General features: G+C 36.0%; 8 protein-coding genes and 1 long non-coding RNA gene across 12 annotated transcripts; 6 read left to right on the plus strand and 3 right to left on the minus strand.

Annotated features, from left to right (window-relative positions):
* The first annotated feature begins 701 nt into the window (after nt 1-701).
* Nucleotides 702-5,959, plus strand: LOC144442423 (uncharacterized). The gene is made up of 2 exons (XM_078131769.1): nt 702-723; nt 2,623-5,959. Exon 2 carries the CDS (start codon nt 2,657-2,659, stop codon nt 5,558-5,560), a length of 2,904 nt encoding a protein of 967 aa, XP_077987895.1. The 5' UTR covers nt 702-723; nt 2,623-2,656; the 3' UTR covers nt 5,561-5,959.
* Nucleotides 5,960-7,279: 1,320 nt separating this feature from the next.
* Nucleotides 7,280-11,442, plus strand: LOC144442013 (uncharacterized). The gene is made up of 3 exons (XM_078131285.1): nt 7,280-7,346; nt 9,255-9,368; nt 9,774-11,442. The coding sequence occupies exons 1-3, from the start codon at nt 7,280-7,282 to the stop codon at nt 11,435-11,437; spliced, it is 1,845 nt and encodes a 614-aa protein (XP_077987411.1). The 3' UTR covers nt 11,438-11,442.
* Nucleotides 11,443-19,042: 7,600 nt separating this feature from the next.
* On the plus strand, nt 19,043-21,250 carry LOC144442206 (uncharacterized). Of its 2 annotated transcripts, none has more exons than XR_013481611.1 (3): nt 19,043-19,178; nt 19,765-19,966; nt 20,467-21,250. It is a non-coding gene; the product is annotated as an uncharacterized LOC144442206 (long non-coding RNA). The 2 variants fall into 2 exon arrangements; XR_013481612.1 differs by having other exon boundaries at nt 19,073-19,194.
* Nucleotides 21,091-26,027, minus strand: LOC144442204 (ragulator complex protein LAMTOR4-like). Its single transcript, XM_078131486.1, has 4 exons — nt 25,889-26,027; nt 24,914-24,997; nt 24,225-24,342; nt 21,091-23,268 (listed from the first exon to the last, which is right to left on the minus strand). The coding sequence occupies exons 1-4, from the start codon at nt 25,889-25,891 to the stop codon at nt 23,171-23,173; spliced, it is 303 nt and encodes a 100-aa protein (XP_077987612.1). The 5' UTR covers nt 25,892-26,027; the 3' UTR covers nt 21,091-23,170.
* Nucleotides 26,028-26,261: 234 nt separating this feature from the next.
* On the plus strand, nt 26,262-40,286 carry LOC144442299 (UV radiation resistance-associated protein-like). Its single transcript, XM_078131609.1, has 14 exons — nt 26,262-26,420; nt 27,476-27,596; nt 28,144-28,178; nt 28,373-28,436; nt 29,204-29,301; nt 30,079-30,165; nt 30,751-30,845; nt 31,466-31,571; nt 32,432-32,558; nt 33,058-33,142; nt 33,381-33,529; nt 33,850-34,015; nt 34,749-34,919; nt 38,351-40,286. Exons 1-14 carry the CDS (start codon nt 26,364-26,366, stop codon nt 39,300-39,302), a joined length of 2,313 nt encoding a protein of 770 aa, XP_077987735.1. The 5' UTR covers nt 26,262-26,363; the 3' UTR covers nt 39,303-40,286.
* Nucleotides 40,287-59,380: 19,094 nt separating this feature from the next.
* LOC144442559 (WD repeat domain-containing protein 83-like) lies at nt 59,381-62,240 on the minus strand. Its single transcript, XM_078131937.1, has 4 exons — nt 61,863-62,240; nt 61,421-61,615; nt 60,244-60,467; nt 59,381-59,524 (listed from the first exon to the last, which is right to left on the minus strand). The coding sequence occupies exons 1-4, from the start codon at nt 62,215-62,217 to the stop codon at nt 59,381-59,383; spliced, it is 918 nt and encodes a 305-aa protein (XP_077988063.1). The 5' UTR covers nt 62,218-62,240.
* Nucleotides 62,241-62,375: 135 nt separating this feature from the next.
* On the plus strand, nt 62,376-97,524 carry LOC144442802 (UDP-glucose:glycoprotein glucosyltransferase 1-like). 3 transcript variants are annotated; one of them, XM_078132177.1, is made up of 39 exons: nt 62,376-62,503; nt 64,150-64,369; nt 65,639-65,772; nt 66,981-67,093; nt 67,566-67,746; nt 68,388-68,557; nt 68,914-69,014; nt 69,753-69,913; nt 70,255-70,346; nt 70,972-71,035; nt 72,181-72,267; nt 73,000-73,119; nt 73,617-73,838; nt 76,438-76,566; nt 77,061-77,144; nt 77,335-77,415; nt 77,584-77,707; nt 78,499-78,597; nt 78,865-78,959; nt 79,723-79,932; nt 80,984-81,115; nt 81,593-81,694; nt 82,481-82,614; nt 82,929-83,114; nt 83,723-83,773; nt 84,728-84,866; nt 85,510-85,668; nt 86,434-86,519; nt 87,533-87,617; nt 88,096-88,184; nt 89,316-89,429; nt 89,855-89,939; nt 90,340-90,449; nt 91,304-91,376; nt 92,385-92,545; nt 93,253-93,367; nt 94,016-94,132; nt 94,760-94,913; nt 96,188-97,524. In XM_078132177.1, the coding sequence occupies exons 2-39, from the start codon at nt 64,153-64,155 to the stop codon at nt 96,205-96,207; spliced, it is 4,596 nt and encodes a 1,531-aa protein (XP_077988303.1). In that variant the 5' UTR covers nt 62,376-62,503; nt 64,150-64,152; the 3' UTR covers nt 96,208-97,524. The 3 variants fall into 3 exon arrangements, with proteins under 3 accessions (XP_077988303.1, XP_077988301.1, XP_077988302.1); XM_078132175.1 differs by lacking the exon at nt 62,376-62,503 and adding an exon at nt 62,710-62,729; XM_078132176.1 differs by lacking the exon at nt 62,376-62,503 and adding an exon at nt 62,710-62,729 and having other exon boundaries at nt 89,328-89,429.
* An 11,011-nt stretch (nt 97,525-108,535) lies between these two features.
* On the plus strand, nt 108,536-124,857 carry LOC144442014 (protein Wnt-11b-2-like). The gene is made up of 5 exons (XM_078131286.1): nt 108,536-108,636; nt 118,629-118,864; nt 122,101-122,381; nt 123,712-124,004; nt 124,683-124,857. The coding sequence occupies exons 1-5, from the start codon at nt 108,536-108,538 to the stop codon at nt 124,855-124,857; spliced, it is 1,086 nt and encodes a 361-aa protein (XP_077987412.1).
* Nucleotides 124,858-131,013: 6,156 nt separating this feature from the next.
* Nucleotides 131,014-134,757, minus strand: LOC144442015 (protein Wnt-11b-2-like). The gene is made up of 5 exons (XM_078131287.1): nt 134,657-134,757; nt 133,658-133,896; nt 132,738-133,006; nt 131,624-131,916; nt 131,014-131,200 (listed from the first exon to the last, which is right to left on the minus strand). Exons 1-5 carry the CDS (start codon nt 134,755-134,757, stop codon nt 131,014-131,016), a joined length of 1,089 nt encoding a protein of 362 aa, XP_077987413.1.
* Between the last annotated feature and the right edge of the window lie 9,422 nt (nt 134,758-144,179).

The raw sequence follows: 144,179 nt of genomic DNA on the forward strand, positions 1-144,179 counted from the left end.
TAAGATATAGCCTAATTACTACAAATCATCAATTATGCAAGGTAGTCGATGACATAATCAGACAGGTTTAATATGTATATAGGAACCGGAGTATTAAAAAGTTCACACTTCTGCAAAGATGGATTCTATTTATGTTAAGATTGATTAAGGACTATGGCTTGTAGCAAAACAACTCCATCCCATGATTATCCCATAAAAAATTCTACATTTTCAGTGTCAAGGAATACTTCGTGTTATAAAATCAAATGTCAAATTTATCATCAGGCAGAATGATCTGCCATTGTTTGTACAAATTAAGGGTTTTTGATATTTTACCAAGATCCATGTGATACTCCATAATGTGCCTCAAACATTCTTAGAACTGTTGATTAAATTGCATAGTACTGAGTTTCTGTCCTATTCCTATCAGATCGTTTATACATGGTATCCTAGTACCAGGTTATAGTTCAGTCAGTAGAATGCTGTGAGTACATGCTGTGAGTACCTATTAAAATACCTGAAAAAAAGGCATCCCAAATATATAAACTCACCTTGTGCCCCTTTAATGATTCCTGATTCCGGGGTTTCCATGATACCCAAAAGGAAAAGTTAACATCGACCATCAATTGCAAGTACTTCCCCATTATATTATGGTATCGCCCGCTTGCAATGTTTTGTCCAACATTTCAACGTTGGTGGCGTTTTCAATATGGTGGATATTCAAGTGGATATATCGACTGTAAGGTCAGTGTCACTCACATATTAAATGAAATATAAAATATATGTCAAGTTTGACTTTAATTTTGTTGATTTTACGTTCTCCTTACTTAAAAGATGTACACCCAGTGAAATATACGCTGGATTATCCACACAAATGTCTGGAATTCAGTGGGAACACGAGAGTAATTTTCGACCCGATCACACAGTGTATACTGTACATACACACTCGCTCGTGCCCCGAGCTAACTGAAATAATTTTAGGGTTTGTTTTGGTCTATTTTTACTATGTCGTTATGACCGAATAGAATACCACACGTCCACTGCTTAATAATCCAGTCAGATGAACGAAATTATATTTCACATGTTAATGATCTTTGGTGACTGTAGTGCTACACTGCTAGAAATTAGAATGATACCGTTTTCATCTTCACTGCAGTACACAAATCCTTTGTTCATGCGTAGACTGCAAATAGAACTGTAGCGTTCATTTTTGTTTCGTTTTCCAAAATTTCAGGTTTTGTGTCATTTCTATAACACTACAAGCCCAACGGTACAAACTGAAATAAACTGAGGGAGACCTTGGTGTCTTAAGTGTTTCAAATTGTTATTACTTTTGCGGATAGTAATGTCAAGGGCGAGGGTCGAGGGTCTCACACTAAACTTGACCTTTGCCCATGGGATTGCGCAGAGTTCCACTATCTGGATTGGGGTACTTTGGAATATTGAGTAGGGGTCTGTAATTAATTAATTCTAGATAGTATAATGAAATTCCTCATTTTTGGGATAAACCTGCCAACTTGTGCACAGCAGATTTGCATTTATTTTGAGTTTGTACTGCTAGATTTGTATTGTCTGTCGAAAACATAAAACGATAGATGAGAAAAACAAAATATAACACTACAATTATTGTTTTTAGTTCATACTCTGACTGAGGATCATATATTTGGGATGTCCTCATATAAACAAATAGATATATACAAAATGCATAGATCTCACCATTTGTGAATCAGTTGGACTTTCTTAGTGTAGTGCAATCCTTTATCAAATCTCATTATCTCTCTTTATATCTAGCTCAATGAGGTCTGGAGCAGAAATTTCAAAGCCACTGAAACAGTCAAAAACATATCTTTGTTAATCAATCATAGATTTCTGCCCAGTATTAAGTTAAGTGTTTATTGTTTATTGATGCTACCTGTACTAAATTTATACACTGTTGACATCATTCTAACAGTTGGGGGTTGTGCATTTGCATGCACAAGTCAACTTTTGGTTCCTGATTTCTCATTTAGCTAGACAGGGTTAGAGATGATTCAACACCACATTATTAGTATCTAAACTTATTTTGATAAAGAAAGTCGTTTTATTCATAGTACTTGACTTCATAACATTTTGTAAGTTTGTCATTTAGCATCTTATCACCCAGTTTACATTGCCATTCTATCAGAAGATAAAGTACCGGAATGAGGATATACATAATGAGTTTGTTGTATAGACTTTTCATGTAGTAAAAAAGACCTTTGTGTGTCCCTTTTTCCCCAGTTATGTATGTATTTCAGTCCCATCGATGACTAAACCCTCTTAATGTTATCACTGACAATGTATAATGCCATAAGTCAGGCTAGACTAGCTGTAAGCTATTTCTTGGCTCCCCATTTACCCTTCTCTCTTTTGTTTTTTTATTACCAAGGTTTTGTAATCATTTATACATTTGGGTAAATAAACCACTTATATTATAATTATAATTATTATATTATATTATATTGTATTGTATTGTATTGTATTGTATTGTATTGTATTGTATTGTATTGTATTGTATTGTATTGTATTGTATTGTATTATGTCATCATCATGGACAAGTTTCAATGGAGCAAATAGTGTAGCCAAACATCAATTTTTTTATTTTGTATATTTATTTGTCAACAGATAATATTATTGATCTTTGACAGTCTCTGTCACCATGGATATCACATCACAGGAGGTACAGATCAAAACAGAAAACCCAGAGAAGAACAGTGAAATTGATACTTCTATCACATCACAGGAAATACTAACCCAATCAGAAGACTTAGAGAAGATCAGTAAAACTGATACTAGTATCACATCACAGGAGATATGGGACCAAACAGAAAACTCAGAGAAGGGCAGTGAAATGAGTACTGATATCAGATCACGAGAGTTACGGATCAAAACAGAAAACCCAGGGGAGAGCAGTGGAACAGGTACTAATATCAGATCACAGAAGATATGGGTCCAAACAGAACACCAAGAAAATATCAGTGAAATAGGTACCAATGTCATGTCACAGGAGATACAAATCCGAACAGAAAACCCAGTGAAGAGCAGTGCAGTGGGCACCCATATCACATCACAGGAGATACACGTCGAAGTAGAAACTCCAGAGAAGAATAATGAAGCACATACTGATCTTGTATCAAGGAAGATAATTATCAAAACAGAATACCCCGAGAAGGTGAATAAAAATGATTCCGGTGTCACATCAGAGGAAATGTGGATCCAAAGAGAAGACAAAGAGAAGAATAATGAAATAGGTACCAGTAATTATATCACATCACAGGAGATATGGATCCACACCGAAAACCCTGAGAATAACAGTGAAGTTGATTCTGATATCACATCTCAGCATTGGATTGTAGTTGGAAATAACATACACAATGGAGCAAACTCTGTTGTCTGTGGTGAGAACTATACTGCAGAAGAAATCAGTGCACAAAGTCCTTATATAAATTCATGTGATAAAGAAATAGCTGTAGATCTAACAATGTGCACAAGAAGTGATGCCATCACAGGCAATAGAAATTCAAAGCGAGGTCAATTGACAACTATATTTTGTGCTGATAGTAATGGAAAACCAGCTAAGAAAGATGAAAAGCGATTTTTATGTGAAGTATGTGGTAAACGCTTTGCTCAGAATGCTGACCTAAAAAAACACAGTAAGACACACTCTACTGAAAGACCATTTATATGTATGGAGTGTGGTAAGAATTTTGCCTATAGTAATGTTCTTAAAATGCACATGAGAATTCACTCAAATGAAAAGCCATTTGTATGCGAAGTGTGTTGTGAAAGTTTCCGTCGGATTGCAAATCTAAGAGAACATGTGATGACCCACATAATTGAAAAACCTTTTATATGTAAAGAATGCGGCAAGGGATTCAAATGGAGGAGTGGTCTCAACAAACATGCGAGGATCCACACAAATAAAAGACCATTCATTTGTAAGGAGTGTGGTAAAAGTTTTAGTTGGAGTACAGGGCTCAGGGATCACATGATTACCCACACAAATGAAAGACCATTTATCTGTGGAGTGTGTGGCAAGGGGTTCACACAAACTAGTAGTCGTAACACGCATATGAGGATCCACACAAATGAAAGACCGTATGTGTGTCAAGATTGTGGTAAAAGTTTCAGTCTGAGTGCAAAGCTAAAGGAGCACATGATGACCCATACAAATGAATGCCCATTTGTATGTAGTGAGTGCGGTAAGGGTTTTGCTTATAAGAGCCTTCTTAGTATGCACATGAGAATTCATACAAATGAGAGGCCATTTACATGTAAAACATGTGGCAAGGGATTCATGCAGAAAAGCTTTCTGAAAAATCACATGACGATTCACACAAACGACAGACCATTTATCTGTCAACAATGTGGTAAAGGTTTCAGAAGGAGTGGAGCCCTGAGCACACATATGAGGACCCACACAACTGAAAGACAATATGTGTGTAAAATATGCAGTAAAGATTTCAAATGGCGGAGTACCCTGAACAAACATATGAGGAGCCACACTAACGAGAGGCCGTTCTGTAAAGTCTGTTGTAAAAGTTTCAGTTGGAACACAAAGCTCGAAGAACACATGAGGACCCACACAAATGAAAGACCATATGTCTGTAACGAGTGTGGCAAGGGATTCACACAGAGCAGTTGTCGAAAGATACATATGAGAACCCATACACATGAAAGACCATTTGTATGTAAAGAGTGTGGTGAAGGTTTCCGTTGGAGTACAAAGCTAAAAGAACACATGATGACCCATACAAATGAATGCCCATTTGTATGTAGTGAGTGCGGTAAGGGTTTTGCTTATAATAGCAAGCTTAAAGTGCATATGAGAATTCACACAAATGAAAAGCCATTTATATGTAAAGAGTGTGGTAAAACTTACCGTGAGCATGCTTCTCTGAAAGAACACATGGTAAGCCATACAAATAAGGGACAGTTTGTATGTGAACAGTGTGGGAAGGCTTTTGCTCAAAGAAGCACTCTAAATACGCACATGAAGACACACTCAAGCGAAAGACCATTTGCCTGTAAAGAGTGTGGTAAAGATTTCCGATATAACCGTGATCTTAAAAAACACATTTTGGTTCATAAACATGAAAGCCCATATTTATATAAAAAGTATGGTAATGATGTCACAGATAGTACTGTAAAAACACACATGATGATACATACAAATGAACAGTTTGCATGTGAAGAACGTGATAACAGTTTTGAACAGAGTGGCGATCTGAAGGGACATGCGAAAAGGCATGAAAATGAGAAACCATGTATATCATTTACGTGCAAAGAGTGTGGTGAAAGTTTTGCGGAGAGAGCTTCTCTAATAGAACACATAGGAATACATGCAAATGAAGAGGCATTCATATGTATAGAATGTGGCGAGAGTTTCCCGCAGGATGCTGATCTTAAGGAACATATGAGAATCCATGCAAACGAAATGTCATTCACATGTATGTGTAAAGAGTGTGGTAAATGTTTCCATCAAGATACTGATCTTGAAGAACACATGAGAAGTCACACAAATGCAAATGAATGTCAAAGGTCATTTGTATGTAAAACATGAAGAAGCTTTCTGTCACAGTGTTAGTCTTGAGGAGGATCAATGTTATGGTGATCCATACAAAAGTGTAAAGGTGTGGTAAGGCTAAGGATTTTACAGAAAAAGAGAAAAACTCACTATTCACACAGGGTGAACCACCAAATATATGTGAATGTTATGGTAAAGATGTTCGTCAAATGAACAAACTCAAAGCACATGTTCTAATGTACATAGTATAAAATGGAAAATTTATCGGTATAGTAGCCGTGTCATCAGACTGCAGACAGTGTATATCCTCAATACATATTTTCTCTGGTAACTTTACATGCATGTTGTGAGCAGACATTGCCAAGTACAGTATTCTGCTCCTAACTTTGTTTGCCAGAAGTTATTCTAAACACCAGTTAACAGCCTGCTTGTGTTGAGGGACACTTATTTCAAAACATAGAAAACTTGTTTTAATCTATATTATTAGCTATAAAAGGTACTACTATAGAGATGAATTACAGCCCTGTGTTTTGCATCCATTCACTGTTCAAGTTGATTAAAATTTAGCAAAAGGAAAAGACCTGGTCTTGTGTTGTATTTATCTTGTTTCAGCTGTATTGTGTTTTGTTTATTTGTGCTAAAGACATTTTAAAATGTTTGATTTTAACTAAGGTTGGCATTGTGTGTGTGTGTGTGTGTGTCTGTGTGTGTCTGTGTCTCTGTGTCTGTCTGTGTCTCCCCAAATTAAAATGTGCCTTTGATCTAAGATTGTTGAAAATGAAAAAGACGAATGCATAAAATGTACTGTATGTAAATGATGAAAGTGGCTGGGTTGATCAGCAGGTTTATATCGTGCGCGTTGGATGTCCCTTCAGGTGTCTTACAAGAAAATACAACCAGTTGTAAACTGAAGTCTGTATGTAATAATTTATTAAAAGGATAAATCATGTGAATTAATATCAGATTAGATACATGAATGGAAAGACGATGATTGAATCTATTAAACTTAGTCATATCACAAATACTTATACAGTAGATCTGCAAAGTTTGATGCAATTCTGATTAATTGGGGGTTTGCCATCTAAATTGTAAATATAATTAATTAGGCAAATTACTCATATTGTATGCTATACTAGCATCTTCAGCAACGTCTATGGTAATAGCATCATGTTCTAAAGCATGTCTGTTCGATGTTCTTGACATATTCAAAAGCACTGTACGTTTATGAAATTCGAAAGGCTCATCTCATGATTTTTTATCATCTTGTGTTGGAAATATAAATAATAATATGCATTGATGTTTGCATGCAATTTGAGGAAAGACGAGTTCAGGGTTAGCTGCAGGTGGTTAAGTCAGTGATAATATTGGGTCCGGATATTCTTTAGGTGTGCACATTATCATGAAGGGGGGGTAGACTTGATGGGGTTTTTTTTTGAGAAAAAACAGATGGAAAACGAAAAGCAAAATTCAAAAAGAACAATGAACAACCAAATTAACACACATACACGTTTTTTTTTCATTTATCATGGTAAGTTTGAGCTTATACGTGTCTCCAATGTACAATGATGAAAAATATCAAAGACAAAATATGTCTGTTTCCTCGAGGGTGAAGCCTGTAGTAGGTGTGTTACAACAACATTTACTTCATTTGGCTAATACATACATCACTTCTCACCCCATCCTCCCCGCAAACGTTATGGTTTAGCCCACAGTTTTTACAACAAGTTCAACGTTGATGGCGTTTTCAAATTCAATATGGAGGATTGTCGTCCAGTGGAAGATGATCGAGCTCAGCAGGCGCCGTTCATAGTTCAGGGTACTGGTGAGTGTCGTTCCAGAAACGTTGCTCATATTTGATAAACAAGATTTCCATCTTCTTTTTTTGTTAATTAACGTCGTTATTGCGTACATGAGTATGTTTCACGGTGGTTTGATATGGCTGCTGTTGAAGGTGTTGGTCTTTAAATCTGATCTGCGAAACAACAACAATGACTAACAGTCCTTATACTATTATAGTTGTGATTTACACTGAGGGACTGACGTGAGTGACTGCATCATTTTTTTAATGACTTATGCATAAATGACTCAAATTGTATATTAATAATAGCTTTTGAAAGTTCCCGTCAAAGTGTAAGAAGCAGTCCACGAATTAAGATTGTTCGCGGGGCATAGCCGAGGCAATTTTTTTCATTTGTGGACAGTTTGATCTCCCCTAATACATCTATGGTTTGATATAGCATTTACAAAAATGTACCTTCCACTGTTCCAACAAACATTATATTATCGCGATTATCCATGTGATAACATTCTCAAAGAGATTATTTTCAACCTTTGTGTGTTTACCTAGCGATCTGTATCTGACAGTCAGGATATAGACATACATGTACATTGTATCAAACGGTGTCTTCTACATACTAAGTAGTCAATTGTATACCATTGTCAAGACACAATTGTTCTTTCCCCAAAACACAGTTCAAGTTCTAGATCAATTACACAATATACAGAGAGAGGATTGTGAGGTTTGAGCTTTGCACTTGCAAAAGTACCCAGCACTTTTATTTCCCAAACACTCAAAATTGAGGCTTTTATTTTTTTAATGTCTTGCCTGTCAGCATTGAGCAGTACACTGTACCGATGACAGTCGGCTGTCAGCAGACACGCCTGGCCCTTAGGAAAAATAGGAGGGCATAAACTGCATCACTGAGCATACACAATTTAATATGACTGTTACACCTGTAGGAGTCCAAAACAGTACATTATGTAAAACCAGTGTTTTTGCTAATGTTGGGGAACCCCAGTAACAGAAAGGATGAATTTTGTAGAATTGGTATAGTTTCCAAAACTTGTGCCATAATTTTGGTGGGGAACTTTGGTAGATTTTACCTGCCTTTGGTAGATTTTACCTGCTTACTGCCCTTAACAAAATCAAAGGAAAAGAACAAACTACGATAACAACAGCAATTAAATGACATCTTCAAACTGACAGATAATGCCATACACATACAGTACTTAGTATGTCTTTCAAGTTCACAACTATTGCTGCTTTAAAATGCAGCTAGTTAAACTTTAGTACCACATTGCAGTGTATATAATCTTTTGTTCGTGGTGACAACTTGATATATAAATATGGCATGTTCATGATGAAGTCATGTTCAGTGTGCCCTCAAAAACCAATTTGATGCACCACTGACACTCACAATTTCAAGTAACACACAAAAATTTGGTGTTCTCCACAAGAAATCCTATTTTTTTCTCATTTTGACTCAAAATTGGGCTATCATTAGAGGACACACTGGTCATGTTCATTTGTTATGATGATCCTGTATTAAAGAGAAGGTTTCTGAATGACAAGACTCGCACTAGTCCCTTTAGACATTTTATTTTACCGTCATATTCGTAAAAGATTTTGAGTTTGTTATTCATTTGTAGTTTGGTAACGAAAAATGTCAAACTTTTTTAAAATAAATTCTTTCACTAGTAATAGTCTCCGAAGGGCTTTATGCGTTCACCAGACTGTTTCACAATCCCTCACTCAGGTCATTATATTTCACATCATCAAAGAACATACTTGTGATAAATTAATTTTTGATTTAAAAAGAACAAAAAAAAATTGCAGACCTAAGCTTAGCAAGTGTACTGTAAATGAGAACAAGACATTTCTTACTACATTTCAACATTATAGGTAGTTCTTATTTCAGTGTGTGTGTTCTGTTTGTTTGTTTGTTTGCAGCATACCACCAGAAGAGGAATATAGAAATGACCAGTGCCAAATTGGAACATGCCTTGGACAAAGCCACACAAGTAGTATTTGACAAATGGCAGAATGATACATTGAATGATAAAGGTTAGCACTGATTAAAACTTACATGACTATATTAAACAGTCCTCTCGGTACATCGTATATGAGGGGGGGGGGGGGTATTTGTTTGCACACAAATAACTACATGTTGAGCAAAACAGGAATAAATAAACAATTGATCAATCTATTATAATGAGTTGGATTGGAATGTTGATAACAGTGTCTTGAGACAGATGTTCAGGGCAAGATAAACACAAGATTGATATGTAAAAGTGTACATTTTATTTTTCATCTCAAGACATGATATTTTGCCAGAGGGTAAGGTTTGAGCGACCCTAGTAGAACTTAGAAGTGTCTGCGTAAGAAATTATTCAAGGCAAACTTAGATTGTATATGTGATTCTGTGGCATTCCCCTATAACTTCAGTTTTGATTTTTTATTCTTCAACAGATATATCATTGATCCTTCATTGTCTCTGTCACCATGGACACGTAACATCTATGGAAACAGGGACAAACACAGAAAGTACTGAGAAAAGTGATGAAAGTAATACGGATATCAAATCAGAGGAGATACTGGTCCAAACAGAAGATCCAGAGAGTATTAAAGATGTTGTCTCATCACATGAGATATGGATTCAATCAGAAAACCCAGAGAAGAGAATTGAAATAGATACTGGTATCACATCACAGGAGATACGAATGCAATCAGAAAACCCAGAGAAGAGAAACGAAATAGCTACTCGTATCATATCACAGGAAATACAAATGCAATCAGTAAACCCAGAGAAGAGCGGTGAAATAGGTACTGATACCACATCACAGGAGATACAAATACAATCAGAAAAAACAGAGAAGAGAATTGAAATAGATACTGGTATCACATCACAGGAGATACGAATGCAATCAGAAAACCCAGAGAAGAGAAACGAAATAGCTACTAGTATCATATCACAGGAAATACAAATGCAATCAGAAAACCCAGAGAAGAGCGGTGAAATAGGTACTGATACCACATCACAGGAGATACGAATACAATCAGAAAAAACAGAGAAGAGTAGCGAAATAGGTACCAATATTACACCACAGGGGATACAAATCAAAATGGAAAGCCCAGAGAGCATCAATGAAATGTATACTGAATATAACAATGTCTCATCTCAACATTGGGTTGTTGTTAGCGAAAACCATTCTGCAGCAGACACCAATGCAGTGCAAAGTCCTCATGACAATACATTTGATAAAGAGACAGCACAAGATCTGACATGGTACACACGAAGTGATGACAGCACAAACAGAGATTCAGAGAGAGGTCAATTAGCAACTAATATTTATCCAGGTAGCATTGGCAAGATATCCGAGTCTGGAGTTTTTATTCCTCAAAATTGCGATATTAACAAAGAGACGAATATCAGTGAATTTGTAAGAATACCATTTGAATGTGAACTATGTAATAAAACTTTCCACCTCAAGGAGTATCTCAAAAAGCACATGCGAGTGCACACAAAGGAAATGCTATATATATGTAAAGAGTGTGGGAAAGGATTTTCGTATAATCATGTTCTTAAAATGCACATGAAAATTCACTCAAATGACAAACCTTTCGAATGTAAAGAGTGTAGTAAAAGTTTCCGTCGGAGTGCAAATCTCAAAGAACACATGATCACCCATGCCAATGATAGACCTTTTCAATGTGATGAATGTGGCAAAACTTTCAAACACAGTAGCACTAGGAATGCGCATTTGAGGACTCACACTAATGAAAGACCATTTGTCTGTAAGGAATGCGGTAAAGGTTTCAATCGGAGTTCATATTTGAAAACACACATGATGACCCATTCAAAGGAAAGACCATTTGTGTGTCAAGAATGCGGTAAGGATTTTGCCTATATTAGCATTCTAAGAACACACGTGAAAAGTCACTCTCGAGAAGAACCAACTCATATTTGTAAAGAGTGTGGTAAAGGTTTTTATCGGGCTAATCATCTGAAAGAGCACTTGCTAGTCCACACAGACGAAAGGCCATTTATGTGTAAAGAATGTGGAAATACTTATAAATACAAACGTGACCTCAAGACACACATGGCAAGAGTTTCACATATATATGCGCTGTAAATCTTAGAACCCATGCAAAAAAGAAAAATCATTTGTGTTAGTACACTACAGTAAGTCTTTGGAAAAGCATTGCACTGTGTGTGTTTTCACAGCATCCACACTGAGAAAAGATCATATTTTGTGAAAAGAATATGGAAAAGTTGTTAGATACAGATAAAATCTCACAATACCTGTTTTACCATACAAAGGAAGGTCGCATTTTAATGTGGTGAGTGCGGAAAAGAGTAAAGAATGCTCTCAAAAAAGATACAAGGGTCCATACAAATGATAGAAGATTTGCATGTAAAGTGAACTCAAAGCTTCCATGAGAAAGCAATTCATAAATGATGGTCTAAACATAGGAATGGCTGTTTGTATAGTCTGTTTCTAGTTACCGTTCAGCGGCACTGTTTGATACAGTCATGCAGACACCAATAAGTAACTACATGTTCTACACTAAGATAGCAAGATTGCAATTTTTTGCTACATTTTGTCTAAATGAAATAAACCATTTTCAGGTTCTGCTACGAGATACAGACACACAGGCTCCAATATTTTGACATCTGTATATGATGTCTGCATTCCTATAGTTCATTTCAATTCGACAAAATGTCACAAGAAACTGTATTCATTCAATCTTGCTATCATAAACATGATAAAGTGTATCGTGTGCAGTTTCTTATTGCTTTATGCCATGTTGTATCAAACAGAGTCACTGAACAGTAACTTGAAATCAGCTCTATGTACATGTATAGACAAAATGTGGCAAAAGTTTCAGACTGAGCATTCATCAATATGTCAAGGAATACTTTACATTTACCATAACTTTCACCATATACTTGAAGTATATGGTGAAAGCATTCTTGCAAACCAGAGCTGTTATTTCTTCTGTGACACTGCAAAATAACAAAGTCTTGGACAGTGCCGTAAAAGAGGCTGTGGTTTATGATGATGGATAAAAGTTACCATCAAGATTCTAATCTGAAAACTTGACAAACTACATGAATGAATTAAGGGCATTTGTGTGTGTGTGTGTGTGTGTGTGTGCGTGTGCATGTGTGCGTGTGTGTGTGTGTGTGTGTGTGTGTGTGTGTGCTGCTGTCTGTCAGGATCATTTCCTCAATAACCATTGATTCATGTACATGTAGTACGAGATTTGGTACATACATTCTATGTGGTATGTAATAACATTCATTTGCTGTATTTGTCATGTGCTGTTGATCATTTTAGCAACATCAAGACATATTTCTTTTCGATTTTTACAGTCGTATTGGTCAGTAAAGTAATCTAATCTAATCTAATCATTTTTAAGCAAAACCTACAATATACATGTATATCTAAAGGAGTTAATTGAATTAATTAATACTTGGTAAAATGTGTATGTATACTATGTGTGTAACATGACGTGATATGACTGACCTGTATTTTTATATAGTGAAATGTCTCTATGTTAAACTTTATGACTATTATATATTACTAATAGAAATTGATGTTCTTTTATCAGTAATACCATTATCATGAAAACTTTTTTTCAAAAGAATGTAAAGTTTGCATGCATATTTTATGTCATTACATCAACATGTATGTCTTGCCTACATCTGATTAGAGTGTAAATGAAGTGTAACTTATTTGTATATTAGATTTTATAAAACTTGTTGTATTGACGTATACGACTCTAGTAATTGAGCCTTCAGTTTCCTTAGATAGACGCAAACTAAATCTATTTGTTCTTCTATGTGGGTACAGGTAGATTATACAAGTGAGTGTTAGTGGTTCCTCTGTTGTGCGATTTTGATTCTAATCACCCTGTGATCAAGATTGTGTGAACATTGGAAGTCCCAAAGCACTACGCTTCAAGTTCATGGAACTTGAACTCTGTACTGAGACTATAATTAAACCAACATCCATTCAATGGCGTACCACTGTTGTATCAACATGAACTGTTACAATAGTTACAGTTTGTGTCTATCTTAGTAAACCAAAGGCTCAATTACCAGAGTAATAGCTAAAGTAGGGTTTGACAAAATTATATCAATCATGGCTTGCAATCTACAGGTTCGTTGTTTGAGCCCCATCGCTGCCATTTGTTTCTGAGTGACTGAAAGTCATCGGGCAAGATGTGAACCACGACTGTGCCTCAGTCAACCCAGCTGTATAATTGGGGACCTAGTAGGATACATAGAGGTTGCAATGTGAATGCTTTAATCCTATGCGCTTATAAAGGCTGCAGTGGATTGTATGCTCCCCAGGGAGATGAGGAAGTATTTGTGGACTGTTATGGCACTATAGATTGTGCCAGGGGTAATAATTGTAAAGTGCTTTAAGCACAGAGTGGAAAAGCGCTATATAAAAAGTAACATTATTAAAATGAAAACAATACTTCATAATGATATACGAACAAGAATTGAAGTTGGGAAAAAGATATTTATTCATGTTACACCCGCATTACCAAGCTCTTACCAAATTTGCATTTTTAATCAATTTTATCATCCCTATTAATCACTGCTTGGAATAGATAAAAGAATTAGTTAACAGAAATGACGACAATGTTTGACATGTCTTAGCAGTGTGTGCTCTTAGTATCTGTGGGTAGTATATGTAATTTGTTACACAAATCTCTGTGAGATTTTTAAAAAACCATACTGCTGTCTGAACAAAACTCTAAAGTGACTTCATTTTGGTTGTACACTGTCTTAGCAGAATATGATGTAAAGTTATTGTCAAATTTGTATCATCCGTAATAACAACTGGTAGGAAGAGCTAGAGGAATGAGTTGATGAGATGTATTTTTCTGTCACTTCCCTCTTTAAACCTGATTAAAATATAGAAATGGAAACAACCTGGTATACTTTGTTTATCTTTTTTTTATGTGTACTGTTTATTGCTATAACAGGGAGTGTTTGCCAGAAGATTGTACATAACACATTTACAGCAAAGACAGGGAGTGTTCACCTGAAGATTGTACATAACACATACATTTACAGCAAAAACATGGAGTGTTTGCCAGAAGGCTGTACATAACACACATGTATATACACATTTTATGGTACAGACTGGGGTAGATTCCCCCCCCCCCTGTAATTTCTGAAGGATCCCTAAAACGAAACCTTCGGTCTAACGCAATATAAATATTTATTTAGGGTTTATGACATGACGCTTTGTCAGGAATTTGACATTTGAACAATAAAAAGTTGTTGATTAATTGACTCCTTGCAGAAATAAACCAGGCGTTGTAGTAATAATGAACTTTAGACTGGTACAGGCGAAAGGGTGTTTCTGCATGTTTTGTCTCGCTGAGTTTGTCACCGCACGCGTGCTAAAGACAACCTTTTTGGTTTGGGAAATATTGTAATCTACACAAAGACAGACGAAAAACGAGTTCAACAAAGCAAGATAATGGTAGGTTCATAGAGATTTTACAAACCCAGTTCAGCCGAATTATAACATGCATTCACGATTGATACTTGTTTGCGTCAGGTATGATAGTACACCTTTCCCATCTGTGAATTAGTTCATTTTCTCAATACTTCTCAGCGGGTTGCTTATTTTGATCATGCGTATACATTTCGAGAGGATCTGCTGGAGTTTGTGCACGGGTGCTATGGACCTACAGGAGGCTAACAATGTGTCATCTATAGTGAGCACCAATCAATGCCTTTTATTTTATTTTAGTTTATATTAACTCACGGTCAAATGTGACATTGTAACTTTAATTTATGTTCCAAATTTTAAATCTAAAGAAAGGGATGATTACCTATCTACACCAAAGTCTGGTTAATACCTGTTGAAGGGCAAGAATCACAAGCCAAACCTATATCCAAGTCAAATAACACACAGGCACAGGCGTCCATAGTATGAGTGAAATTTACAATTGCAATGTGTAATACGTACATGATAAATGACATATAACATAAACATGCATGCTTGGGGAAGTTTATTACATTTTTCCACTTCAATACAGGATGCCACCAGTGCTACTGAACTAAACAGAGTAGAGGATAAAACCACTGAGGTAGACTTAAGTTGGAGTAATTGGTTTGGGATGGACAAACAGGATCAGTATGTTTTTCTCAGTATCATATTGATTGGCGTTGTCGTTCTGTCTGTCACTATTGTTACAACAGGTACATTGTCAATATCACTTATTACTTCATATTATGTTTTTGTAACTGATAATCATGGTTAAGCTGCTGTGCTCCTACTACTACTTGCGAGTGAGTTATTGATTGATTGATTGATTGAGTGAATGAGTGTGTGTGTGTGTGTGGGGGGGGGGGGGGGTAGGGGGGTATGTATGTATGTATGTATGTATGTATGTATGTATGTATGTATGCATGCATGCATGCATGCATGCATGCATGTATGTATGTATGTATGTATGTATGTATGTATGTATGTATGTGGGTGGATGGGTGTTCGAGAAGTTCGTGTGTACCTACTTGCATGCGTGGATGGATGGTGACAGGCATGCAGGAAGATTTATTTATTTATTTATTTATTTATTTATTTATTTATTTATTTATTTATTTATACATGTAATTATTTATCCATTCATTTCAGTCATGGGCGACTAACGTACACCATCCAAAATTTGCTGTAATATATTGAAAGGTAAGCTAGAAATTAAGATGGTATTAGGCATATATCTTTTATGATCTTTAGTTTTTGGATTCAAACCAAGTGAATGCATTGATAACTCACTCAACATATATATCCGTCATATAAAGCAAATTTGAATAATTACGGGGTTGTTGGTGGCTGAACGGTTAAACCACTCGCCTCTTACCACTGCGGTCAGGGTTCGAACCCATTCTGGGTCATTAAATTTGCCCCTACTGGAAGTAAGCGCCTAAGGGTACGGTGTCGTTCACTTTGACTCTACCGAACAACGTTGCAGGTCACCAAAGTTTCCCCGGGTACTCCAGATCCGGTTTCCCCCAACACTGAACCCTCTTCCTGTTACTGGGCAATGCTTGTTTGGTGGTAATGATAAATAAATTGCATTGTATACTGTCTTTATGTAGATCTGTAGCATGTACATCTGATAATGTTAGCTATAATTTGAAACAAATGATTTAGAAGTATTTAAGTGATTAATTACATTTGGGGAATTCAAACGAACAAAAAACTAACATATCACAGATGTACATGATTATTTTTTATCTTCTTTTACAATAGCTTAATCGTCTCCATTGCAAGATACTTTCGTCGAAGAACATGCATGGATCTAAAACTACGCGTATATCATGGACTGACATATCCGTACACACACACACACACACACACACACACACACACACACACACACACACACACACACACACACACACACAGATACAGATACAGATACAGATACTTTATTGCCATGTGTTTAAAATAAAACATTGGAAAATGACTTTTCACGAGCGCCCCATATTAAAAGTGTAGATGGAAATAAAAGTGGCTGAACAATATCTAAATAAACAATAAAATGATAGATCATGACTGGTTTAAAATTCGGATTACAGAGGGATAAAAACTCTTCCTAAAACGTTCAGACGATGTCTTAATGCTGCGATAACGTCGACCAGAGCGTAAAATGTTAAAAAGACTATTTGCAGGATGGCTAGAATCCTTCAAAATGGAAGTAGCCTTACGTAATGACCTCGAGTGGTATATGGAGTCAAGTGTTGGCAGATCAGTACCGTTTATTCTCTCTGCCATGCGGACAATTTTCTCGAGTGAAGACAGTTCCTGCGATGTGATGTTGCCAAACCAGACGATAGAATACGTTAAAATGCTTTCAATGTTCGAACGATAGAAATTGACTAAAATGTCTTGACACATGCCAAATTTTTTCAGGCGTCTTAGAAAATAAAGACGCTGCTGTGCTTTTTTGACAAGAGATGTTGTATTTTCGCGCCATGACAAAACATGGGATATCTGAATACCTAAGAACTTAAAAGTGCTTACAATTTCTACATCTGCACCATTGATATTAATTGGACTACGAAGGTCACTCAATAATCTAAAATCAATGATTACTTCCTTAGTCTTACTGACATTGAGCTCGAGGTTGTTCACTTCACACACACACACACACACACACACACACACACACACACACACACACACACACACACACACACACAGACAACGTCACGATGTTATTTAATCATTTTTTAGATATTTGACATCTTAATACATCCTACATTTTATCAAGTTAGATGGTCACCATTGTAACATTTGGGTATCCGTTGAATTATCTTCACTCTTTCAGAATTTGTGTTTAAGTCCACAATAATGTATACATGTATGACTGATAACGCATCTCAAAAAATAGCAAGCTAAGCTATGCGATGTTCTTTTGTTTTATTGTCAGGTCCATTCATCATTCGTTTTCGACCATTTTAAAAGTTGAAATGTGGGAAAATAAAACAATTTTGCCTTTAAAGTGAACAAAATTTATGCAATGTATCTTCAAAGTTTTCCCTTTTTCACTAACTTTTAATAGTGTTACGAATTAGTCTTCAGCATTCTCCATCTTTTTAACATTCGAAATAAAGTTTTTGTTTCTCCGAAATATTATTTGAGATACGCCATCAGTTATAATTATGTATTTTCGTGTCACAGTCGATGTCAGAAGATTAAAAATGGCGTCGTGGCATGTGTTGGTTACTTTAACAATTATTGTAATATCTCCTATTAGAACTGTATTGGGAATAAATCTGTACTTTTGTGGAATTCTTTTCGATTTTAGTTTCTTACAAATTTAAAGTTGAAAATATACTATGAGGGAGAGAGAGAGATGAACGAAAGACACATAAATAGATGGATATGGTGTGTGTGAGTGTGTGTGTGTGTGTGTGTGTGTGTGTGTGTGTCTGTGTGTCTGTCTATCTGTGTGTCTGTCTGTCTGTCTGTGTCTGTGTGTCTGTGTTGTTGGGGGTTAGGAGGCGTTTAATTTCTTTCAGTAAAGGACCTATTGATATTCTTTATGGTCATGTTCCTTCAATAAATGATACCAGGGCTACACATTGAAAAAAAGTATATTTGATCTTGGTAGGTATAAATGTGTTAAACTTGTGTTACTAGTGATTTGATGATTGGAAAGGCGTATTGAAATAGACAATGATTGGTTTTTCTATATTTAACCTTTATCTTTTTGATAGCTCTGTTTTTCAAATCTCTGTCACAAGAAAATAGTTTAATGATACATTGAAACCGAGGTTAGATAACATGCACGTACAACCCATAACACCAAAGTAAAGCGTTTACTGTATGCACCACAATCGTTTATAGCATCCATATCAAGTACAACCCATAACACCAAAGTAAAGCGTTTACTGTATGTACCACAATCGTTTATAGCAGTCATATCAAGTGTAAAGTATACTGTTTCATTTGCTAATTGACCACATTAGAAAGGCCACACCTTATGCTTGTAAATAAACCAATTGAAACAGTATACTTTTACACTTGATATGAATGCTATAAATCGGTGTAGCACATAGGGAGAGTGCTTTACTGTAAGTTCAGTGGTACTCGCTGTAATATGTTCAGTGTTTTGATATGCTAATACGTGTCATGTGTACTTGGGAGTAACCATTGTCAGTATTGAGATGACCCCGGCGCCTTTGAAAAGACACAACTAGTTCTAAATAGAGACAGAGAAATTACAGCCAGGAAGGCTACAAGTGAATGTGAATCAGTATAGAAACAAGGGGCCGTGAAAACAACTCAAAACAAAGCAAAACAAAACACAAATATGAGTTCAACTGAGGTAAGTTTCAATGAAGGTAGGTATTTTCACCAGCTCCTCTTTTTAAGTGTATATAACCCCGGGAATTTGAAGACAGTAAACACCTTTCTTGTCACGCCTAGTAGCTTATACAGTTACTAGAATGCTGGATCATATATGGTCATGACGTCCCTGGCTGCTTTGGTAACACTCCTGTTCCATGTTGTGTGCTTATGATAGGCGATATTAAGTTGGCGAATTTATGTACATTTGGTGTCGACTTTTAGCGCCCTGTTCATGTTTTAAGACCCATTGACGAGACGGATAAAGACTTTTACCATACCACTGAGCCCCATTTCATTAAGTGAAGTGAACTATGACATAAAGAGAAGAGTCTACCGTGACCAGCCTTTGTATTGTTATTGACATGGATTTGGAACAGCGTGTCTGCATCTGTTTGCAGCACAACTAAAAGGTTTATAAGCAACATGACGTAAGAAAATGGCGATCTTGTTATCTTAGTGTAGAACATGCCATTTCTTATTGATTTATGTGTGATTGTAGCAAAGCGAGTAGGTGAACAGTAACTTGAAACGGGTTGTAATTCTTACTGTAAACGGTTTTACAGGATAACCTTGAGGAACGCACTGCCACTCCTGCTGACAGATTGTACCAACCTATAAACCAATGGACTGACCATCCAGACGACAGGAGATATTCACCAAAAGGAAAGTATGGCTGGAGCAGTATGGATCGAAATGATAAATGGGTATTGTTTGCTATGATATCAGTGGGCATTGCTGTCATAACTGTAACAGTTCTCGCCACAAGTAAGCACAGATAGCTGCAATAATTGTAGCGTTATTTTTTTTGTTTCTGAACTTTTTATCGGTCAAAGGTTCACACTTCAAATAGCGGAGTGAAAGAGCATCTTCTTACAGAAAATTTGTTTTCAGATGTTTTTGTTTTATTTTATTTTCTGTTTTGTAGTTTATATGTTGTGTGTCTGGGCCATTGGATTAAGACTAGTTCCACTGAACTATTTCCATGGCCCTCACCAGGGAGGGTGACCATGCAATACTAAATTATATTTTTGTCATGTACACTTTCCCAGTCTAAGTTCTGTAATCCTTTTTGGTGAAAAAAAAATAAAAAAATCTATGGCCAAGTCCGTGTTTGTAACTCAATAAATGGCAAAAGCTTAAAAAAAAATTAAAAAAAAGGAAAAAAAGTTTACTTATAAAAAGTTTATTATTGTATATACAATAAACATTTCACATGCTTATTAATTTGATTAATAACGACTTTTTTCTTTTGCCTTTTTTTTCAGTTTACACGAATGAAGAATAACAACTTTTTATATTTTATACAACACCTGACTTGCCATCTTGATGTAGGTGGGGTGCCTTTGTCTATTAAAGTAACTGAACATAACAGAAGATGACATTTTACAGATTTCAACTGAGTATACTTCACTAAAAGGACGTGTGGTAAACAAAGCAGTATCTCCATTGTCAAGACATTTATAAGAGAATTAAGAATTAGTTTATATATTAACATTGAAAAAATAAAATCCCTCCTGACTGACAAGCATGCAAACCCAAATTCTGTGTTACCTCCTGTTTTGAAATAAGACTTTTCATGTAAAAGGACTTAAAGACGTATTTTCTTCAATTTGAGACTTTTTTTAACTTCTGAATCAAGTAGAACTACTTGTTTAAGGATTGAATTTTTATCACAGAAATATTGGTAAAATTAACCGTTACTGAACAGTTAATTACACAGATGAATTTAACAACAAACTAACCCACAAGTCGTCTTCATGAGTATAGCATTGTGAAAATAACACAGGTAAAATAATAAGTTCAACCATTTTAACCGAATTGGGCAAAAGAAACAAATATGACGCAAGCCTCAAAACTTAATTTTTTCAAATTTGCTTTAATCAAATTTACACATATAAATATCGCCATTAGTCTTTCAATTTAGCGTATTCCAACTTTTAATACAATAGCTCAATAGCTTTTGTATCTCCAACATTTTTTAAAGATTTGTAATCCCATTTGTATTGTCGTGTCAAAGTTAAAAGACAAAGTTTTTAACGAATAATTTCAATAAATGGCAAAATGTCTTGTGCGTGCTACTTTTAACAATTTTTGCAGACTCTGAATTGTTGTAAACTCTTTAAAGAGCGCCATCTATCGAGTGAACAAGGCTGATTAAGTTAGTGATGGTTTGAACACTCTTTCAGATAGCCACACCCCAAAAGCTGTTAGCAGAATACCCCCTTTACTGGCAGACATGCGATAACGGAGTATCAGAATAAGTGCACTGAAAACAGGCTAAATACACTATAATTTCACATGATATAAATGTGTGCATATATATTATTTCGTGTACACATCAAACTCTGACAGACAGACACACTTTATAACACACACACACACATACACACATTCAGTTTTACAACAGTATGATAACAGTATGTTGTATTGTCACTAGTAAGTCATCTCTCATTTTTTTGTTACATGGCAAACTGAAGATTTGCCAAGACCACTAATTCAATCTTCTTATCACTACCACATGGTCATTATTCTTATTAAACTAACAAGGTAGTTTAATTGTCATAACCACCTCCCCCCCCCCTCCCTTAAAGAAAAGAGAGAAACTGTTTAGCAGAATACCTCCAGAGCTAGCTGAGTAGTTCTATTGCAGAGTGACTACATATGTCATAATGTCAGGCTGTTTAATTTTCAAAATTATGTAATCATCAGCTGTGGAGGTATTATGCTAACGGTTGTTCCGGGATGTGGCTAACTGCCTCAATTTTCAAACTGTAATTATCAACTTGCTAAGGTTAGCAGGACAAGCTGAAATACGATGAGAGCTACCGATGTCAGCCATTCAGTGCCATAAACAATTCAAGCTATAAGAATGTGGAACAGTTGACTAATTATACAATATGTACATATTTGTACCAAAAATGGGGAACGAAAGGTAAGAATTCAGTAAGGGATACGACAGAGTTTGCCTATTTAACATGAAATTGATTTGTATATCATATGCAATGAGTGAACATTATATTACAGATGTTCTTCTCTTTAGCATGAACACAAATAATACTGGTGGATGACACATATACTAGACAAGTTGAAATGTTTGATACTTTTACTTTCTTTACAAAAAAAACCAAAAAAAACCTGGCAGTACTGGTACAAATGTTACAATGCCACCAAGAAAATAATGTAAAATAAAATACTTGGGAGTTTTTCAAAGATGCTTAACAGTTGTAACTACTGGTATGTTTCCATAGTAACTGCTGGCATGAACCAGATATCGAAATCTGTTGCTCAAAAGCAAAGCAAATAAAATTGTCTAATAGTCTGTCAGTTTACTTACAACAAGCAAGAACAAACATTGAACAAAAGTGAACATCTTCCACCTATCACATATGCATGACAGTCACAAACCATTAGCGGTCCAAGTGCAACAAACCCGCGGGCTTGCCTGGCGAAAACGGGTGTCATAAAAGTTGTTTGCATCTCTAAAGCTGTTTGTAGCGTTACTTATAATAGCCTAATAAATTGATAACAACTGATATAAGACGGAGATAAGGTTTGCCTCAATTGCAGTCCATGCAGACGGCCGAATAGAGGTTTTACAGCTGTTTACTTGTGTTATGTAAGAGCCCATCATCACATGTGTAAATATTGGTACTCTTTGATAACAAGTCCACTTGCTTGGCTAATGGCTTGTCCCAGTAATGGGAAACAGGAAAGAAATCTAAGACTGAGTCACGGTGGTGCAGTTTTTTTTATAACTTGTTTCCTTATTACATGTAATCTTGTGTTCCCAAATTGTAGTTTTTTTGTGTACAAACAAATCTCCCGGTAGAAAGAGAATTAATTCTTACTGACATTCAACGATGTCAGTATTAGCCTGCTTGGCAAAATAATACATACAAGTGTTTATGGAACTGACAGTAAACAGTGTAAATATAACCCCCCCCCCTCCTCCCTCCCCTTCTTGCCTAGCTAAACATTCATAGGTTCTGATGGATTATATTTCCTCTTGCAAACGTAGACTTTATGATTTGCTATGGTAACCACGTACATATAACTGTCAAATACAACTGGAAAAGAAAGACAAAGAAAAAAAACCCATGTTAGTATTAATAAGAGAATATCGACAGCAAATTTTGTTCTGAATTTTATACACAAACTTGTGACGAAAACAAGTGAACAACTGTAACTTTTTGTACTTCTACAAAATTTCTGTGATTGTGTTGTACTTGTCAAAATGTCACAGATAAAACAAAACATCACAGTCCAGTAATAAGAATGATGAAAGTAGTGCTGTTTGAACGCAGGTTTTGATTTGGAAGTGGAGGCCAGAATAGTTGAGTGCCGTAGCCTCTGAGGAAAGGAACTATTTTCAATCATTATTAAAAGTGTATGGTATTCTTGACCTGGCCACAAAAACAAAGAGTGAAGACATTGGCTTATTTCTTTTTCGACCATTTACATTTTTAGAACTCGCAAAGTTGTTTCAGATGTTTTGCTTGTGTGCTATGAGTAACTATGGTGATCATAATAAAAGTTTACAACTCATTTCTCTATCTGAGGCACCCTCGTGTCATATTTTTCTTAAACAAAATAGCCTGAAACCAGAATATGGTATTTTTGTCTTGTGTAATGCTAGCTGAGTAAACTATACTAAACATGTACAGGGCTAGAAATTGACTTTTTTCTTTGGTAGTCCGAGTAGACTACCAATTTCAGAATATTGATAGCTCAAGTAGTGTGACCTGTAGTTCCATATTCCTGAACTGAAAACAGATTTCCTCTATTGAAAAAATACAGTGTTATCATAATACATTCATGTCCATAAATCTTCCATCTTCATCAAATAATCAGTGGTAGCCTGAGTGGGCTACCAGCTGGAAATTATGGTAGCCCCCATGAGAAGAATTGGTAGTCTGTGGGCATGGGACTACTGTTAATTTCGAGCCCTGATTTAGTTATGAAATTTCTACTAACAGAGTCAAAATATTTCTTGGATGTGAATCTTAAATATTCTTAAACATACCTGATAACCGTTTAAAAGGTTCACTTCTTTCTGGTGTGAGTTGTACTCTACTGGCCATATTAACCATTCTCATTATAATCTCTGCTGTTTTTTCATCATTCTCCAACTCCCCAGAAGACTGAAACATACGACAAATGACAGACTTTCATAAAGTATTTATAATGTAAGCATTCATTTCTGAATTCTGAGTTGCGAAGTGAAAATTAATCATGTGAAAAAAAGGAATTGGTTTGACTTTTCTTCCTTTATTTGTGTTCAGCATCTTACAATGTTACTTCTATCCCTAACTGAAAGATCTGTTGATGTTCCTGTTTATGTAACCAGAATAACTGAGTGGTTAGCGAGTGGCTACATGAGCAATGATGACTCTGTCAGTCTACTTCTACCACAGAGACTTGGCTATCTATCTGGCTTGACAATGCCATTCAACTGATAAGCCAGGATGTCATGTCAGATAACCAAGTCTCTTGGCAACTACTAGTATGTAAATACAGTGTTTTTCCTAAGGATTGTGTTACCCTGGTAAAAGAAGGGGAACATGGGTAAAATGGTATAGTTTCCCATAGTTTACCAGTACTCTGTTTGTGAACTCTGGGAAAATGGCTGGGGAACCCTGCTACACCCTTAGCAAAAAATACTACATTACATTTGACAAACACTGCATAAATGTTTCCAGTTGCTTGACTTACTGCCATGACAGCGCCCTCTTCATTGATAACCAAATAACCAAGTTGGTCTGGTATCCTTTCTAAACTCTGTGTAACTGGACTAGTCTGTATGTGGTAAAAGAACAGCTAATAGTGAATTTAAGTACATATATACATGATTCTTGGCTAAATGAAATAACATGTCAGTTCCACACACTGGCACGTGACTGGTGTTTTGCATAGTATCTGGCAGAACAGAAATAGATGTATTTGAAACTACAGTTGAGAATATAGCACTTTGTTTATAAAAGCAACTATTCATGACAGAGAATTTACAAGTTTGAGACGTTTTCAGATTAAACTGAACAAAGGCACTGTTCACTGTTAATTACTGTCCAGTTATACTGAACAGACAAAAGCATGTGGATTATATTGTTCATTTTTTCAGAGGCTCAAAAATACTTCATTTACTCTTGCATATTTGAGTAAGTCTGTAGTAAATTTTCACCTAAAAAAAACAAGTACTATTATTTATTTGACTTAAAAAATTAGACAAATTCGCATCAGGATAAAACATGCACTGTTTCCTTTGGCCATCTTCTGTTGTAATTTTCAAGAACACAATAACTAACAAATGCATAAATGATATGTAAAATAGTAAATGTTGACGACTTGACAATTTTGCAAATTAGTTTTTTTTTACTGTTACTACTATAGCAAGGCCTCGACTCGTTCATATTTCGAGAATAATATCAATACATGCGATTCAATCAACATGAAAAGTAACATTTGGGCCTAAAATATAGTACATGTATTACCTTCTATTTCATTAGATTTGAAAAACAATACCGATAATACATTATAACTCATTTTAAAACGTCACAACCCGCAACGTCAATGACACATCAGACAATATACTCTCGAAATGGTCACCGTGAACATTTTTGGATAGGAGTTGATATATAAATATATATACCTAACTATTGGCTCAGAATGCTAAAAGCCAGCAATACTTACCATTCTGAAACTATGTATATGGGTAGAAAGTGGATGTAACACTGGTTTTCACCGACTTTCCCTTTCCTGTTGTCGGAGATCGTGCTGTGGAGTAAAAGTCAGGTGACTGCGGTCAATTTCAACTTCCGCTGTGTCACCTCGAACGATAATATAATATATGCTGTTGTGTATACAGTTGTATATGTTGACTTCCTAGATATTTAGATAATGTAGATGAATAATATTGAGGTAATCTTTAATTTCAAAGTAGGTTTTATTCAATAAGAACTTAAATAGTTTTCCAACTAGATTTTTAAGTACTTAATAAAAAAATATTTTTTTAAAGACTGAAAGAGTTAAGTTTTGCGCATGCGTCATACATCTGAAGTGGTCAAAATGGCTGATTGCACCCGCGGACGAGTTGGAACAACGTTGGAAATTTAGAAAATACCGATGAAGCTGCAGTGAATGACAATGTAGAAAACAACACGCAAAAATGTCGTCTACTGACAACCCTGCGCGAATGATGCATGTTGATTTGATTACGCAACAGGTAAGCATTTCTCCTTCAAATGTTTTGAGTGACTGAAATGAGAGGTGTTGCTTATCCGCTTGATAGATACGGTGGGCAGATTCTTTGACCCCGTTCTGACCTTGCCAATGTTTTTGTTGTGATTCATTGGGCTTTGTCGGCAAAACCCAAGTCGACAATAGGGTATTGCATAATTTGCTGAATATAACTGTGTGTATGCTTTTGAATGAAAACCAAACGAAATGAATTTGGCGCTGGTTGAGGACTGTTCCGTGTTCTCAATCTCGACTCGACGACATGGTAATGATGGTTGTTGGTCACTCTCAGAGTGACATTTTGCAGTGTCGAAACAGTCGGTGTAGCCGTAGGGAAGTTACGTACTTTTGACTCGTGAATACACTAGTAACCATTTCTATACGCATTGTCAATTAAACATATGCACTGTTAGACATTACATTTCTTAATATGCTTAATTCTAAAGTGTGAAAGTGGAAGTGTAATTTGTGAGTACATGAGTGATATGAATCGAGTATGACTATGAGATAGCTAGCTTGGCGTTATGTTCTCCCTGTATAAGCTTCAGTGGGAGCCAGACCCATGCTACCATGACCATATCATTGTTATGTCAAATATGTGAACTATATGGTATTCTAAATCTTTATTTGACCCCGAAATACAGAAACTCTGATTTCTGATACACTCTCCAACCCCACCCCTCCCCCACCCCGCCACATGCAGTATAAAATGGTATGGTGTATTCAGGTACATTGTTCTCAGTTCACCATATCATGATTTAGGTTGGTAACACGCGTATTGAAAATTACCATAGGTAGAGTAAACTTTACCAACTTACCAGTCACCCCAAATAAATGAGCACATTTTTTCAACTTACTACCGTAACAAATTCATCATAGATAAAGTTCAGAAGTTGAACGGAAAAGGGTGAGAACACTGTCACATATATAACTGTGAGAGCAACTGATCAAACTGTTTGCCAACTGGTAGTTTGAGCTGTAAGTTAGTGAAGATCGTAAATTGTGTTTTGTTTTATTTCTTTTTGTTTGTGTGTGAATTAGCGGAGACTGAGACACCTGCGTAGTCTGTCAGCACGTAACATCACAGTGGAAAGAAGCAAGGGAGAAAAAGATCAACTGATGGAAACCTACTTTACAATGCATGTCAGCCAAAACAGCAAAGGTAATCAATTTGAATATATGACATTATTTCATGTGGAATGTAGTCTTGGTTACCCAGACTCCCCTCGTTTGGGCCACACCCACTTAGCGAGAGTCAGGGGGTATTATATTGCCATGTAATATTGTAAGGACAATATGGCTGCTCAGCACCGTCAAGATCTATGACAGTTGATGATTGGACAAAAATGATTATAGATTTCCATTTTAATTAACTATATGTGTATATTTAACAGAAATCGTGATATAACTTTTTGGAAATCGTCTTTGTTAGGAGTGTGTGTGAATGACAAAACCAAAGACCACCAGATCAATTGCTTTGGTATTTGATGGAGACATTTCACAAGATGTATACATGAATACTTGTTCAAATGAAAGTGATTTTGTCATGTGATTTCGGTAAAAAAAAATGTGATTTTTTGAACCACGTTACGTAGTCCACTGTATGAATTATATGAATTTGAATAAGGAGAATGGATTCGTTGCTCCAAGTCAACCTTTGATATAACGTTAAATGTATTAAAAGTTATTGTTTCCATTATTCTCCACAGCATTTTTCACAAGTGAAAAGATACAGAATTCTTTGGTAAGTGTTGCCAGATTCTTACATGTTTGATTTGTGTTCACCGTTGATGTTTCTAATAACCATGTGTTTTGTTTATGTAATTTAGCTATTTCAATTTTTATATGATGTATTTCATATTCTTGTTACCCAACTGCACTCAGATATTAGATAGACCATAATATTTACCACTTTACCATATTTGTTTCAATTGGCAGAATCCGACATGGAGAAGTTTTGATCTAGGCAAATCTGATCTGAGTGTAGACACAGCATTGCCGAGTATCCTTTGAAATTATATTATAAACACTAATTTGGTTGTCAGTGGCTGTGTGGTTTAAAATTAACCATTTGCCTTTTAAGTTTTACAACTGCGTATTGTTCAGGTCTATCGGACTTCTAAACCATTACAGTGATGGCATGGTACAATCATATGAATATCGTATTTTACAAACTACTCTTACCATTGCGGCCGGGATTCAAGCCTTAGTCTTGGTTTGATTAATTTGCCTCACTGTAAGTAACAAGAGTGACTCTGCCAAGCAATGCAGGTTTTGCCCAGGTACTCAGGTTTCCTTCTTTATAACACTGAACCCATGATGGACACCCTTCTCTGGACTTCTTGGGAGATAATCACTTAGATGCTTAAAGAACTATAAATAAATAAACATTCTGATTATTATAAATTGTCTTATACCTTAGATATGAGTCTGTATGGTTTAAAATTCTCTTTCTCCCAACATGTACTCAGTTATGTACAAACAAATACCCCCTCAGGAGAAAGAGGACTTACTGATACTGTTTCTGTAAAGATCTCATGATTTATTCCCAAGTCCCTATACTAGTGTTATATTATAAGTTACCGTACACCATTCCGGTATGTGTTCCATAGGATCATTCCATTGTCCTGTACTTCTCTGAACTAACTTTTTTCTACAGCTTTATCAGACTTTTTTTCACCAAAATGTTAATCCTAATCTGATGTGGGCCTTTATAATCATCCAAACGTGTCATTCTTGCCTGATTTGACTTTAACTATAATACCATAGATTGTTATATCAGGGTACTAGGTGGACATGGTGAAGATTTTAAACTTATATTTGAATGGAAGGTTAACCTTAGTGGCTTGAAATACCTAGGAGAAAAAGTAAGTTTACTTCTACATGTATAATGTCATGAGTACCTAGATGTTATTCCCCAATATTTTTCTTCATTTAGCCAAGGAAAATACGAGTGACCTAAGGGGGCTTTGTAGTGACTCGGTAGTGACAACCCTTAGGTCACAAGTATTTTCTGGCTGAATGAAGAAAAATATTGGAGAATAACATAATTATACCAGCACCAGTAATATCAAAGAAAAATTTAGGGAAAGTAATGGTAATTTTGAGCGTTTTGATTCATATTCTGAAATCAGCAAAACCAGTGACATAGGCACAGGTTGATGTGACATAGACGTGTGCTGTTGTGATGTAGCACGACCAGAGTATATATTCCATGTTTTTGTTCAACTTAGCTTGTGCCTGGTATATTTAAGGATATTAAAAGTACTGTGTTTGAAAATGATACTATCATTTATGCTGTTGCATTGGTTTGTTTCAGATGAATTCAAATTTAGGCTTTTTTCTTTTCTTTAAACTCATCATTTAGTTGTGAACACCTTTTTTGTAGACTTGACTTTGTATAAAGGTTGTGATTTTAGTGCATGTTGAAGGTCATTCATGACAGACTAGGGGTCAAAATAAGTGATTATCAACAGTGAAAGAACTAGTCATCCAAAGGTTTTACACTGCATACCATAGTTATACTCAGCAGACAAAAACAGCAACATGTTATCAAAACCGAAACTAAAAAAATCATACATTTTGTTGCAAGTGTATTAAAAAAATGAAAAGGTTATATTACATAATGTCTGTTCTCATTGCAGATTTACAAAGACGGGAAGAGGTATCCTCCCAATTCTCTTATATTTGGAATGTTTGAAGGTTTCTATGGAGCTCCTGAATTAACAAAGGTATGGTTGTTGATTGACTCTCTCACCAGTCCATGGGAGCATTGCTATGAGTTGTTTTGTATGTACTGATAGCTATCGCATAATTGTACTAGAATATCCTTGTACTGTGGGCCCTCCTCCACTACAAAGGGCTAATCATTCATTGAAGAATTACTGTGATGCTCCGTGTTATTGCATCACAGTAACACGTCAAATGGTACCTAATATATGTACATGAAGCATCATGTGCTGTAGTTATATAACTTATATTTCCTTGTTTTTTTTCCGTTTCATAAACTATTGACATTTTTAGAGCCGTTGCTCTGTCATTTACGGTTGCTTATTCACATTTCCAAGTGTTTTGTGTTTCTAAATCAGTACAATGTCTTCAGCTCTTAAGATTGTGTTGATATAAAATATACAATATAAGATAAAATAATTAACATATTGTATCCTTGCCTTTGAAGGCCACACTTCGAACAGAAGTAACCTTCGCCCTTTGACCTAATAAGGAAATACAGTTTCACATTTGCATAAATTGTATATATCTTAACTATCTGTTTTCATTTGGATAAACTGGACTTTTTCTTCTTTTTTTTATGATAGGTATTGAAAAATGATAGGAGTGCTATCTATCAGAGTACATTAGAAGTTGATAACAGTGCAGTCAAACAGTCTTATACACTTTCTTCACTTACCAGGTAAGAAATATGACACCCCTTCCCATCTTTACCTATTACTGTGATGGTTGCAACTATTTCTGTCATTCGATTGTCATCCCCCCCATCCCATCCTTAGCATGGAAACCAATGCAGTTAAGCAGTCTTGTACACTTTCCTCACTTAGCAGGTAAGAAATATGACACCCCTTCCCATCCTTACCCATTACTGTGATGGTTGCAACTATTTCTGTCATTCCATTGTTTGAGATGGACTGAACCAGGGGTAGGGTTTATTAATTGTATACCAGTTGAACAGTAAAATATCGTTACTTTCATTGGAATAGTAATTTAGAAACCAATATGATGTTTTGATCCATGGATCTACTATGGCCCTTGTAGTGGTTAATTTTACTGTGTTGTTGATTCCATGGAACCATGAACAATATATTCTCCGATATGCCAGTTGTTTGTATGATTGAAGCAAATGAATTTGAAGAACATTTTGATGTACGCTTTGGCATCCAAAGATTCAACAATGAGCAACATATATAAACCTTTTAGCCAAGCCCAAGGCTTTATTATTCAAGTGAAAAATTCCATGTATTTTTGTGTTTGGCTTCAAATGATTTTTTGTATTACATGTTGTTTTTTTGTGTACAGAATCTATACAAACCAACGTGCAATAAAACAGACAGAAGTTACTGTCTGCAAAGTTAGAAGTGCTATCGAGACGCAACTCAAACTTTCAAGAGACAAAACAAAATTGGTAAGTCAAAATGTTTCTTTTTTTCTGTATGGATCACCAACTAAACTGTTGGTATTGATTTCAATCAATTAATCAATCAATCAATCAATCAATCAATCAATCAAACAACTAATCAATCAAACAACCAATCAATCAATTAATTTGCCAATCAATTAACCAACTAAATAACTAATCAACCTATCAATCGAGCAATCAATCAGTTCACCAACCAATTTAACTAACCTCTCTATTGTCAATGTATCCTTCTTTTGTTCAAGGTGACTTATAAGTCCGATGGGCTGGGAGCTATTTTATTACCTCATGTCACTATAATAGAAATTACTTACTTACTATTCAACCGATCAATCAATTAACCAACCAACCAACTAACCAACCATTCAATTTGCCAATCAATTAACTAATCAACCTATCAATTGATCAGTCATTCAGTGAGTTAGTCTGTCAGTCAGTCAGTCAATTAGTCAGTCAGTTGGTCAGTCAAGTATTCAGTCAATCAAAATCAATCTGTCAATCAATCAATCAATCAATCAACCAACCAACTAACTAATCAATCAATCAAGCAGTCAGTCAATCAATCAGCTTATCAGTCAATCATCAATCATTCAATCACTTTACATTTTATATAACCACACAGTAAAGACAATCACGCCCAATCTACCCTTAGCCCACAGGAAAAAAAGCATCTTAAAACAGAATAAGAGATATATACATTCTGACAATCGAAGTATCACTTAAGTTCAGAGCATGAAAAGGGACTAAAACTCCACAAGGAAAATAAATGAGATTCAGAAAAAACTTTGGTTGAACTGTTATTTCATTTTGTTGTACTTCTGCCATCTTTCATTTGATAATTTTCACAGCTTGCAGAAAGAGAGACATTAAGACTGAGAACTCATTTAATGCACGAAGAGATAAAAAGACAACGAACTCAACTACACAGACAGAGAGAATCGCAGTATAGAGAATCACAGAAAATAGACTCAAAAGGTAATGTCTTTACAGTTATTTTATGAAGTTATTCCCAAAATGAATACTAAACATTGTCAGCAGTAAAACGGTTCCTACACATTGGCAGATCAATATCGTCATTGGTAACACAATATGTGGTCTTGATAAGGAGCAATATGTAAATGAAATATTATCAAAGCCCTGAGATTTTGTTTCTGGTGTTTTCACTAAATTTATGGTGCAAGGCAGAAAAACTGCTAAGTTTTTCCAGTGTTACCCTCTCTATTATTGGGGTTACGAAACATTTTGCCAGAAAACACAAGAGTATCAATTTATTAATTGTAGGTTAACGAATGAATTTAGTGGGACAGAAGGAAGTTCAACACATACATGTCGATGATGTTGTCAGTGTGGCAAAGACTCTGACAAAATTTATGAAAGTTGGAAGCAGAAGTAACCCTTAAACTACTATTTTTGTTTTAAGCTTGATATGTGATTAAAAAATATCGTGGAATTAAACTGGTATGTTTGTTTTTAGCTCGAGATGTGATTATTAAAAGAGAAAAGTTACGTAAAGATAGAGAGAAGATGCAAGAAGACAAGCGACATCATGTCGAAAAGAGGTAAGGAGTATGCTATTGTTCTCCCCTGAAAATAATGGTAGAGTCAGGGCTAATTATCCTGACAACAGAATGTATTGTTATGTTGATTTTCTATCAATAGGGTGGAACATATCATTCTATCAGGCTAAGAAGAGTGGGGGACTCTCACCAAATTTCACCTTTCTCTACAGGATTCTCCAACCTTAGCAAACAGTGTGGATACATTTCTCAGATATTTTCTTTTTTTTTGATTTTGTAGGGAGTGGGTGATTCAGTTGGCATCACAACTGACAATGAGAAGACGACAGTTAGTTAGTGAACTGTCATTTATATATCCCATTGTAGAATTACCAAATAATACACATCTTATTTGTGGAGTTAAACTTCCCAATGCAGAGGAATACTCAGGTAAGTGGAGTTTAATAAAAGCAGCCTAGCAAGTTAACTCAGTTTGTGCAATATTTTATAGGATCACTTTGCCCCTAACTTCTAAATTTTAGGAGCAAAATTCAGGTAAAACTCAAACTTAGGAGCAAAATGCAGGTAAAATTTAAAACTTAAGAGCAAAGTAAAAAAATAGACACTCAAACTTTGTAAAAAGTTAACTTTTAGATATGAAAATTTAATTCTTAACATAGATACCAATGCCAAGTTATTATGTTCATTACTGTTCAGAGACATTGAATAATACAACCTTACAGTGCCTTCCTCTATATCTTCCTTTACAGGTACAGATGATACTACCATAGCAACAGCTTTAGGATACACGTGTCATTTGATGATTAAAATGGCTCAATTTCTGCAGCTACCATTACGTTATCCAATGTATCACAGGGGTTCCAGATCTATTATACGAGATCATATCACTGACAAATTACAAGAACGGGATCGAGAGTAAGTGTGTTACGTTATCCTATGCACTACAGTGGGAGTCAAGGTTTTGACTTTAATACAAAGATAGACACAAAGTGAAACTATTGTCGTTTGGTGTGCTAGATTACACAAGTTAGTGATAGCGGTGCCTGTGTTGTGTGGATATAATCACCCTGTAATCAAGATAGTGTGGGTGGTCACTTGAGGAAAACTAGCTATCGGCTGTGATTTACCCATATTCAATAGCTCATATCAACATGCCACAACAATAGTTTCACTTTGTGTCTATCTTAGCATAAGCTGAAACATTGATTGCCAATGTTGTATCATGGGAGTTCTCGATCTATTATTATACAGGATCACATCACTAAAAAATTACAGAAACATGATCAAGAGTAAGTGTGTTAACCCTTACAATGATATGTTTTATGGCTGCGTTAATCTGTAGATATAGAATGACCAATGTGTGAGGGCACCCAGTCACGACATACCTTACAGATTGTGGCTGTGTGGGGTTGGGAAAATTATAAAGGGGGTTTTGTGCCCCAGATACGTTGTTCAGGGAGAATTCTATGCCCTGGACTATGGCGGCATCAATATAATTTGTATCAACTCAACAAACAGAGAGACATAATAAATAACACTGGTTTAAGAAAGTGAACATTCATTCATTTTGTGTACTCCTGTCAAAACTTAATTTGACAGTTATGTGCTGTAGATATAAAGCTTACATATTCTGTGATCTTTTTTGCAGTTTTCCATTATATTCCAAAGGCAAGGAGAGATTTCAGTTCAACTATGCCGTATATTTGTTGAATAAAAATGTAGCCCAGCTGAGATTTTATTGTGGGCTTCCAACTACTGATTTGAGGGTGACATTACCCAACTTGAAGACCTTGTTGGAACTAAGATGGGGAGTCAAGTTGTAAGTAGCTTCGTAAATATTCAAGATGTTTGCTTCTTTCCTTCATGTGATTTGTATATTCTGTACATTTTGTATGGTATGTGCATAATAAACAAGTTTCCAAAATATTTGTAAGTTCAGCCTTAGATGGGTAATTTGTGTCACAGTCATTCGGACATATTTATTGATATCTCGTGTAGTGACAAATATCTCTTGATGAACTGACATACAGCCACTGGCGGTGCTTGTAACATAGATCATCAGAGAGCCACCAATGACTGTATGTTACCTTCTAAGCTATTGGCTGATCTCAGTGAAATATTGTTACATCATATGATTTATACTCCATGTGCAAGCAGTGTTATTAATGTGAAATGTGGTTTGTCAGTGAAGTGTAGTAATGTATAATTCTAGTCACATGAAACTGAGGCATGTAATAACCTTAGTTTAAGCTGTGTGCATGTGCCCAGTACTTGTTACACTATGTATTAAGGAAATGGCTTTGTCAATGTACTTGATGTTCATATTGATTGGAGCAATTCACTAAATTGTTTATGATTTCTATAACAACAAGGTGGCTTGTGGGTACATTGAATGTAACCTTGTATCTCAATTTACAACATGCATTCAAAACAGTAATATTTTTGTCTTGAACTTGAAGCGTGTGTTATTTTGCAAGATTTTAAAATGAAAACTGTGAAGGAACGTTCAAGATAGATTCTGTGATTTTCATGTGCTTAATCTGTAAGAGCCACATTGCAGATATTTGTAGCTGTTGTAGTATGGATTTACAACCTATTCTTTAAATTTGGCTGTATTTTTGTACTTTGAAAAGATATCACATTATCAGTAAAATGTATTCAAAAGGTGTTTTATATTTTTATAAAACTGATATTAGGCCTAAAAAAGAATTGTTTGGTTCCAGTTAGCTAACCTCACCTAGTTTTTCACTGCCGATGATAAACTTTTTTTTTTACATATTCGAGAAAAAAATAACGAAAATTGTGAAGTCTCGCAATAAATAGTGTATGCTGAAACTGAAATCAACTTTCAAAGGCAATATGAAACTTCCGATCTATAATGGCTGTACATCTGATTCCCAGAATTCAATAACACAGAGACTATATGGAAAACAACAGAAAACATAACTACTTGAACTAGACACTCACACATATGGAAAAAAAATCAACAACAAAAAAATCTACCTACATATTCAAAAATTGAGCATAATTGGAACCACGTAATTTTGTTTAGGCCATAGTAGTTGGTGGTAGGGTTTTGGGTGGTTGGGGAGGGGGTGTTTAGGTAGCTTTAATACTTCACCCACAAGCTTCCGCCTCATTGTGCATATATCTTTTGTGGACTAGTTATAGAGTGAAAGTATGCAGATTTGTGTCATAGACCACCCATTGTCACTGCTCTAAAAATTCTTTGTTCCAAACTTCATGTTCTCTGTGACATTCCGTGATAAATCATACCAAGGCCGGGTGCTGTCAATGATTTAGAGAAAAAAAAATGAATGGAAGCAAAGAAAGGAAAGATTGTAGTGTAAGATGATACGTTATCAACTGTTTGAAGTTGAACAAGTATGAGAAAAGAAGTTACATGTTTTTCAGATCTCGGGTGAAAATTATGTCAAGTGATGTAAAAACAAATAAAAACTAGATGGTCTCAACAAAATTAAACTCACCAGGTTTGATATGTTCTACTGAGGGAAGGCTGTTTGAGAATCTACACACACAGTTTTGGCATAGGAAAAAAACTCAAAAGTTTGTGTTAGTTTGAGATTTATCAAAGTGTCACAGAGAACACACTTGCTCAAGATTCTGTAATAAAAATATCATCAATGAGTGTGTTTAAGTAACATGTCATATTAAACATACTACATAGATAAGTTGTCAAATCTTCTCACATCCTCTGTACTTTTCTTCAGTCGTTATTTTATACTGGCTAGCCAAAGGATGAAAGGGAAGGTGACAAAAAACTCAATTTTCCAAATTTTGTGACATCCTGTAAAGCAATGTGTGGTCTCAAGTAGTGTGCTCTGTTTTGTATGATTTGTCCCTAGTATTACACTGGTAGTTGAGCCTTCGGTTTTCTAAGATTATTGTCGCAACATGTTGATACAACAGTGATAAGCTATTGAATGGATGTTGGTTTAATTATAGTTTCAGTAGGGAGGCTTCTCTGGAAACTAGTTTATTTAGAGTTACATAAACTTGCAGTGCTGTTTTGCGACTTCAATGTTTACACTATGTTGATCACAGGGTGATTGCAATTGCACAACAGAGGATCTGCTATCACTCACTTGTGTAATCTACCACATTGAAGAACAATAGATTTAGTTGGCATCTATCTTGATAAACCGAAGGCTGAATTACCAGTGTTGTATTATGGATTTGATGCACTGTGTAGTTTATCCTCACTGTTATCTTTCATGTAATTTGTGCAAGGGTTTGGTTCTCCATCAGTTTCTGAGTTGAAAGTCATTGAAATATTAACCATAGAAAAGGTGATACCCCTGTAAACCTAGTCTAGAAACAATATATGTGGGTTGGTCTACGACGATCTCTCTCTCCACTGTCTGGTCAAATGAATAAATTCTCCTGAAAATCTAGCTAAATCTCCTGTTTGAGAAAGGGTGAACAGCACATGTCAGTAGTAATCCATCACACAATCACAACCACCTGTCAGTTACTTTGTTCAGTTTACTACAAACTAAAGTTTGAAAGAAAATCAAGTGAGGATGCTAATGTCATCACGTTTATATCAATGCTCATTTAACTACCACTGTTGGTGGTAAGAACAGAATGTCATGCTAAAGAAAAGCCTTTGACTATACGGTGGAGAGAGATGATTGAAAACTTGACTACTACAGTAAAGCAAATGGAGACACAAATTTCAAACAAGAATTACAATGTTGTTTACATTTCATGTTTGACAATGACCATGATATTTTGTATGGTAGTGTATTCAGTCAGTTGAAATAATTTTCAATAGTAACACTAAACAGGATTGTGGAGAACTTGCCTTTAAGTTGTAGGAAATAACAGCATGCTTAGTAAGAAAAGGAGTATGATGTACTACATATTTGCTATCAAATCTTCCCTTTCATCCACTTTGTATGTGTCTAACATTATCTGTAGATGTACATTCTAAGTGTGTTGTAGTTATCTCTCATGCAAAGCATGAAAACCCTGACATTTTGCCCCCCAGTGTTATTATGCTGCCGTTATCTTTTACTTTAGTGTGTTGAATCAGCTAATTTTTTAGCTGGAATAATGACTGTTAAGCAAAAATTGTGACAGTGAAGCTTTTGGTACCAAAACATAGACTCCTTATGTCTTGTTTAGTATGAATGTTCTTGATGTGTAATTTTGTGTTGATGTTTACCTTCCTAGCACAGACCTTGTTGATTGATGTTGTTTATTGTTGTTGTTGTTTGTTGACAGCGAGACTCTGAATCAGATGACAGTATATGCAGAGAAGTCGCAAGGAGTAGCCAAGACAACATCACATTATCCAAATAATACACAACTTCCACAGGCAGCAAATTTTCAGCCACCCCTTCCACCCAGAACCATTGTGGGGAGTCCAAGGGGAAGTCCTAGACCGAGTCCCCATGCAAGCCCCAGGGCGAGTCCTCATGCTAGCCCCAGGTCAAGTCCAAGGGCATCTCCTCTCAGAAGACGGAAAGACTACACAGATTCTGCGGACTCGCCACCACCCGAGTATACAGCAACGGGGTATTCTGGACCAGAAGAACATCTAGGAACTGTTCTTTCGCCACCCACGTCAAGAAGCGAAAGAGTGCGAGAACTCGCTGGTGTTGTCGACATGAATTATCAGAGAGTGTTGGACAGTGATGAAGTCGGTAGAGAGGCAATAATGATGGAAGAGGAACCCATTAACATGGATGTAGTTGATGCTAGAATGTCAGACTTTGTGTCTGATTCGGGGGAAGAATTGGAAGAACGGGGAAGCACAGAACACTTATCTTGTGCCACAGAAGGATCAGCTAGGAGGAAAACCTCTATACCAAATGCAACAAAAACTGTTGAAAGAACTTTTAAAGAGTCACCCAGAAAAATTTTCACCCAGTCGCCGCCGGATACTGATGAAGACAGTACAGAAAACCAATTGCAGAATTCAGCCAGTGATACCAATAAATATTTTGATCCTCTAGGCGCACGTGTGCAAGGAGAAGATGCATGTGATGTGGGAAAGCTTGAGAATGATGCCAAGCTGCTACTGGAAAATGCGAGTGCTTTGGACGGACTTGATGATATCAGCAGTAGAACTGATGCTCTTTCCAGCAGTAGAACTTCTAGTTTTAGATTTCAAAGCCCAAGTCATCAGAAGTCAGAACCGGTGGAAAATTTATCAGGGAATTCGAGAAATTGACTTTGTTGACGTCCTTGGTAAAAGTTGTACGAAGGCTAAATTTGGTACGTCATTACAGAATTTAAACTATATACGTACATTTTAACTTAAGTACTATTTGTGTACATCAAGTTACTATGGAAATTGGAGATTTAATTGTTGGAGAATAACTGACCCGTTGAAGTGAGAAATTGCAATCATTGAATAATTTTAATAATTCAGCAAACATTATGCCATATAAAAGTGGTCGTATCAACTTGTGGCAATATTTGCCAGCATTACGTGAAAATTGCACTGCAGAACTTCAGACTCAATATCAAACAATGTATGATGAATAGAAATATTATGGTATGCTTATCATTGCATGTCAGATAATAGTTGAATATGTTTATATTATTTCTGTTTCTGTTGGCCAACGGTGCCAACTACAAATAGTTAAAAGTATAACAATAAGTACTAGTATATAATTTCACCCATAACATAACTGTTAAGATATGTCATATCGCTCCACCCCTCACTGACTGCGAAAGGGGTTAACTGATGTATGAGGGCGCCCTGTACCTTATAGACTATGTATGCACAGCAATGTGTTATCTTTATTCCATGTCTACAACATTTTTGATCTACATTGTCTCAGTACTAGGTAGAGGGTTAACAGTACCCTCACAGGTGGTAGACAGCATTGTAAACAGCGCCCTCATAGGTAGTATTTAGCCCTTGTAAACAGCGCCCCACAGTGTTACATTGATATTATAAACAATACCCTCACCGGGTAATACAGAGTTTTAGATGAGAAGACAAGAAGAGAAGGCTTTTCACTCAATAATTTAGAGGAATAAAATGCAAGAACACCAGTCCAGTTGTGTGCAATACGGGCTCTGTATACTCTGTATGCATGAAGAATGAGCTACTGGGTAGGCTAGGCTGTAGACCTGGCTAAGATGTAAAGATTCTAAGAAAAGAAAATCAATGTTGGAGCTTTACACAAAATAATTGATTTTTAACTGACCACAGTATGGCACAGGATTGTATAAAGTTGTAAATGAACTAGAAAACCCTGTGAAATCATGGCATATCTTGAACTTACAGCAACGAGTCTCAACGAGGCTGCCACAATTGTATCGGCGAGTTTTTGTCACACATGGATCATGATGGAAGGGTACTGCAGTTGCAATGTGACTTTAGTCTGACATGTACCATGATGGCACTCCACACTGGGCAAAAAGTTGAATAGACATGAATCTACGTAAATTTACTGTATCTGCAGATCTCACGTATGCGCTTCGTGTACTGAAGTATACGAACAGTATACTAGACATTAAGTCTGCCGAAATCTACAGTTCCGTAGACTAAGCGTACACTTAAGTCTTTTGTTCCAGCTTCCAGACTTGTTTTGCACACTGTATATTTTACGTATTCGTTACGTATACGTACGTGCCACCATTGTCGAATGTCTCTGAGTGTGGAGTTGTTCTCTTTTCACCGTTAGTCTATTGCTGCTAGGCCCTCGGGCTTTCTTCCGATACGAGACGCTTGTCGTATCGGAAGTAAGAGGAATGCCCGAATGTCTCGCAGCTAGACTATGTATTATCACAGACAATTATAAGAAACTGTTTATTGGTGTTATACGGCCGTGGAAGCGTACCAATCGGCACTACTCGGCAATGTTGTGGACGACTTGACAAATCACAGATAGTCTGTGATCAAAATGTAAATACTGTACATGTGATCGCGTCCAGCTTATGACAAAACTTACTCAAAACATCCGTTTGCATTTGATATTTTAGTGTTCTGTGATGTGCAAAAATGTTTTTTATATCCCACACCAAACATCGTTTTCGTTTCATTTTACAATGTTCGATATGTATCATTCAGACGTCTGTGTCATTTTCCCCCACAGCTTTCGGACTTTTGCAAAGAGTTAAATCAGCGTCAATGGTTAAAACTATACCCGCTTAAAAACAAAGTTTTGATTTGCATATACATTGTATAGAACAGTACAACAATAAAATATCAAAAGGCCAGCTGTCAGCTCATTATGGCTTTCATCACTAGATCGCGATATCCTGTACACATTGTGCGACTGATAAAATTTTCCATCATAATGTTAGTTTCGTTGAAAAAAACTTAGATACAAGCAATACACCTTTGCCGAAAAGACGAAAACTTCAACCTGTGACTTCTCATCAGCGTCTCGTATTGATTAATGGATGTGATGGTGAATTAAAACAAATGAAAACTGAATTCGATTAGTTGCTTGACCAACTATTTTTCAGTCTTTTTCTCTACAGTACAATGTATATAAAACTGATATGTATTATTATCATTAACATTGGAGTAAAACGTTCGATCGCCTGCCTCGCGGCCATGCATACTCTGCTGCCGTCCTGGATACATATAACTTGCGGTTAAACAGATACAGTGTTGCAGTTTTAAGTGCAGTCTAGTTTAAAGGAAATATAAGATAATGACCATTAATTAAAACGTATTAGATAAATGGAACGCTCTTTTATACTGGGTCGTCAGGCCGGCCCTGGAGCACTGCATTGTGTCCTGGAACTTGAAAATGTACATGGGCCAGCACGAATATGACAGCAGAACCGATCTGTTGTAAGTCTACAACTGGTATTTCAAATGAATGTTCTTCAGTGGCTAGTATTAATGGGGCGACCATAGTGGTATCGGACACCGTTTCTCTCTAGAATTCCCGTGAACTTAAGATGGTAAACAGTGGTGTCACGTCTGCATATGCTCGAGATTGTTTTCATTAAAGAGAAAGTAAAACGGTTCACCGCTGACGGAAAAAAACAGCATGTAAACAAGCAAACGAACAAACAAACAAAAAGAAACAAACACACACACACACACACACACAATACACATACAAACTAACTTACAAAAACCGAATATCTTGCATATGCAAGTTTTGATGGTGCCCTACACAATTGATGACATTGCGTTTTGGGTCATTGAAAGGTTTTTTGTACATTCAGTGACCCCGTGTTCGTCATACTGCAAGCATGTACTATTACAATTCCATATAGTCACTTTATTGCAGTCAGAGTCCCTAGGCCAAACATACAATTACAAACTTACCAAAATATGTTATAGTTCCATTATATTATTTGCTTCTGTCCCGATTTTTAAGGAGTGATAAATAAAGTCTCTGTAATTCATTTGTTTGATCAGCTGATAACAGTTTACACAACTCAACGATTCCTTGGTTTCGCGAAACAACTCTCTGATTATGATCGTTGCTTTGAAGATCGAATAGATATTTGAAACACCAAACAGCTTCAAGTGGGATGCGGATTGGGTATTTATTTTGGATTTTAACTTATAAAATAATTTGTATGTATGTATGTATGTATGTATGTATGTATGTATGTATGTATGTATGTGTATGATGGTGAATCTATATCTGTTTATACTAAACTTACCACAGACCCTCCACCAATATATTTGCAGTATGGTTCAGCACATCCTAATAAGTGTAAAGACTGCATTCCCTATTCACAATTATTTCGTTTACATCGTATTTGTAGTAGCGATTTGGATTTCAGGGAAAGATCTACTGAATTTTGCACGTACTTTCACCAATACGTGGTTATCCAGTGTCGGTTACCAATGCGACTTTACAAAAGAGGTCATTTTTGTCTAGGGAAGCTTGTATGAAATCATATGATCACAAGAGTAATACCAATCATCCCATATTGGCTTTAACAATACCATCCCTTTTCCACTACAGTTAAGAACATACTATACACGCATTTTAATATCTTACGTTCTAATAGGTTAACCAATTCATTATTTCGTGAAGCACCTTTAACAGCTTGGCGTCGTGATACCAATCTTAGAGATACGGTGGTCCATACATAGATTGGAAGTTAATGCTGGTTCATTTCCATGCAGTCGTACTCGATGTGGCACATGTTGTTTTTGCACATTTTGGCCTCTGATGATAAACTTCCCCTCGGAAAATTTCTTATTGATGTAAACAGTCCTCCAGCAGTTGGCTAAATGACTGTATTGTATTCACTTTATTTCTGTATGTCATTTTTGTATGATTTATATATCTCCGTCTTACCAGACAAATGAATCGTAACTATCCCGTATCTATGCATATTATTACCAACGATCATAATGTATCAAATGTCTACTTCAGGAATTTGTAAGGTTTCTGGTGACAAGGATCGATTGATGTTGAAGGAGGAGGAGGAAATCATTTTTCGTTTTGGAACCCTGGATCCCCATGGAATTATTAGATTATTTACATCATTCCCTAATATCTAACTACGCTTATTCTATCTTTCAAGCGTGCTCTAAAGGGAACTTCTTTTTGGTGCGCATACTTTTAAATATTTTTGTCGTACCCTACCGTTGATAAATACTCGCGTGGTGTCGTTCTTTTCCATGTATAGTCGGGTTGTTACCTGCTGTATATCGTGCCTTGATATCATTGATAAAGAATTTTTATTCGGACTGTATAACTGTGGGTGTATGTGTGTGTGTGTATCACTATGTATGTATGTATGTATGTATGTATGTATGTATGTGTGTGTGTGTGTATCTGACTTTGTGCTTGTGTATCCAGAAAAAACTCACGTAACAGTAAATACATCTGTTACCAAATGTAACGTCATATAATGAAATATTTTGAGCGAGTTTTCAATTCTCAGAACTTTCGCTGAAAGGTTTTGATTTTCTATGAAAATGTATTTATTTATTTATTTTTTAAATGAGTAGAAATGTATACCTCTGTCTCTTATAAAACCAGGTCTAGGTTCCCTTGATGTGAAGTTATCATTACACACAGTAACAAACAAATCCCGTCTAAGTGGATAATTTGTTACCTGTCGTGGTAAGGGGTCGTGTGGAGGCGGGAAATTTTTTCGGCGATGTATGTCGTCGCTGCTTCGTCTGGAATCCACGGACTACTTGGATACCCTTCTCGCAAACTTCCCTATCCTAGGTGACTCTCGCAGGTTGTTCCCTCTTAAATTCAGATCACCAAGCTTACCTAGGTCTAACATAGTGATGTCGGTAATCTGACTAACTTTTTGTTGGATAGATTCAGCGAAACAAGGCATCGGTTGCCGTATATCTCGGTGGATATGTCGGATATTTTGTTTCCAAACACGTTTACTTCGCTAAGGTTGCACGCAAATGTGAAAAAGAAACAGAGAATTAGAAAAAGATGCAGCCCAGTTTTACGTACGGTTTTCGAGTACGAACAAAGTTAACATTGTCATTGGCCGTTACCAGATACAGCAAAAGAGACCAGAAATAGATAGTTTGCTTTAGCAGTTATTGAAATAACTTTTACTCATTTCAAAAAGCCTAGAATTTGCTTCAAAGCTATGTCGGATGTTTTAAAACCGAGAGTTGCAGGCACAAGTAAATGAAGTAATGTCTGTCTAAGCTATAATAAGTGTAAACGCTTAAATTGGGCTGTGTGCTTATCATCCAAGTCGTGAGAAATTGGTTGACGTGTGCGTTTGTCAAGTACACAGTCGTAACGATCTAACAAATGAAAAAAATTTGATATCTTTATTTCAGGAACTTCTGTTTAGGTGTTGGTAAATAATAAAATCATGTTTTCTTAGCATTCATGTGGTTGTTTTCGTACATCATTCCTTGATCCTTGGCCAGGGGGTTACTTGGCCATATGGTTATTTTTAGAACAACATGCAAAAAAAAAGAATGTATAAATCCTAAACAGAAACATGACAAGGTGAACAATTAAAGATGTTATGGTCAAGTGCAGACTCAGTATAATAACAGAGTCACGTATTAAGCTTCACGGTCACTTTTCATTCTATTCACCCCCTTCACATAATGGTATAGTCCCCATAATGCAATTCGTATCGTACCGCGTCATTTCAAATACTGGTGCATTTTCCAAGTTGTGCCTAGCCTGTTTTACCTCAAGTTTGAGCAGATTTCACGGAGAAACAACCAGCCACTTCTATGACCACGATTATGAACCATAACTGGATACTATTTGGGCCTCACTCAAACCTCATGGGACAGAATATCGACCCGCGATCGACCTGCCATGATCGCTGTGCACTGTGTGTGGCTGGTCAGATCTGACTCTTGACCGAGCCAGCGACCATCGTGAGGTTCTACATGCAGTGAATATGGACCGTGCATAATGGTTGTATCAATGCTTGTCTGACCACATAACATGCATAAGCTATAAGGGAATGAGGACTGTTGGGATTTGGAATGCAAGAGTTACCTCTTTGGATTTTCGGCGATTTTTGAAGTAAGTACTTGTATTTTATGCAAATTATGTTTTAAGTTAGGCTTGGAGCAGACCATTTTCAATGGGGTGTAACCTGGTGAATGGTATGCAGACAAGATAAAGTACATATTTTTATCACACAAAAACCTTTTGATACAAAATCTTTGATATAGGCAAAACATTAAAAGAATTTTGCAACAACACTAAAACTGAACATTCAAAAGAAGAGTTGTTTTGGAAACAACACAAAATAAATCTATGGACTCACAAAACTTACTTGAAATTCAACACTTTCAAGTACATGTAGAGAGAGATACAAATACGTATTGAAATGCTCATTTCAATTTTTGAATATACATCCAAATCTGTTAGGGGAACAGCTGATTGTCAGCACCAGATCTGATCCAGTGTTCTCCCCAGAGGGTTTTCGTGTACATGTATTGGGCCCGATATCCTTTAATTTTCGTCAATACATGATCAGTTGTCCCAATACGCAATCAGATTCAATTGTTTAGAGTTCGGTAAATTGCATGTTGACAATCAAACTGATTAAAATCCGATGTAGATGTTGGCTAATCATTCATTGCTATTTCTTCGTTATTTTGCCTGGATTGTCCTTCGTGGTACATGTTTACGTGTTTATCCTGATCGCCTCCTCTACGTACATATACATCTGAACTGGCACCCATGCCCACACCGTTCTAGCTAGCCCGTGCTGGTAGCCAATCAAAAGTGACCTTACATTAGGATCGAATGAAACTACAAACGGACACGGTCACTACAAAATGACTTTCTCCGTGTGCACAAGCACAGGCAGCTGACAACGTTCTAAATGTTTCAACTGTAAACAAATTCAGTGATTGTATTAGTATATTTAAATGTAATTTGATGGTATATGTACCTCTATACATATCGTCTGAATACATTCGAACATAGCTTTATCATGTAAAAGCATACATACATGTTACTAGGATGAACACATACTCTGTAATTGTTATAGAAGCTTGTGAGACAACGTATGGGGACACACAGACAGTTTATAGTGTACACATACAAAGCAACCAAAATTTTCACGATAAGGACGTTTTTTATAAATTATTTCTTAGATTTCCCCATTTCTGAGTTCATATAGCACAACTGTGGCAAATATTTCTATGAATCGTACAATATTTCATGACTACTTTACGTTCGAGGAGAAGAGTACTACAGAGAACACGTTCGCTGAGATGAACATGAACACTACCCGGGAAACGTGTTCGAATGTAACTAACATGTACATGTAGATAAGACGAAATGCATCTAAACAAAAATTCTTTAATTACTGTACATATACGATAATACAGTCACTGAATTGTTTACAGTTCAAATACTTTGTACGTTGTCAGTTGCCCATGTGCACAAGTAATGCCATGTTGTTTTTTGATATTCAATGCATGTGCCCTTGACAATGTCCATAGTACTTCAGTAAGATGCAACCTGATTGGCTGTGTGGCTCACTTAGCAGAACGGCGTGGGTATGGGTATCAGAATAAAAATGTAAACATGTACTGCGAAGGTCAATCCAGGCAAAATAACGAAGGTAAAATAACAATGAACGATTAGCTGACATCTACATCGGATTTTAGTCAGATTGGTTGACGTCCATCTGTCACTCTGTCAGCTGACGCCTTTGTTGTTTTCAATGTATATTTGCAACATTTGTATTGATCCTTCAAACATAAACAGCAAGTAAAACTAAAGAGTTTCTAATTTGTTCAAACGACTATTCAACCCTCTACCACTACCAGACTGATTTAATTGAATTTTGCCGTCACTATTCTTTTCAATAGGCATACAATATGCAGGGCATGCCTACCGCTCGTGCAAATTAAAATCCACGAGAGCGATTTTCCACTCATGTGGGCCCCAACGAACCTGTACATCAGCAGCCTGATCTTATTTTATATCATTTTTCAGCTACCAGACATCGTGTTAGTCCGAAATTTCGTGATACACGAGACTTACTATACTTCCCTATTGAGGACTTCAAAAACTCGCGATAGTTTGTAACGTCATGGCCACCATATTGGAAAATCCATACTTTCATCATAGTCATATGATGTATCATTCTACAATGTCAAACTACAAACTGAAAGTGTTTATAGAGTAAAACTGAACTATATGAAACTGATAATTGGAGAAAACATCGCCACTTTATCGAAAGATACATCGCAAATCGCTCTTGGGTTGAGACATACTTGGTGTTAGTCATAGAACGAGACACTGAATGCTGATTTCATGTGTTTGTCGAAGTTTTATACCATAACGTAAAAATCATAGCAAAATGGCATGACATCGTTTGATTTTTTGGTTTTATAGAAAATCTGTCAGTTCCGACATGTTTCTACTGCCGAACCGATGTTATGAATAGGCTGGTTTTGTCTTTGATTTACCGAAAGCCTGTACCACAGTGTGAATCACACTACCATTAGCGGGTTTACGCAGGTTATTCCCATCGAAAACAATACTGACGGCAAACTGCAATGAAATCAGTCTGGTAGTGGTAGAGGGTTGAATAGTCCTTTGAACTGATTAGAAACTCTTTAGTTTTACTTGTCGCTTATGTGTGAAGGATCAATACAAACGTTGCGAGTATACATTGAAAACAACAAAGGCATCAGCTGACAGAGTGACAGATGAATAGTGCAGTGTCAACGTGCAATTTACCGTACCCTAAGCAATCCGATAGCGTATCGGGACAACTGATCATGTATGGGTGTAAATTATAAAGGATATTGGGCCGATACGTGAAAACCCTCTGGGGAGAACACTGATGCAGATATGCAATGTATAGTGTCAGCTGTGGTCAGTTCACACTTCGTCTTTGTAAATAGTCAAGTATTTGTTATTATTGTAATGAATTGTGGTATACATTGTTCTTTTCTCAAAAACATTTTTATACTTCATTGTCTTTTAAGTCAGTAGGCTCATGTGGGCAGAAAACTTAGGTGACAATGATGCATCAACACAAGGGGAGAGAGAAAAATGCATGTCAAGTAGTTACTGTACAGTAGACAACCTCCGAGTCAAGGTCGGCAATTGTGGGTGGCGGTCAGGCCCGACAGCAATAAACAGTCAAGGCGAGGAATATCTTTGATACATGAAAATATTCCCCCTTCCCCAGAGGATTTTCCCTCCCACAAGTGACTATTTTTCTCGTGTTGAGTGGGTGACCCTGCCAGAGTGACATTGACGTGGGGAAAAAGCCTAACGCTGGCAGTTTCCCAATCAACTATTTCCTTGACTTACATTTGTAACCACTTAACGGATGGAGAGGCTTGGCAGGAAGAGGGTTAAACCATGTCTCCATCCAAAGTCATTTCACAAGGGGGAGGGGACTGTGTGTGCTATGAAGACTTGGTGTAAATAGATTTTTACTGTTTTGGGGATACGTAACATGTACAATTAGATGTTACACCTACATTATTCTTCATTCATCCAAGGAAAATAGGAGTAACCAAAGGTGTCATTGTCACTACGAGTTACTAGCCGAGTATTTTTCAGCCGAGTGACAGGTAGTGACAACCCAGAGTTTACAAGTACTTTCCAACTGAATGAAGAAAAATATTGAAAAATAACATTATTTACCAGTGCCAGTAATATCAAAGAAACATTGCGGACAGTAATGGCAATTTTGAAAGTTTTAGCTAATATTTTTAACACTGCAGAACCAGTCACGGAGACATACGTTGTGATCATCTGACTCAATATTGATGTTTACATTTGATGATAAAATTGTCTTGATGCAACTAATCAAGAGATCTCCACTCCGATTCAGGATCACGTTATTGTGAAAAACCTAACATATCATATGATATACAATGTACCTTACCATTCAGTGTTTGACAAGTGAGTTACAGTGCTAAATAAAGTACATTGTAAGCTCAGATTGCATGGGGTAATTTAAAGAATCTAAAAGTAAAGAGCCAGGTTGATAAACTTAAAGTATTCTACAATGGATACTTTGCAGAACTTTATAAATGTTACAAAGCAAAGTTACTATAGTATACACTAACTAATGTACTTATTACTGACAATGTTATTCTTTTTTATTTTTCAGTCAGTGCTGAGCAAGCATCTGGGATGAGAAGTCTGGGAAGAAGAATGAGGTTTTTGACTGGAAATGGTATTTGTAGATGACCAGATTTGTGACAAGGACAGGAGCAATGAATAACAGGGCTTGTTTTAAATGAGCACCAAGGATTAGAGAACAGCATGTTGAGGATTACTGATGGCAAATAGCACTGAACACCAGAAAATGAGAAAGAGTTGGTTGCTCTCATCAGTATAACCAAATGATTTGAAACCAACAAGAAATTGCCACATCTACCTTCTCAAAGAACTCTACTAAACTCTACTGAAGTAGAGTGTGTATGTAGCAACTATTAGTATTGGTACACAGATAAGATATGATGTGAAAGACATTAAGATGTAATGGGTACTAAAATACAAGTTGCGAAGAAATTCTAGAGAGTACCATGTACAAGGATGTTGTGGAATTGATCAATGAAATTGTCCATGTTAGTCTGTTAACTCATTCTTCCCAGAACCCTCACTACATGAATATGTATTTTTGATATTGGGATTCAAAAATCAACATTCTTACCTTGGCGAGTATAACTCAAACTTGTTGCCATATTGAATACACAATGGACACTTGGCACACAAGACTTCCGTGTTTGTAGTTATGTAGATTTTATCTGCAACTATGCATGTGGTACTATGTAGAATTTCCTCGCAATTTGTATTTTGTACCCATTACTATATCAATCAGGCTCTTAACTAATATTTGGTACAAATCTACCTAACCCTGGAAATGCCAGTCTCTGTTACACAGCATTACAATAGTAATTGCACAATTTATAGCACAAGGGTGTTTACAAATGAAAAGAAACATTACAGAAAAAAGGTCTAACAGCTAAATTTTACATGTGCCGTAAATAACATACTTTTCAATGTCAATAAATCACCAACATGGGTAGTCGAACTGTGTAAAGAGATTTAACATGCAAGTTTCTTTCTACCCATTCAGAAATATCAATATCCTTAACTTTTCCCCATATTTTCTTTGTAAATATTCTGAAGGGCATTCAATTCACGAAAGTGCTTTCTTCTTCCACCTAACATCACTGATTTCTGTACCACTGAAAACAGACATACATTAAAACATCTCTAATAGTTCTAGTTTGATGTTTTTACAAACTCTACATGTGTGAGTTTATCCTGAAATGTAAAGATAATATCTGAGCATACAAATCAGAGAGAGTTGTCGGCTATTCAGAATACTGTGTGTTACCATGTCTCTTTGTGCACATGTAACCAACTCTGTCAATGTTGTAATTGTAAAGTAACTTTTACTGTAAGTCAACAATGGATTTTACAGTTACAGACTCTTACTAATGCAACATTACATTGGAAAGAAGTGTATGACATGAATGTTTGGTTGCTATCAATTTGACAACCAATAGTCTGTTGCCAACCCTCATTCTGCATATTTCACCAACTGTATTTGCTCGTGTACACAGATTTGGTTTGAATATTTTATATATACATGTAATACATAGAGATTATTTTGATACCTGGACATAATTTATCATTTGACATTATTTAAACAATAATGTACGCCCTCCCAGCCCATAATGGACGAAAGCTAACTTTGAACGACATAATGGGCGAGGCGACAGCTGAGCCCATTATGGAGTGCAAAGTTTGCTTGAGTCCATTATGGACTGGGAGGACGTACATTATTGTTATTATTTTATAGTTTTGCCAATTCCAGTGAATTTGTAGACCGAGAAACGCAAAACAACATATAATATACACAGCGCTGAACATCGTCTGCCATGTTCGGCCCGGAAGCTGAATACTAATCATAGCGACACACGTACGTACACGTACACACACACATACACTCCAATGAACTGCTGTGAACACAAATTTGTTTCATGAATGCGTTGTATTTTTAAACAGTGGAAATGACAATCATAAGTAACATCATGCATTTCGAAAAAAATACCTAGGCGTATGAAGAAACAGAACAAATAAGCTTGTATTGTTATGCTCGTTCCGGGGCCATGATGCCCAATAACGGAGTACATTATCAGTAATAATGTACAGCGATGACGTCACAAAATTCACTGGAATTGGTAATGCTATAATATAATATTACATAATAGAAACGTATATCTGACTGTCCAGTATTATTTTTGCAGACTTTTATGATCTTCAGGTGTACATTCTAGGGACTATCATGATTGCAGGTTTGTGGTATCTTTACTTTACCACATGCTATAGAAAATGTGTTTAGTTGTGTCAATGTTGCTTTGTCTAGGATGCTGTCATGGTAGTATATAGTTGTATATTTTTTGTCAACAACAGAATATACCAATTTAATGTTGGAGAGAATCATGAAATAGTTTAGTTGATACAAAATAGCATGGTATATTTATTTGATTACTAAGAAATGTAAGTAAAGAGGGAATCTCTGTTATCAAGTCTGTATGCATAGTTAACTAGCTAAATCATCTCTGCACTGCAACCTGATCAGTTTTTAGTGAGTAATATGTTTTGTCAAAAACAGGTCCTCAGTTACAATGTACATACTGCTAACAAAGTAGATCTGGTGTACATTTACATACATATAACAATATCAAATCGATACAAAAATGATATTTTACATGATTTTTTTTTTACTTTCCTAAAACATTTGTGAAATATTAGTTATTGTAAACAATTTGGCTTTTGTGTGCATGTTGCCCCATTATACCAGTTGTGTAGATTCCCATTTTTATCTACATAATTATAGTCTGGAGTGAGTACATGTAAAATGTAATTGTATTTTGTACAGTGATATTTGTCAACAATGTGTCCTCAGCTAGCTACACACTGTACCACCTATATGTTTCTATCTACTGACATTACTTGTACAGTTTGGGTTATTCTTCTATGGAATTTAGTGGGTCAAAGACACATTGAATCCATCTTGGTTCATTTAAAGAACATAAAAAGTGTAAAAACATAGTACCAGTACGTGATATATGGAATATGTTACTCCTGTAAAAGAAATGTCAAATTTACTGTTCAACTTTCTTTTATGAATAAAGTTTCCTGTTTGTTATTTTAGAAGTGATTGCAGTGTTAATTAAATTTCCTCTTCCCATATTTGTAAAAATTAAATGTTACATTGTTGTTGTTTATTTATTTGCTTGTTGTTGTTGTTGTTGTTGTTGTTGTTGTTGTTAGCTTTTCCTTCTTGCTAGCAAAGGTTTATCTGTTTTGTCAAAGTATTAGAATACAAAATACATGTATATGTGCATTTGCCAGTATCCACCATCATAAAGTAATGGAGAACTGAAAGAATCATAATTACAGTTAATTTGAAGATAAGAAGTGAATACGATGAAAAGATGGTGATGTTACCAGCAAAATACAGACAGATCTTTATTGAATAAGTAGGTTTATAAGCCAATAACCAGGCGCAACCTGTATCCCTAGAAAGCTACCCTATAGCTAAGGCCGGTACCCTGTGGGCGTGCCGTGCTGGGATCGGCCGTGCTCGAATTCTTGTGACCTTTGACCACAACACTGACCTTTGGAGTTGACCTTTTATGCAAATCTTGAACGTTAGCAGGCCTATAAGGGCGGCCCTTTTTATTTTTCTGTTTCTCATCTCCCGACCGACCCTAATTTGCAGCTCCGACATCAGAAAAAAAAAAGTTTTTTTATTTCCGACCGACCCCTGAGCACAGCAAAATTGTAAGGTTCCCCGTGGCGTCTTAGGCCAGTTCTGCCGAGGCCACGACCTTGCGACATTGGCCCCCTAAAATTACAAATGAAGCAATAATTTTCCCACCTTGCGTCGCTTTGGCGCATTCATTTTACGGCAGACATCAAAATTATCGAAGTCCACGGCCGGACCAGGCCAGGCTCTGACTCGACGTGAATCCCACAAGAAGTATACTGACTGCGTAAGGGAAAGTTTTGTTGACATCATATAAGATACAGTGTCAACGCGCAGTTCTATTGTTAACATAAAAAATGCCACAAAAAGATCAACTTTGATAAACTTAATCTACAAATTAAAACATTAGAGGGATTAGATGAGACGTCGAAATGGCCGTCTCTCGTCACGTGTTTTGTCTACTGTCACTGTCGTGACCTCTGACCTAATCACTGACGTGTGCGAAACACTGAACTTGCTACCGGAACATCTATCTGCCATGCCACACCTCAGAAGCCTTCGTGAACCAAATTTATGGAACAGGTTGTGATTTTCATTTGTTGATGGGTTAAATTAAATCAGTACATGTGTATTTTGATTCCGAAAAAGCTGTGTTAGGGGATCGTGTTGCATGATGTTGACAGTGCTAGTGACACATGTGAATGTTGGGCACTGAATCAATGCGTAATCACTGGCATGGCCACTATAGACGGCCGATGCATGTCGTGCGCCCGCGGTCAGACATGAAGAACGAACTTGTTGTGCAAATCAGAAAAAAATTAATGTAATATTTACAGAGCATCCCAACTTTGACTTTGTTGATAGTTTTAGTTAAAGATCCAAGTTCTGAGTTTCAAGGACACCTATAATGTCAGCTTTCCGTATCATTGCAAGTTTACAGTACGTAACTATGCTGTCATTTGATATAGCAGGACCAAATCATGATATACAGCCAGTAACGGTTAATTAATAAAAAATGAATTATTTTAAAGTTTGTTTGACGATTATTTGTAAGTTTTTCGTTCACATTTGGTACTTTTTAAAGTCGGGATTTTTTTTCTTCAAAATGTCATGAATTTGAAGAGGGAATGATAAACACAGCAGTGTACTAACAATTTTAAAAATGAAACAAGTGGTTACAAGTTTAGGATTTCTCAAAGTTTTTATTCAATCATATGTTCACTGTGACTTATTTTGAAGTTGTTCAGTGTCCTTGTCTGAAAAAAGGGAATTATAAATTTGAGCACTGCTATTCATTGATATTCAGATTAAAAATTGTGCCTACCTGGCTGTCCAATCTTTCTAAACAATATTATATATATATATATATATATATATATATATATATATATATATATATATATATATATATATATATATAACATATATATATATATATATATATATATATATATATATATATATATATATATATATATATATATAACAAAACTATTACGCTCTGCCACTGCGGTATAGAGCACTGTCTTAGCAGATTGATACTCACCGAGTCAGTATATATATATATATATATATATATATATATATATATATATATATATATATATATATATATATATATATATATGTGTGTGTGTGTGTGTGTGTGTATATATATATATATAACTCGGTGAGTATCAATCTGCTAAGACAGTGCTCTATACCGCAGTGGCAGAGCGTTTTGGTAGTACTGGGTCTGGTAGCTGGTTGAGTAGAGTGCTCGACTTGGAGGAGGAGCGTATGTAACTCGATGAGTATCAATCTGCTAATAAGACAGTGCTCTACCGCAGTGGCAGAGCGCAATATATATATATATATATATATATATATATATATATATATATATATATATATATAGTTTTGATGCCCGCCACAAATCGACGAACTACGACCATTCGAGAATGATATGTTAAAACTCATAGAAGACATCAAATTCCGTAAAATCAATGACCCGTTCCAAACCACACTTAGAAACGATGTTAGAAAAATAAAAAACTCCCGCGAAATGATCATCCCAGCCGATAAAACCAGAAACCTGTACCTCCTTCAAAAAGATCAATACAACAAGCTCCTTAGAGCAAAACTATTACGCTCTGCCACTGCGGTATAGAGCACTGTCTTAGCAGATTGATACTCACCGAGTTATATATATATATATATATATATATATATATATATATATATATATATATATATATATATATATATATATATATATATATATATATATATATATATATATATATATATATTATATATATATATATATATATATATATATATATATATATATATATATATATATATATATATATATATATATATATAACTTAAAATTGCATAATCTTAATTGCCTTCTTTTTCTAAGGTGTAATGTGTAGTACTTAATTTTCAAAAAATAGCTTACTGGGAACTATTATGAATGGAATTTTTTTATGTAGTTAGGTAATGGTCTATACGTAATGGAATATCTCAGACCACAGTATCTCTATAGTGGTCTGAGATAATTTATATGAATATTTCATAGACAATAATAATTGACCCCACTCCCTGTCAAATGGCACCACTTTTTGGAACCAAGGGGCCTGTGTCCCCACTTGTTGGAAAACCTTGGCAGAACACCGCCGTCTAACCCCCCCCCCCCTCTCACCCACCCACCCACCCAACCCCTTTGTTACGTCAGAGCTGCATGTGTCTTTCATCATGGCAGAAGCCGTTGAGGTTTGATGAGGGACAGGGCTCAAAATTAATACTGTCACGCGGTAAATTTTGCTGCAATGTAATAATAGCTCAGAATATTTCCATCATTTTCAAAATTATGCTTAAAATTGGTAAAAGTCATACTGCATTCCTAATTTCTTGACCAGTTTTTAGCTTTAAATCAGTTGTATTATCAGGGAAATGACCGACTCCATAGCGTTTCATGACCCATGACATGCATGACCTTTGAAGACATTCCGATGTTTACATTATTACTTTTAATTACTTTTAAACAGTAAATCCCAAAGGGGTTCTGAGTTCTAGAAATGTTTACATGTTATCTGGTGGATTATTTTGACAAGTTCACACTGAAGAAAAATGTTTCATAGAAGTAATGGTTTATATAAATGAAAATTCATCTAGCACCATGCCACTTTGATTAATAGGACGAATGTATTAGTACTCCTGATAAAATCACACAATAGTTCATGGCTACAGATATACACCCATCAGGATGATAAGTATTTAATCATCTTCTTACAAAGTTGTTCTACAGACTTGTCAACCTTGCTAAAATGAAGGAAAGAGACTTGTAACAAGGAATTCAATAAAGAGAAGAGAAATGAAGTTGTATAGAGACTAACAGGACAGAAAGAACAGAGAATAGAACTGAAAAAATACATTTTTTTTTCTTGCCCCCCCCCCCTTTTTTTTTATTTCGCCCGCCCGACCCGCCTGACTATTCCATTGGAGATGAGAAACAAAAAAAAAAAAAACCTCACCCTAACGTGGGGGTACAATCCTGGATATACGTACTACGTATACTCCGTGTACGTTAGTCTGACGAAGATCTACGTTCTATCGGCGATAGTATACGCACTGACACACTTCCTGTCGGCGTTAATATACCGACAACGTACACTAAGCGTACTGGGATGTTCCGTCTATGGTAATATACGCTACGTAGATTTACTGCACACATGTGATCTGCGTTTGTGTATATTCAAGTACATCTCTGTACATGTTAAATCTACGAGTGCGTCGGCACACATATACGCTCAGTAGATCAACTTTTTTGCCCAGTGCCATCATCTTTAAATTATACATAATTTAGAGTTCATGTACAATGTACATGTATACTTTGATCATTCAGTTTGTTTGTTTGTTCATATCTCCAGGGTCAGTGTGTTGCCATGTGCTGTTCATGTATGTACAGTAAGACTCAGCCTCTTTGTCTTCATGAAATGTCTGTCACAAACAATCATAAAGATCACTGTAGTCATTAATAATCACAGGACAGGTATAGGAACAGTAGCATTCATTATCTAAGGTCATATCAGATTTATGGTGGGGTTTCTAATTTGTACCTTCCCTTAAAGCTGCACTACCTGCTAAAGGAACACTTAAAAAAACATTTGTAAGGCCAAGAAAAAGAAGAAGAATTGTTTCTGGTCAGTATGCGCATCACTTAAATACCCTTGTGTCGTTTTTTTTTTTTCCATGTTTGTACAGTCCATGCAGTCTGCAGATCTGGGGGAGAAACACAAAAATAACCCTCCCTGCTTCAGTGAAGACAACACTGCAGAGCCAGTCATAAACAAGCAAATGACATCTCCCCCACATACACACTTGTTCTAAAGTACTAAATAAAAAGAACAGTAACTGCCATAAATAGTACATTGAGTGACAGATTTGTTGAGAATTGAAAAAAAAATTAAGTCGTCGCACCACTTTAGACACACTGTCCTGACCAGAAACAGTTCTTTTTTGCCCGTACATATAATGATTTAACACTCAGCACAGTATGAATCACCTGTGTGGAACCTTATTTGTGTAGCTGTACACATAGTTATGGTGCAATAAATCTAATCAAATTGATTTTTTTGGTCCACACATGAAATTGAGCACCCCCAACGCAATCATAATTTCAACCTTGTCACTGTACAACGTAGGGATGAAATTCACCCCTAATTAACATGTACAGTGTCTAATTACTGGTATCGTAATAATTTTTCCATGAATATATTGTTGGTGGCCGAAAATAATATTCCAGTTACAGCTAGTGCAGCTTCACTTCCTTGCAATTTGTATATTATTTGTTTTTATAGAGCGCAGGGTTGATAGAATTTCTGAAACATTACTCGGTGAGACTGTTTCCTTTAAATTTGGTACGGTAAATTTGTAAGATAAAACGGACGTAAAAGTGACAAAAGTTTGATGTAATCAGTACAGATTTTAATTAGCCAATCAAATGTAAGTATTGGTAAGACTTGTATTTTAATTTGTTCATTTCAGAAAAAAATAATGACATTGTACAGATAATTTCTTTTCTTTGAAATATTGAATTAAAAAATGGCACAAAATGTGTGCCTATTTACAACTCGGTAAGTACAGAATTGTGCTGTCTATGATGTTATGAGTTACGTGACTGGATTGGTTTGCATTGTCATATTTAAATATGGGTAGTCTGATTGGTGAATCAACTGCTGTTAGGCTTTCAGCAACCAATCAAAGAATGTCTCCCGTTCTTGAGAGACCTTGTATTGACAACTTAGAATGGTATGGGTATTCTGATTGGCGAATCAAATGCTGTCAGACTTTCAGCAACCAATCAAAGCATGTCTGTCTTCTTGAGAGACCTTGACAAGTTAGAATTGTATGGGTACTCTACTCTGATTGGCGAATCAAATGCTGTCAGACTTTCAGCAACCAATCAAAGCATGTCTCTCTTGAGAGACCTTGACAAGTTAAAATTGTATGGGTACTCTGATTGGCTAATCATCTGCTGTTATACTATCAGCAACCAATCAAAACATGTCTCTGTTCTTGATAGACCTTGACAAGTTAGAATTGGAGTAATTACATTGAGGCACCTCACACAATTTTGGTGAAAGTACATTTTCAATATCAACCATACAGCATAATGTATAGTATGTTCACAAGTAAAATCTGCAAGTAAACAACATGTATACGAATTGGCAGGTGTTAACTGGTACATGTACATTGCAAAACGTATTTCTTGTGTAGTGGAGTAATGTCTGTGTTGATGTAATTGGATAGAGGTTTTTTCTAAATTGCGTATGCCTGTAATAGTGTGATCCATAAATAGAAAGGGTATTATCGATATTGATGTCAAGGCAGCATTTTGGTGTCTATTCCTGTTGCCATCTTCGGAATCTCAAAGTACAAATGAGATTAGTTACTAGTATTGCAATTGCACTTTTGAACTGCTGCTCGTTACGCACACATGTACCGGCCACTTTAGCCATCATGAATCATGGCCCTCCATTGTCCAGTTTTGTAATGCCAACTGCAGATTCATACAAACTATTCCACGTCAACAGTCTTAAGTTGTGGTAGTCTGAAACAAAACCATGGCAGTACAGTGTGTCATTCTTTTACTTCAAAGTCCATAGTTCTCCACATTTTGAAGGCTGTCTCTGAGGCAGTTAGTAAACATGATTCTGTTGGATGAAATGATACCGAGTGCACTGCTCCACTGCCAGCTTTACTGACTGTCTCCACCATGGTTCCCTGCATGAAAGATACAAGAATTCGGTGTGAGATAAAGAATCAATGCTTTCAAAACAAGCAAAAAAAAATTTTACAGAACACCATCAGAGGATGAAATTTTTGGAGAGGACATGTACATGTATAAAAACATCATGGAACTAATTGGATGTATAAGTCATCTCTAGAGGGCGATATTTAAAGGAAAGGCATACATGTATTGCACACAACTACCTCCTGGGTGTGACATTTACAAGAAATGTATCTTGCCCAAAGAAAATAGTGAAATGAGGGAAGCTAACATTTTGGCACCAGAGGGCAATATTTACAGGATGTTTTGCAAAAAGAAACTATTGGAACGATATGTGTTAGCATTTCACCACTAGGGGGCAATACATCCATGTACAGGAAAGCTGTTACACAAGGAAAATATCGGAATGATTGTATGCTGGCATCTAGACTGTAAGATATGTCATGTCTCTTGCCCTCAACTGCCTGCTCTGATGTGTGAGGGCATCCTGTCATGCCATACCTCACAGACTAGTTGGCACTGACACCTCTAGGGAATATTTGTTAAATATGTGTATTCTAAGAGAAAATAACTGAATGCGTTCAATAAGGTCATATCTGCTTTACAATACAATAGCAGATAAGACCTTATTGCACTGACATAACGTTCGTACAATTGCTGTTTAAGGATATACTAGATGTAGTTGGAGAAAGTATTACAACTAATGTCATACCTCAACTAGATCCCAGAAACATATTCTACCATCTTCAGATCCACTGACTATATGTGTGTCTGATTCCGTTAGACAGCTGTCTATCTTGTATTCAGTGTTCTGATGGCCGGCATATTCACCTAACAATTCACCCGTGTCTTTGTCCAGAAGACGTACAGTACTATCTAAGGAAGATGCTAGACTACACTGACCATCTTTGGTGAAGGTGACACTGGTTACTGGCTCTGTATTAGTAGGAAAAATATAGAGATGTCAGCATACAATACAATACAATACAATACAATACAATACAATACAATACAATACAATAAAACTTTATTGATCCTTGTCAGGACATTATAGTGTCTGCCATAAAAACAAAAACAATTTGAAACGAGTAGATAAAAACAATAAAACGAGTAAAAAAAAAAAAAAGAAAAAAAAAAGACTTTCACAATCAAAACACGTACATAACCAGGATATTCATCAACTTGGTAATTCTAGTAAGAGCACACATGCAGTTTAACCATTGGCAATGGAGGAGAAACTTTTACTCTCTATGGTTCAATTAAGTAAAAAAAACACTGAGCTTTCTATGTGCCCCTATTGGTGATCATATCGCCACCTAGAGGTCAGCTCCAACTAGAGAATTAGTCAAAATGACAATGGTTCTTTACTAAGTTGAACTACGGTACATGTATATTAAAACTTTCTGTAATTCACACAATTAATATTCAATGTTCAACAAAACATTTAGTTGTTATTTCATCATATACTTGAAGTGCAATATTCATAACTTATACACCCTCATGGGCTGATGACATAAAATACAGTGAGATAATATACCGGTTACTGTACATGTACAAGTGTATCCAACGATCATACACCCTGGTCAGCAGGTGTGATCATGTCATTATTTACCTGAAGTACACAATTCATTTTATACCAGTTACCAGGGTGGTGGACAATGAATATTTTCAACCCATTTTAGTCAACAGGTGGTTATCTCAATATTTCCCTGACGTAGTCGTACAACATTCATTATATATACCCTTTGCTTTGGGTCTGATACAGAGAGATATACATGTATATGTGATATTCCATATATCGATCTGCAGGTGATTATTTCCCCATGTCTCTCAGGTCGTATCATCCAGTAAAGTGTAATGGACTTGTAAATTGTAACTAAATGACTTACTTCCAATGCAGTCAACAAACAGCTGTCCCACTCTGAGGTCATAGCGTCTGATTCTACCATCCACTGATCCTGTCAATACTTCGTGGTCTGATACCGCTATGGATGATATACTGTCTTTGGCCTCATCTAGTACCTGGATGGGTTCCAAACGTCGTGATCTGCAGTCCCATATCTTTACTGATGAATCGATAGAACCTGGTGAAAAATGACACACAATCTTCCATTAGTACATTATGAGAAGAACACATGTTATATTTTGTCAGTGAACTTTAGGAACTAGCTAAAATAACTACATGTATATAAACTGCACAATGGACAGTGTAAATGTCATTGTAACCATGGCAACTAAGTGATGTAGTACAGCACATTTACCAGTCAAATAACCATGGTAACAAGCTAAGAGTTGCAACACCATGGAAGCGATGTTGAGCATTAGACTTACCAGACAAAATGACTGTAGATTCTTCATTGAATTTCACACAGTTTACTCTTCCGATATGTCCACGGAATTTACGAGTAGTTTGTCCTGTCGCGACATCCCAAAGTATGACACTTTTATCTCCCCCACACGATGTAAACTGGCTATTGTCACTAGATGCTGCAGCATCCAATACTTCATACCCATGGCCTTGGTAGGCTTTCAGAAGAAGTCCTCGGTGGGGATTCCAGAGTTTCACAGATTTGTCACTACCACATGTCAGACAATAATTTCCGTCCACATTAAAACGTACAGCTCGTACAGCACCTTGCTTGCAATCTACGGTCTCAATGAGTTTAGTTGGTAATTTATCGGACATAATTGATGAATGATGGAATGGCCGTAAATGGTCATGGAAAGATGTCAGTGATAAAGCACTTGCAAACCCAGGGCCATCAGTATTGAATATACAAAGTAAATTTGTTATGGACTTATTTGTGCAAGTTTTAACATATCTCCTACTATCTCTTTAGAAATTAGAAACAAAACAAACAACATACAACGGAAAAACGACAATGCAGGAGGGAGTACTCCTGCGACAATGTGTACCATGCATGGAGGATAGGATAACACTTCCGTTTTCTTTCTCTTGTAAAGCCCTCTAGGTAAGTGTGCATTCACACTGTGGTATTTATAAATCTTGATTTAAGAATGAAATAATTCTGAAACATTTTCAAAGGTTGCGTGGGGCAAAAATAATTAAGCGAATGAACTGCATCAAATATATTTTTATTTGAAAGACATGTCAATGATTTAAATTGATGTTTATCATACTATTCACGACCATTAAGTTAGGTGGCCATTTTGGACAACATGGCGGCGATCATGAAGGTGAGTAAAGTGCCGGTGAAAATCAAATTTTAGCGATTACATTGAATAGTGGGTAGATTGAGGGCTGATTTATGCGTAAATGCTGATACAGTAGATAAGTTCAGTCACTTTCTATGCTCATATAGTTATAATGAGCCATCATTACGTTCGTCTGTGACCACACTTAGTCGAGGCCTGTCGCCACGTTCACGTTTGTTATTGGTCAGTTCTGCTTCCGCGTCAGCACATCATAGAGATACATGGCCATCTTCGATGTTTGTATTGAAATGTCTATTGTAGCTACGCTTGAGAAAATGGCCTTAAACATGATTAAATGCGCTGTGAATAAATTACAAATTTGTTTACGTGGACACGCGATTGTCGAAAAACAATAAAATGCATAATAAGGTATTGAGGTAAACACCCAGGCCTTAAACTTTCGATCTGAGAGTGAGACAGGATAGAGTAAGTCATTCAATACCTTGTCACTGACATTTCATAAACCATACATAATGAACATTCATATAACCTTTCCACACACACTTCAATACATTACAGTTACATTATGTTTAAAAGCGTCAAGTAATTTCTGTCGGATCATTTCTGTCACCATTGTTTTGGCTCTAGAGGCTTGACTTGATCATGAAGGTAGAAAGGAAAATGATTTGATCATTGAGATAGAAGACCATATCCCATATGTTTCAATTAGTTCTTACTTATCAAGTGATTATTAATTTTTCACATTGCTTAATTAGCGAAATTAGCATACAACATGTAATTAATTTCAGTGTATGATTGATATTATGTATACTCAATATTGTCAAATTAATAATTAATTTTTATATTAATTGACTGATTGATTGATTAATAATGTTAGGCCTTCAACCCATAAAATAAAGCATCTTTAAGCTGATCATGTTCTTTTAACATGTCTTATTTTATTGGCTAAATTTGATATGAATATAGATAAAAATATGAATCAAAAGCATTATCACATATTATGCACGGATATTGTGAAAACTGTTGCAACTTGGTAGAATTTCATCCTGAATACTAGTTTAGTTAGAATGCACCAAACCAGTCAAACAGATAGTTTGGTGGTGATAGTGAAGTGGTTCCCAAAGTGTCTATTATTATTATTAAGTCAATTTTCTCTCAAATATTGCGTTTAATTTGCAGAGGAACTTACATGAAATTTAGGAGGTATTGTGCTACATTTCAATTTACATATTATTACCAGAAGTCCATCATTGTAAACCACGAGCCTCTTTTCGGAAGCGTGTAACAGATTTTGTTGCGTCAATTGAAAAATATGCTATGGTTTGCATAAATGTGGAGGTCTAAAATCAGTGGGTAACAGAACTCCTTAATGTAATTTACGTATTTTGTAAGTTAAAAAATGACATTTTTGTAAACGATGTGCATGTATTTCTTTCTACAGGTTATGGCAATAGTTTGTGTGTTACTACTTGTAGTAGTAATACAGGCTATGGCTGTACCAGCCAAATCCAAGTCAGTGACAGCAATACTTGAATCAAAATGGAGAAACACACCCTATCTACTTGAAATGAGTGAATATCTAGCTGAAGAAAACAACGACCATTTTTGGAATTTTATCAATTCTATAGCAGAGTTAAATTTAGCTAAAGCACTTGGTGCAGGTAAGTACTCGTATCTCACCCTCCATATGTTCTTAAATGTATATAGGGCCACCCCCTTGTCACAGAATAATGGTAGAATCATATTGTTTTTGTATGATTGATTAGTCCATGGGGAGAGCTAGCATATGCCAATATGAATGAGAAATGGGGTTCTATTTTGGATTTTTAATTGAAAAAGCTTTCTGCTGAGAGAGCGAGAGAGAGAGAGAGAGAGAGAGAGAGAGAGAGAGAGAGAGAGAGAGAGAGAGAGAGAGAGAGAGAGAGAGAGAGAGAGAGAGAGAGAGAGAGAGAGAGAGAGAGAGAGAGAGAGAGAGAGAGAGAGAGAGAGAGAGAGAGAGAGAGAGAGAGAGAGAGAGAGAGAGAGAGAGAGGATGAAAGATCAATGATAAGCAACATAGAACAAGTCGTCATGTGTAACTCCTTAATTAAAAATAAAAAAAAACTTTTCACAATGTTGACAAAAATGTTATTGTACAGAGAGGCAGGCAGGCAAACAAAATGTGTACACTTTTTGTAACTTTTGGCAATGGTTGAGTTACAAACCTCTGTTTGGTCTATGTTATTTCACATTATTTTCTAACACAAAAAAAACCCCTAGAGTTGTTTTATTAACTGAAAATACTGAAGTTCTACTCATCCACTTTACATGGCCATATTGATAATATTGGATGAAATGATAAGTGTTCATATAATATATATTTTGTAAGACTTTAATAAATTTATTATAGTGGATATTAGTTTACATTTATATTTTGTACGTACAAAATTGATGCATGTACCAGCGTGTTTGTTTTAAAAATGGAAATCACTGGTATGCCTGCATGAATCTTACTTTAGTGATATTTATGTTCTGTACATGTGTACGTACCAGCTGTAACTGGAGTATTATCTTTTCGATCAGACAACCAACTAATTATCATATATTCACTGAAAATTGTTAAAGGTTAACTCCACTCCAGGAAAGAGAAACATTTTCATAAATATGTGTTCTGGAGAGTCATTTCATGTTTCCATGTCACCTACAACTACTTTGCAATTTCAGAGAAGCATCAAGTTGATCTTGTACCTTTATAGGGTACATTTACTGTGGGCCAATGAATTATGTGAGTCAGCAGAAATAATATATTCATGGTTGCACAATGAATATTCATGAGCATTGTTTTACACTCAAGAAATAATCACTCAGGAGATATTATAACTATAACTATAACTATAACTATATCTTTTGTCGAAAATCATCAATTACTTTCTTTGTTTTTCTTGCTACAGATTCTCAAGATGAAGATATTTATCATTTGGGTTTGAAATATGCAGGACAATTACTCAGTCCAGTCAGACTTAATCTTTTAAAATTTTCATTATCAGTACGGTCTTACTCACCAAAAATAGAAATGTATAACCAGGTAGGTGTATCTATCTATCTCTCTATCTATCTGTCTGTCTGTCTGTCTGTCTGTCTGTCTGTTCATGTGTGTGTATGTGCGTGTCTGTCTGTCTGTCTGTGTACATATGTATGTATGTATGTATATATGTATGTATGTATGTATGTATGTATGTATGTATGTATGTATGTATGCATGTATGTATGTAGCTATTTATCTATCTGTCTATCTGCTGTCTGTCTATCTACTTATGTTGTCTGTCTGACTGTCTCTGTCTGTCTGTCTCTGTCTATGTATGTATGTATGTATGTATGTATGTATGTATGTATGTATGTATGTATGTATGTATGTATCTATCTATCTATTTATCTGTCTGTCTGTCTGTCTGTCTGTCTGTCTGTCTGTCTGTCTATTTTAATATTTGTTGGATGAAGGTTTTGTTCAATGATAACATACCAATATTTTTTGTAAGGTTGGGGAACCCTATAGTAACAGAATGGGAAATGATTGAAAGTGGCATATGCACTTAGTTTCCCATATCTTAGTAGCTGCGATACGCGATGTCTGCAAATTTTTCTGTAACATTTGGGTTGGTTGTGGCAACTTCTAGTGCTTAAGATACTAAAGTGTGTGCATTTGACTAGTGTCTGAGCCTTGTTGTATGTGTGAGTATAATCACTAGCCATTCTACAGATAGTACAGTTTTTGATGAGACATAACAACTGAAATTTAGTATTGTAAACATACAATGTAGCGAATTTGCAATGGAATGGAACTTATGTGCTTATGTGTCAACGTATGGAGTGGCCATTGTCTGCTACATTAAATGTGTTGGTTTCATCTGTGACTGGTAAGACTGAATGTCTGGACAATATTGGACATGTTCCAGTGTTTGATTTACATTATATTTCCTAGGTTGTACACCTTTAATAAAGACAATGTAAATCTACAAACAATTTCCCCCCCCCCCTCTGATACTAGAGTTCTAAAACCTTAAATTTAAGCAAGAGTTTTGCTACGATGGTTGATTCTATAAATACGTGAAATCCTTCATTTCTACTTCTGTTGATTCTTTTGATTAACAACATCTAGATAGATGAATATCTAACATGTATAAAATTAGACACGTACCAAATGCTTTTCGTTGTCAAAATTTTGTGTAAATTTCCACAGCTTGTTCGCCTTTGGCAACATTTTGATCGTTTCATTTTTCTAATATCGGTTTTTAGATGGCAAATGATTTACCACCGCCAGCTGGTTGTAGCAGTTTTATAGATATTCATGGAGAAATCACGTGTGATTTGTCAGAGGTACCCAGTCTTATCACAACAGCCACAGACAGGTGAGTAAATACATAGCACTTGTACTAAACCAGATCTCTCATCGATGAGACTTGCCTATTCTGTCTATAGAGGGCGCTGTTTATCAGGGGATTGCTTGAGTAGGTATGATACTGTGGGGAATTAATAAGAGAAAGCTGAAGTACAATGTACTGAGTAGTAAATACTGTACTATGTTATTCAGGACATCAATGTACAAATAAAAAAATTACAAATTTAAATGAGTTAAAATCGTCCAGAACAGTACATTATTGGAACCGTGAACAATGTATTTTCCAAATTTCAAATTTTCATAAACTTTTATCCAACCATACAGACACAATCAATCACATTGGCTGACTCAAACTAGCCCTTAACCAATCAGGTTACATACACATGGTCAACAGAGTTCGTAATTGGTTTGTATAACTTGACAACCAATAGCAAACTTTGTTTCTAACAAGGTCTTCATTTTAATGATTTTTGTAATTACAGAGAAAGACCCAGTATATACAAAGTAGACCATCAATACCCTGGATCAGGAAGTGGTGACGTTGTCGTTATTTTATACGGACAAGTTGGTAACCCGGAATCAGATTTCCCAAAGTATCATAAAGAACTTCAGCGCCTCGCTACAGGTGGTCAAATTATTTACGTACTCCGACACTACATTAAGGTAAGTCTCTCTAGCCTTGCCAAACTACCTGATAAGTTTCAACTAAAAGTCTAAACTTTCTTGGTATGGGTATATAGAAAGTGTTAGGACATAATTATACTGATATACATGGTGAACAGAAAACTTGAAATGTGTCGGAGACAGTCACACCGCATGCCCCTTATTGGTGGCTACCACTCATAGTATTAGAAATGATATTGATATTGAAACTTTGATTGATTGATTGATTGATTGATTGATTGATTGATTGATTGATTGATTGATTGATTGATTGATTGATCGAGTAGTAACATATAGTCAAACTTGTGTCAAGTGAACACCCAGGGGCCTGACATGAATTGACCATTATAGGGAGGTGACCATTCTGTCAAGGGTTCTTAATCTATTATGGATCATTGACTTATAAATAACGTAATCCCTCTAAAACGGACCACTAAGAATTCCAGGCTCTATTACCTTCCATGACATATTTAGCCATCACATTTTGTTTCATTGTCAGGATAACACCAGACAACGAAATATGGCCCATCAAGTTATGGCGTAGAGTTAGGCATTGAGAGTACAGAATACAGTGCTGTCAATGACAGTGAACCACATCAACATTTAATTGTAATCTGTTGCACTGTTTTCTGTTTTATCAGGACAAACCAGATAACAAAGTACGGCTATCAGGCTATGGGGTAGAATTAGCCATTAAGAGTACAGAATACAAAGCCGTTGATGACAGTCAGGTCAAAGATGATGAAGAAAGTGATGATGTCATTCCCGAGGGTGAAGATGAAGTTCAAGGATTTGATTTCAATACTTTAAGGTACTGTAACAAGGTCAATGAGCTGATTATATGAAATAGACCTTTTTGTATAAACAGCGCCCTCAAGTGATCAAAGGGTAGAATGTCACAAAACTGATACTGAAATATGTCAATCTAGTAAATAGTGCCCTTAGGTGATTAAAGGGTAAAAGGTCACAACTGATAATATGAAATGGTGCTTTGTGACAAATATCGCCCTCTGGTGATAAAGGGTGAAAGTTTACCAAACTGATGATACGAAATAGACCTTTCTGATAAATAGTGAAATCAGGTGATTAAAGGGTGAAAGGTCACAAAACTGATTATTGTTGTAGACCTATACGAAACTAACATTTGATGTAAATTTCACTTTACAGGAAACTACATCCAGAGCGTGAAGAGAAACTAAAGACATTTCGGAATCATCTGATTGAAACATCCAACGACATGGCACCACTCAAAGTGTGGCAATTACAAGGTATACAGTGATTTCCATCATTAATACTGAGAAACTTTTCCTGACAACAAAATTGTAAGAATGAATAATTTCTTGTTATACATGTACATGAAATATTGCTACTTATAGAGTCAGAAAAAGTACTTGAATAATTGCCGTAGATCTCACAATATCTTCAGGGTGAACGGCAGGTTTGATTTTTTTTTTTTTTTTTTTTTTGGGGGGGGGGGATTTTGGATAATTATTATCAATCTTCTTTTTCTCTGAGTAGCAATAATTTATGTTTAGATTACAAATTTCGGTACCTGCAATAACATTTTAGCTCATGCTAGAGGGTCATAATAGGACAAGAAGGTCGACTTCTTCTCACATGTGCCTATAGTAATGCATGTGGAGCGCATGGAGCGGAAATTATGGTGTCCACCAGGAAATTGAATGTTAGCTATTTTTATGATATGCCTAGGGAGAATTATTTGCCCATTTTTATTGTCTTTTTATCTTTATAAAAAATAACAAATGAGAAATAAATATGTGCAGCTGTAGGTATGTGTTGTTTATTCAACAACCAAGCAAATGAATTATGTATTTACACTTCTGTTAGTTACTTTTACATCACCGCATGTATACCTAAGACTCTGAAAAAATGATCCTGTGCAAAGTAGATCGCTGGAAAATGTTTAATGTATTAGGTATGTTATGTGAATCATGATGTTAAAGTGTGTAGATACATTATTTAAATATTAAATGTTGTATTTACAGATATCAGTTTACAGGCAGCCCAGCGAGTGCTGTCATCACCGTCAGAAGACGCTCTACGTGTTATGAGAGACACAAGTCAAAACTTTCCAACACAGGCCAGGTCATTGGTTAAAACGCCTGTCAAGAAAGAGGTCAAAGATGAAATGAAACTAAACCAGGACGTAAGTTGACTAGGCTAGAAATCACTTTAGTGTTTAATATCACTCATTGATATTCATGTGACTCACATATATCAGCACCACATGTACATGTATTGTACCATGCACGAGTCAAGTTGAACAAAAATATGGAATATATACTCTGATCGTTCTACATCATGACAATGCGTGTCTATGTCACGACAACACATGTCTATATCACTGGTTCTGCTGTGTTTGAAATATGAGTCAAAACATTCAGAATTGCCATACCGGTACATTGTACCATCATTTTGTGGGAATCCCAGGTAGATTTTACCTGACAGTTGACTTATTTGAAATGTTTATTCTCTTCATTTCACCAGCATATTGGTAGAACCCTGGGTATGTCACCTGGAGAAGCTATGATGTTAATAAATGGACTACAGATTGACACTGATATAGCTGATCCTTTTATGTAAGTATGACAGTTGAAATATGATAAAAACCACGAGAATCAGAAAAATGGTTGCACCTGGGAGACAAGTATTTACATACTTAAAGAACTATACAGTATAAATAAAGACTATTTATTATTACTGTTTTCGATGAAAATAAAAATTTTCATTAAATCTTTTAAACTCGTAACTGGTCGGTATGTAAGTATTGATAACTGCATCTTGTAGGTTGAAATAGCAAAGCAAATAAATGGTTGACGTTGTGTGCAAGTTTAGACTATTTCATTTACTGTTTGAACCCTGCAAGTTTTTTTTGTTTCTGGAAAATTATAAGTAATTATAAAATGATGTGAAGGCCTTTCAAATGTTTTTAGTGAGCCCCTGATATAAAAGGGATGCAGAAAATAAATAAATAAATAAATAAATAAATGTTATGCAAGTGTACGTCTATCCCTTGAACAAAATATGTGAATCTGGATCAGAAACTTTCCCATTGCTAGTTTGATGATACAAAGCAGAGTTTTGTTGATCACCAATATAACTTATGCAGTACTCGTATACTAGGAAAACACAAAGAACGTTGCAGAGTGTTGTACAAGGAAATATGTTGACTGTACAGATAATTCTTACCTTTACTTTATCTAGGTTGTTAGATTTGTTACGAAGTGAAACCAAACTTATGGAAGGATTGAACTCACTAGGACTAACAGTAAGTTGTGGTAACTACTAGGTACTGATAGTAAGTTGTGGTAACTACTAGTTACTAATAGTATGTTGTGGTAACTACTAGTTACTAATAGTATGTTGTGATAACTACTAGTTACTGATAGTATGTTGTGGTAACTATTAGTTACTGACAGTATGTTGTGGTAACTACTAGTTACTGATAGTATGTTGTGGTAACTATTAGTTACTGATAGTATGTTGTGATAACTACTAGTTACTGACAGTATGTTGTGGTAACTACTAGTTACTGATAGTATGTTGTGGTAACTACTAGTTACTGATAGTATGTTGTGGTAACTACTAGTTACTGATAGTATGTTGTGGTAACTACTAGTTACTGATAGTATGTTGTGGTAACTATTAGTTAGTGACTTACAGTAAGTTGTGGTAACTATTAGTCACACGTTGGTGTGGGAACTGTTCTGTGTTTTAAGTTTTTTGTGTTCATGAAACAGACATGTATGGAACAATGAACAGATACGATAGCATAATGATCCAGTTAAACAGGCCAGTCACATACAGTCAAACAGATACCTAAGTAAGCTGGTACTTTGATATTGAAAATGAAAAGTAATACATGACTAGAATGCTTGTCATTGGCATTCACAACAGATACATAATAGTGCCGTAAGTTTGTGTACATAATATAAATATCACACCTTAGGGTATTCTATTGGAGTGTTTCTCTGTTTTTTTAGGAGTGTTGATGTGTGCATATATATATATATATATATATATATATATATATATATATATATATATATATATATATATATATGTATATATATATATATATATATATATATATATATATATATATATATATGTATATTTATATATATATATATATAGTTATATATATATATATATATATATATATATATATATATATATATATATATATTTATATATATATATATAGTTATATATATATATATATAACTGATGATCGCAATATGCGTGAAACTCCGAGTTACACCCAAGAAAGAGTTCCAGTACTACCAAAACTATATATATATATATATATATATATATATATATATATATATATATATATAAATATTTAGGAATTACGTTCCTATGTACATGTATTTGTAACCATGGTGATTATATTTTATCTTGTTTCAGGGCAGCACAATGAATAAATTTATGCAAATTTCACCAGAATCCAATGAAGCATCCTATGCCATTGATATCAGAGACCATGCAGTGGAGGTAAGAATATGCAAACAGTTGATGTCAATATGCTTTACACCATCCCAACGTAACACCACTTTAAACTTTGGATCATCAACATACAAATAAATTTCAACATCTGATAACTGAGTGAAATGCTTTAAAGAGGCGATATGGGTGAGGATTAGGTATTTATTTTGGATTTTTAATTTATAAAACAATTTTATCAAGGCTTCCTACTTGGAAAAATCAATGTGAAACAAGATATACTAATCTGTGTTTGTAACGTAAAAAGCTGAACAGAAAAAGTGTGAAAAGCTTTTGTATGTTCACTAACAAATATTTTATGCATTCATTAATTTTTTGCAATCAACTGAGTTACAACCAAGGACTTGTGTTGTTTCACATTGATTTTTCAAGGAGGATGCCAGAAAAAAATTGTTGTATATAAATTACAAAATAAATACCTAATCCTCATCCATATGACCACTTTATTTAATCAAGGTGTACTTTATATTGATGTTAGCAAATGAACCAATGTAAAAATGTTATAGATGACTTAATGACAGCAATTTTTAATGAAGTGTAGCATTTTCAGTCATACGATTCGATATGAGGGATGTTACATTTTTGTGCCAAGTTTCACACTATGTTGCCACTAGAGGGCGCTGTTCACCCAAGTTTGTGAAAACCTACAATGATGTACATGTACAAGATGAAAGGTAAGATAAATATTCTCTAATTCTACCATTTTTCATTCTTTGTTTACAGTTCATCAATGATTTGGAGACAGACAAGAAGTACAAACATTGGTATGGCACAGTTCAGGACATACTTAGACCAACATTCCCCGGAATGCTCAGACAAGTCAGGAAGAACTTCTTCCATTTGGTAAGATGGATTCCATTTGCTTTAGATTGAGTCTTTCCATCCATGGATACCATTCAATGCTGAAAATGAAACAGTAACAAAGAAGGAACACTGTGTCGGAAGAATGTTGCACTTTTGTGCCAAGTTTCACTCACCATTTTGACACTAGAGGGCGCTGTTCTCATCAATTAGAAAATCAAAAACTGTGACAAGGCGTAACACAGTCATTCACACTTGTATATTATCACTTTAGTGTAAAAGCTATGATAGCTATTTTTGTCAGTTTTTGAGTTGTCTGTAGCCAATTACACCAAACTTTTACTTGAAATCATTCAATCTTTCTGGTTAGCTAAAATACCTCTCTACTAGCCATTGTTGGTACTGTACACACTTGCTTGATGTCCATGTGTAAATAGTGGGATAAAACAGTTGAAAATCATTTTATTGTTAATAAACAATGACAGAAAAACCACTACATGCAACAACATTTTTGAAACCACAAATTCACCCGACAACAGGTCTTCATGGTAGATCCAACCAAACCAGAGAGTGGTGATATATTAGAGCAGGCTGAAGCCTTCAACATCAACAACGCTCCCGTCAGAATTGGTATTGTATTTGTTGTCAATGACAACGATGTAGATGGTAAGCACGATGCAGGCGTTGCCATGGTGAGGGCATACAACTTTGCCAAGAGTGATTATGGATCAGGAGGAAAAGCATTGAGTTTCCTGACAAAGGTAAGTTTAGGTTTTCCTTAATTTATTCACCCGACTGTATTTCACAAGATGTTTCTCCTTGTATAAGGGACCGGACAGAATTTACGGCAGAGGGGGGGCCTGGGGAGAAATTGGGGGGGCCATGAAATAAATGGGAGGCTTGAAGGGGGGGCCATGAAAATTCTCATGGTTTGAAAGGGGGGGCCGCGAAATATTTTGTCATTGAAAAAAATTAATATGTTAGAAAATTTAGCATTGCATGAGATAGCACTTGATATCGCCTTTAATATTGAATGTCTACACTTTCATTTATGTATTAAAATGGAAGTGTGTACGTTTGTATGTACCTATTTAGTGAAGCATAAAAACACTACTCAAGATTAATTTGATACACCCTGAATTACTCTTATATACTCCAAGTTGTTCACACACACACACACACACTTACACACACACATATGTATACATACATACATACATACATACATACATACATACATACATACATACATACATACATACATACATACATACATTTTAGCACTGTGGAAACAGGTTCAGTGTGTAATTACCATCAAGGATACATATGTATATATATATATATATATATATATATATATATATATATATATATATATATATATATATATATATATATATATGTATATATATATATAGTTTTGGTAGTACTGGAACTCTTTCTTGGTTGTGACTTTCTTGGTAGTTCCAGTACTACCAAAACTATTACGCTCTGCCACTGCGGTATAGAGCACTGTCTTAGCAGATTGATACTCACCGAGTTATATATATATATATATATGGTAATATACTAGCATAGGACCTGTAATTTATGTGATTAAAAAGTGACCTTTTGGTGAAAAATGTAAATACAAAAACGTCTGGCCAGATTAATTTAGATAGGTGTTTTATTTCTTTCCTTAACACTATTCTTGAGTTTCACTCAAAGATGTGAGGCAAGACTTGTCTTTCTTTCTATCTAAAACCAGTGAAATTAAACTATTTCCCTCCTCAGCATCATCAAATGCATCTATCTGTACTAAATATTGTAAAGCATTTAGATGTCTGCGTGGTGTTAAGTGTTTTTTCATCAGTGACTTTGCACTAACTTTGGTAGTTGCCTTCTGGCCGTATATACTCATCTGATCACTGTGCAGTGTATTGAATACAATTCTGAATTTGCTGTCCCCATCATGAAGTCACAAATGCCTGACACTATAGGTTTAAATATGTATGGTTTTGGAACTCAAAGCATATTGATTACATCTAAGTATTCCACAACATTCTGAATTTCTTTGCACTTTCATGAATTCACAAATGTCTTACATTTAAATACTTGTGTATTGGTAATGCATTTGGTGTAGGAAAGTGAAAGCTATATTTGTCAGACCTCAGTGTGCATAAAATCCTTAGTTTGCTAGCACTTCATGACATCACAAATGTCTGACATTAGATAGTTATTGTGTTATGAGTATAAATAGATATTTGAATACACTATGTAGGTGATGTGATGTCCTTAGATACTCCCCACAAATGTCCCCACTACAGTTTTTCACAAATCACGCATGTGAATGTGTGTTTACTCTGTGTCTGTGTCTCTGTGTATGTATCAGTGAATGACAGTTAAAACCACCACATCACATGCCTTGGTATTAAGTGATGACTACTTATGGTGTCTAGTTGGGAAATAAACAAGATTATACCACATGTGTATGATTACATGTATGGTCAAAATGTTTTATTTTGTTTTGTTTTCTAAAAAACTTCCTCAACAACCACTAAGTTGTTTGGGCTGAAATAGTAACATAATAGTAGTACCAAAAGAAATATTACAGTTGTGCTACAGTAACAAAAAAAATTGTACTCTTTTTAGTTATTGTAGGGGGCAGGATATTGTGCACTTTTTTTCTTTTTTCCCCCCTTTTTTTTGGGGGGGGGGCCATGAAATTTTTATACTTTTGAAAGGGGGGGCTGTGAAATTTTGGTCACAGTGGATGGGGGGGCCAGGAAAAAAAACAAGTCAGAGATAATTTCTCCCCAGGCCCCCCCCCCTGCCGTAAATTCTGTCCGGTCCCTAAGATACTTGTAAGACTTTTATCCTGACAAATAAAAAGTCATATTTTAAGTCTGTGTGAAAAATGTTGTAGGGATCGCCCAGGTTTCCTTTATCAGTTGCAGAAAGAAGTTGAGAGCATATATTGTTGTCAGTTTGTGTATCAACTTTCCTATCCAGGCCACTGAGGGCGTCCTTCAGTGGTCTGGTCAATATCCCATTTGACGCTTACAAAAGGCCTATAGCAGACACTGTTGTTGCATCCAGTTGATAATGTACAGAAACAATGAGGACTGCTACTCACTGGACCTTTAAAACTGAAAGAACAATCTAGTTAAATAACATTGTCAGTTATTGCGTACAGGACTTGTACCCTACCATGATGTGTTTTTATGGTTGGGGGGGGGGGGGAGACAAAAATTGAGACTGGATTTAAGAAATAAAATGTTATATTATAGTAGTAATTGGTACCAATGGTTGATAGGAAAAAAATATGTTAAAACTTTATGTAGCGTCACGATTGTTATAATTAATGTTTGTTTTTTACAGATATACCAACATGCCAAGGGTGATGATGTGAAGGTAGAGCATGTAATAGCAAGACTAAAGAAATCATTCCCTGGTGAAAGTATAGATGACATTATTGGGAAGGACTCGGATTATGATGACAAGAGAGCTGTAAGTTGGTACAACACAATTTGACATATGTTTGTAGGCAGGGACAAGGGGAGTGGGGACAATCAGTGAGCTTGTTGAACAGAACCAGTTTGTACATTGTTCCTTTACTTTAGATAGACTGTAAGATAGGTCAGGTCGCTTTGACCTCACCGGTCTCCTCAAGAGAGCGGTTGACCAATGTGTGAGGGCGCCCTGTCATGGTGTACCTTACAGAATATATTTCAGACTACTGCAGTGAAAAATTCCACTACAATTGGTTATGTCTTGTTTGTGTACCTCAGACTAAAGTTGCATCGTCAACCAAGACACAGTTATTATATCTTTATCCCATTTATAGAAAACATTAACATGGTAGATTAGAAAATTTACCAAATGTTGAAACTAAACAGATGAAGTTCTATTTATGGGTTCAGATCACTATTTTGGGGGTTAAATCCAAAGTTAGATCTATTCATTTTGTCATTACCATTTTGATGTTATTGTCTTTCTTCCAGGCTGGTAAGGCTTTCTTTGAGAAAACAGGTCTAGGAGAATTACCACAAGTATTGATCAATGGTGTACCACTCAAGAAAGATGAGGTAAGTACATTGTATTAGGAAGTTATAACAAACTACTACAGTATGCATACTGTTTGCTATGTGTCGTGACTTTTGCTAGTATAGTACAATTGCTATGCATAGATTCAGTATTTGTGGTTTGGTCATGACAGTGTTTTCACACTGAAAAAGTCACATTTAAAATCAAATTTCATCTTATCTTTTTCCATAGCTGGATGATATTGCATTTGAAGAGGCTGTTCTATCACATATCTTACAACACACACCAGATTTCCAAAGAGCAGTATGGCAGGTGAGGAGTTTGACCTTTGACCTATCTACTCTCACCCTGGACTTTGTTCCTCCACTTTCAACCAGACCTGTGGCCTATTTTTTTTCTTCAAATTGTGTTATTGAATCTGTTGTGGTATCATGGTATTTGAGGCTTTATGGCTTCCAATATGCTATTGTTGTATTCTAGGGTGAAATAAATGATCGCACCAACATACTAGACTGGACCATGTCTAGACCCAATGTAATGCCAAGACTAAACCCAAGAGTATTAACACCAGGACTGACTCACATTGATCTAAGTTCAAAACCAGGTTTGTCTAGTTCTGTTTTCATCACAGACTACTACTATCCAAGATGTCTAAATCTGTCTTCTGTTACTTAGTATTAATTTTATATAACTGTATATAATGTAGATGTTATAGGTGGCTGTATACCTAAGAGATGAATGTGTGAAAATGAAAGTGGCACAATCGTAGTGTCCATCCATCTGTTTTAGCGGCTGAACTAGATTAGTTTATTAATAACTAATTTCTAGCCTCTCACTTGCTCTTTTGAAATTTTCTATGCAGCCTGTTTGAACTAAATGCTTTCATTGTTGTCATTTCCTGACATTATTTTGGTATGGGTGAGTAAAGACTCAATCCAGTTCATTGAGAGGTATCATGTGACAAACCTATATTCAACTCTTCATTATTACATAATATGTACCAGAGATTACTTGTACTGGTGTGTGCACATACTAGTGGTATTTTCACTGCAGTGCAATACTGAAAACATTGTTCATTTTACACAAAAGCGCATGGTTGCATAGTGTCATTTTTACGGAAATGTTTTGTTTTGAATAAACATATGGTATGTATTAATAACAGAGCCACGTGAGTGCCAGTGTGGGTACTAAGGGGTATTTGCACTCGTGCTTGCAGTGTTTTCTGCTGTGCTTTCACTCGCTACACTCATGAAAGTTCTGCCACAGAGAACACTGCAAGTCACTTGTGCAAATACCCTTAGTATGCCACACTTGCATTTGCTTGTCATGGGGTTCTGTCATATTATTGCATAATGAAGTTTAACCCGTATTTATTGGTGTTATTTCTTTCCTCAGCTGAGATTGACATTGATAATTTTGATGAGTTCTCTAAACTAACGTCAGGTGATATGTCATCCACTCTTGCACAGAGTATGAAGTATCTGACAAAGAGAGGTAAGAACTTATTTTTGAGACAAGAAAGCAGTACCATTTTGCAGTCTTTTGCAAGTTCTTTAAGACTAATATTTACGTACCAATAATATGAGCCAGGTGCATTTTGTTTGCATACAAGAAGACATATTACTCGGCACATTTTTTTTTTCTGTGAAATTCATGGAAGTTAATTTTTAGTGAAAATTTACAAGATTGTGATACTGTACAGCAGTATTGTATTTTTCTCTCTCATAATTTGTTTTGTTTTGTTTTGTTTTGCAAAAACAGATGACTACAGTATCAGACCAGCTACCAACTGGGTTGTGTGTGATTTGCATGATGCTAAAGGTAGACTCCTGTTCCACGAAGCAATCAAACAGATGGTAGGTGTCAAAGGTTATATTGGTTAATGTCAAAGGTCAAATTGGTAGTGTCAAAGGTCAAATTGGTAAATGTCAATTCCAATGTGACTATACATACTATAGATAATAAACAAAATCAAATTTGAGTGTAGGAAATTAGTTTTGAGTGAAATCGAATTATTTTTTGAGGTGTTGAATCCTACATTTATATACATACTTTGCATCTCACCCTGTTCACAGTGTTATGCACAATGTTAGATAAAAATAAGTGATTTGCTTGTTATATTTGTTATATTTCGATCTTATCATCCATATTTTTGCATGAACGTCCTTTGTTTCACATGTTTAGGTTTTTGTCTTGAGCACTGACCAAATATACACTTTCCAACTTGAAGAGAGAAGGTTGGACTATCAGGCACATTGATATTGTCAGATTATAGACTGTACAAGGTGCCAAAAATTTCATATAAAAAATTATATTTGTAATTGTATTTCGACTTGTTCTGTTGGCAGCATTTTTAGGCACTTCACACCTAAAGTTAGATGTGTATCAGTGCGCCGTCTAAGTCAATTTGACGCACCATTGACACACACAATTTCTAGTGACGCACCAAAACTTGGTGTTCCCTATCTCTTACAATGTGGTGACTCCCAAGAAATCACAGTTTTTCTCATTTTGACTCACAGCAACAAAATTTGGCTATCATTAGAGGGTACACTGATGTGTGTACTATTCTTCAATTCATGTTTTTTTTTTGGTTCTGATGTGGGTTTTTTTCACTAGAAATCATCCAATAAAGTACGTTTAGGAGTGATCCATAATCCCAGCATTGAACCACAGGAAGATACTCATTGGTTGGCAAAGGCTGTTAACGCTGCACTAAAAACACAAAACAGAAACTATGCCAAAAATTTCATCGTTAAAATGCTAAAAGATGAAAATATAGTAGCTATCGAAAAGGGTGAGAAGACGTTGGAAGACCTTACAGTTCATGTAAGTATTATATATTATTATTCCAGTGATGTTTTACCAAACTGGTCAATTTGATTGAAAAGTGGAACGCCACTCCAGAAAAATAAGGCATTTTCATAAACTATGAGTTCTGGAGAGTCATTTCATGATTTTGCATCACCTACAATTACTTGAAATTTCAGTGAAACATCAAGTTGATCACAATCCTTTATACATTATCTTTGCTATGGGCTATTGCATCATGGGAGTCAGCAGAAATAATTATTCATTGTTTAACAATGAATATTCATGAGATATGTTTTACCCTGAAGGGAATAAGCTCGTAGGTGTTGAATATTCATTGACAATTTACTTTCATCTCAAATTTTTGCCTCTTACTTCTTACATCTAAACAAGAGGTTTACAGAACAAAATGCGTGTATTTTTTTACGCGATAACAACACTTTTATTACTGAACACAGGATTGTGGTTGAAGGGAGAGATGTCTACATTCATTCAGCTTTTGATACTTCCCTCAATAACAATCATGCTGTGTTCAGCAGTAAAAGTGTTGTTATTACCCTGGGAATTGTGCCTTTGGATTTTCTAAGATAGACACAAACTAAAACAATTGTCCAATATATTGATACAACTGTGATAAGCTATTGAATGGACATTGGTTTAATTATAGTCTCAGTAGGGAGGCGTCTCTGCAAACTAGTTTTATTTATAGTTCCATGAACTTGCAGTGTAGCTGTTTTGGGACTTCCAATGTTTATACTATCTTGATCACAGGGTGATTAGAATCACACAACAGAGGAACCGCTATCACCCACTTGTGTAATCTACTACAGTGAAGAACAATAGATTTAGTTTGCGTCTATCTTAGAAAACCAAAGGCTTGATTACCAGTGTCATATCTATCAAGTAAAACAACAACCTAAACTTACAAAATGATCAACTTTGATCATAAATGTATATGTTACATATAGTCTTCTGACTAGCATGGTATGTTTTACCTGTATAAGTTTTCAGAGAGTAAGTCTGTACCAGGTCCTTTGTTTTTTGTAAGTTTTGTGCTTTCTCTTCACAGGGTATGGATGTGACTGCTTTTAATGACGCCTATGCAAAGAGTACTGTTAAATTTATCCAATCACATCAGTACTTCAGTCAGTTTGTTCTCAATGTAGCACCTGGTCAGAGAGCAGTACTAACCAATGGGAAGGTAAGAATTGTTAATTTCAGTCGTTTTTGTTCAAATTAACACCTGGTGAGAAAGCAGTACTAACCAATGGAAAGTAAGAATTATTAACTTCAGAAGTTAACTCACTCCTGATTGGTTGAATGCATACTATCACTGTACTACATGTACTACACTGTCAGTAGAGCTTTATGTCTGATTTCACATTGTCTGCTATTAACTTACTTCTGATTGGTTGAGCAGCAATTTTTGTTTTCGCATTCAACACTATTTTTATATGATGATTTTCACCTAGTCTCTGGCATCAAATTTTTGGCAGGCAATACATTTGTGATCACATGCCCTCACTGGCATTATACGGTATTTTGATTAGTTATGCAGACAGTAGATAAGAAATTAAAATCCAAGAGAGATATAAAAATAAATCCTTAATGTTGTAAGCCTATATGTCTAGTTATTATCTTGTGCTTCTTAACACATACTGATAATGGTTCTTTATAGATATTTGGTCCCTTCAAAAGTGACGAAGAATTTCTCTTGGAAGATTTTAATCTAGTGGAGAAGTTTGTAACTGGTGTAGCAGCTGAAAGTATACAGAAAACGGTAAGACTTTATGCTGATAATGCAATAACAAATACATTTATTTTTAATCTTATTCTGTATTTTGTAATGAGAAATGTTATAGAAATTTAAGAATACATCAATACTCTACAAGTTGTGATATTGGGCTTTCCTAAAGTGATCTCATGCTATACACCCAGTAAGACTGTGATTCCTGGCTTAGAACTGTAACTGTTTAACTCTTATCCTATTGTAGTGTAAATAGGAAGAATGGAAAACAGTGGACTGACTGTACAATAGATACACATTTATGTTCAAGTTAGGGAGTTAGCGAAATGTAGAACAGTGGATTGACTACAATAGATTATGGATACATATTTGTATTCAAGTTATTGAGTTACGATGGATTGTAGAACACATGTGGACTAACTGTACAGTAGATATACATTGGTATTCAAATTAGAGAGATAGGGTAGTATGTAGAACAGTGGACTGACTGTGCTATAGATACACATTAAATTTTGTATTCCAGCTAGGGAGTTAGGGGAATGTAGAACAGTGGACCAACTATACAATAAAAGCTTAGGGAGTTTAGGTAGAATGTCAACCAGTAGACTGATTATATAATAGATATGTAATAAGTCTTGGTTACATCAAACCAGGTACCCATTTATACAGTTAGATAGATCATAGCACAAGTGGTGCAAATCTTGTTTAAGTTGTTATGGCTGTGTTAGGTATCAATCATGCAATGTGCACAGTTTAAACCAGCTTCTCTAACGATTTGAACATCCATGCAATGACAGTGTATTTGACATACAATCACAGGTCAACAGTCTAAAACTAAGCAGAGAAGAGGAGGACGGTTTGAGTGACTTGGTTATGAAGATAGACGCTTTGTTGACGGCAAGTCCACAATCTGAGGAGAGAAAAGATGTCAGTTTTAGAGCCACAGAACATAGGTATGGTAAACAAAGTAATGAGAATATGAGATAATAAACATGGTATGATTTCATGAGTTTCCCTTTCATCCTATCACTGCTGTTCTGATTATGTGATCTAAGGCTGAAATGAAACAATATGAAAAAATGAATGTTTTCACATACATGTATGTATATGCCTTGTACCATGCATCATATCACATACATGGTTCATGACCATATACCTCAATTTAAAAAAAATGAATGTGTGAAACTGCATTTGGTGCTTGTATTTTTTCACACCAGTACACAAGGAGATCATAATTGTGACATTTTTCTGTCGTTGTGTCTTTCAGCGTTCTAACTTTAGAGCCAGAAGATAATGATTCCATTGTATTTGATGTGGTAGCCATATTGGATCCCTTGACAAGAGAAGCACAGAAATGGACAGCTTTGTTCATTTCACTAATGGACATAGCTAATGTTAAATTACAACTCTTTCTAAACTGTAGAGAGAAACTGTCAGAAATGCCATTGAAAAAGTAAGTGTATAGAGAAACTAAGAAATGGCATTGAAAATGTAAGTGTAGAGAGAATCTGAGAAGTCCCTTTGAAAAGTAAGTGAGGAGAGTGTGGAAAATATCAGATATGCCACTCAAAAAGTATGTCTGTCAACCTCGCTGTGGGCTCTCATAGTCATCATTCCATAGTCTCATTGACAGGCATTTATATATAACCCTATACTTTTACTAGAAAAACATTTAGGTCTCCTGTAACAAAGGGAGACCTAAAGGAAGGTGTAAAAATGGACAGTTTTCAAAACTTTCAAGCACACTTTAGGGATGATTGCACTATGTCACATAATCTCAATAAACAAACTTTGTTCGGGGGGGGGGGGGGGTTCTGGTGTTAATGCAATTGCTAGCTGAACTTCATGTTCACACTTCTAACCAAATTTCGAAAACTTTCACACCTTCAGTGATAACACGTTTTATATTAACTACTGAGATGTTGATTATAATTTACTGCTAATGGCATATACAGTGGTGGGTTTCTGGTACAATAAAGTTTTTACCATGTTTTTACATTGTATTGACCATAGTGGTGTGAGTGCTACAATTTTACAATGGTACATTATTCTTTATTTCAGTTTTTATCGCTACGTCTTGGAATCAGAGGTTGGGTTTAGACCAGATGGAAGGTATGTCAAATGTAATTCTGTTTCTTTGAAATAATTTCTTGTTACAATGTTTTTAGCATTCATGGCATCTTTAAACCACCCATTCTCACATTTATTACTGTACTTTATATTAAACAGCTTCCGGAAAACTTTCGTAAATTCTATTCCACTTTGGAAAGGTATCTTTTTTTGATTGATAAAGGGTCAATAGATATGCTGCTCACTGTAGACATATCAAATCATGACATAAACTTGCATTTGACACTTTCATTTTCAAGATTAACCCATGTAAAAAGTTGCCATTTGGCCAAAAAATTGCCCAATTTTTTGGTATTTGCCAAAATATTGGCCAATATTTTGGGAAGTCTCAAAATATTGGCAAATATTTTGGCAAATACCAAAAAATTGGGCAATTTTTTGGCCAAATGGCAACTTTTTACATGGGTTAATCTTGAAAATGAAAGTGTCAAATGCAAGTTTGTGTCATGATTTTATATGTCTACAGTGAGCAGCATATCTATTAACCCTTTATCAATCAAAAAAAGATACCTTTCCAAAGTGGAATAGAATTTCCGAAAGTTTCCCGGAAGCTGTTATTAGTACTCATCTGTAAAGTGACTTCCAAAATGTATGTCATGATCATAGTTCTGTACAATTATTACCCCATGGCACATATCTATATTGATGCAATGGCCCAAGTTACTTCCTCACCTCCCTGGGCAGCATACATGTACAATCGACTACAGCCACTGTAAGCACATAGGATTCACATTGCAACCCTCTGTACTATCAGGTCCCCAATTATACAGCTGCATTGAATGAAACACACAATTGTTGAGAAGTTGTTACACAACTTTATCAATTTGTAACTTTGGTTCCTGCATGTAATACATAAAACACTCTTTCCCAACACTGGTTATTGTTTTGCAAGATACAATGTAATTACTAATTTCTGGTGATGTATTTTGTGTTTAGTTTCACAGCAGGTCCCATTGCCAAGTTCAGTGATATGCCACAGGACCCATTATTTACACTTAATATGATTACACCAGAGGGCTGGTTGGTAGAGTCAGTCAGGTCACCATATGACTTAGACAATATCAAACTACAAGAAGTAAGTCACTTTGTACTTATTGCTAGAATGATGTTGGTTTGGTGTTTCACTCATGTGACATGTTTTTGACACAGAGCTAGACACATTTCAACTCTAGACTAACAATAACAGAGACACAATAAACACAGCAGGATCCTTTGCCCAATCACATTGAACACTGATAAGCACTGCTATTCTTTCACAGTGCAGTAGAAACAGGCTTCTAATGAAAACATTACACATTGACTTGATGATTTTTAATGGCTTCAATTCTTTATTTGCTAATTGGTAATCAACATATCAACTTGACTATTTCTACATCCCCACTGTGTGTGGCACCTATGTAATTGTTTCTTTTTCATTAGAAGTTGTCTGAGGGTGTGTAATAAATGTCATGTTGCATGAGTGAAACACCAAGCCTGCATCATTTTAGCTGTAAATATATGAAAATGCAGTTCTCAGTGTTTTTAATTTGACCATAAGAATAATGAACCCTCTTGATGTGTCTTAATATTATCTGTTATAGGAATAAATGTTAAGTATATATGAATTTAAAAAAAAGAATTCAGTAGTATTAGAATAAATATTTTTGTAAATACAAAAAATGTGATATATTTAAGGAAAAATTTCATTTTTGGATTTCTTTTATTATGATGTTTTACAGGTAGATAATTATGTGTATGGACATTTTGAGTTGGAATACTTACTACTAGAAGGGCATTGTATTGACCTGACGACAGGTCAACCACCTAGAGGTTTACAGTTTACCTTGGGTACTAAAAACCAACCCGTCACCGTGGATACAATCGTCATGGCAAACTTGGTAAGAGATGCTGATTGGCTGTTGTGCTCTTGAAGTTTCTGAAGATGTTAGTAATGATGAATACTGTAGGAATACTATGACATCATGAACAAGTCATAGAAAACACATCCCCTATCAACAACAACACTGACAACAACAACAACAACAACAACAACAACAACAAATGTATGGTACCATAGAAGTCATGGTTTAATGTTAAAGCTGCACTAGCTGCAACTGAGGCGTTTTTTTTTTCCGAAAAATATAATAACTTGATCATAATATCGTACACCCTGTTGTATTAGTTTGCATATCTGTACACATAGTATGATGCAATACATCTAATCAAATTGATTTTTTTGGGTCCGCACCCAAAAATCAGCACTCCCAACGAATCACAATTGCGAGTTCTTAATATTGGTATTTTAACAATTTTCATTGACTGTATTGTGGTTTTCTGATCGAAAAATGATACTCCAGTTACACAAGTACAGTTTTCATATGGTGACATTCAAAACCAAGCTTTTGCTCAAGATTTAAATTTGCTGCTACACTACCTATAATATAGACTGCTAATTAACATATACAGCGTCGTTTTATAAGTAATTGGCTAATTTTTAGTGAATATATCTCTCGGCAATTGATAGAAAAAATGTTGTAGTTGCAGCTAGTGCAAGTTTAATATTTGAATACTGTAACAGTTTCAGTATGAAGGATAAATACGTTTTCTTGTAACCTAGGTTACTGAGAAATAGCTTGGTTGAGTTCTTCCTTATCTGATTTTAGGGATACTTCCAACTGAAGGCCAAACCTGGTGCTTGGATGTTAAGATTAAGACAAGGGAGATCAGCAGAAATATATGAAGTTGCTAGGTAACCAATTAATACATAGCTTCTCAATTATATTTTTTTTTTGTTATTCTTGAGCTTTTTTTTTTATTGTGCTATCATGCTAGGCAGATTGATTTCGAAATTTTGTCTGTTTCTCATTACTTTCGGCTTTTCTGTTAATATTTTTCTATTTTTGAATTTTTTCTGTTCAAAAGCTTTGATAATTATTATGTGTACCAGTAATTATTGATATTTGCAATACTGAAAAGATTATTGCATGATTTTATGCAAAATTTGCATGCATGAACACTCAGACACTTTCTGTTTGGGATGAACACAATTGTATGTAGTAATGACAGAACCCCATGACATAGGCAATTCCATGTCAGAATTGGTACTCATTCTGTTTGCACTCTAGTTTGTGAGATACTAGTACACCGTGACTGACGCCCACACACATCGGTCAACCCCTTTCACACATACAGAGCAGGCCGGTGAGGGCAGAGTGACACAACATATCTTACAGTCTATTGACACTCATGCATGGTTGTAATCATAATCATAATAATCTTTATTTCTTATAAAGCACATTACATTAAAAATAATCACAATGTGCTGTAGAACTGACAGGAAAAAATAAACAAAACATTAAAGACAACAAAAATACACTATTTGAAAAACTGTTACCAAATTTCCAGACATTAGAAAAATACTAGTAAAATGGTGCACATGCAAGAAAGTAAAATATCTAAAATTGAATTATCTAAACAGGTAAGTTTTGTCTTTTAAACTGTCGACTGAAGAAGCAGTTCGGATCTGTGAGGGCAAGGCATTCCATAGATTTTGTGATGTTTTCTGCTGAATATTCACTGTCTTCGCTCTCCAAGTAGAATTGCAGAGATCATTATAGAAATTTGTGCTAATTTCCCAAGTACACAACCTTCGCACTTATATCATGGGGTTCTGGTATATTATCAGTCATGAAAACTCTGTACTGGTACAAAGCCTGTCATAGCAAAAATCCAAAATTTTGTCACTTTGTTAATTTTTGACAGCCATGGAGGAACTGACACCCCAGACAACTCGAATGATGTCATCGCTGTCATGGATAGTTTTAAAAGTAAAATCCTTCGTCTGAAGGTAAGTTGATACTTTACAAAACAAACAATACAATTATAAATTTCAAATTTGTACTAGTCATACACACCATGACTGTGATGATTTGTAGTACAAATTTGAAAACTATTATACTGACATGAGTTATTTAAATTACATTTAATTGTGTATGTAGTACAATCTCGCAAGAAAGTGAATATGAAACCTCCAAGCCCAATGGACTTTTATGTCACTTTTAAACATGAATTTAAAGAAAAATAAAGCGATAAAATAAATAAATGCATAATAACAAGTCAAAGGTTAAATAAATAAATTTTACATAACTAGCTAGGTCTGTACAACCAAGTTTTCCTTCTAAGGAAGGCCTTTTTTATAAATTGTAACTATCAAAAAGACACTCAAAAAAAGGAAAGGTAAAAAGACAACAATAAACAGCAATCAGGTATAAATATCGCATGATTGTCTCTATTTTGATATCTGTTATAACTTGGTCCACTTTTAGGTACAGAAAAAGCCTGATAAATTAGATGAAGACTTGTTATCAGGTGATGGTGAGGAATCAGATGGTGGTATATGGGATTCAATATCAAGGTAACTACATGTACAGACAAGGTGTTCACCAAATCTGTCTCTGTGCATTATTTGACTCAGCTTGTTTTTTTGAAGAGTCAAAATAAGTTTAAAATGTTGAACGCAGGATTTCAGTGTATGTGTGCTGCTTTGAACTTGTTTGGATGTTTGGGTTTGTTTTTTGTTGTTTTGTACCAGCTTGTGTGGACTGGTTTGAACTGGTTTGTGTAACAACTGGCTTTAGCTGGTTTTTACTAGCATCTAAGAACTGGTTTGAACCGGTTTGTGTGAACTGCCTGTAGCTAGTTTTACTAGCACATGTGGACTGGTTTAAACCAGTTTATAGAACCTGCTTTTTCCAGAATTTGAATCTGTTTGTATGAAATTCTGTGAATTTAATTTGGAATTTTCAGGTAGTGGACTGAACGTATGAAGTAGTACAGCAAATATTTGAGTAACTTAATTTCAACACTTTAATTTTTATTCCCAAAAATGATTTGTTTTACCATATTCCATTATTTTGACATGTTGACTAAGGGAATGAAATTTCACTCCTAAAAATCATATGCAAGTGGTGCATCTGTAATCATTGAAATTGAAAGAAGGTGTCAGTCATTCATTTTGTACAAGTCATGGTGTCTGTCTTGGGTGAAAGTCATTACTCCTTCAAATTTATAAAAAAAATCAGAATTTGAATGTTTGCTTTTGTAATCATTCTCATCGCAAGTGTGGCATTTAAGTGTTAAAAGTCATTCAGTTATTTTGAGCTCGTGTATCAGTTCTTGTAAGTTTGTTGCTTGTCAGTCATAACTGATAGATGTACCAATGTAAAATCAATCCATGCATTCATGCCCCTAGTATTACTATATAAGAGCAAACCTTTTCATTGCTATTTTCAACTCTAATTTCATGTTCTGTTTTCTGTCTGTCTCCTTTCCTTACGATCCGTCGCTTTCCCTGCATGTCTTGCCTTACTTCCTTGTGTGTGTTCTCTCTGTTGTGTCCATAACTGCCAATAACTTGTCTTCCGGTCTCTTTGCTTTCCATGGCTGCCAATAACCTGTCTCTGTGTCTTTCTACTACTGTTTGGCCGTTATACTCTTGTTCTATTCCTATGTGATGCTTGCATGCCTCTATGTGTGGCTTATATAGTTCATTTTCCAGTTTTACTGGAGGCAGCGGAAAGAAGAAATCAGATGAAGAGAAAGACAAGACATTGAATATCTTCTCACTGGCATCTGGTCATCTTTATGAAAGATTCCTTAGGTAAGTAGTACAGCATTTGACCCTTGACCTTTACACCCCTCTTGACCTTTAAACCCTTCTTGACCTTTACATCCCGCTTTTTCATAATGTGGCATTTCTTCTTGGGAGAAAATAACTGAAAATTCATGATGAAAAATTGGTTTTCCACCCCTCCTCAATTGAGTCCGTTCCCTGTTTAGTAAAATTTTTTTAAGTGGAAGTTTTTTACACCAAGATGGCAAATCTTGTCATCAATTTTTTTGATACTGTTGTAGAGATATCTGTGTTTGTCATTTTATGGCTCTCCGTTATCACACAAACAAGAAAACAATATAAAAACATATCTCTCAAACACTGCCACTAGAGGGCACACTTGTATGGCATGGTGAACATCAATACATTCTATATGATACCTTATCTATGTGTTTTGTTTCATCTGGTTTCAGAATTATGATGCTCAGTGTATTGAAGAACACACAGTCTCCCGTCAAGTTCTGGTTCCTTAAAAACTACCTTTCACCCACATTCAAGGTAAGTGTTTCAAGACATGAAACTTTATAGTGGTCATCCGATATGCATGTGTGATCTTACTTTTATCTGTTGACAAGTATGATGTGTCATATGTTATCACAGTCACTATATAATATGCTCTTGCCCCATCTCAAGTCTGATCACCATGTTGAATTTCACTTATTTACATGACATCAGTTTTCTCAGTAGTGTTACATTTCTGGTAACATCCATAATGTTGCCGTGTATATTTTGGGGACTTCCAGTGTTCAAACTATCTTGATTATAAGTGTAGTGTATCACTCTGAAAAACAAATAATTTTTAGTTTGTCTCAGTTGCTGAGTGTAGTATATATACATGTATTTGAAGTTTTCATATAATCACACTGAATTTACACTATTTCATCTTCCTCTTCTCCAGGAGTTCATTCCTCACATGGCTAAGGAGTATGGATTTGACTATGAACTAGTACAGTACAAATGGCCAAGATGGCTGCATCAACAAACTGAAAAACAGAGAATTATATGGGGGTAAGAATTGGTTATCTTTGAACTTGACTGACTTGTGTTCTATGCTTTCGATTGAGTTTTATGTAATGTTTGTGGAAAAGATTTATTTTTGACTGTTTTTGAAAAGGTTTATTTTTGACTTTTTATCAAGAGTGATATTAAAGTGGCAATATGGACGAGGATTGGGTATTCGTTTTTGGATTTTTAATTTATAAAATAATTTTATCACGGCTTCCTGTTTGAAAAATCAGTGTGAAACAACATATGTTAAGATCTTGTTTGTGACTAAATGAATTACAATCAATCAATCAATCAATCAAGCAATCACTCAATCAATCAAATTTCTATTGGGCCTATTTCCAGAGCAATGTTCTGTTCAGTAGTGCTGAATGGCTAAAGCACACCATAGGCTTTGGTGAACAAATAAGTCTGCAGTTTTGTTTTGAAACAATCCAGGCTTGAGGCAAAGATTAAAACAATTTGTAAAATATTTGTTATTGTACATACGACGTTGTACACATTTTTTTTTGGATTTTTCCAATGTAATAAGTAACAAACAAGGAATTGGTCTGTTGTTTAACATTGATTTTTCAAGTAGTAAGCCATGATGAAATTGTTTTAGAAATTAAAAAATCCAAGATATTAAAATACCAAATCCTCATTTGTATGGCTACTATAAAGTAAGGTTGTTTATTGATTTTATTTCAAAATTTAAATGCATAATACCATGTATTTGAATACTGTTACATATAAATTCCTCATGTACTGATGCCATGAATCAGTAAAAAGTACTAGACTGTAAGTCTGTTTATTCATAAGACCCAAACCTGCCTGCTTTCGTTTCATACTCACATTATATTGTTGTTTTTTCACAGATATAAAATTCTTTTCCTGGATGTCCTGTTTCCTCTTGATGTCCAGAAGATTATATTTGTAGATGCAGATCAGGTACTTACAGCAATTATTATTATTGATTTTTATTTATTTTTACCCTAAATTTACTCGAATTTAGTCTCCAAAGTGAATGTTATAGTTTCTAAGCTATCAACACTATAGTGTACTGAATTTATGTCAGTTTGCCAGCTCAAGAATAAGATTTCCTGAATTTTATTATTTTCATCATTATCATAAGCAAGACTCCAGAGGCACACCAGGGTTGTCAGTGGTTAAACATCATTGAAAACCACAGACCACTTTACAATAGTCTAGTGCTATCCTTTATTGAATCTTAAGATCCTTCTTCCAGTCTAGCTCAATAAAGTCCTGAGAAGGATGAGATGAAATTTAAAAATTCATCCACAGCCACCCACACAGTCATTAACATCATGTCTTTGTTTAATCGATCACAAAAGTCTGCCCAATGATCCGTTAGTGCTTATTGGGGAGAGTTACGTAATTTCTAAATATGGTATATTTGTCTGATCAGGATGTTACTTATAGTTATACATTGTTTACATCATTTATAACAGTTGGGGTTTACTCATTTGTATGAACAATGTTTGATTCATGATTGAGTCAGTTTGACCAGACGTGGTTATGAGAGATCACGTTGGCATCCAAACTAAAATATGACACCACAAAACACTCTAGCTTTTGTGAGAATGTAGCTAAGTGGTTAGCTTGTGCACCTCTTACCCTTGCAGACTTATTGAAACCCGCACAGCACTGGCTGAGTTTGACTAAAAAAATTAACCAAATCTGTATGTAAGCAGGCTGGTGCTCAGCTTGATTCTACCAAACAACGCCTGTTTCTTAAATCTTTCATTAACACCAGGGCACTAGGATGCTGCTCAGTGATGAACATTTAATAAAATTTCCAAATTTATTTTGACCAATAAAATTATTTCCATCGTTAGTACATTGATTTCGAGTTTATAGTACATTGATTTCGAGTTTATGGTTACTCTTTGCAATTGCTGCATCTTTTCAATCTTTGTGTTACTTATTTTTTTACAGATTGTAAGAACTGATCTTCAAGAATTAGCTGATTTTGACTTAGAGGGTGCCCCGTATGGCTACACACCATTCTGTGATAGCAGAAAAGAAATGAATGGATTTAGATTCTGGAAGTCAGGATACTGGGCTAGTCACCTCGCTGGTAGAAAATACCATATTAGGTGAGTGGCAAAACATACCATATTAGGTCAGTGACATACCATATTAGGTCATTGATAAAACATACCATATTAGGTCATTGATAAAACTACCATATTAGGTCATTTATAAAACATACCATATTAGGTCATTGACAAAACATACATGTACCATATTAGGTCATTGATAAACATACCATATTAGGTCATTTATAAAACATACCATATTAGGTCATTGATAAAACTACCATATTAGGTCATTTATAAATCATACCATATTAGGTCATTGATAAAACTACCATATTAGGTCATTGACAAAACATACCATATTAGGTCATTGATAAAACAAAGCACTTTTTGTCTTTGATTAGAGTCAAATTATGCTGATGTTATTTCTAAACAGTTCTAAATTTTGGTTGTGACTCCTACCAAAGTATCTTGGAATATTAACAAATGATAAACATCTAGGAAGCATCCTACTTGTAACCTCCAAATATTCTCTACCAGAAAATTATGCAAATGTTTGGTCTGCAAATGGTTCCCAGGGAGTAAGTGCATTATTAATTCTGGTGTATTGCATTCATGTACCAAGTGGTCACAACAGACTTGTAAATATAAATAATGCATTTTTACATTGGTGCTCTCTCTGTAAAGATTTTATGCAAATGGAGGTAAATCTAAATTGTATGCAGTATATATAATTTGTCCATGTTTGTATTTTCACTATCCAGTGCTTTATATGTGGTTGATTTGAAGAAGTTCAGACGAATAGCAGCAGGTGATAGACTACGTGGTCAATACCAGGGTCTCAGTCAGGATCCAAACAGTTTATCTAACTTAGATCAGGTAAATATGGTGACCTTGAACTACAGCTGAATTCCAGCAGAAGAAAGTAAACTGTGCAGGAACGAAAGTCGGAACACAGGGAGAAGAGAGCTCTCTTTTATATGAGTTTGCTCATCACTGAATGTTTGTTCCATATGTGATAATAACCCAGTAGATAAGAAATAAAGCAAATTGTGGCTGTAACCACACTCCTAATAATGAGATTAGTGGTGTTTTAATTTAGATAAGAGGAGAAGAATGGACAAGATGTCTTTATTTAGTCAATAAAGAGAGAATTATATAAAGCTGAAAGAGAGAAAAGTAGCCAGGGAAAGAAGGAAAAAAAGTTTTATATCAACACAAAAATCAACAAATCAATTGATCAATATCACAGTGACACAAAATAAGTTTTATTTCACCATAAAAATTAATCATTCAATTGATCAATCATTCAGTCAAATAATCAATCAATCAATCAATATATTGATCAATCATTTACACGCTCACTTCTCCCTGTGGTATTAGTTGAATAGAGTTTGTTGAGATACTCCTGACTTTTTTTTGGATTTTGAAAGTTACAATGTAATCCATGACTGTGATGTATTGATACTTTGAAATCGTACGTAACCGTTTCAGTGTTAATCAATATATCTTCTTCTTTTCTTGCAGGATTTACCCAACAATATGATACATCAAGTTGCCATAAAATCATTACCACAGGAATGGCTATGGTGTGAAACATGGTGTAGTGATAGTGAATTGAGTAGAGCTAAAACAATAGATTTGGTAAGTATAGGGGAGGGTAGGGGAGGAGGGGGACATGGTGTAGTGAGAGTGAATTGAGTAGAGCTAAAACAATAGATTTGGTAAGTATAGGGGAGGGGGTTGGAGGGGTTGGAGGGGAGGGGAACATGATGTAGTGATAGTGAATTGGGTAGAGCTAAAACAATAGATTTGGTAAGTAATGGGGAGGGTTGGGGGACATGGTGTAGTGATAGTGAATTGAGTAGAGCTAAAACAATAGATTTGGTAAGTATAGGGGAGGGGAACATGATGTAGTGATAGTGAATTGGGTAGAGCTAAAACAATAGATTTGGTAAGTATAGGGGGAGGGGTGAGGTGGAGGGGAGGGGAACATGGTGTAGTGATAGTGAACTAGAGGTTTATATTTGTAGTGATAGTGAAGTAGAGGTTTATATTTGTAAGTATAGGGGGAGGGGTGAGGTGGAGGGATACGTTTGTAGTGATTGTAAATTGAGTAGATCACTAGTATGTTATGAATTATTATGTAAAGTAGCCATAAAACTGTTCTTATCAAATGATGGAATGTAATACAAGTTTCTGTTCATTTATGGTCCAATGTCAGCAGTTGTAAATTCTCTGCTTTACTGGTTTTCCTATTTCTGTTTTCAGTGTAATAACCCATTAACTAAAGAACCTAAACTGACAGCAGCAATGAGAATTGTTCCAGAATGGACAGACTATGATAATGAAATAAAAGCATTCCAGGATAGATTATCAAATAATACCTCAAAATCCAGTAAAAAAACTCACCAAACAAAAAAAGGTAAGTCAGCTGAATTGGCCATTCCATACTGCAAACAGGAAATTGAGAATACAGCGCCCTCACTCAAATTAGGGGTATCATCACCTCATAGTATCGTTTTTAAGAGATTTGTTCCTTGTTATTCCGTAAGGAAGTGTACATCAGGGATGTTTTTCTCATTGTTCAGACATCGAAGAAAGCAGCCGTGCTCTATGATTAACCGTGTACCCTATACCATGTAAACCACCAAGGTACATACAGACAGGAAGTAGAGCACCACCATGGCATATTTTGGAAAGGCCTATTCCATGGAAAATACATTATTCTGAAAATGTATGCTGAATGATTGTGTCGTCCACCGTAGATGGATCAAAATCTAATCAAGATCTAATTTACCATTCCAAAGTAACTATATTTTACAGTCCAGCAGAATTCCAAGCTTACAGTTACATAAAAAATTTAATGAGATTTATCTAACAGAAGGATAAGTTGAATTGATTTCGCGTCTCAATAAAATAAATAAATATATGCAAAGTGTCACAAATATCTATATCAGTAAATAATAAAGTGAATAAAAATGCATGGTAGAATGTAAGTGTTTGACAATGTTCAGTGATAATTTCCTCTGTATAATAATTGAATAATAATCTGTGCTGTATACTGGATAGTTATGTCGAGGCGCTGTTCAGATTACACAGTTAAAATTTTGATTTGAAAAACAGTTGTCTGACAGAGCTGTAGAAAAAGTTAGTTTTAAAACAAAAGGATGGTCTTACGTAATTCTTATGGCTCCACTGATAAGATAACACTAATGTGAGAATGTTAGATTCAAAACATTGATTTAAAGTCCATGTCAGATGAGGATTGAAATTTGGTTGAAAAAACAATTGGCTGGCAGAGCTATACATAAGTTGGCCAAGAACAAAAAAATATATCCTATGTAATCCTTATGATGCCATTGATGAGATAACACTAAAGGATCGACACTCTGGTCTACAAGCTTTCCATTTGTCTCTCAACAAGTCCAGCCTCCCACAAATTCACTAATCACAATATTTGTATCACTAGAGATCAAACTCTTTATTTTATATGGATCATAATTATAATCATTTTCAAAGGGGAATTACAGCGCCACTAACTGTACCAGTATTAAAGTCGTTTTAAAACTCAGAAAATATATTTTTATGTTTGTGCAAAAATCATTTCTCAAGAATATCCAGTTTTTGTCTCTTTCTCAATGACATTAACTGTTTGTTCATTTCTCATTAACATGGATTTTTTATTTATATCCACAGATTCACATCAGGAGCTTTAACATCCAAAGAAGTTTTTTCTTTAGAAAACAAAAAAAAACAAAATACTAAAAACATCTCAACTTTTTCTTCAACTACAAAAGACTACTTTTTTTTCCTAGTCAGTAACCATAAGTTATGTTGTAGAAACTTCCTTGACTTTCACTTCCAGAACAAGTATAGCTATGTACACTGTCGGAAAACAAACTATGGAAATATGGAAACAGATTAATTTTCATTTTTGGAAGATTTATAATGTTATATCATCACGGCGTAAACAGATATGTTTTACTTAAACAGCTAATGAAAGGGGAACACTATTCTAGGAAATACAGACATTTCCATAAAAGATGGGTTCTAGAGAATCAATTCATGATTTTACATCACCTACAATTACTTGTGATTTCATAGAAATATCAAGTTGATCAGATGCTTTTATAAGGCATCTTTGCTGTGGGCCATTGCATCATGGGAGTATATTCGAAATAATATATTCATGGTTACACAATGAATATTCATGAGTCCTGAGTGCCTATTCCCTTCAGTGTAAAACATATAATGAATATTCATTCGTTTCCTGGAGTGGTTTTCCCCTTTGGTATGTGATAATGCTGTGAAATCAATAGAAAGTTACCGAGGTATGTATGATACAGAAACTGTCAGTGGTAGTGATTTGCCTTCAGTGGTATATTTATAGTTAGGCTAATGTTATTACAACCCTTGCACTCGTTGTCTAGAAATGCTATTGATCAGAACGTCGTTTTATCAGTAGTGGATATATAAACCTGGCTTTGTAGGTGCCGGAAAGTCCTCTCATTATCACACCATCAAACAGACATATATTGATACAAAATATCATTTTCTCTCGCTGATGTAAGTTCATGCCAAGTTCTTATCAGTTTGTTTATGTCTGTGAAAGTTAGTCATATTTGCCGTATACAATATGTCTAGCTTTCACAGACAAAATTAATAGAGGCATCGCATGCTTCTACATCTCAGGCACCCACCGTTGTTTTTTTTTTGTATCAAAGTATGACTGTTTGATAGTGTGATAAGGAGAAGACTTCTCGGCGCCTTCAAAGCCAGTTTTGATCGTCCACCACTGATAAAACAATGTTCTGATCAGCAGCGTTTCTAGACAACTGGTGCAAAGGTGGTAATATATTCTTCAAATCATACCATTTCATCAATACACCGAAATAACCAACTATTATAGGGTATTTGTGACAGTTACAGCATGTATTACATTCTCTTTCATACCAAACTCGTCATTTGGTATAATTTTTTTGAGCATTTTCTCACATTTTAACACATTCTTCCATGCAAAACATTGTATATTTTCGTGATATTTTGTTGAAAACAATGTAAAACAAATTCCCATGATTCTGAAAAAAATATAAAGCTATTTCATCAATAACATTTTTAAAATGTTGTGTCTGTCAAATCTTTAATTCTTAGTATAAGTGATGCCTTCTACCATATCAAATTGTCAAGCAACACGGCATAATGATGAGCAATAATTACCCATGACGCCCTCAACGTTGGGGTGTCCGGATTGCTCTTGTTCTGGTGTCGGTTTAGCGCTCATTTCCAGTCACGTTGACTCGTGACATTGGTATCATTAACGGACATTGTATACCTTTCAAAGTGGAAATGTATCCTGTTTGGCTGTGTTCTTCACACATACGTAAATATACTGTTAGAACTTGGAAGGGGGCGAAATGTCGATGCCGACGAAAGATGCGAAATCACAACTTGTGACGTCGACTTGCTCATTATGGCTCTTCCATAAGGTGTGCACTAACATTGAATTGCCTTTTCGGCCTCTAATGAAAATAATTTTCCGGGTTTTTCTCGTTAATGGAGTATTTTCATCACAGCAAAATCCGTCACTTTATGAAAGTCATGGTTTACTAAATGAGAGGGTCAATATTGCGTTGATTTTGAGTGTTTTGAGGGAATGTATGAAAAAGTCGAATTTTCGAAAATGATGACGAGAATTGGACAAATGTAGTGCCCAGAACTAATCCCTGGGGCACTCCACAAGTTACTGTATTTGATGCCGCTGAACAAACATACTACTGGCGATTGTGTTAATAATCCTAAAACCACAGCAAGGATAAACCTCTAAATACTATAATGATGAAGTTTGCACAACAGTTACTGTACATCATGGTTGACAGTATCAAAAGCTTAAGCGAAATCGATGAAAATTTATTTCTTTAAATGTCTCTCAAGTGCCCACTTCATTAAACGATATCTTTAAAAAACGCCTATAAGGATTACCTTTATCCGGGATAAGATTACGACAAAAAATAATACAGATTTCCGAACAATTTACTCGTTGCTGTATCAATAATAAAATCAATGGTGACACAAAGGTGGAAATGTCACAAGGCTACAGTGTATTAGTTAATCCGGCTATCACAAACTTGTCATCGGTGGTTTTGATCTTCAGGGAATTTATACAGCCAGCAGCGATCCCTTTGGAACGCGATGATATAGCGTAAGTTTAGAATCTGTATTCTATTGTATACCGGACGTTTTCAAGAAATCGTCGAAACCGAAACAGATCGACTTCGCTTAATATTTTGAATAGACTAATGCATTAACTTGATATTAAAGGACTGTCATTTATAACTGGCTTGAGCTTAATGTTTTTGATGGGTTCACTACCGTTGTCCCCCTGGGGATGGGGTGAAGTCAAAGTTACTGTACATTTATAAGGCAAACAGATAGACAGCCAGTCAGACGACAGCCACACAATACTATAACATCATCTTCCGAGTAACGGAAGCCAAGAATGCAATTAAATGAAGTCTGCATATTTCCTTAAAACGTTCAGGTTGCGAGGTTAAAAACAAGTCGAATAGTCTCCTTAATGGATCAAGTTTAATGACGTCATATGACGCCAGTGGACATTTCAACTGTTGTGTTCGTGCGCATGCATTTATATATGTCTATCGTTTCCTAGGCATTTAAAGTCAACGTTGTTCGCCAAATCACCCATTCACAGTAAACTTGATGAAACGACTGACGCATTCCTTAGTTATTCTTCACCTCATAAGAGTTACTTCAATTCATAGTCATTAGTTGGGTATTTCACGTTTATCTCACAATATCCAGATACTAAATTAATCCGACGTAATTGTGTATTGTTATCCCGCATTCTGTCGTTCGCTATCAACTCTCCAAATTAGAGATTCAAACTAGAAAAGATTTTCAAAAAATGAACTCAACATATTCATGAAATGGTTGTTTTTTCTTGTAATGAATCAATTCTCGTGGTTGAAAGTTAAACAATAGAGTAAATGTGTATGCCTTTCCAATTTTGTTTGTTTGTTAGATTATAATTCAAATTTGGATTTTTAGTGAAAGGGGATGGACCGGACAAGCCGATTTTGAACGACGAAAGAATAAAGATTTTCGGGCAATTTACTCGTTACTTACTAAGAATGGAGTCGATGTGACACGGAGGTCACACGAAACAATGTGTTAGATAAGCCCCCTATACAAACTTATCATCGATAGTGTGGGTTATCCGGGGATTTTTCTTATACATCTCAACAATAATTCTATTACATTAATTCTATAGGATGAACACAAACCAAGAATATATATTAGTACTTCATCTTTCTTAAGGCTATCCAAAATATATAAAATAGCGACTAGCTTAAGGGTTCCTCCTCATTCTGGGGTCTTACTGTGGTACAAGTTAGCAGGTAAGGACAATTTGTGTTATTTGTCGTGACAGCTGAAAATTCATAAAGTAAACAAATTTACACTGTCGACAGCTCATTGGGATTTTTTTTTCGTCTGGTTGATTTTAGGGGCACACTTTTCGGACTAATGGGGCGCAAAATGTGCCGTAAACCGTCACAACATCTATCCATCATTTGGACAACTCTGACGTCAGAATCACTTGAACTCTGACGTCAGAATCACTTGTTGATGAATGAATATCAATCTTGGCAGTTTCGGATCATTACTGTCGTCAAAACCAAGGAGTCTCCCGCCAAATTTATGCGAACAAAATTTGTTCTTTTCTTTGACTTTCAGGCCTCATTTTTTGTCTAAAATCATGGGTTTTAGCTTCCAGGGTACGTACGTTCACATACACTCATTCATACAGTAACATAAATGTCGTTAAAATCGGTGAAACTTGCACCATGACTGACTTTTTTAATAGTCCGCCTTACATGGCTAATTCAAGTTGCCAAGAAAGACAAACACACCAGGTTCATTGTACAAGTAAATAAATACGCCACCGTGACAGTGCGATTCACACAGGCTTCAGTTACTGTTTGATTTAGTCAAGAGCATGTCATGTCATATCTCGGATATTCGATGTTCATTTGACCGAAGTCTCAAAATACCTCATGCACACATCAAAGGTTACACATTGTACCGGCCTTGCTCTCACTTTATGACTCCCCCGCAAGGTCCATGAAACTTGAACAAGCTGAATTTGAGCATGACAAATGCCATCAAACAATCACTCCTTCTATTTTCTCCCTGTTTTCTGATTTAGAAGTGAAGTGAACACGTTCATAGACACACAGCCAGCTATTATGACTTCGAACAACTTCTTCAAAGAATACTTTGGACTACTAACATTTGAACATTCCCATAAAATTGTAAACAAATTCCTGTTTTTTTTCTTGTTTTTGCTTTGTTTTTGTAATTTTTGACATGTTCTAACTTAATTTAATTGTAGAAAGGAATTCGAGAAATGTGATATCCATGAATTCAATCACGTAATAATGCTAGGTGAAAAGACAACGTATTGGATTATGACTTTTTTTGCAAACTTTCTTCGCGAGATTCGTTCACATATAATATATTATGTGCGGAAGAATTCACATACATACATACATACATACATACATACATACATACACACATACATACATACATACATACACACATACATACATACATACATACATACATACATACACATACACGCACACACACATACATACATACATACATACATACATACATACATACATACATACACACACACACACATACATACATACATACATACATACATACGTACGTACGTACACACATACATACATACATGCACGCACACACACACACATACATACATACATACATACATACACACACATACACACACACACATACATACATACATACATACATACATACATACATACATACATACATACATACATACATACATACATACATACATATTTATGAGTGAATTAATAATTATATTTAGTTTTAATAGACGATTTTAAAGAATATAGTTTGTCAATGGTATGTTCTGTTTTAAAAAAATGGCCCCAAAGAAGAGGTGCGGATTGAAATATTTGTGATCAAATAAATCAAGGTTTGTGCCTAGATTTTGAGAGGTAAGAGTAGATTTGACCCAAAGGTGGCTAGCACGTGTACTAAATAGAAGTAATTATGGTCAACGACATCATATATACATCACCATACACTTCTCCAACCAATTAATAACACACTGTGTTGGTCAGTAATAAGAGAGGCATGCACGGTTGAAAGACAAAAACAACAAGGCAATGCCATTTGTCATTTGTGTGCGGAAGTGAAAGAATAATTTGGCAGACGCGGTCGGCTTCATCTCTATGGCCAATGCTACGGCAGACGATTTTGAAATCGTGCGGTTTATGATGGCGATGAAAAAACGATGTAAGTTGAGTATATGTTTGATTTCCGTTCTTTCGCCAGGACTTGCGACTCTTAGAAAACATTGTACATTAAGATATATATAACTTTACTTTCGCCGAACTTTGATCTTTAGGTACGGATTCATGTTTTGGGTGACTTTTTTACTCTTGAGTAAGTGTCTGAAAGGTTCTGTGTCTGTGTCTGTGTATGTGTCTGTGTCTGTGTCTGTCATGTGTCTGTCATCTCTCTCTCTCTCTCTATCTCTCTCTCTCTCTCTCTCTCTCTCTCTCTCTCTCTCTCTCTCTCTCTCTCTCTCTCTCTCTCTCTCTCTCTCTCTCTCTCTCTCTCTCTCTCTCTCTCTCTCTCTCTCTCTCAAAAAATTTCTAGTGAACCAACCGAGTGAATGCTGTAACTGTAACCCTGGAATTGGAAGCTATCGTGTACTAGAACACACAAAATCATACCTTACTTACATTGTAGTCTCTTCATTATATATATATACATGGCCTATTTATACCAATTCTTACCACTTATATGTTTTCTCTGTCCTGTCCGATTTGTGTTGAAATTAAAATGAACAAGTGAATAAATATATCTCTACCTTTTTATCATGAATTATTTTGTACAAATGCATCCTAAAGGTACCATCTTAACAATGGAATGTATTTCAACTTTCCCATAGAAGTATATGAAAAAATGTTTTGTTTCATTTTCACACTTCGGGTATTAGACCATACAAAAGGTATTGTCGCATCTGTTGCTCCCCGATGGATATGATCATACTTTTCTCGAAATCTCTTGAGTTGATATCCTCTATGTAAAGATATCAATGAAATGTCAAAACATTCAGGAGTAATCTTGTGAACTGCAGGTTTAGTCTTGTGGGGTCGTGATGGGCGAATGGTTAGAGTGGCCAGCTTGGAATCTGCATGTTTACAGGTTCGAGCCCGTCAATGCCGTTTTCTTCGGAATGGCTGAATTCCTTTTGGGTAAGATTTGAACCACGGTTGTATGCCTTTGCCCACCCAGCTGTATAATTGGGGATCTGGTAGGATAGAGGTTGTAATGCGAATCTTTAGTCCTATGCGCTTATAGAGACTGTAATGTTATGGATTGTATGCTCCCCAGGGAGTTGAGGAAGTTTAAAGGGACGTTGTGCCGCTTTAGATTCGTACCAGGGGTAATAATTGTAAAGTGTTTTGAGCAAAGAGTGGATTGTGAAAGCGCTATCTCTACATAAATAAAACAATATGATTGCTATTATTAAACTTAAAACAAGGGGAAACAGCCCATTTTTGTATCAGGAACATCTATACTTCCTATACAGTGGTGTGATAGGTATGCCACATGTACAAAACAATTACATCATCTAAGTAGTACAATGCCAGATGACAAACAGTAAGTCAGGAAATGTAAGAATTTTGGCTTTCGAAGTAGTCACGTCCATTTATATCCCTTTTTCTTCCAAAGTTAACTGTCTACAAGTACGTTGCTAAAAAAAGGCTAACCCTAATGTCTCACGTTCACACGAAATTTTGAAGGACAGTGCCTTGGGGTTGGCGGGAAAAGATACTTTTTTCCCTTAATAATCCATATCAGTGGCGGGAAACGCTTCAGGCTAAAACAGCAACGGAAAAGGGCTACACCTTGAATTGGGGTTTAGAAGAAATTTCGTTGGCTTGTGTGAATTTCTCTGGTATGCAACAAGTTGAAACTAAAACAATAATGAAACACATATATTAAAGTGGTGCATGCCAAGTTTATAAGAAATCAACAAAAATACATAAAAGCTTGCTTACACTACTCTAGTTCTGTATATGTCGTTATTGTCAATACATGCCGTCTATATAACAGTACAACTATATTCTGGCATTGTTAGTCGTTAGACAGTTAATTGCATAGTAGGGTAGTAGGGATTGTTGTTGTTGTTGTTGTTGTTGTTGTTGTTGTTGTTGTTGTTGTTTCAAAAGAGACTTTACAATGGCCTGCATAAAGCACCGTCCTGTTTTTATGTATAGAAAAAATGGACAATCGTGGTTTCCACGACTACAAGTAATGTCAGTGAACTTTTGTCAATTATGAATTTCAAAATAAACCTCTCGTTCGATCTGATACAGTAGCTATTGATTCCCAATGCTCTCGGTAGAATCCTTAGATTCTTTTTAGAATGTTATAAAAATTTTCCATTAAAAAGTTTGTCGATTACTGTCAAGACTTGAATTCCATTCTACTTCACTTTGAGAGTTCATCAAAATCAACGTACCATACTGAAAATAGGAGAATATGGGAACTTATGTCAGATCGCGCACAGTGAATTGTCACACATTTCTTTTGGCCTTTGTTTAAAAAGTATCCGTCCCCTGTAATCTTTCACCAATGTGTATTGTCATGTTTTAATTGCCTGGTAACTGAGATGTTTGTATATGTATCCAGTTTTTTTTTTAAATCTCGTCTTAATGAGATGTTTGTATCTGTATCAATAGTTTTAAAACCCCGTCTTAATCCCTTATTTTATTACAATGACAACATACCTATATGTTTGCCATAGGTCTATGAAAGAGTTTACACGATTGGTCGATTCTATACAACCGTACAGTTTTGAGCAAATTGAACAGTATTGTAATTGTAGGCATTTGTGCATTGTTAATGGTGCCATTATTATGTTTTGTGTATTTGTTTCATACGCAAAAAACATATGTCTTTCCGATGAGTGGTATATGGGAAACAGATTTTACACCAAGTTTAATTTACTTCCGTAGTTGGTGTAGTATTTCTTGAAAATGTAATGTGTTAGTGGTATTCTGTAATTTGTTACGGTCAGTGCTAACTCTTAAAATGAGCAAACTAGTTTGCGGCATTACGTCATCTTTTGATGGGATTACGTCACCTTTTGATGGGATTAGACACAAGTCGTCATCAAAGATAATGAAGATGGGTCAGTTGGTTTGTTCTCCAAGGAAAGACACAGTGGTGATGGTCAGAAAGCATTTGCAGTGAACCAAGAAACGTTGATCAGTGCCTTTGACACCATCTACCTTAATTAGTACGCACTTCATTAAACAAATCTCCAAGTCACTGAATAAGATTGGACTAAGTGTCCCGTTACTAACGTGCTTACTGTTATCCCGTAACTGGAAGTAGACCACGTGAAAGCAGCGCGGCTGATGTTTGTATTGTGATGAAGAACTTTCGGAAGCCACAAAGAGGAGTAACGTTTATTCAGGCATCTTCTTATAGTGCTGAATTAACTAGATCGTTAATTATAGACCGGATCGTTAATTATCTCTCTAATGGTCTCCCAGCTTCTGTTGCTGTATCAGACAGGGTTGACATTGGTACGTACAATTAAGTATGTCTCACGGCGTATCGACATCGATAGTACTATTACCATTTCTTGAAGTGTTCGTTCATAAAAGTTTTTTTTTTCACAATTGAAGTATTCTCTTGTTCAGACAAGGTTGAAAGAAAGCCGAGGTTTTTCATCATGAAAGTGGTGAAAGAAACTGCGACAAACTAAACGAATTGTGTTCTTGAATAATGGTACCGTACGTTAGTAGGTCGTTTATGTATTTACTAAAATAGAATCAAAGTACATTTGGTGGTGGTGGTGGTGGTGGTGGTGGTGGTGGTGGTGGTGGCGATGATGATGATGATGATGATGATGATGATGATGATGATGGTTATAATAATGATGATGATGATGATGATGATGATGAAGATGGTGGTGGTGGTGGTGGTGGTGGTGGTGGTAATGATGGTGACGATGGTGATGATGGAGGTGGTGGTGGTGGTGGTGGTGGTAATGATGATGATGATGCGATGATGATGATGATGATGATGGTGGTGGTGGTGGTGGTGGTGGTGTTTATAATAATAATAATAATAATAATAATAATAATGATGATTATAATGATGATGGTGGTGGTGGTGGTGGTGGTGGTGGTGATGGTGGTAATGGTGAAAATGATGATGATGATGATGATGATGATGATGATGATGATGATGATGATGATGGGGGGGGGTGGTGGTGGTGGTGGTGGTGGTGGTGGTGGTGGTGGTGGTGTAGAGATTTATAATCAGTCATATTTGTTGAGATAATTCCCTTTATGACACGAGGTAGTTGGGACTATTAGAAGTATAATACCGACATTGAAAAATAATCGAATTTCAAATTGAGAACACCTTGGGCGAACATGCTGGAGCATCGGTCAAATTCGGTGTATACTTGCATGGTGTCTTCTGCAATTGCCACGTGGTCCAGTTACAGTAGTAGAGGGGGTGGTGCAATGACACGTAAGAGCCACCTTAAAGTTAAAACAGGTTGGAGGTTGAACACCATAGTTTGTACATGTGTTAATATTGGCCAAGGTCGGTCTTATCAATGCTTCACTTTCAGAGATCTACCAAAAACGTGAGCTACCCATCTTCAGCTTATAAAGCCAAATGATGTAATTATGAACTTTACAAGACAAGACATGCATCCGGTGTTTTATTTATCGAGGAAAAATACGTTGTCATGCCAACTCGTATGTCACGGCATATCAAGGCGGGGACACCCAACTGACTTAGTCATAGAGAAGGGAAAGTTGTAGAAGAATACGCATGCGTGGATCGCTTTAAGTTTGACTCGTCTCATAAGCCCATTGACACCCTTTGTTACGCAGCATATCTCTGTATGGTGTCTCTCTGTTTGCTTTTTCTAAGACACATCAATGCATATCCATAGACGGTGTCCAACAAAAGAGCTTTCAGATATTGGTATAATCATTCTGTAATGCCCTAGTGTCCGGCAAGTATACTAGTACATACAGCCACAACAACTTTAAATTTCCAGTCACCTTGTTTGGATGCACAGCTTCGTAGATGTTTACGATATCGCGGACTTGCCCGCTGGGGTAATCATCACCATCGACCGTCATCACACCTTGGGGAATACAAACTGATCGGTGGTAATCACAGAGGCGTACCTGGCTAACTGGTGAGTTGTACCGAATATTGATGTATTTCCAGCTCTGAATTGTGAGACGTGATGTTCTTTCCTCGGGGAGTTGCGTGCTGTCATATTATATGACCATAGTGTCATGAACTAAGAGGTCAGGGCATCATACAGGCCAATATACGAACTAATGATTTTGTATTGAGAAGCAAATGTTCTAACTTAACAACGGAAAAAGACAAGTGGTAGAAGGTTGACATTTCGTTCAAATTACTCGCGGCCCGTTCTTTATTTCGTTTCATTTATACCTCAGTGTTCAGTTGAGCGTTTTGTTAAGAGATTTACTTTGTTCTGTTCGGAATGTATGCGAAGGACTTCCCCGAGGCTGTTCAACGATTTGGTGAAAGAAATCGTGTCTAAATCCCCTAAAAAGCTCCGTTGCTTCTGAACAAATCCATTTCGATGTCAGAAGCACAAATGTTGCTTAATGACTCGTGGCAAGAGTAGTCATACCTGCGGTTAATCCATGAAGCCCCGGGGTTACTTAAATTTACCATGAAATGCACTAAATTGGAATACTTGGGGTTTGTTGTAGAAGTGGAACACATTGACACGGGCAACATTTGTGTCTGAATCCTTCCCACAGACTCTCAAGAACACATTTTTTGCAACACATCACGTTCTGCGACAAAATGAGGCTATCTAAAACCACTTCTCAATCACATACTTGCTGAAAGTCCACGAGACAACACAGCATTTTTTAGAGCTAAAGTTATTATAGCCTACACGCTGTATTGAATGAAAAGTAACCCGTATAAAAAGCATTTGTAAACAAAACGTGAACTGCTTTCAATCGTCGGCCCTATACACTGTTTTGTGTTTTCCACCTCGTCCTAGTCTTTTGGAAGGCTTTTGTTTTTATTGGCAAATGAGAAAGGGGTGAAATTAATGCACTTAAACTCTATCATCGATTGTAACGAGGACTAACTGGTTAATACTGAATTGACTAGAGTATCCCCTACTGCGAGGAACCTGCCACCGTTAAGTACTTTCTTAAAAGGGTGATAATTGATCTATAATTGGGGTTTTTACAGATTCACTTTTCATAGTTTTCAACACTTCGCGGGATTCTACTCGAGCACGATCGAAGTACGGAGCTAATAAATATCACATGAGACAAAGAGAGTACATGCTGGCGACACTTGTTCTGGAGTTCGATTCACTGAGGAGGTGGCAGTTTGTGCTGTGTGCGAGGCTCCTCATCATAAAGTTGTCAGAAAAGAGTTGTAACATTTACAAAAAAAATATCAATTAGAATACCTTTGTAAGTCAAAGTAAGACTGTATACAGTGTGGATAGACTCAACCACGTGCTACTAGGCCAACTTTGAACAAAATCTGAGGTTAGAACATGACACAGACCAGCAACTTCTCTTTTAAAATTTTTTGATAATTTTCATGAAATCATACTTGTTTCCAGATGGCCGCACACCCATAACAGAGCTGAGGAATCGGAATATTCGATCACACCGTTTTATAGTCCATGCACATTCTGTTCGTCTCGTCAGTAAACCATTTATGTATTCCCAACAATTTGCTTAATTTACATTTAATTTTTCAGGAAACTTGGTTTCTGAGATTTACATGTAAAGGAGGTAAAAACACACCCGGAGGCTTCAAGCGGACGATATAGTATTGACAGCTAGCAGAAGTTGCCGACAACGACGTCGGGGGTGAACAATCCACATGGCGAGACAAAACTCACCAATAACCACAGTAACGTCCACCGCACTTTGTATTCTCGTACTTCTGGTGTCGCTTCATCTAACCTGTGCTATTAGATGGCTGTGAGTATTTCTTATTATTTTTTGTTGTAATGACTTTGTGTTCAATCTACAAGTGTCTTTAAATATTACCGAGAACAAGCCGATCCCTTGATTCTCAACCGAATATGCACGGTTACTTAACACTCAAGGCTTGAAGACGGTGTACACTTAGTCAGTACCCCTCCGGCTATAAACAGATGATTTCAAGGGGCCTTGTATCAAGGACTCTTCATATTATAAAGCCACACACACTGTTTCATAATGTACAGCAATACTAATGTGAAAGACGTAGCAAAAAGTACACGGAGGTCTAGATGCATTCAAGTTGATGATCTACGGTGCAATGTTTGTTAATAGGCCATGGCCGGGTTTCTATTTAAGTACAGATCCCATGCTCCAACACCTTCAACTGCTTCAACTCCTAAACGTAATGAGTGGTAAAGCTAAGCAATATCAGATCAGTAACTGAATGTTATCGAAATTAATTTGTTACTTTAAAGAAAAGTACACTTTTAGTTTCCTTGTGGATAACACGGTTTACGAATTTGATCTCTTTTCCCTGTCGCAGTGGTTCTACACCACTTATCAGGATTTGGTATTTATTTCGTTTAGGCTTGATCAGACAGACAGTAGCGATTCTACTGGATAAGTTAGTGCGTCACATTTATTCTACAAATTACTTTTATCCAGTGACAGAAACGACGTTGTAAGTTGAATATTGGCGATATGTATTTGTATGATAACAGGACATGTAGTTTGTTGATTAAATCGAGGTTAGGTTACCACTATATCGGCCATTCTCGTACCGGAGTTGATCACATCTGTTGCTATGTTGAGTGTGTTCCCGGCAGTATTCGATGTTCAGTGTGTTTAATTGCAATTATTATAAATTAATCAGAATGAAATGACGATGTATAAGGAAGGATTATGCTTCAAAACTCTCTTGATCGACAGTTAAAACTTTATTTTTCTTGGCAGAGAGTAACCCTTCAGCCTTGTCAAGTCATGGCTTTAGGGCCTTCGCTGTAAGCCGCTCAAAATGATACAAACGCATAATATGTTGTAGACACATTGTATTGAGTGTCGCCCAATCTGAACTCGTCAGACACCTCCGGTTCTCCCATCTGGAGTGCGATGATACATGTAGTATAACTCGGTTGACGTCGTGCCCATACAGTGACACTTAAAGACTATTGAACATTCTTTTACTTTTCCAGTAATAAAAACCGTATAACATGGGTATTAAGGACACACAACACCGTATCCAATTTGTTTGTTTCTCGCTTTTGGAACATTTGTTCGACATCACAGCATAAAAATACTAATTGGACGTAATTGGGTGTAGTTTGTTTTGAATAAAAACCGTTATCAGTAGGGGTAGGCTAAATAATACAAGATTAAAACTCTTGAATCTTGTGAGAAATGTCCTCTTGTGGAGTTTCTCTGTGGGCAACTAAAATTGACCTTAGACCGGGGACGGAAAAAATAGCTGATCCAAAGTGTATTCTGCCACAGTCAGAACTGCAACCCAACCAAAGCTAAAACAGTATTGGCACTGTGGAGGAACTTGCGCGGAAATGAACCAAGGCATTCTTTGGCTCGTTTTCAGAATTAACACTTTTTGTCGTGCGTCATACTTTAGGCGCACTTTACAAATTTAACACTTTTTGTCGTGCCTCCAAAATTGTACTGAAAATTGACACTAATTTTGATTCAGGAATCTTCTTACGGTAGTGTAAGTTGTCCATGGATGTTGTAAAATATGAAAAAAATGACAACAAATTGACTAAATGTAGAAAAATGGCAAAGAAATTCCAACATGCATTAGAATTTCTTCAAATATGTGCCTAGGAACACCAGGTGTTTTTACTCCTGTATCGACCTAGATTGTACCACTTTTCAACACCCCTCATAAGTGACTGATACACGTACTTTATCGAATCCAAACAAATAACCCATACAACAAAGGGTAACACTTAACATTCAGCAACAGAATAAGCATGTTCTCAACTACATTCCCATCCATTCAGAAAGTGAACTGGTTTTTTCTACCTTTTATGAGCATACTCGTCTTGTAGTTAACTTGGTACGGTATATAAAACAGCATTCTCGCAAACCAGAGCTGTTATTCTTCCGCGACACTGCGAAATCGGTGCGTCTTGGATGGTGCCGTAAAAGAGGCAGTGGTTTACGACGGTGATAAAACAGTCGAGGAACTACCATAAAGTGACATCACACTAGAAAATTATTTGGACTCTTACTACCGTGTTACATGTTGTATGCGAAGCCTTTTATATTTATAGTAAGTTTTATTGTTCCGACATACGTTGTAGTGTCTTGTGCCAGAATATCTCTTTTTACCTGCTCCCAATATTGATAGAAAGGGAAAGATGTCCCCAGTGATCAAGGAAATTACTCCAGCGCTAAATCATCAACGCTCTTAGCTCTTGTCAATCATCTGAAAATACATACATTTACTTAAAATTTCCTATATTGATATGTACATGTAGGTAGGCCTACTACCCAAAGTATCGCAAACAAATTTATGAAATATTAAAATTTAAGCACCAGGATTTTTGTAAAATCAATGATTACGAAATTAATATTGACAGTTTTAACAATAATATTTTTCGTATATCTTTCGTAGATGTACGATTTTCTCTGTACATAAAAATATTATAGTTAAAGCTCATCTCTACCGAAAAGTAATAAAACATATCTATATATGTCTTTGCAGCACCATATTCGATGGCGTACCTTTCACACGTGTACAGGTCCATAACACTTAGCTTTTCATTGAAAAAGGCAATCATGTGGGCTTCAAAGAACGAATGCATAACATTTTCGCAAATTTTGCAAAACATAAATAGATAAAAAATACCAAGATTACTTTATCTTTTATTTTCCCTGTGAAGTAGAAATTAAGCTCAAGGCTTATTTGATACATTTGATTCAGGAAAGAATTGTCTGTCTGTCTGTCTGTCTGTCTGTCCGTCTGTCTGTATGTCTGTCTGTCTGTATGTATGTATGTCTGTATGTTGTTTGTTTGCTTATTCATTTATCTTATTGTCTAGCATCCCTTATATTCAATGTATAGTATGCCTGATTTTATATAAGTTGGACTTACGAAATTCAAAATTGTAAATGTGTTATTATCCGTCTAGTTACCTGTCTATTTTCTGTCTATCATTACGCAATTTTATTGTAAATCACAAACCAAATTTAGTTTATTTTTAAAGTGATGTCAGTCTCATCAATCACTGTTATTTGTCTATGCTTTCCCTTTCACAGTGCCCAGCACATCTGATGTCAAAACAGACATTAGAGTTTATGCGACGCATAACGTATCACAATTTTGTACTGTTCCTGTTTCTTGTTCGCTCATTAATGTGTGCGACTGCATGAGTTCAATATCTATGCATGTGTTATATTTGTTCGATTTGTTTTTTCTTCCAAAACCAGAAATTTTAAATTCAAATCACTGCTATATGTCTATCGTTGTCAGACTCCAATGAAGAATTCTAAAATGATCCCAGCTCTAGATCTTCGTCTGACATCCTGGACGCTCGGGGGGATTTAAAGTGCTTAACCCCACTTTACGGATAATTAGTACGCTTTCGTCGTTCTCAATGCCTGTCAGGGGCCATCGTACGGAAAACAGTCTCATGAAAAAAAGCCGATGGCGAATTAACTCTATTGAAATTCATTTGACAAATTGTAGCATTTTGCTTCCAAAAAATACTGAGTAATTTGCCGGCAAATTATATCCATGGTGAAGCATTCACTTTGCATGCCACATTTTGAAAGGGATCGATTTTCCTCGTTGAATATGTGCTTTGGTTCGGAAAAGCCTTTCTGGTTAATTGTTTGCTGTTATTTCAGCCGCTTTTTCTTACTTTGAGAAATGGACCCGTAGATATAGGAATACAACGACCTAATCAACTCAATCAACTTACAGTTACATTCATATCTCTACGGAAATTTGTGCACACCGTCAGAATTTTAAACGCGGAGTAAGAGATGACACTACGTTTACAAGTACAGTTGCTGTTAGGTGCGACTTCACGACAACGGCACTTCATGTTATAGATGATTATTCTGAGAGAAACAACACATTAAAGTACACATAGCCTGTCTCTTAACCTAATGTAAGAGTCATTAAACTATTGGAATTCAGACCAGAGAAAAATAGTCTATATGCAAATCATCGTGAGAAGTAACTATTCTTTCATTTAACTCGGGGACAGATTTTTCAGATTGAAGATTTTTAGTCTTGATTACTCTCATGCAATGATTTTAAATTTGATACCATTTTTTTTTTTGCTTTTGAGCACACCAGTCACAGCTGTCTGATAGTCGTCTACAAATACTTAAGTTCCGCGAAGAGTTGTCAGGTATAATTTTGAGGGAAAGTGTTTTTGTTTTGATGACACAAGTTTGCCATAGCATTAAGTTTTGTTATCTCTTTCTAAAAAATGTGCAGAATGTTTTTTTTTTTTTTTTTTTTTTTTATAAAGACACGAATTTCTACAACATTTAATTTTGAGGGTACAAAGTGTTAATTTTGATACTAGTTAATTGGTTGGCCTTCCTTCTACAATCCGATTCCAAAAGATAGTCGAGAATCGCCCGAAGGTTCAGCGAAAGGGTCGAATTTTGGCCTAAATTAATGGCGGGAAAGTTAAACTTTTCCTCTTGATAACATCACAAGTATATTGATAAAAATCGATTCGATGGTCCTGGCTTAAAATTAAATCGAAATTTATCTAAAAGTTCCGGTGAACTAAAATGTTTGTTTGTTAGATTCGGCGGGAAAATGTTCAAGTTCGTCATTATGGATCATTTGTCATGGATCTAATCACATTCTATTATAATCGTCACAACACATGACGGCCACAAACTTAACAATTGTTAAAACTCCAAAAAAGAACCCAAACTTCCATCTTTTTTTCACAAAACACCGATCACTCATGGACATTACAGTTATTCACTACCAAATTTAAAAACAGTCTTTCAAGTTAGCAGCTGGAGACTGGACGGTGTCTTAATACCCTTGCAAAACAGCGCTAATTCGGTGAAGTCGAGCGAAAGAAGCCCGCAATACTTTTAGTGGGCCAGTCAGTAAGGCCGGGTCAGACCCTTTGAGAAACTATTTAATCTGTTTGGGCTGTTTGGTAGGACGCATTCATTCGTAAAGAATTAAGTAGGAAAGTAATCCGTTCGTGCATGCCTGTCTGCAACTTAAACTCTCTAACGCTACCAGACCACCTGAATTCTTAATTCAACTTTCCCCCAAGGTTTCGGGATTTCAGTAAGACATTTAGTAAAGATAACACAATTAAAGGGACCACAACGGTAATGTTTTCGAGTATTTTCCATACATGTTTGTTCTCTATATTTTTGTTATTCGCTTTACATAAGCATAGTTAAGTGACGTAAGCAGGCACACTATATCCCATAATCAAACAGCGATGACGTCATTTTGTTGTGAAAATAATTTAAAGTATGTACCTAAAATTGGAACGTGAAAGTCACTGAAGAGGGAAGGAAAGAAAATGTGCGATCGCTCAGTTGTTTTGAGTGAGTATATTAACTGATGACGTTTTGTTGACAAACAGACTGAAGAATTGAAAAATTTTCCGCCAACTTTTGGTCGATTATTGACCTACTAATGCAGCCTATAACGATAACTATTGTGGCTTTCACGACGCCAGGGCACAATTTACCCAAACTTCGTTGAAAGTTGAGAACGCGGATATAAAGGGATCATCTTAGAGGGAAAAACTAGACTAAATTTCATCCTTATTTTGGTTCATATTGGTTGCCACTCTGAAACTCATTTAGGAAATAAATATTATCCGTATCCATACAGGAGACTTTTAAATAGAAGTCTTCAGCTCTTTTTTTTTCAAGGTTGTATGTAAAGTTGTCTATAACAAGATTTCAGGAATTTACCAGTTCTTCGATTTTGTAGGAAATATGATTATTTGCTGACGATGAAATTGTCTAGACTATCCAAATTTAATTTAGATATATGCTATGACGAAAATAATCAAATGTTCTCATATGCAAATTGGCGTCACATCAAATTATGCAAATCATGTCATGATGTAACTTATGCGATTTGCCCATCCTCTCTCAGCGGAGGATGTTTTTAGACATGGTATTGTTATGCAAGTGTGTACATAATGTTTATGATAGTCCGTATATTCTCTCTACGTTACGTTTTAATGTTCCACCGAGGAGAACTAGAATTTGTAATACTTGTTTTAAACATGATGTTAGTAGAATTAATGTTTTTAAACACTGTGTCATTCATAGATGTATGACAACTTATAATGTCCTTTGTTGTAGTATTTAGAATATTGAGTTTAATTTATCTCTGAAAATGTTAAAAATGCAATTTTGCATGATTGCCATCTCAAGTCGTTATACATTTGCCTTGTAATGTGTTTTTATGTGCATTTTGTTAGTTTGTCAGTTTTTCATTTTTAGGAAATAAATAGATAAATAAATAAATAAATATAAATAAAGAATAAATAAATAAATAAATGAATAAATAAATAAATAAATAAATAAATAAATAAATAAATTTATAAATAAATAAATAAATAAATAAATGCCTGATGTTGATTTGAAAAGATACATTCATTATTAAATGTCGAATGCTATAGCAATGGTTTTCTGTTTGACCATTTTTGTACTTGTTTGTAAAACTGAGTATTGTCACATAAAATAGTAGAACACCATATAATTAGTCATGTACGAGTACATAGTACATTTTACCCCTAATTGCTACTACGGTGTGATCACTAAAGAATCATTATACGATAGAAGTGGAGTAGTCACTTTGTGATGTAAACGAGGGGGAGGGATATCTAAACGTCGCTTTCTTTTGTACCCTGGATGACTCAGACTGGAGTGCCTTTTTTTGGAATAACAACTTGATCAAAAAGATGTTATTGACGAAACGCGACTCATGAAATACCAACTGAAAAAAGTTTCTTGCTTACCGCACAAAAGCCTAGTCAAGGTCGGGACGTTGACGAGACACTTGTAGGAAGATAACGGGTGAGAATAAGTAATAGGGACAGCGGCTATGCGTGTGAATTGCTGTACTTACGTTGGTGCTTTTTGCACTTACAAAAGCATAATTTCACGTTGCCCTGTAATTTCGACGGCTGCTAATCCGAACAAGGTAGTGCGGGTCACTGGTTCTGTCTCCGTACTTTCAATATAAGTTACGCGTATAGTCATAGCAGATGTTTTACTGCTCAATGACAGGCCAACTAAAAAAAAATAGCGGATGCAAGTTATTTCTCACAATGTGTAATGTATTCAGGTAGTCGTGTGGAAAACAGCTCTGTATATTCTTGGATATATATATATATACTTCGATTCAGATCACGAACTCCAAGCACGCGAAGGAGTGTCCGGACAAATACAGTGAGAGATATACAGAAGACGGGGAGATAGATAGTCTGAGACGGGTGCATTAATTGGAGAGAGAGAGAGAGAGAGAGAGAGAGAGAGAGAGAGAGAGAGAGAGAGAGAGAGAGAGAGAGAGAGAGAGAGAGAGAGAGAGAGAGAGAGAGAGAGAGAGAGAGAGAGAGAGAGAGAGAGAGAGAGAGAGAAGGGGAGAGGGAGAGAGAGAGAGAGAGAGAGAGAGAGAGAGAGAGAGAGAGAGAGAGAGAGAGAGCAATATAATTTGTTGCGCTCCTTTCTATAAAATTCAGTACTACCATGTTTGTATATAGAAAACACCCAGCGAGAAGAGAAATACAGTACACTGGAAGATGTGTTATAATATTATGTGATATAATATTAAACGGTCGAAAAGAGAGGGGGTATGAAGAAATCCGATCTTATCGCATGTTTTTGGTGGTAAAGACATTGCGTACTGACATTCAAACATGGAGAGAAGGGAAGGGGTCATGTTAAAGTCCACGAGTGGTACAGTGTGATCACCCCAACAAGTCACACCACCCTGGTGCAGGTGTGGTACTTGAAGTAAGAGTCGATTTGTGGTCGTTCCACTCCAGGAACACGTGTCTGAAGGGGTAAATAGAGCTAATCAGTCCCTCAAGTGGCGTTTCAGGCGTTCAGAGAACAGCTTAGGTCACACGGTGACTTATATTCTCCCATATTAATAGGAGGTTCCTATTGTGGTCTTCTCGTCATCTTTATAGCTGGGTTTAATGAGTTCAAAATGCCATTGGTGAGGTGCTCAACTGACTCAATTGGTACCTGCATTGTTCATTAATGTAAAGCTGAACAATGGTAGGCTTGTGTTTTCATATCAGATCACGAAAACAACTCTTTCAGTATTCCCGAACCCTATCATCCGGACCAGTGATGAGATAATGCACCTTCCCTTCGAGTACTTGTGTTGACAAATTGCATACTTGAACACCACGTTGACAGGTACATAGTGTTAATATGACCTCCATCTGGTGGCGATGTTCCACTATAGAACACAGTTGCTCAAAAGTGGACAGTTACATGTAAGCCGTTCCTACGCTGATTGGCGGAATATTGCATTATTACAACGTTAGGTTACTTCAGTCCGATCCGGCTATATTTTTTTCTGGGGAGAGGGTAGACGTTGACTCAATTTCGACCAGTGGGAGTAGCCTTCACGAACGAATCAGTACAGGAGAGAGCTCGAGGACGTGACGTACAATTTGTGTGCAATGCTTGTAATATGCACATACACTCATACGCTATTTTCATTGCTACCTCTAATTTCACTGTATCCATAGTAAAACGTCGGATAAGAGTAAGACTTTTTAGAAAACAAAATCCCACCACATTTTGAGCAGCTAACGTCGTAACTTAATGTTAGTGACAAATTCTCTTTTTCCTTTGCATGTAAACTGTTTGTCGTTAAAGACCTTGTAGTAATAAATAAATAAATAAATAAATAAATAAATAAATAAATAAATAAATAAATAAATAAATAAATAAATAATAAATAAATAAATATTGAACCCTGTACTAGTCTAGATCAAATAAAAAATGACTTTATGTTTTTAATCACTCACCGAACTTTGTAGAAGGTTAATATCCAGAAGAAAATACATTACACTATGTCCATTCAAACACGGATAGAATTAGGGAGCCTTCATTATTTACAGGGGGGGGGCGGAGGAAATCACACATGGTCTGTTAAGTAAAACATGACCCCCCCATTCTCCATATGTAAAAAGTGACCCTCCCCTTTGTCCCATTTTGTAAAACATGACCTCCCCATGACAACTGCATATACTGAACGTTAATCAATATTTCCATTATATGTATGTATACATACAAATTAAATCATTTTGACTGTATTAGAAAGCAATATTTGTACATATAAAGTGACAAACAGTAAAAGACTGACTAATTACCCTTCTCTTATAATCTTACACAATATAGTTAATATCTAAAACGTGCTTTTGGCATATAAAAGTACTCGTAAAAATAAATGTTGAGTGCTCATCTCACTTTTACATCTCAAAACACACAAAACAAATTGACAATAATTGAATCTTCAATTTTGTCACAAACTACGGATTGTAAAATGTGACCCTCCTCAAACATTGTAATGCAAAATATGACCCTCCCCCAAGAACAGGTTTGTAAAATGTGAACCCCCCCCCCGATTCCCCCGGTCCTCCCAGCCTTGTAAATACTGGAGGTACCTTAATTAAAAATAAGAATGTGTTTGGAGCTATTCCTTTCGACACCGCGAAATTACACTGGCAGCTTCCTGAACGTTAGACTGTATTGTGCATGTGAAAGGTTGATCAATTTGCACTGGTAAAAGATATCACACACTTCAAGCGACAAAGGAATGAATTTACAGAAAATAAGATACATGTATGGGGGTCTAACTTTGTCATGGTCTATATGTATGACAACTGATGAAGCAAAAATCTTTGATGCTGAAGATGACTGTCAAACACATCAAACGTACGTTTACAAATCCTCATTACGATATGTCTTTTTGTTTCTTTTTCATTTCATTTCAGTGCATTAGCCAATCGCGAGGCAGCGTTGCATTGGAACTCCACAAGAACATGCAAGAGGGCCGAAGGAATGGTTTCTCAACAGATCCGGATGTGTAAACGAAACCTAGATGCAATGTCTGGGATAGTTGAAGCTGCCGAATTAACCATTGAAAACTGCCAAGAACAGTTTTCGGATCGTAGATGGAACTGTTCTACTATAGCGCTTGCTCCCAATTTCGGACCAGATCTGAACAAAGGTAAAAGTAAACACTTATTATTATACCAGTTTTTATTACCACAATTCTTCGTATATGCTTTCAATTACTGACAACCCAAGATTAAGTTATAGCATTGGAATCTTCATCTTCGACGCACCTTTATAAAGAAACTATTTGGTTCAAATTATCGATCAAAAGATATAATGAGGAAGGAGGTTTCGTAACCGTTGTCATGGTAATATCGCCTGTATTGCCATGGCTAGTTTCGTATAGAGGCAACGTATCTGCCACTATTTATCGTATGTATGTTTTGTATGTATGTATGTATGTATGTATGTATGTATGTATGTATGTATGTATGTACATACATGTGTATGTTAATCTTATGACTTATGCATGTGATTTTTTGTATGCATGTGTGCATGGGTGTGTGTGTGTGTGTGTGTGTGTGTGTGTGTGTATGTGTGAGGAAAACTCTTAATCTTGTGACTGTTCTAACGAATCAGTCCACCTTTTATACGAGGCTGTTAGCGATGGACCAATTGACATGTACAGTTGCCAGCTCTAAATCGTATCGAATACGTATCGTGTGAATAACATCTGTGGCCCCGTTACCAGCACAGATGAATTTCAAAGTACACAGAACCCTTTACCACGGTTATCAATATGCTTACAATGTCGGGTAAGATAAAGGGGTTACCTGTATTGTAATACAGTACTAAAAACTACCAATAACAAGTAAAATGTGACAATGAACAAGGGAACTAATTCGCTTAATCTCTTTGCAAATGAACAGCCCGTGTACATGTTCGTTTTTTTAAAGATGCAAACCTTACTCACAATACAGTCCCTAACAAGTACTAAAGTTGCCGACGTTTCGAGTGCGAGCACCTTCAACAAAAGATGGAAATTAAATGACGTGTGTATTACAGGTCGGACACTAGGTGTTGATAAATGTTAGTCTGTCTTTTAATCCCTGTAATGTAACCTTGTGCGCTTTGTGCTTTCAGAATTTCTTCAGAGTTCTCCCTTCTTCAAATATTTGCAAAACAAAACGTGTATAACATGTCGACAATACGCTGAAAGGGGACCGTTGAGAGAAAGGACCTATAAGCTGGCAGATTAGCTTTACACTGAGTTTAGCTGAAATTTCTTCGAAAAACGCTGAGGTTTTATAATCTTGTAACCAGACTTCACCATACAGCGCATGCGCAGAGGACTGTTCATTGCAAAAAAAAAAAATATGTCAGGCCATCACCCACCGATTTTGGTAACTTGACCGTATTCATAACAGATCGCTGTTTTGGCATCCCACTCTGCGATATTGTGTCAAACGTTATTCAAACACACACAGCAGGTCGTAAATTTTGTGTGCGCTATCGAGTTTTCGTTATTTTTTGCCGACGGCGAAATACGTACACTTGCCAATAATATTTTTATAGTCACGGAGCACGGAAACACATGAAAGGAGGCGCTCCCTATGTTATGGTCAACGTTGTACATCAAAGCCATACCGTATCATTGTAACGGTGACTATTGTCATGTACTTTTTACTTGTACTAAATCAGTTTTTGACTACAGGCATAATAGGTGTACTATTCAGCACGGTGACTGACCTTCTGTTTTTCAACACCCCTTCATATTTTTCTCTTCTCCAAAGCCCCTCAATTTAACCAGTCCCCCTCTTAATTTCTAATTCCACTTTTTATCCTATCAGTCTTCCGTTCTGAGATCAAATTGTTTATCTCTGTTATCCTTCACTCCCCTCCCTCTCTACTATACCTCCATCCCCATATATGTATCTATCCATGTGTCCGTCCCTCCGTCCCTCCGTTCTCCCTTCCGTCCGTCTGTCCGTCTGTCTGTCTGTCTGTCTGTCAATCGTAAAACAAAACAAAACAAACAAAGCTATCGCCAATGTGTACATACATATTTAGACGCATGTTTCCAAACCTAAATGTACTGAGACTCATTAAACATATCTTTATAATGAAATGGTCGATGACAGCATAGACTCTCGGAGGGTCTATGATGACAGGTACGAAAACGTACATACTACAACGTGTACCCACAACATGCCATGGTAACAGGATACGTCTCAGACCATGAAGTGACAGCGTTCGGCATTCTTACGCCGTAGTATGCGGCTGTTGAACATGAACTTATTGACCGCCTGGCTTTCATTTCCTCTGTGTCCGGTGATAACGAAATGTAACCGGCTAACATGTGTAGGCAAAAATAAATGAATACAAAAATAAAACATGTATTGTGTGAACCTTAAATTTAATTGTTAATATGGGGGTTGATGTATGTATGTATGTATGTATGTATGTATGTATGTATGTATGTATGTATGTATGTATGTATGTATGTATGTATGTATGTATGTGTGTGTGTGTGTGTGTGTGTGTGTGTGTGTGTATGTATGTATGTATGTATGTATGTATGTATGTATGTATGTATGTATGTATGTATGTATGCATATGTGTGTGTATGTATGTGTGTATGTATGTATGTATGTATGTATGTATGTATGTATGTATGTATGTATGTATGTATGTATGTGTATGTGTATGTGTATGTGTGTGTGTGTGGGGGGGTTAATTCTATATCAACCTATCACCTACGGTTGGACTAATACGTTAACGTTGTTAATTTACACATGGTACATGTAACTCTCTAGGCAGTATTCATAGTCATAACATAGATAGCAACTAAAGCGCGGGAAATATTTTGACAAGCCAAGAATAGCCGTCCTTGACATTCTTAGGAGTAAACCGTAATCGAATCGAATAGTTGTATAATGGTGGGCACTCACAGAATGACATATTACTAGCCTATCACTTCGGTATTACATCCTGTGCGAGTTGTGCGGTCACGTGTCTGGCGGGAAATCATCTGCCAACATCTGAAATAAGAATTTCAAAAGGACAGATCAGAAGACGTGAGTTGAAAAAATGTGTGAGGAAATGTGTGGGTTATACAGGGATTATTCTGTTGTTTCTGATTGAATAGTTCTATCAGGCAATAAATGCATGTATTCCACCTTTAGTTACCATCCCCTGTCAGAATTGCTACTTTAAAAGTTCGTTAAAAATGTCACTTCTGCCTCAAGCGAATTTCAATGTACAGATTCCTTCACATCATTCATTAATGTCAATCAAAGCAAAGTAGACACCAGTCATCTATCGATATCTAGGAGATACATGTTTCAGAAATAATTTCACACAAGTTATTCGACTGGTAATAATTGAATTGTTTTATCATTACTGCAGGGACAAGGGAATCAGCATACGTCCATGCACTAGCAGCAGCATCAATCGCTTACTCCATTGCCATAGAGTGCAGCTCAGGAGCTATCGCCAAATGTGGTTGTGGGAGGACGCCACCAGAGCCAGTAGAAGAGGAGGGTTTTCAGTGGGGAGGTTGTAGTGATAATGTAGAATTTGGAATGGATTATAGTTCCCGATTTGTTGATTCTCCTCTCAGAACAAAGAAAACGAGGAACCAACCTAAATCGTTAATGAATCTTCACAACAACAATGCTGGACTATTGGTGAGTGATTTTTATAAACTTACAACAAACAAACAAACAAACGAACAAACTACTGAGACCGACAAAGAGCCTGATAAGTCGCAACACCTGATGAGTATCTGAGAAGTCAACTCCATTTTTGAAAGAGATTGGTGAAAAAAACATTCCGTTATGGGGCTTTCCTACCGTGGCGACCCAAGTGGTTATGTTATATTTTCGAATTGTTGAGAAGGTGTTTTTTTCGAAAAAAACTCGACATTTCAGAAACCAATGTCAAAATTTATATTCTATACAAAAAGTATTTTTTTCTGAAATATGTAAATTATTATTTAAAAAATCAAACTTTACGGGGAAGATTAAAATTTAAGGAAATCACAGGTCAGCAACTGGCAGACGAAGGCGACTGCTTGCTCAACATTAATCACAAACATGCATAATGCCATATCTTCTTGCATAAATTTGCATATATAACTTGGTTGGCGCCATTCAGGTCAGGATAGCAGACCTCGTTGACGTTATAAATGTATAAGGCTAAATAAGTGTGTTTCCGATAGTCCGACCGACCCTACATTTTTTGTATGCAAAACGGTAATTTACTTCTATTTCCGTGTACACCTTCATGCCTTTGCCTCATCTGTAGTCACTTAAAGTGGCCATATGGATGAGAATTGGGTATTTATTTTGATTTTTATTTGATAAAACTGCTTCACTGTTTTTGTACTTGAAAAAATAAAGCGAAAGGAAATATAGTTTACCAAGTTTATGTTCGCAACTCAATAAAATGCAAAACATTAAACAATGTGTAAAATGTTTGTTATTGTACGTACAATAACACACTTGTTTTTTTTTGTTTTTGTTTTTGTTTTTTTTACACTCTTTCCATCTTTTTGCAATGTATTGAGTTATGTACATGGACTTGGTATACATGTTTGTATGTCCTTTCGCTTTATTTTTTCAAGTACAAAAACATAGTGAAGCTGTTTTATCAAATAAAAAATCCAAAATAAATACCAAAGTCTCATCCATATGGCCACTTTAAAAAAAATTGTATTCTATAGAGAAACCAGGTATTTTTTTTAGACAGTACAGTCTGCATAACATGTTTGTCTACTTAACTGTAATAGTCTTCATTTACTTCTTTCACACCTCATCAAACTCACACGGATGTATTGTGACCGACGAATATCTTGGCGTCGAAATCAAATTAGTCGAAATTTTTAAAAATTTGAAGTAAAATGAGATAAAATTCCGACCTACCAACCCTATTTTCCTGAAATCATGTTATCGGAAACAAACAATTTTATTTCATTTTGCCTAATAACTAATATTTTGCTTTATTTCTGTGTTTCAGACGGTTAAAACTAGTACGCAACATAAATGCAAATGCCACGGGGTGTCAGGAGCGTGTAATTTGAAAACCTGTTGGCTATCTTTGCCAGGTATGGAGGATATTGGTTTCAAACTAAAAAGAAAGTACGCGGGCGCAACTGAAGTTGTCAAGCAAACGAGTCGGGGTCGCGACACATTAATACCTCGGGACCGAAATCTGAAAAGATACACAGAACATGACTTGGTCTACCTTCAAGCGTCACCCGATTACTGTCTGGTTAATCCCGAGGCAGGGTCACTGGGTACAGTGGGGAGGTAAGTGACCTTTCACGCTTTCCCGGCGTGACATTTCAACCCCGCAAGTACACAGTCATAAGTAATATTACATTTCTTAAAGGGAAACTGTCGGTAGCTTCATGGATCTTCCTTGGGGTTACGTTTATTGCTATGAAATATCCTCATATTATACCTAGCTATTGAAACATGTTGAGTTATACCTAGTAACTGGTAGAGCTCTCACAAGGTATTCAGATGACTATTATTTATGACATAATATTTTGGTTACCAAAAATTGGAAAAAAACACACGTCACAATCTCAGTAACAAAGTTGTTTTTAAAGAACTGAACATCCAACATATTGTGTATTATATAAACCGACGTGTCTAGCTGGGTTCGGGATAAGTTACTGACTGTCCCACTGAGTTTAGGCAAATAGGGTGTTGTTGCCATAACTTTGTTAACAAACTGTTAAGGAGTATGCCACGGAATAAAGATTATTCAATGCAAATGTACGCATATAGGTACGTCTTTAGTCATTACCGCTAAACGTATGAGATACTGTATGTAGGTGAATGAAGACCAATTTTTTATTTGGCCAGAGTTAGATCACCTTCAATTGACGTAATTGTCCATTTGACTGTTTCTTACAGTTACTAGACAGATTCAAAGCTTATCACAATTTATTCAATACTTTCTATCCTATTCCCACATAGGTTTTGCAACAGGACATCGATTGGTAACGATGGGTGTGATTTAATGTGCTGCGGACGAGGCTACAAAAGTATGATGATGACGTTTGTCGAACAATGTCAGTGTCGATATCACTGGTGTTGTTTCGTGAGGTGTAAGGAATGCAGTAAAACAGTGGAAGTACAAATCTGCAGATAAACCTTTTGTGGAAAAAACAATGGGATCTACGACAGGTTGCAATCTTGTACGTGTTCTTGAGAATCTACGTTCACAATTCTCCAAAAGTAGGGAATTACGAGCAGACGACATTTGTCATTTCAGGCGGGAAACATGACAACTATTCAGCGCAGCCAGTGGGAATGAAAATCTGAATGATGCGCACGCGCACTCTTGGGAAATATATTCAACCACACTTCTCTAAAAGGGAGGCGGCTTTTTGGCGGCAAATGCCCGAAATCGGAAGAGGTTGTACTATATGATCCTCGTTCTGTAAGAGTTTTTGTGGTGTCTATGGAGGAAATTTAGAAAAGAAGAACAATATCTGTAAATCCGTCTGGAGAGGAACTTTAGGAGAACGATACGTAGTTGTGTATCTGTCTACAAGATTGAACTTGATTCACGTTTGATATTCATATTCTCTGCATTATTTTTTCTGGTATATAGATGTACAGCTTTGATGTCAACAGTGTGGAAAACACTGGTCGATGATAAAAGTAAATATTTAGCTGAATATATTATATTGCAAAGAGGTTAATAATATTTAAGCTCGTGTTTACAGAGACCCCTATCTCCCCGAATTATTATATTTTGAGAAAATTTCTCAGAAAAAAAATACAAGAATGTAATAGAAGAACTTAATGATTTTCCTATTTTCATAATTGTGCCATTGTCGCGATTACAATGTATTTGTATTGAGCCGCACTTTCATGGAGTCCAACTATACTAGGTTGCGCTGTCCACGCACACCGTGAAACAAGCTCGTATACGGTATACTATTAAATGAGTTGAATGTATATACATTACTTATTGCAGTATTTAGTTATCTAGACGATTGTAAAAATGCCATAACCATATTTTGAAATCTAGAAAAAAAAAATGTATGGCCACCTAGATCGTTTTCATTGGTATCCCGATATTGAAGAAAATATTTAATAAAAATCATATGTCAGATAATATGCAGGATGTTAGATACTTAAATTACTCCGTAGAATGTAAATATATAGAAGTCGTCCGGTGATTATGTCGAAATTATATATTTGGATAAAAGGTGACGTGACTTGTAGAGTAGCTTCGGCATCATGGTGCAATTATATAAAGGAACAATATATGCCATTGGTTACCAGTGTCATTAAGGCTTTATACTAGCCAATCAGAATTAACCACCGTCATGTCCAATAACTCAGCATATCAAGCAGCTCTTCACGTATGTAATGTTTTTTTTTGTGTTTTTAAAAAAAAATTATATTCACAGAATGGTAGCTTGACCCCCTTCAGTGTCTAATGCTTTCCCGCGAAAATATATTACTTAAATTTAGGTTTTAAAAAATAGGATTCGCATTATTTTCAGCTTCGTTTTGGATGCAATGGTAAAAACTACTCAGTTTTAGAAGACAGACAAAACTTTAGAATTTAGAAATGTCATCGTGAACGAAAGTTCTACAAAAAATAGCTTAAATACTGTGAACTGAAGGGCCCAACCGTAGAGGGCGGTAAACGACAAGACTTACCTCAGCATTGGATTGGTTTACAAGCTTGACGAACACATGTTTAGTTAACTCTTTTGCGATGTTCACTTATTACGTGATATTTCAATGACCCACCGACTTCAAATTTTATTAGAGGTTTATATTATATGTCCGTCTTTATATGACGTCATTTTATGCAAATCAGTTTAAGTATACATTTTGTACAATAAACGATTTTGTAGTCGGACTTGGAGTATTTTATTTCTGTGCGAATCTCTTTGATTTGATTAACACTTCATACATCCAGAAGTCTATTTGAAGTGTGTGTGTGTGTGTGTGTGTGTGTGTGTGTGTGTGTGTGTGTGTGTGTGTGCGCGCACACATATAGGCTTTACATTTTGTACTTCTACGTTAACCACCACCACTACCACCACCACCACCACCATCATCATCATCATCATCATCATCATCATCATCATCATAATCATCCCAGAACCTCCTCCCCTCCTTCAGCTTTGCACCACCACCACCACCACCACCACCACCACCATCACCGTCACCATCACCATCGTCACCACCACCACCACCACCACCACCACCACCAACAACAACAACAACAACAACAACAACAACAATAACAACAACAATAACACTAACATAACCAACACCACCACCACCAATACTGAAACTAACACAAACACAAACACCACCACCACCAAACACCAGCACCATCATCACTACTAGTAGTGTCAGGAATATAACACATGTAGTGTCCGTAACATGTGATGTCAGAAACAAGGCATATACATATACATACTAATATTTCGATGCCGAAGAGCAGAAAAAATGAGACTTGATTTATTCCTGAGCTACCTCTGATGAGCACTTTTAAACCTGTTAAAGAACTTTCCATTTTTTACTCCTTTTATAGCGCAATGTAAGTGAAGCATTGAATGTGAAATAGCCGTTTCTTAGCTAAGATTTGTGAGTTAAGAAAACAGAAAATATCTTATTAAAACGATTATCATGCCAAATTTGACCCATTCAGTACTGTCCAAGGAGAAAAAAAAGTGGCTTTCCTTTGTAGTTTCCGAAAAAGTACCTTATGATAATCTACACAACTAAAAGTACATTATTGCCGGCTACCAGTTTTAATTACACTGGATATAACGGTAAGCATGTTAATAACGGAACACTTGGTTTAATCGTATTCAGTGACTTGGAGATTTGTTTAATCAAGTGTGTAGTACATGGTGCTCATTAAAGGGCATAAGCCGAGTGTCTACGTTTTTTTGGTAATTGTTGCAGCATTAATATACAGGTGCTTGTGGTATAATTCTATTTACCAGTACATGTATATTGGCAGACCTAAAACTCACTTTAGACATTAATATACAAACAATGTCATGACATGATTTGGTATACGTATACTTTAAATTGAAACTCTATAGTATCTCTGGTTTGGTAGTAATTCACTGAACTGCTAAATTGAAACTCTGTGGCCTTCTGGTTTGGTAGTAATTCACTGACAGAACTGCTAAATTGGAATTCTATAGTATCTCTGGTTTAAAGAAACCACTAACTTAAATTTATAAACACAGTCGCGGTTTTTTTGAGAGATGGTTCAATAGATTCTCACCAATGTTATGTAAAGCTTAGTTGATGGTTTTCAAACCACCATGTCTGTGGCTTGGATTACAGTGTAACGGGCAAGCATTCGCGTCTTTCAATATCATTCATACAGCCCGTTTCATGATACCGTTCACCGACTCTGTTTGATATAGCCACGCAGAAACCAATAAAGAAGCCAAACATGATATACTAAACAGCAAGACTGAGTGAGTGCAGTTTCTTGCGAAAGTTTGTCTATGAAATGAGCGAAAGTGCCACCATGCATGCAGACATCAAATGCAGACGTCAAAACATTGGCGCCCGTGTGTCTTTGTCTAGTTGCAGTACCTATAAATGATTTATTCCACTGAAAATGTGGCAAGAAATTACAATCTTGATATCTCGTGTAGAATAATAGGCAGGTTTTTTTTTATTCTCGTTTCGGTGTAGTTGTATCAATCAGAGCCGATGAGCAGTAATAAAAAACGGCTGTATTTTTGTAAGCGGAATCACGATTTCATATTGTTTATCGAATTCATTTTCGTTCATACTCAGATCAGTGACGCCACACTCTTGATTCAAATGACTTAGAATCACACTTACGATCATCATAAAACCACAATTTATTGGTTATACGCCATACACACTATGTGTTTTGAGTTTTGAGTTTGAGTTTTGTAAAAAACTGACTTTTATTTTGTAATTTCTTATTTCTCGATAAGAAATATTCTGAAACACACATTGTTTCACTGTTACAAGAGTAATCCTTTCCACTGCATTGATATGGAGTAGATGTACACGTACGTTCGGACACGGGTGCAAACTTGCTATGTTTAATCATGGGCCGCATGTATCACAACATTTAATTTAGTGAGGTAAACTCAAACAATAGCTTTCATTGTGTTTACACTCTTTCAATTTAAGCAAACAGAAAGCTGACTACATCAAGTCAACCAACCATACCTACATGTACTTCTCTGCCACTTCCGCACACAAATGGACCGTAGCTCCAACAAGGTATATGCAACCTGCTCTAAATAGGCGAATCTATGCCGTTGTTTGTTGTCATTTACTGTCAAGTATGGTATTAATGTTACAACTTTATCTGTTTTGCCCTTCGCTCTCTCTCTCTCTCTCTCTCTCTCTCTCTCTCTCTCTCCCTAATCTCTCTCCTCCCTCCGTCCCTCCCCCACCCTACGTCACTCCGTCACTCCGTCCCTCCCCTCCCCCTCCCTCCCCCCTCTCTCTCTCTCTCTCTCTCTCTCTCTCTCTCTCTCTCTCTCTCTCTCTCTCTCTCTCTCTCTCTCTCTCTCTCTCTCTCTCTCTCTCTCTCTCTCTCTATCTCTCTCTCTTTCATATGTAGTAGGTTACTGTAGGAGCTCCTTATGACGGGATGGTCAGCATTTCATGCCTTGAAATGTTTATTTTGGGTTAAACACATGTAACGTTACGTAATAGTTCAAAACTTACAGAAAATCTCTAAACAAAATCATTAACCAGTATTCATAACTGGTTTTAACTTACATAAACAGCAAACAAAAGCCTCAGTGATACTAATCATTATTTATAACACCAACTACCCACATAAAGGTTTATATCTCAGCACTTTGAGGAAAAGCCCCCTCGTCTTGCAATATGATACATGTTTGAGTACTTTCTTTCTTGCTTTTTTTTTTTACGGTGGAAGCGGTGTGGTTCATTCATTGTGAGTCTGTCAAACTTAACCAAATTATTTTGAAATACTTTATCCATTTTAAGGTAATATTATATTTGTTTTAACAACATTTTGTTGAAACTTAAATTTATAAACATAAACCATGACCTCAACGTGACCTTTGTAAGATATCAACGGCATATGTAAGTTGTGAATTACAACAGAAGTAAGTAAGCTGTGAAGAAACAAAAGACAGAACAGATAGAACAGTTGCACGTGTCTGTCTCATACAGAGGGAAATTCATATACATTGTAATACAATTGTTGCATGTGTCTGTCTCATACAGAGGGTGATTTATATACATTGTAATACAATTGTTGCATGTGTCTGTCTCTTGCAGACAATGACTCCGTGTAGCTGTCGTAATTTTGACAGACATGGGTAACAAAAGCATGCATCATATCATGTTTGTATACCACGTGCGGACTATACCATGTAGACACATGCAACAATTATATTTAAAATGTATATAATTCACCCTGTGTAAGTGACAGACAATTGTATTACAATGTATATAAATCACCCTCTGCAAGGGACAGACACATGCTACAATTGTGTTACAATGTATATAAATCACCCTCTGCAAGAGACAGACACATGCAACAATTGTATTACAATGTATATAAATCACGCTCTGCAAGAGACAGACACATGCTACAATTGTATTACAATGTATATAAATCCACTCCGCAAGAGACAGACACACGAAACCATTATTTTAATACAATATGTGTATGAATCACCCTCTGCAATTAAAAGAGACAGACACAAGCAACAATTGTATCCGTTCTGACTTTTTGTTCTTGCACAGCTTACTTTCCTTTGCTATAGCTACTGACAAGCTCTAAATCGTGATAATAATAAGAAAGTATAGTAATTTTGATTGGATATCTTCACAGTGACATGCAAGAGTTAACAAATAATATGCCCCGTAATATGTCACTTGTAAAGCAACAATATTTCTTTTTTAAAATCGGTGGTGCATTGAATGTGACACTGAGGTACCTCGGCGTTTGTCTCAGTGAAATATTCTCATCTCAAACTTTCATGTAAAAAACCTTCTTTCCCTTACTGATGGGTAATGCTGTCGGCAAAGGAAAGTCAAGTTTGTTTGTTTGCTCTCTGCTCAAAAATTCCGTTTCTGCTAAAGGTGAACCCGAGGAAGAATCATAGAACCACAGGGTGGCATCGTAATGTCTGATTCTGTAGCTAAAGTCGGTGCATGATTCAGTGTCGGGGCGCCCTCACCCGTCGGCCTACCCTCTCTGGAGCAATTCCAGAAAATAACGATGGGGGCGCAACGACAGAATCAATCTCACAGATTAGGTTCCATTTTCCACAGTTTATTTACAAATATTCACTTCGACTGTTTTTCTGCATTCCCTACATTTGACGATACAACACCACTGATAGCGACACTGACATTGCTCCACGATGTCCACCACTTTACTCTTGTAGCCTCGTCCGCAGCACATAGAATCACATCCATCAAATTGCACTGCATTACCAACCGTTGTACTATTACAAAACCTGTGATGAAACCAAACAAGAAAAAAAAATCATAGAAAAATAGATATCGGTGTACAGCATTTTAAAATTATTACTGAATCAATTTGTTTAATATAGATTTCATAAAAGAGTGCAATAAACTTGACCGTAAAATACTATCGATTTCACCATATGTAAGGATGTCTGTGAGCAGAACGTCGTTTCACCTTTGTCGATAATTAAAACTGGCTTTATGAAGGTGCCGAAAAGTCGTCTCCTTATCTTACTGTCAAACTCACAAATTCGCCCAAAGACACACATGGCCACAGGCACACAGCACTATACAACACAACACAACACACATTTAACATAAAATACCAAAGTCTGCAATGTTACAGCTAATATTTTCAATGTGACCTCAAAGTATACGGTCAATATGTACTGAGAGAATAACAAACAGTGTACCTGCCAACTGTTCCCAGTGACCCAGTGTGAGGATTCGACTCACAGTAATCAGGAGATGGTTGAATGTAGATCAGATCGTTTTCTGAGTATTTTTCCAAATTTCGATCACGTGGTACCAACGTGGTTTTATTCCCTGTGTGCTGGAGAACAACTTCGGCTGCACCCGTATACTTCCTTTTCAACTTAAAGCCAATATCCTCCATACCTGGCAAAGACTTCCAACATGTTTTCAAGTTGCAAGAACCGGTCAAACCATGGCATTTACACCGTATTTGTGAACTCGATTTAACTGTCTAAAACAGAGGGGAAACACATAAAATGAGTTCAAATCCCAAAACAAAAAAACAAGGCATTGGATGTGATCATTGCAATTCAAGTTACCAGATACCGTGCTCCGATTACCAGGGTCCAGTGAGTGAGTATGTATGTATGTATGTATGTATGTATGTATGTATGTATGTATGTATGTATGTATGTGTGTGTGTGTATGTGTGTATGTGTATATGTGTGTGTATGTATGTATGTATGTATGTATGTATGTATGTATGTATGTATGTATGTATGTATGTATGTATGTATGTATGGATGGATGGATGTATGTATGTATGTATGTATGTATGTATGTCCTTATGTATGTCCTTATGTATGTATGTATGTATGTATGTATGTATGTATGTATGTATGTATGTATGTATGTATGTATGTATGTATGTATGTATGTATGTATGTGTGTGTGTGTGTGTGTATGTGTGTGTGTATGTATGTATGTATGTATGTATGTATGTATGTATGTATGTATGTATGTATGTATGTATGTATGTATGTATGTATGTATGTATGTCTCTGTCCGTCCGTCCGTCCGTCCGCCAGCCTGTCTGTCTGTCTGTCTGTCTGTCTGTCTGTCTGTCTGTCTGTCTGTCTGTCTGCCTGCCTGCCTGCCTGCCTGCCTGCCTGTCTGTCTGTCTGTCTGTCTGTCTGTCTGTCTGTCTGTCTGTCTGTCTGTCTGTCTGTCTGCCTGCCTGTCTGTCTGTCTGTCTGTCTGCATGATAATGTATGTGGTTGGGTGACAAGTTCGTCGTTTGTAGGTGAAACTGATTAAAAAATGGTTACTCACCATACGTCCTATCTTGTTATTGTGTCTGTTTGTGTAATATCTATCATGTTTTGGTCTCAGATAGGCATCTGCAAATCTTAAACTAAAACCAATACCAAATTCTACATTATCACTACAACCACCCCATTCAAAGAGTCCCTCTTCTGGCTTTTCACGAGGTGTCCGACCACACCCACATTGCGTGATAGAACCCGAACTGCATTCGATAGCGATGGAGTAGGCGATCGCAGCTGCAGATAATGCATAAACGTATGCCCCTTCACGTGTCTCTGAAATGTTTTGAAAAAAACCCGGATGTATTAAGAATTGTATTTGAAGTCTAACCCTGTTCTGGGTGTCAAGAGTCACATCTTATGGGAAGATCTTGGACGAATTTGTGAGTTTGACAGTAAGAGAAGGAAAATCATAATGACTACGTTTGGGAAAAATCGGTTTCCAGTGATGTATTTAATTAATAGCTTATACCATTCTCTTTGTAAAAACGTCCTAAAGGTACAAGTTAAGACAAAACCCTTTTCTGTGAACTTCTGGACAACAATGTAAATTGAAAACATGTCTTGTTTCAACCCGGAACAATTTTCGATCAGAAAACCATAATATATTTGCTGAAATTTTTTAAACTACCAATAATTAGACATTATACATGTTAAGTGGTCGATGTTATCCATAAACAGTACAGAATGTGGTTGAAATCATGGTCGCCGTTGAGGGCGCTGATTTTTTAAGGGCTGACCCAAAAATAAATTTAATTTGATTTATCGTGTATACAGCTACAAAAATACGTTTGCACATAGGTGATGTAATACTGTACACGATGTATGATATTTTGAGTAACTTTATGTACCTAACAAAACATATTTTATCGAAAGTTCCAGTTGCAGTAAGTGCAACTTTAAGACTGATTTAATTAGACAATATACCTTTTGTCAGATCAGGTGTAAAATCCGGGGCATTCTTTATACTAGAACAATTCCATCTGCGATCTGAAAACTGTTCTTGGCATGTCTGTACTGTCAACCTAGCAGCTTCCTCGATACCTGGCATGGCGTCCAGATTTCTTTTGCACATGTTTTTGACTTGCCTCATCACAATTCCCTTCGCCTTCTTACATGTTTTGGCTGAATCCCAGTCAAGTTTTGGTTCATGATTCGCTAAAGCACTAAAATGAAAAGCAATTAATCATTAATTGATCAGAAAAGTTATGTGCACGTCACGTACGCGTGTGATTCGCAATTCCATGGTTTTCGTGTTAGTGACAAACACGCTGAATACCTATAAATTATGTCAAAAAAGCTACAAGCACATCTGAGGAAATATTGTATCTTGTAAAAAAACGAAAAAACGAAAACCTAAAATATATATTCATAGAATTATGATTTAAGCTAACTATTGAAATGAACAAAAGTATATTGTTAAGTAGGTTACTTTCACTTACATTAGAACAGTTGTTTGCACAGTACATATTTCATAAACATTATTCAATACGTATCATAAAGTACGTCATCGGATTGTTTATGAGTTATATCTTAATACCAGATATGAGTTCAGTTAATTGTAAGTGGTGATTAAGTATACTTCAGTAAGTGGACACTAGAGGGCGGTATACAAATTATATAAATTACATCATTGGATTGTTTATGAGTTATATCTTAACCCCCCAGATTTGAGTTCAGTTAATTGTAAGTGGTGATTAAGTATACTTCAGTAAGTACAATACTGCGGGTACCTTTATATATACAGCAAAAACTGAGCCCACATACGCATAAACTCAGCAGCTTGTGCCCCTTTAAGTGTTGTTTTTTCCTATCCAACATTGAACTACTGACTTTGCTACTATCTAGACGAGCAAGTTCAATGACATCATTATAGGCAGTTGATATTCACGAACTTATATAATGTTTAATAAGAAAACTACTTACAGCCACTTGATGGCGTGGATAACATGAAACGATAAAAGGAGAATAAGAACAGAAAGGACGGTGGTGGTTGTTGATGTTCGGGATGACTTTTGTCTCGCCATCTTGATTGTTCAAGCCGTCGTGGTTGTCTGCAACCTCAGCAAGCCTCTAGGTTGTATGGTCTGATGGAAGTCGTCAGGTGAAACTTGTCCTCGTCAAGCATGTGTGTATTTCACATTTATCAAACTGAAATAAAATAAAATGTTATCTATTTTTTTTAGTTTCTTGACCATGCCTAACAAAGAAATGTTTGGTACCGATTACGCTCACTTGTAGAATAGTTAGGGTAGGTAGATGTTTATTTATATTATTTTTTTTCATATGTGAGTGTCTCGTTCAGGTAGTTATGTTTTCCATTGTTTTCCATATGGTCTCTATGTTATTGGTTTCTTCTCATCAGATGTACAACCATTACAAACAGGAAGAACAGTTTTACATTGTCTTTTTAAGTTGATGCCAGTTTCCGCATCCATTGTTTCTCGCAAGACTTCACACTTTCGCGATTTTATTACTTTTTTTCTCGAATACGTAAAAAAAAGTTTAGGGTCGGCGTGAAAAAACTAGGCGGGGTCGGGTAACCGGAACCAAATAATTTTTATAGGCCCTACTTGTTTTAAAATTATTGTGAACTAAAGAAAACATGCCTGACATGCAGTATATAAAGAATTAACATTTTGATAATTGGACGGAATGGTGGCTGAAAATCATAAGAAATTGGTAGACCAATTTATTCTTAGCATGTCGGCCAAATATTGAACATATTACAGCAAAGTTTAGGATTCAAGCAACTTCTGTAATGCGCAGTAACCATGGTTACTAAACCTTATCAGTATCAGTATTTACAATTTATTGATTAACTGCAATGATACCCAGACCGTCTGTTAGCAATGTTTATATACGGACATCAAGCCAGTGTACACAATACTATAGGCGGAAAGTAGCAAGGTAATTCAACTAATTAGAAGTAATAAGCAAATATTAACGTAAAATCATTTAATTTCGAATTATTGCTTTACTACAACTCATGGAAGTCATGGAAAAGGATTAGCTGCAATCACATTGTAAACTAGCAAACTAAAGAACCCAAGAACAATTAGCTATTATATGCAGTGTCGTGTATTGCACTACACTACACTACACTGCACTACACTACACTACACTGTACTGTACTACACTACACTACACTACACTATACCACACCACAATAAACTACACCACTGCACTACACTACACTGCAATGCAATGCAATGCAATGCATTGTACTGTACTGCACTGTACTGTACTGTACTGTACTGAATTGCGCTGTTCAATCAACTCAGTGGTCGCACTTCAATCATACTCAAGAAGAACACAGGAGGTCATAAGGAATGAGTCACTGAGTCATCAGTATGCCAATTACCAATCAGTAACTCAACAACAGGAATGTATGTACCGTTGACAGGTCTCGAACTGACAAGTTTTTTCACTGTAGGGAGTTTTCCCTGTGATTCACCACGTCAGTTACTCATCATTACTCTATGCGATGACTGTATCAATTTGCTATCTTTCTGAAGTAAGTTTGAAGAACAAATCAATGTCTAATGAGGCCCTAAGCACACAAAACTGGTGAAGGTCGCGAGACCTATTGAAAATCTATTGCGTTTTTTTTCTTTCACGATTTTTCTACAATAATAGTTGTAATATATCCGAGTTGCTTTTCATTCAGGTCTATATGCATACCAAAACAACCTTTGGTTCAGACATTTTTGGCTATCCGGTATATATAGGGAACGCATTGACTGAGTACTAATTCTATATGCTGAATTTAATTGATGACGTAGAGGATTACGGTATGGCCGGGAACGAGTTAACGCCAAGTCAAATATAGAATATCCGTAACGGTACAGTTTGATTTTCGTAATTAACACGGATTGAATTTACCGTGAATTTACTCGAGGTAGGAAGCCATTGAGGCTTTTAAAGACCCTGTGCGTGGTTATCAATACACTGTTTTAAAATCATTAACTGGTGAATTAGCAATAACCCTTTCTGGTAAACTGTTCCAAATGTCTATGACACGTTGACTGAAAAAGTATTTACGTATATCCAATCTGGATCTGTCCTTAAATAATTTCAAACTATGTCCTCTTGTTGTCGAAGTAGATACTTTGAAAAACACAACTGGATCAACGAGAGTATGTCCATGGAAAAGTATATACACTTCCAACAAATCTGCTCTGATCCGTCTGGTTTCTAAAGGTAACGTTAACGTTAAGCCAAACCACGTCTAAAGTTAGCATATTTTTACGAAACTGGTTTTCGTTTAGACGACAGGGTGGTTGTAACCAGTCAATGCTAAATGTTTCCCACAAGTACATGCACGTTCAACAGAATCGTTAACTATAGAATTCTAACGAACGACATTTCGTCGACGCGTCATTCCTCGCTGTTTTCCGTCTACACAGTCAGTAACATGAGGAAAACAGACATCTAAAAAAAGACAGTTTTATTTACTCAAATTGTACAGGTCACCCAGAACACCTTTTCACCGGTTAAACGGTTCATATAAGTAATTATGGGGACAACTTGGTATGGGTACAGACCTTTGTACTGCCAATGCATGTCAATCACCATCACAATTGTGTCTGTGACATTATGAATAAGTCGTGCTCTTGAGAGTCCTAACAACACGACAATAATTTTACACTTACAACCAAGTAGATTCAGGGCGGTCCTTACATTCATTCCGGAGCGAACGAATGTTCAACTAATAAACTATGTACGAGTGTAAGGAAATGAAGGAAGATCGACCACGAGTTTTTAACGACAACGAAGTATCACTCGTCTAGTACTTGTCGTGAGGTTCAATCCTGTTCAGTTAGAACATTGCCTTCAATGCACCGTCATTAGTTCGTATGTTGGCCTGTATAAAGATCTGACCCTTTAGTTCATGACACGATCAGTCCTATGATATGACATTAAGCTATTTTCCTAGGAGAGGACACTACCTCTCTGAAGAAATTCTTGCTGCTAGAAAATGCACCACATTTTGGTAGAACTCACCAGTTCACCAGGTACGCCTCCGTGATTACCACCGCTTAGTTTATGTTCCCTAGGGTGCGATGATGATCAGCCCAGCGGGCCAGTCTGCGGCATCCAAAACATCGACGAAGTTATGCACCCCTCTACGAAGACTTGAAAATTGTTGTCGTCGTTAGTATATTTGTCCTTTTGTCAGCCACAGTCTGCATTCAAATCTCTTAGAAATGAGAAATAGTAAGCCTCTATGCAGAAAAATAATGCGTAAACAAAGGATGTCCATGGGCTTTGAGATGAGTCGAACTTAAAACGACCCACGCATGCGTACTCATTGGCAACTTTGCTATCCGTATCACTAAGTCAGCTAAGAGTGCCCGCCTTGATATGCAATGATATCTCTGTCGACATGACAACGGGATTTACCTCAATGTAAAGAGCACCGGATGTCTCTGCTTTTGTCTTAGTATTCTCAAGAACTTTATATGATTTTGAATGCTCGAGATTCAAGCTAACATTTTCAAAGCGAGTGCCACATCGATGACGACTGTCGATGTCCTTGACACTGTTTTTACGAACCAAGTGTTCAACTTCTGTTGAGGAGTGTATTGAGGTGGCCCTTATCCTTGGCTCTTTTATACCCCGTCTACGCATAGAAAATACAAACTAGTAATTTATATCTTGGCAAAACAAAAACAGTGATCATCATCTTAACCCCCCCCCCCCACTCGTCAGACTTATAAGAGAGACAATACTGAAATTCCACTTCTTATAAAGATTTTGTAATTTCTCCTTGCCAAATGTTTGACATAAGCTCATTCATAAGTATAACATATTTGGTAACATTCTTGAATGAAGTTGAAATATGGCAAAAAGTTACAAAAACTTGAGAAATGTTACTCAAAAATTATTTCTGAAATTTTTTTGCGTGATTGAACAGGTGAAAATAATGCGAAGAACAATAATTTGTGACATACGTACAAGTTCGCGTTCTGGTGAATTCTACAAAACGGCTCAAGCACTCTCTTTGTCTTGTTTTAATAAATATAAATGTATTCAAATTAAACAAAGTCACATTCTCAAGTCGCAAGGAGGAAATTTCGATAGAGGGCGTTTTGATATGAAAGAACTATCTCATTTTGCGTTGTGTCAATCAAGTGTCATTCGGCCCTGTTGTGAGACATGGTGACACTTAGGTGACAAACGACATGGGTGGCATCCATTCTGTTGAATTCGTGCCAGGTTGTACTGTTACGGCTCATTTCTAACCAAATTGTACAGTTTGGAGATTCGAAAGATAGGCTTTTAATCAGATTTATTTGTTCAACGATTATTGTTTTGAACAGTAAACATTTAACACTTTACGGTCTATCTGAAGACAGAATTTTCCACAGTCTGTATCTATGTTGTTGGATGGTAAGTTGGTGAACCTATCTTTGATGTGGTATCCGATAGGGTGGCGCAATACATTTTGCTTACTGAATGGTCTAACTACACACACAGAATCTATGTGAGGCATGTACGATTACTTGTTATAAATCTGTAGGATATATATATATATATATATATATATATATATATATATATATATATATATATATATATATATATATATATATATATATATATATTTGTGCGTGCGTGCGTGCGTATGTACGTATTTATTTATGTACGTATGTACGTATGTATGTATGTATGTATGTATGTATGTATGTATGTATGTACGTACGTACGTACGTAAGTATGTATGTATGCATGTATGTATGTATGTATGTATGTATGTATGTATGTATGTATGTATGTATGTACGGGAGTGTGTGTGTAAATATGAAGTTGATCTCATATATTATAAAAATCGTATCTCAGTATAAACATCGTATACACTTTCTAGTCGAGTCACTCAATCTTCGGGTTACATTGCTCTTGTCCTTCGATTTACAATGTAGCTAGTTGCGCAGCTTCTCAGCTAGATGCCAGTATGATCTGACCAATTACCAAAGATGTCCCACCAGTTGACAACATGCCAACGTAATTTAACTCTCAGACTTATAGACACCAGACAGAGTATCGTGGAAAGAACAAAACTCCAACATTATTTAATTCTCGAAACCTCAGTGGTTCAACTTGTCCGAGGTTCAACTGACTGCTGTGCTGCTGCAGTGAAACACTTGATTAGCCAGCCGGGCTTTCTTGTCAGTCAGTCAGTCAGGCAAATATATCTACTCGCGTTAAGAAATCTGTACTGGAGAGCAGAATATATATTTATTCATTTGTAGCTTAGTCCAATTCCTATTGTTTCTATCATGAATATATTATTGTTTTTATCGTTTGTAAACTTATCAGTTTGTCAGTTACAGATAACATGCAAAGGCAGACAGTCTGATTCAATGGATTAAGATAGTGTACAGAAAAGACGTCCTTTGAGTTTTGTGACAAGGGGAACCGGAACAACACACGCATGCGCATTCTCTGACAACTTCAAATCGGATTCGCTGTATATAGCTGCATTGCGTGCTTAGGAAGCCAATTTTACTAACCTGCTGCGTGTAAACTGCATGAAATGTTTCTTCCTTGTCTGTTCCACACTCACTGTTTTGGTCATTTGTTAAGCTCCTATCATTATTTACATACCCATGATTCTTCTCCCCAGTATACAACCGGTCTCTTCTTCGCGGTATTTGCCATTTTTTGTAACTATAGTTTAGAGAGGTCGCGATCGGTAGCTACAGAGTTGGTGGAAATGACATTTTCGAGCCCAGTAAACATGACAAATACTGTTTATCCCAAACCAGCCTAAATAATAGTGTAAAAGCTGGTATAGTAAAATACCATAACACGGAGCAGGTAGGCGCTAGGTACGCACACCATTCCTCCACTTCCAAGATAAAACCAGAGCTCGTCAAACAAACTTTACGCCTTTTCAAGTTTTGCATCCAAATTTGAGGTTAACCAGTTTAAACATATAAATTGCCCCGTTCATGAACTAGTTGAGGGAAGGCATCAAAGTACGTGAACCTTGAAGAAATACATTCCCAAAACTAGTGTTCAAACACACTTTGAGTTTCCCAAGATTCCCTGACACTGTTCATGATCGATTGCTGACTACTGTAACTAAACAATGTTTTGTTAGGTACAATAATTTCCTCATAATATCGTACACCGTGAACAGTATTGCATAACCTGTGGGTAAACGTACGTTTTTGTAGCTGTATACATTATTATCAAATAGATTTATAGCTCCGCAGTCACAAGCAACGCCCTCAACGGCGACCACGATTCCAACTTGTTTCTATACTGATTTAATGGATAATTTCGACCACTGTATAACATGTATAATGTCTTGTATTTTAACAATTTTCAGGGAATATGTTGTGGTTGTCTGATCGGAAAATGATACGCCAGTTACAACTAGTACAGTTTTAACATGGCGACAGCCAATACCAAGTTTTCGTTCAAGATTCAAACTTGACACCACACTACACCTACGTACAGATAATATTGACCACTACTTAGTAGACACGATGTCTTAAGTAATTTACCAAATTTTAGTGAATATATCTTTGAATATTTGAGGTAAAATGCTTCACTTGCAGCTAGTTCAGGGTTAAAAACATTGTTATTATTATCGCATGACTCCGTGTTGGATCGATAGATTTACAGCGCAATTTGTGGGAAAAATGACTGGTACTTTATTCAAGGAAAAACTAGCGAGGGGACGTACTAGACTATAATGAAGTTATACTGCGAATTTCACGAGTTTATTTTACCCGGAATGTTGTCGAGTATCACTGTTATGTAGTCCCATGTATCACTCCTTACCCTTCAGTCCCATGTATCACTCCTTACCCTTGGTTGTTATCATTGTAGCCATTCCAGACGGCAAAAAGGAAATTGAGAATACGCCCTCGCTCAAATTGGGTTATCATCACCTCATTGTATCGTGTCTTAAGAGCTTTGTCGTTTGATATTTTGTAGCTGTGTAAATCGGGGAGGTTTTTCACATTGTTCAGACATCAAGGAAAGCGGCAGTGCTCTATGATTAACTGGGTAACCTATACCATGTATACCCCCAAGATACACACAGACAGGAAGGAGAGCGCCACCATGGCAAATTTTGGAAAGGCCTATTATCAAAGAGTGTGTATGAAAAATAACCGACTTACATGTCTATATCATTTAACACCTATGAACCAAGATACAAAATTTACATCTCATATCATCTGAAAGCACGTTGTCATAAAGTGTGGTGGCAGGTTTAGTAAAGTTTATTGGCCGGGGTCATCGACTTTAGGTTGATCGGTCAGAGTTCTAGTTGTTCACAAGATATGGAAATCAAACACATGTTTACTCGCATATCGTACCAGTTCAGCCTGTGACATCTGGGTGTGTGTTTATGACTCTTATTTCTCCAGTGATTGTGGTCCCTCCCCACCCTGTGTACTTTCGTGACACGTGTGTCCGAGAAACGAATTTCAAATCAATAAGATATATCGCGAAATGTTAATTACTTGGCAAAGAACACTTTCGTTTTAGACGTTACCGTGGCAGTCGATTTCTACCTCGCGACTCAGTATGTCGTCTGCATACGTACGTTCTCATCGTTTGTCAACTTTTGTTTTATAATTTGTTTTTGTTTTTGATATTTTGAAAAAAAAGTTCGTCTATGCTTATTATTGAAACTTGCAATTGTTACAACTTATCACTAGTTGCTTGCTATCTTAGTAGAACAACTACTCGTACCATTATAAGCCTAACTCGACCTCGCGATTTATATGATTGCGCATAATAGTGGTATTACGTTTACAAGTTATTTGCATATACTGCATTGTTCGTATCGTTTAAAAACAAGTTTCTCAAGTTTCAGTCAAAGGTTGGTTTTAGAAGTCATCATATGATTTAGTCTTCCCTTTTAATGGTTCGCTCTCGACGTACATCGTGTCGTGGGTTATTTTTCTAAGGATTACATCAGTTCGGCTTTGAGGGAAAGAATTGATATACACAATAAGGTACGTGGTAGCAGGCTGTTTGTTGGCTTGTATGAAAGTGGCAATAAGGTTGATAATTGGGGTATTTATTTCGGATTTTTAATCTACAAAACAATTTTATCATGGCCTCCTACTTTAAAAATTAATGTGAAACAACATAGACCAAGTCTGTGTTCATAACTCAATACATTGCAAAAAAGCCAAAATATGTGTAAAAAGTTTGTTATTGTACGTAAAATAACAACTATTGATGCAAATAAGGACTTGACATATGTTGCTTCAAATTGTTTTTTCAAGTAGCAAGTATGAGAAAATTGTTTTATAAATTAAAAATCCAAAATAAATACTCAATCATCATCTATATGTCCAATTTGAGTTTACGTAAGTCTCCGAGTTTAAACGTACCATGTGTACCCTGTACCCTGTACACATACTGAGTGAAATTTTGTATATGTTCTATATCTGTTATTCACTGTTTACAGGAGAGATGAAATCACCTTGTGTTTAAATTTCACATTTCAACTCTAAGCTAACAATATCAGAGACACAACAAACACAGAGCAGTAAAAACAGGCTTCTAATGAAAACAACACATGGACTTGGTGATTTTAATGGCTTCAATTGTACATATTCTAACTGATAACAAATAGTGGTTCAAATACTGAACATATCTTTCAATTAATAAGTCTATGTCTTGATAACAGTTCATGATCATTTGCCTGGATTGTTTGAAGGGATAAATTAATTGAGAAAATCCAAGTCTGTTATAATTTGGAAGTTCTTTGGAAGGAAATAACGATTGGTATCATTTCTGTAATACACTGTCGTTGGATGTTGTTTTCAGTAAGTCTGCACGTACACAGTAATAAATCTTACATCGTATATCGCTTTATCAACAGGAAAAGTGTTTGTTGTATGTGTTAACAGGATGTCTGCTAAATACAAAGATGTGTTGCGGGTATGTATTTTGGAACAAATGTATATTGTTATTACACAACATCACTTCATATCCAGACATCCAGACAAGCACTATATATATATATATATATATATATATATATATATATATATATATATATATATATATATATATATATATATATATATATATATATATACATTTGTGTGTGTGTGTGTCAGTCGTGTGATGTCGCTATTTCGGTCTATTACCGATCAGACTCTAGGGTCTACGCGAAGTGTATTAGGGACGATTGCACAGTGTCGCACAGGCTCAACAAACGAACATCGTTTGTTTAGGACAAAACCCCTCCCCCTCTCCCTCAACGAACACTCACAAGTGCGTCATCAAGCATTTAAATATGATGTAAAGTGTAGTGGTCACACCACTATGAGCTAGCTATGTAAAACAAACACGTTAAAATACTACCAGAAACCCAACACCATACATGTATCTCACATTAGAAGTATTTTTTTTATCAACTTATCAATATTTCAGTAAGTAAATACAAAAGCTACTATCATTG

The sequence above is a fragment of the Glandiceps talaboti genome, chromosome 11, assembly GCF_964340395.1.
Source record: "Glandiceps talaboti chromosome 11, keGlaTala1.1, whole genome shotgun sequence".
Taxonomy (NCBI): domain Eukaryota; kingdom Metazoa; phylum Hemichordata; class Enteropneusta; family Spengelidae; genus Glandiceps; species Glandiceps talaboti.

Excerpts from the sequence above, each read along its gene's own strand:
- LOC144442015 (XM_078131287.1), bottom strand. The coding sequence starts at position 134,757 with ATGGCGAGACAAAAGTCATCCCGAACATCAACAACCACCACCGTCCTT. Across the intron at positions 133,897-134,656 it reads ATCCACGCCATCAAGTGGCT|TGCTTTAGCGAATCATGAAC; the intron begins GTAAGTAGTTTT and ends TTTTCATTTTAG. Across the intron at positions 131,917-132,737 it reads ATAACAAGATAGGACGTATG|ACAGTTAAATCGAGTTCACA; the intron begins GTGAGTAACCAT and ends CCTCTGTTTTAG.
- LOC144442299 (XM_078131609.1), top strand. The coding sequence starts at position 26,364 with ATGTCGTCTACTGACAACCCTGCGCGAATGATGCATGTTGATTTGATT. Across the intron at positions 32,559-33,057 it reads ACAGAAAATAGACTCAAAAG|CTCGAGATGTGATTATTAAA; the intron begins GTAATGTCTTTA and ends GTTTGTTTTTAG. Across the intron at positions 33,530-33,849 it reads CAATGCAGAGGAATACTCAG|GTACAGATGATACTACCATA; the intron begins GTAAGTGGAGTT and ends CTTCCTTTACAG.
- LOC144442013 (XM_078131285.1), top strand. The coding sequence starts at position 7,280 with ATGGAGGATTGTCGTCCAGTGGAAGATGATCGAGCTCAGCAGGCGCCG. Across the intron at positions 7,347-9,254 it reads GTTCATAGTTCAGGGTACTG|CATACCACCAGAAGAGGAAT; the intron begins GTGAGTGTCGTT and ends GTTTGTTTGCAG. Across the intron at positions 9,369-9,773 it reads TGATACATTGAATGATAAAG|ATATATCATTGATCCTTCAT; the intron begins GTTAGCACTGAT and ends ATTCTTCAACAG.
- LOC144442204 (XM_078131486.1), bottom strand. Across the intron at positions 24,343-24,913 it reads AAGAGGGCGCTGTCATGGCA|TCTTCTGGGGAGTTGGAGAA; the intron begins GTAAGTCAAGCA and ends CGTATGTTTCAG. Across the intron at positions 23,269-24,224 it reads ACCTTTTAAACGGTTATCAG|TTGTATTTGACAGTTATATG; the intron begins GTATGTTTAAGA and ends TTTCTTTTCCAG.
- LOC144442014 (XM_078131286.1), top strand. The coding sequence starts at position 108,536 with ATGGCGAGACAAAACTCACCAATAACCACAGTAACGTCCACCGCACTT. Across the intron at positions 108,637-118,628 it reads ACCTGTGCTATTAGATGGCT|TGCATTAGCCAATCGCGAGG; the intron begins GTGAGTATTTCT and ends ATTTCATTTCAG. Across the intron at positions 122,382-123,711 it reads ACAACAATGCTGGACTATTG|ACGGTTAAAACTAGTACGCA; the intron begins GTGAGTGATTTT and ends TCTGTGTTTCAG.
- LOC144442423 (XM_078131769.1), top strand. The coding sequence starts at position 2,657 with ATGGATATCACATCACAGGAGGTACAGATCAAAACAGAAAACCCAGAG.
- LOC144442559 (XM_078131937.1), bottom strand. The coding sequence starts at position 62,217 with ATGTCCGATAAATTACCAACTAAACTCATTGAGACCGTAGATTGCAAG. Across the intron at positions 60,468-61,420 it reads GTTTGTTGACTGCATTGGAA|AGCCAGTAACCAGTGTCACC; the intron begins GTAAGTCATTTA and ends CTACTAATACAG. Across the intron at positions 59,525-60,243 it reads GTTTCTGGGATCTAGTTGAG|GGAACCATGGTGGAGACAGT; the intron begins GTATGACATTAG and ends TCTTTCATGCAG.
- LOC144442802 (XM_078132175.1), top strand. Across the intron at positions 83,115-83,722 it reads TCAGAAATGCCATTGAAAAA|TTTTTATCGCTACGTCTTGG; the intron begins GTAAGTGTATAG and ends TCTTTATTTCAG. Across the intron at positions 90,450-91,303 it reads AAACAGAGAATTATATGGGG|ATATAAAATTCTTTTCCTGG; the intron begins GTAAGAATTGGT and ends GTTTTTTCACAG.